The sequence below is a fragment of the Notothenia rossii genome (genome assembly GCF_949606895.1).
Source record: "Notothenia rossii genome assembly, chromosome: 1".
Taxonomy (NCBI): Eukaryota; Metazoa; Chordata; class Actinopteri; order Perciformes; family Nototheniidae; genus Notothenia; species Notothenia rossii.
The window spans coordinates 39505430-39649608 of NC_136912.1; the positions used below are offsets into that span (position 1 = coordinate 39505430).

General features: G+C 42.8%; 1 protein-coding gene across 8 annotated transcripts; it reads right to left on the bottom strand.

The window, feature by feature from the left end:
• Positions 1-9361: 9361 nt before the first annotated feature.
• Positions 9362-105699, bottom strand: LOC307039402 (uncharacterized protein). Of its 8 annotated transcripts, none has more exons than XR_013808216.1 (5): positions 12109-12367; positions 10494-10542; positions 10245-10400; positions 10073-10165; positions 9362-9691 (listed from the first exon to the last, which is right to left on the bottom strand). XR_013808216.1 is itself a non-coding variant. In XM_079681445.1 (5 exons), exons 1-5 carry the CDS (start codon positions 105332-105334, stop codon positions 9661-9663), a joined length of 354 nt encoding a protein of 117 aa, XP_079537571.1. In that variant the 5' UTR covers positions 105335-105696; the 3' UTR covers positions 9362-9660. The 8 variants fall into 8 exon arrangements, 7 of the variants coding, with proteins under 7 accessions (XP_079537571.1, XP_079537573.1, XP_079537570.1 ...); XM_079681445.1 differs by lacking the exon at positions 12109-12367 and adding an exon at positions 105310-105696; XM_079681444.1 differs by lacking the exons at positions 9362-9691; positions 10073-10165; positions 10245-10400; positions 10494-10542; positions 12109-12367 and adding exons at positions 63953-64290; positions 71442-71774; positions 73833-73965; positions 74646-74703; positions 105310-105699.
• Between the last annotated feature and the right edge of the window lie 38480 nt (positions 105700-144179).

Sequence of the window (144179 nt, forward strand, 5' to 3'; positions counted from 1 at the left end):
GCCGAGCCGGGAGATACTCATCGTGGGAGCGTCCAATATTGCTCGTCTTCCTCTCGTCCGGGATTCACGCGTCCAGGTAGACAGCTTTCCAGGGGCGAATTTGTCCCAGGCTGCCACTCTCATCCGGAACAAAACGCCAACTTCACCTTTGGTTCAGAAGGTGGTGCTGTCGTTCGGGTTGAACGATCGTTATAAAGGGAATCCGACCCTGTTGGAGGACAATTTTCTGGAGCTTTGGAATGCGGCTAGAGACACCTTTTCAAATGCGGTGATCTACATTCCTATCATTAATAGCTCGGCCTACGCAATTCCGAATTATATCGAAAATATTAGGGTTCTTAATCAGATCATTTTCCATACTGGCCATTCCATTCCTAAGCTAAGGCGTAGTGCGTTTGCCACACTGGGGGATAACATCCATTGGTCTCCAGACACAGCCTACGCTATGTGGGAAAATTGGAGGTCTTTTTTTAGGCTTGGGGAGCCTATCATTGTTCCACGAACCATAGAGGATAGGGCAGTGGTCAATCCGTCTTCTCTTTTTCGGCCGAGCCATTTAGTCCTGCAGCTCCTTCGAAAAGGGTTTTCTTTTGTGCCATCTCCTAAAACCTGTAGGTTGGAAAGAGGAAAGTTTAAAGAAGACTTGGCTTATTATCATCGCTGGCTAAGGCTTCTTGCATTTTTGGCAACGAACAAAGGCAGGCTGTACCGCGCTTTCAGGGACCATCAGTTTGGGAGCCTGGGGATACACAGGTACCAGGGGAGCTTTTGGAACTTTTTCAGGTAGACCAGGAGTCCTTGGGAGAACACCAGGCTTTGGAGGAACTGCAGAGTAACATGGGAATTATCCTCAAACCAGCTGACAAGGGGGGTCCTGTGCTGATTATGGATAGGGGCTAAGGCTGAGCGATATATCGTGTCATGGCAATAAACGCGATAACCGCAATATGCGCATGCGCAATATTCACATCGCAGGGACGTGCGATTTTATACATTTTTTATAATATTTTTTTTTTTAGGATGTGCCATATTAAGTAGGTACATTAACTCAAACACGTCATGTTATTTTGCTACTTGCTACAAAAGGAAAACTTGCGCGGATCTCATGTCAGGGGTACTTGAGTGAGTGACAGGCAGGCTCTGCATGCACAGCAAACCACCAATCACAATCATTCTTGATCAGATCACAGCAGGCCGCTAGTTTGCAGACCATCAAAACACCGGTAAAAAATGAGCGAGGCACAGGAGGACAATACCGGCAAGAATAAAGATTTACTTCCAAAAAGAAAAGCAACATCTGCCATCTGGAACTATTTTGGATACTAAAAGGTTCTTCCGTTCTTCATTCACAGATGAACCCATTATTTGAGGGTAAGCAACATGCATTATCATGACATGTTAGATCATGACTTAAGGAATGATGAGTCAACCAGTTAAGATCCAGACGTCCGTGACTAAAATCCTTCATCCGGTTAAATATAGTTAAAAAAAATGCTATATACTGTATATCGCAGGGGAAAAATATATCGCAATGTCAGTTTTTTTCAATATCGTGCATAGGGGCCAATATATCTGGGAGGCAATGAGACAGCTTGAGGATCCAAATGACTACTTGCCTCTTGACTCCCCTATTTATGAGGAAACAGCGGGGTTGATTGGGGAGATTTTGAAGGGAATGGCCAACTGGCTTTCTAAAAAACAGTTGGCTTTTTTTTCGGGTCCGGTGGTGCCTAAACCTCGGCAATTTTTATTTGTTGCCTAAAATACATAAAACTTCTGAGGCATGGTCGGTTCCCTATCGGATGCCTCCAGGTAGGCTGATAGTGTCCGACTGCGACAGTGAAAGCTACCGTGTAGCAGAATGGTTGGACTTCCATCTTAACCCCCTTTCAATTTAAAAACTCATTAAGTCATTAATGATTCAATTCAACGGCATTTCGATTCCCCATTCAATTCAATTTAATGATTCAGGTTTTACTCAAAACCTTTCTACCCGACATGAGAGTTATTTGAAGGACACGTACGATTTTTTGGACAAAGTAAAGGCCGTTAAACTGGTAAAGCCCTTTTTTTTTTTTACATGGACGTGGTTAGTCTATACACTAACATCGATACGGAGATGGGGTTGCAGGCAATGAGGAATATTTTTGAACCAATTTCCGGATCCAGCCCGTCCTGACCAGGATATCGTCAGACTGTTACATATAAGCCTCACGAGGAATGATTTTTTTGTTTTAACAAGAAATGGTTGCTACAGGTGAAGGGGATAGCAATGGGGAAGACATTTGCACCAGCCTATGCTTATATGTATATGGCAGAGTGGGAGAAATTCGCTTTTGACAAAAAACTCCCTAGGTGTTATTTTCGATTTCTGGATGATATCCGAGGTGTTTGGACTCACACGAAAGAGGAGTTTAATTGCTTTGTGGAGGCTCTTAACACCCATCATCCATCCATTAAGTTGAAACCTACAGTAGGGGTTCAGGAGGTTTCCTTTTTGGATTTGATCACTTATAAAGGCTTGGATTTTGCGACCACCAAACAGTTGAGCACGAAGGTGTTTTTCAAACCTACAGATGCCCATAAACTACAGATGTAGCACTTAATTTCAGACAGTTTGAAACGTGAGGGCCGTGATTGGTACGTGATCTGCCCTCGCTCAAGGGAAAACCGCCAGCTTGACTTGAGACCGCCCCAATGATAAATAAATGTAATTATAATGAAGACAGCTGCAATGGATCATTGATCCACCAGGGGGTGCAGTGGGGTTCCACACTGGAGCTCATGTGAAATAAAGTCAGATACTGTACAGTACGCTGGATGTACAGCGGAATTTAATGTTGTTTTGTCTAAAAAAACGAACGGGAGGAAATGCAGCCCGGCTCTCGATTTTTAATCCTAATTTAATCATCATCTTCACCACGATCATTTATGTTTATGTTTGCCAAATTGACATGAAATCCCTGACAAATATGAATATACTGTATTCAACTTCATTAAAACGTTATTAACGTTCCTAAACTCAGTAATTATACGATCATGTTCTGATAATGATGACGCAATAGCCCCGCCTCTCCCCACCTCTGCTGCTCACCCCCGCGTCAAAGTAAACTGCACACTGAATTCAGATTATGTATCTTTCTCTCGATATGGACATAAACGCGAGTGAAGTCTAATCTGACAGGACGGAGACACGCAGCTCTGCTCACCTGCAGCTCCTCCCGCTGTGATGCAGCGGGGAACGGAGTAAAACACACACTTCAGTCAGATCATCGCCCTTAGCTATTTTAATTACCTCTCGAACTACCTAAACTAGTTATAAATATGTTTATTTTTACTGTCGGCCAGGTCACTCATTACTGGATCAGCTGCTGCATGAGACAGACACTGACGCTGTCCGAAGAGAGGGAGGAAAAAGAGAGGCTCCGTGTATTTTATTATTATATAGAGTCGTTATTCATTTGTTTTAAAGCTCAATAAATAACAAAGAAGACCTTTGACCGGCACTTTTTATAATTTTGTCCGGAAGATTTAAACTTTAATACACGTTGACCTCTGCCCCATGGATGTATAATAAGAACTGGATACAGCGTGGGAGGCGGGGCCTCATTCATTCCTATGAGAGTTGCTTGGCGCATGATGATAAAATGGCCCAATTTTTGAGAGAGCGAAACGTCACAGATTACCCGACATGCCTGAGAAGTACCTGTATGTGCGCTCATAGCGCATGAGCAACTTTAACCAAAATGCAAATAATTATTGCACTGTATATATATATATGTATATATATATATGTTGTGTATTAGTAGAAAGAAATTAATGAAACAAGGGACAGAGGATACGGGTACTCAACTCTTTACTGTTCGTCATGCTTAACTGCCACAGCATCAACTCCCGGGCTTACTCTTCTTCTCTCAACATTGTATGTATACTCTGGTTACACTGCGCCCCCTATTGGCAGGAGTATATTAGAACACAACATTTCCCCCCTTCTTAAAAAGAGTTACTTCTCCCCTTGAACAGCATGCATAACATTAGCATTTTAAACAGACACTTACGTAGTAACCATGAAACCATCTGTAATGATAATAACTTCACATATCACAATATGCAGAACATTTTCAAACATTAATTCAACCACAGTTTAAGTGACATAGTCCTCAATCCAAACAGGCTGCTTTCTGATTCGCTGGTTCCTGCTCTGAGCACCATGCACTGTAGCTGGCTCAGCAGGCCTCACTTCTTCTGATGGAGGAGTGAATGTTTCTGGAAGCACCGACAGGTGTGAAGCATCCCAGGTTTTTCCATTATCAAGTGTGTAACTGTGAGGTCCTTTCTGCTTGGTCACTTTCAGAGGCTCACTGAACTTTGGCTTTCCCTTTTTGACATGCAGCGGGTTTCTCACACGCACCAGGCTTCCCGGATGTATTTTGGGAATCTTGGCATTTCTTTTTGCATCAGAATATGTTTTCATGTGCCACTGTTTCTTTTCCACTCTGTCTCTCAGTTCCTGATCCTGAGTATCCGTAAGCTGTGGCAGGATTGAGAGTTTGGTTCGCATTTTTCTTCCATACATGAGCTGGAACGGAGATGTCCCTGTAGTGGCGTGAGGTGTAGCTCTGTAGACCTGAAGAAACTCAGCAACGTGAGCTTTCCACGGAGCGTTCTCTCTCTGTGCCGTGAGAATGCTTTCCTTCAGCACTCTATTTAGCCTCTCCACCGCTCCATTTCCTTCTGGATGGTAGATTCTAGTCCTGATGTGTTGGATGTCTCTTTCTTCTAGGAAAAACGCGAGTTCTGAGGATGTGAATTGTGGACCGTTATCTGTCACCACAGACACAGGGTTCCCTTTTTGGCTGAACACTGATCTCATGAAGGTGATCACTGTTGCAGTAGTGCATCTTGGGGCAAAACACACTTCTGGCCATTTTGAATAGTAGTCAGTCATACTAATAGCAAACTTACAGTCCACCGGACCAGTCTCAAATGGGCCCACGATGTCGAGGGCAAGCTTTTGCCATGGCCCCTGAGGCAGAGGGACTGGTGTCATAGGTACAGGGTTAGTTTTAGCTGTTTTATCATTCATCTGGCAGGACACACAGGCGGCGATAACCGATTGTACCAGTGCATCCATTTTAGGCCACCAATACAAGTCTCTGAGTCTCTGTTTTGTGCGTACAATGCCTTGGTGGCTCTCGTGTGCTAAGGATACCATGTGTGAGTGTAGCTTTACTGGAACAACTAACCTGTGACTCCCTCTCAGAATGAGTTGTTCATGTGCAGAAAGTTCATTTCTCACCTGGTAGTACGGCAACATGTTAGCAGGCAGGCCTTTGGATGAAGCTGGCCACCCGTCTGTCATGTAGTTGCGTAGCTGACGTAACTCTGGACAGGAAGTGCAGGCATCTGTGAAGTCAGACGAGGGAACAGCAGTCAGCAGGGCAGAGACAGCAGCAACCATCTCTGGTTCCGTGTCTGAGGTGCAGTCCTGTCCGTGTGGCAGTGGCAGCAGACCTTCCTTGCTTATGCTGTGTCCTAGATACGTTGGTTTGTCCTGGTAGAATTTGCATTTATCTGTGTTGAGACTTAGTCCAGCTTCTTGCAGTCGGTACAGTACTGCTTTCAGGCGGGTTTCATGCTCAGCACGGCATGAGGAGTAAATGATGATATCATCCAGATATGCCTGCACTCCAGGTAAATCTTTCAGCACCATGGACATCATCTTCTGAAATGCTGAGGGTGCTGATGCTAGCCCATAGCAAACTCGCTTGTACCTGAAAAGTCCCTCGTGAGTAATGAAAGCAGTCAGATCTCTGCTGTCCTCATGCAGTGGAAGCTGGTAGTATGCATTAGCCAGGTCGAGGGTTGAGAATATGGTAGCTCCTCTGAGTTCTGAGAAGAGCTCCTCCATGTGTGGAATGGGGTAGCAATCCATTATGACGGCCTTGTTAGGCTCCCTGAGGTCTGTACACATCCTTATTTTAGATGAGTTCTTTCGTTGAGTCACAACGATCGGTGATACCCAGGGAGAGGCATCTATTTTTTCAATGATGTCAGCATCAAGAAGGCGCTTTAACTCTGCAGAAACAGCATCTCTGACTGAGAATGGAAGCCTTCTCAATTTCTGCTGCACAGGCTTCACCTCATCTTTCACTCTTACTTTGTGTACTACGTTCCTAACACAGCCCATAGGTAAAACTGTATTAACAGGTGCAGATGCAGTAGGTGTCGGTGTAGTAGGAGTTGCAGGTGGGGTTGTTATCTCTCTGACTGTGTGCTCTGACTTCAGTACCACTCTGTTTCTCATGATGACCATTTCCAGTGCCTCAAACAGGTCCAGGCCCAGCAGTATTGAACCTGACTTCACAATGAAAAGGGTAGCTGAGGCAGTATTTCCGTCATGGAATGCACGTAAATGCAGTTTCCCTAGTAATGGGATTCTCTGTCTTGAGTATGTGACTAGAGGAACCTTTGTAGGTTTCAGTGGTATGTGACTGAAATAGGTCTCGTACACATGAGCCGGCAGCAGTGACACTGAAGAACCAGTATCTACTATCATCTCAAATGACTGGTTAGCAGGAGAAAGTCCCAAATCTACAGTGCACATTATTTTCTTCTCTTTTGGGGCAGAATTATTCAGCAATAAAACAGTCAGTTCTGGAATAACGACCTCCCTCACTTCACGTTTTTGTTCTGAACGACACACTTTGGCAAAATGCCCAGTTTTTCCACAGGATTTGCATATTTTGTTTGTAGCAGGGCATTGTGTGGAATTGGCCATATGTTTATCTGAATCACATCTGTAACATCTTCGTGCTTGCTCAGACTTTCTCTCACCTTGCCTTTGTTTACTTGCAGCGGGACGTTTTTGTTCCCATTTTGGCGCGCTGATCTCTCTCACAGGCACTTCACTGTTGGAGAACTCGGCCACGTTGCGCGCCGCCATTTCCACCTGATTTGCAATCTGAATGGCTTTATCCAGTGTCAGTTTGTCTTCTAGCAGCAAGCGTTCACGTATGCGTCCACTGTAGGCTTTTTCCACGATCTGATCACGCAGCATATCCTGTTCTGCATTTCCAAATTCACAAAAAACGAGCATTTCACGTAGCGCAGAGACGTACTGTGCAATTGTTTCATCATGTCTCTGGGCTCGTTGGCGGAACCTGTGTCTCTCCGCAATTACGTTTACCTTCGGCACGAAATGCGCCCGTAGTGCAGCCACGGCATGGTTGTATGTACTTCCCGTTTCAGTCAATGTGTAGAATATCCTCTGTGCTTCGGTTCCGACGCTGTGTAGCAGCGTTGCACGTATACGGGTATCCGGCCACTTGGCTCCTTCCACGTCGATCACTAGCAGATAGTTTTCGAACATTTTTAGCCATGTTCCAAATGGCATAGTAGGTTCTCCCGGACACTGAAGAAAGGTGGGAGGTAAAGGAGTAGAAGCCACGGCCATCCTCGTCGCCAATTTGTTGTGTATTAGTAGAAAGAAATTAATGAAACAAGGGACAGAGGATACGGGTACTCAACTCTTTACTGTTCGTCATGCTTAACTGCCACAGCATCAACTCCCGGGCTTACTCTTCTTCTCTCAACATTGTATGTATACTCTGGTTACACTGCGCCCCCTATTGGCAGGAGTATATTAGAACACAACAATATATACAGTGCAATAAGCTTCTTAGTGCAATAAGTAGCTACAGGGACGTTAATCTAACGTCGTTAATATTAACTTTATTTAATACAACATTTACGGTACAAGATTTAATCATACAGCTCATGTAGTATAATATTTTACAAATGAGGAATTACAGCAAACATGTGCAATATATACATTATTACAGCTCTGTGGGATTGCAGTGAGACGATATGGGTCCGTTGTTATTGTGCATCCATGGGTAAAGATAAACGCATGTAGTACTAAACCTGCGGAACACGTAACATGAACGTGCCGGGCGGCGCGGTCCCGTGGGTTAGATGCGCGTTCATAATGCAGAGGGATATAACTCTCAGAATAACGTTATTAGCACATTTTTACAACTTGAGGAACGAATGTTTTTTATTAGGGCTACACAAGTGTTCATACTGGGTGTTTTATTCAGTTAAAAAAAAAATATCCAACGATTTACAGACCATTCTTTCCCCATGGGAAAAATGGGAAAAAGTGTTTCCGGGCCCAGCAACCTAAAGGAAGTGTAGTACCGCCGTTTGGCCACGACGAATATTCTACTCAGAGTCAGGCGCACTTCCTGGGGGCTTGCTCGGCCCCCACCACGGAGAATAAACAGAAGGGTAACCATGACAACCATGCTTCTTCGCTAATTTTATGCCACTGGTCCGTGGTCAGGCCTGGGAACCGACGGGAGACACTGGACTCAAGTGTCTGCCTCACATTGAGGGGAAGGGGCATTTCCCCTTTGCTCCTGCTCCAGTTTGTGATTCTGACCATGTTCTCATAGGTTTCGAATGCAATTTTTTAAAAACATAGGGTGCTACATAACAGACTTTCAGGAAAAGTCACGGACTGGGAGACTTTAATATTTTATTGAAAAAAGTGACATTGCACACACACCACATCACACAAATTGACCCGATGGGCGGTTCTAGTGTTAAATAAACTCACTAATTAATGAAACCAGTTCAATACGCATTATTCTTATCATTCTTTATGAGCCCAGAAAGTCTTAAAATCAGACGGCAGGCAGTTACAGGTGTGTGTGTGTGCGTGCGTGCCTTATGTGCCCATCCCCCCATGTGAATCACACGTAGCTCTGATCACCTATGATAAATGGGCCACACCTAATTGCTGGCTATTCAGCCACAGAGCTCCCTCTATGCAAATCAAACTGTAGACGGTGTGAAAGCAGTGAGGCCTGTGAAGACACCATTGCAGTAATCGAGTCTACTGAAGATACAAGTTTAAAATCAGACCTGTTTTTTAAATGAAATCTGACGGCAGGCAGTTAGCTGTGATCACCTATAAGGCTTGAAGTTACTTCAGATGCTGAAATATTTTTATTTTTCAAGTATAAACATACAGTATACAGATATACATGCATACAAATTATAACATCACATTTATGTTATTAATTTTACAAATAGGACAGAGGGTGCAGCACAAACAGTACGAAACAAATAGAGAGCTTTCTGAACATCAGCAGGAGAGGACTCTTTCAAGACACTAGTAAATACTGAAATGAACATTACATTTCCTCTTAAAATGCAAGTTTCTTCGTGACACTTCCAACATAAATGGAATTCTCACTAACCTAAAACATTTAATTTTTTTTAAAACATGTCACTGTAGAGACACAAAATACTTGAACATACAAATGAACAACACCAAATTGAGCTCACTTTCTACACTCTTTGATGATCTACCTACTACCTAGTTTGTTTTTTAGTCCATGTATTTTGGCAGAGGCTTGGTCTGGCTGTATCTTCATAACAACCCTCTGGATAAACTCAAATGAATATTTCATTTCCAGAGTATACTGAAGACTGAAGCAATATATTAGTCCAAGAAGCATCGCAAAGCCACATCTTTCAGGTTGTGGAGCACAATTGTCTCCTCGACCACAACTGCCACATTGAAGATCTGCTGAGGAAAGGCATCCCATTCACCTTCGTAGCCTATGAGTAGACCAACTTGCATCACCTTCATGGCTTCCTCGAGAGTGTCTCCATGAGCCTTAAAAAAGGAGAAATAAAAGTGAGCTCAGTGTACTACAAGTACTTTTTCTCTACAAAGCTAATTAAGAAGCTTCTGCTATAAACATAGAAGCTAAAATCTACAGTTCACAGTGTAAAAGTGCAATGTGATGGAACATCATTTCAACCGCCTCTCTTTTCACAGTTTGAGCTTTATATTTATTTATATTATTTAATAGTTACGTTTTCTTGCGTTTTTTGTTTATATTAAATGTATCATTCTTTATTGCAATTATTTTAGTTAAATTAAGGTAATTGTAAACATTACTTTTGAAGGAAACTTTGGGCACAGGGTGATTTGGGTTGATTTATTTTAAAATGTACAATTACATAAAGTAATTCAAGACAGTTATGATCTTACATCACACATCCTGATGACATTTTCCTGATTTTCGCCAGACATGTAGTGTGATAGTCCCAAGAGAGCAGCAGTCCTCCTCCTCTCATTTGTGTCCTGCGGGACAACAAATGCAGTGGGATATAAACATTTGTAGCAAACAAATGGTGGCCAAATTATGGTCATCACCACTTACATCTTTCTCAAGGCAGTCCAAAAGGCCTTGTAGTGCCGGCTTCTTTCCAGTCCTGGATGCACCTTTGTAGACCTCCAGCAATGCCAGGCCATCAAGTCCATCCAGAAACGATGAAAGCAGGTCCGTAGTGACAATTCTCTGGAACTCTGCCTGAATCTGAGGAGACAGACATATAGAAAATATTCTACCTACAGTCTGCAACTGTGCATGTTGCCTTCTCATTGTAACTGGAAAACCTGCACAACTTACAAGTCCACTTCATCCAGTTGCAGCAAAACGGAAATCTTTGAAAATCTGTCTGTAATAGAGAACACACATTTAGGTACATTATGAAGCAGGCCTTAATAAAGTAATAAGAACTGAGAACATGACAAAGAATAAGATGCACACAATTACAACAGTCACGTTGCCCATAAACTACAAGCCTTGGCTTTCACAATTACAATATTATCCCTGAATTCATATGATAAAGACTTAAACAGTACTTCATTTAAATAAATAAACAACTTGAAATGTTCATCTTTGATTGATGAGGCATATTCAATCTAATAAATTCATGGGATGCATGTAATAATAACAGGGAAAGGTTAGTGTGCATCCACATAGAGCATTTTTGTGTCTACGTGCATGCCAAATATATCAATGAAAAAACTATTATTTGTTTTAACCAAACTTAAAAGAAATTGTACAATGGTTGTAATTGTTGATTATTTGCTTGCAGTTATTTTCCATAGACTATTCAGTGGATTATTTTATTTTTTTAGTAATAACTTGACTACCTCTGAAAGCAGAAGTTTAGGAAAAATTATTGTTCATGTATAAATATTATTTATTTTATTATAATATAAATATCTAACAATTACAACCATTGCACATCTTATTTATTATTGTGGGTGAACAGTAACCTTTCCCTGTGTTATAATTACATACATCCCATTCATTTATTAGATTAAATAACAATAATCTCATCAATCAAAGATCAACATTTTTAAGTGCCTTGAGCACCGACGGTTCCTGCTGCTAGAAACGGCTGATATTAAGACACTTCAGTGCGCAAGTCACAGAACGAAATGCATTGTGGGACATGTAGTTTATGGGCACCATAGGTCAATAAAATAAAAATAAATATGTTCCTTTCTTTTCTATAAAATATTTTCTAAAAAGCATAAATACAAATTTGTCTCCATTTCAAGAGTGGAACATAGCATTTGTACACAATATAAATGCTATTTCTGAACACAGTTAGCATTTTACTCGTTCAATGGCGCGAGGCACCCCCTCTGTATCTGGGCAGGTTTAGCGTGAGCTGAACCAGAAAAACGTTGCAAGGATAGAATCACTTTAACACTTGCTCGGCCTTAACAAAAAACAATCTTCAAGTCCCCTATACTTATCCACAAATGACATCCATTTCAAAGCAATGGCGGGGGCTAACAAGCTACAATTCTTAGCCGAACAGAGAGCCGGGACATGGCTAATTACTGGCAGGAACAAACACAACCTCACCGAAACACGTTAATTTAGCTTAAATATTTAGCCGAACAGAGCCGGGACACGGCTAATTACTGGAACGAACAAACAAAACCTCTCTAAATTAAGCTACAAATATAGGCAGTTACCATTTAAACCTTTTAAAAAATCATAAGCGTCATACATAATAGTAAGAATACTTGAAACTTATTTATTAAATAAAAGTTTAGATAATCATAATCCTGTAAAGTTAGCTTGGTTAAACGACATTTTCATAACACTGCCCTGAAATAAAATCTCTTTTATAAACATTCAAACACCAGTTAGGTGTGGATTTAACTCCATTTAGCTACTTTTCGTTTTGCCTGAAACCATTAAATATGCAACCACTCACCTGACTTTGCCTGTCCGTCAGTGGTTCATCAGCCGAAATCACTGTCATATCGCTTCACAAAAACTTATTCATCCGCCGCTTAGCTTTTCGTAGTCATCAATCTGTCCGGTGGAAGTTCTTCTTTTGATAATGGCGAATCAAACTCTGTGGTTCACTTGCTGTATATCGTAAAAAAATAAAAAACTCATGTCCCTGTTAAATGCATTCAATTAATGAAAACAACTATGAGACCGGGACTATTTTCACCGGGCAGGAATATGTCAACACTACTGCTATGTTAAGAGGCCATGGAAAGTTTCAGAACATTATTACACATCACAACTCACTGTTCAGTCAAATTGACTTCATAGAATGTAGAGCTCATTGAACTGGCTTACAGAGTTGAAATAATAACAACTTATGAAATTAAGTTGAAATTGCATAAATTGATATGTTAAGTGAAAGTAACTTAAAGACAAAAGTTTCAATAACTTAATGATCAAATCCTTTTTTACAGCGGCTCCATAATATAACTGGCAAAAATGTAAGAATTTCATGCATCGGCCTACAGTGGGAAAATGGTTTAATCTGTTTGAATAGAGTATAAATATCAAATATCACTACTTTTCTTCTAAATGAAATGCTGACATTACAAAATGCATGGTTTAATGTAATGTAAACATTTACATTATTATCATGATTATTTAATATATAAAGACTATATTTTCAAATGCTCTTCAAAGCAGTTTCTGTCAACTAGGAAAGGCAGCATCATTTCTGTATTTGTGAATGAAGCGCCATCTCCTGGTTAAAACCTGAAATTGAAAATCTGGCAACGCCCTCTTGGAAAATAGTGGGAGGGCTTAACATTCCAGGTCGTAGGCAGGAAGCTGTAAGCTGGAGTCGGAAATGAAGTGCTACATCTGTATTACACCAGTCCAGCTTTCATCCAGAACATACGTTTAAGGGGATTGTGAAATCTCAGCTTATTCGTTTCAAGAGAATCTGTTCCACAAATTTTGAGTGGGATGCGGCTACGAAAATACTGGTTATAGCATTAAAAAAGAGGGGTTACTCCAGATCATTGCTGCGCCGGAGTCGGTCGACTGTTTTTGGAGAATCGTCTTCGGCCATTTCTATCATAAGAGAATTGGTGGAGGATAAACTTGTGTCCAAACTTTCTGCCCTTTTTCTGTTCAGGCTAGTAGACTGGTAAAACAGAACTTTAATAGGATAGTGGGACAACCCTGGGTCAGTCGGTGAAGTTGATTTTGGCGTTTAAAAGGAATCAAAATTTGAGGGACCTTCTGGTCCGGGCAAAAATCCCTTCATTTGGGTCCCGGGTCCGACGGCCAAGTTTGCCCAAGTCGGTGACAAATCCTTTATAAAAAAAATGCTTTGGATCATTCCAACTGCGTGTACTGCATTAAATGCACTAGATGTGGGATTTTGTATGTAGGGGAAACGCGTAACACATTGAAAGCCTGTTTGTCAAATCACAGGTACACAGTTAGGATGGGTGGGAAACAGCCTACCCGTCTGGTGAGACACTTTATCAGGCACGGGGTGCAGAGTATCCTTTGCGGCATCAGCCACAACCCGGATTGGGCTACGGGGGATAGACAGCGGGCAGAGAGGTTGTGGATCAAGAGACTTGATACATTACATCCTACGGGTCTCAATATGGATCACAGGGTGTGAGGCCGAATAGAACTCAGAAGCTCACAAGGAAATACAAATAATGTCATTAACCTGTTACCAGGGGCGGATTGGCCATCTGTAGAATCTGGAGAACCACAGAGCGGCCAGTCGTCAAGGGCCGTTGACGGCCGGCCGGCCCTTTAAAAAAAATAGTTTAACGTCATCATTTAAGTTGCGCTGACGGCCGACAGAGGGCGACAGCGGCCACTAATGCAGTTGTGTGGTTCTTATCTGTCAAATAATCACACACAAAGAAGAAAAAGACAGGCCAAACGAAGAGAAGGGATCCCCAGGAAGTGCGCCGCACTCTGATGAGAATATTCGTTGTGGCCAAACGGCAGTACTACGCTTCTACTACACAGTAATACCATAGACTGTATATATAAATGGACGTAGGGTCTGTGACGTCACCCATAGGATTCTGCAGAGTTGCCGAGAAGCCATTAGTAGGCGGAGTCGGCCACTAACGGCTCGACAGTGACATCAGAGTTCAACTCCCGCCTACTCCAAATAAGGGCAAAGAGGCGGAGCCGAGGCGGGACCTGCTGCCACCGAGCTGAAAGTTCCAGAGCTAGCTGAAGCTACCAAGCTAAGCTAACATTCTCCCCATCTGCACACTGCCGTGGCATTTCACGTTTCTAAGGTAAGCGGACTTGAAACTATTCAGAAAAACTATAAATAATAATCTAAGTTATTGACTTTTTAGCATAATACTTCAGAATCTTAAAATCCCTTAACGTTTGTATGCAGTTGTGCTAAATTCAACACTGGAATCAAGCAAATATTAATATGTTTGCATGATATTAGTTATTTATATTTTGATATCACTTAACTATACGTTTAATACATTTAAGTCAAGCTAAGGTAAATGTGATGGTAGCTAGTTAGTGCTCTTACCTGTGAGGCCTCCTCCAAACAGCATAATAACCAGACTATCATTAAAACTAAGTACCAGTTCTAGATCCTTGACTTTAGACAAACAATTCAAAAGAACACATGTATTTAAAGACCAATCTTTATTTGAATGTGCCTCTTAACCTGATATTAAATACAGTAATAGTATTGACAATCTAAAAAAACTGAGCAACTCAACAGTCAACATTATGTTTCTTATTGTCTAAAGCATTTATTATTTTCATTTTCCCCTCTCATATTCAGTGTGGACGGATTGAGACAGCGTGGTGTCCAGAAAGCTGCCGAGACTTCAGGGAGAAACCTCTGTGTGATGGACGTCCTGTATGTTTGTTTGGCCCTTGAGAGGACTGAGGGTCTTTCCTCTGCGAGGAGGACCAGGCCTGATGGAGGAGCTCATAGTGGGCAAAGCTGATACCAACTGCACAGGCCTAGTCTGTCACGTTATTTGACTAAATGTGTTTACTTATACATTTAATAGGTTTACACCTTCTGTCCATATGTGCTTTTTATTTAAAACATTTGATTAACTTTTGGTTCACATTTCAATAAATTGTATTTGTATTTGCACTCCTTTTGTCCATTATTCTTACTGAAAATGTTAGATTACACATTCACATCTGACTGAAGATTGGCCCCATTTATTTGTGATGTTGCAAACTCTGCGGTACAAGGTACAAGTGATGTGAAGCTCATAAAGTGAGGCAAATAGAAATAATCAGCTGATGGAGTGTAGATGTGGAAATAGGTGCATTTGATCAGCTGACTGTTTTTACATTAAAAGTAGTTTCTTAGTGTACTGGTCTTAAAATCTCAGAGCATCAGCTTTTAATGTTCCTCTTGGATGTTCTTCTTGACCCTCAGAGAAGGAGAACATGTCGTGTCTTTCAGGCATGTCCTTTCCTAACAAAAATGACAGGAAACATCCATCCATCCATCTTCTCCCTCTTATCCGTGGTAGGGTCGCGGGGGTAGCAGTTCCAGCAAACTTTATTTTTCACATCAACCAGCTCTGACTGGGGGATCCCAAGGCGCTCTCAGGCCAGCCAAGAGATATAGTCCCTCCACCTGGTCCTAGATCTACCCCTCGGTCTCTTCCCAGCTGGACGTGCCTGGAACACCTCTCTAGGGAGGCGCCCAGGTGGCATCCTAACTAGGTGCCCGAACCACCTCAACTGGCTCCTTTCGACGCGAAGGAGGAGTGGTTCAACTCCGAGTCCCCCCGGGATGACTGAACTTCTCACCTTATCCCTCAGGGAGACACCAGCCACCCTGCGGAGAAAACCCATCTCGGCCGCTTGTATCCGCGATCTCGTTCTTTCGGTCAAGACCCATCCTTCATGACCATAGGTGAGGGTAGGAACGAAGATGGCCCGGTAGACAGAGAGCTTTGCCTTCTGGCTCAGCTCTCTTTTCGTCACAACGGTTCGGTAAAGCGACTGCAGTAGCGCTCCCGCTGCTCCGATTCTCTGGCCCATCTCACGCTCCATTGTTCCCTCACTCGAGAACAAGACCCCGAGATACTTGAACTCCTTCACTTGGGGTAAGGACTCATTCCCTACTTGGAGTGGACAGTCCATCGGTTTCCTGCTGAGAACCATGGCCTCAGATTTGGAGGTGCTGATCCTCATCCCAGCCGCTTCACACTCGGTTGCGAACCGATCCAGTGAGTGCTGAAGGTCGCAGACCGATGAAGCCATCAGAACCACATCATCTGCAAAAAGCAGTGGTGCAATCCTTAGTCCACCGAGCTGCAGACCCCCTACCCCACAACTACGCCTCGAAATCCGATCCAGGAAACATAAAACATATTATTGCAGAACAAGTGTGTTATTTATGAAAGCGGTGTGTTTGTGTGTTTAGGGGCTGTAGATATAATTATTTTGTAATTGTAATGTTTTTTTTTTATTTCAACAGTGAGCTACAAAGACAATCAGATTATGAATGAACAGTATGAAGTTCATCAACATTGAAATATATGTTGTTATCAAAATAATATTTAACTGTTATCAAAACGTAGTGCAACTGAAGAAGCTTGCTCTGTTGTCTCACTGAAACAATAACTCAATAATAACCACATTTTTTACAGACAATATTGAGAGATAAATAGTAGCAGTTCTCACTATGTGTTAAATATCTTTGCCTTTAATACATTAAATTAGAAAGCTGACAAAATCATATTGCTTGTTAACATCTAAATGTAACTTTTTGCATGGAAAAAACCCTCAACTTAACTGATGTGTAGGTGATCTAGTATTGTTTAATGGAATGTATATCAGTGTATTCAAGTCAATACTTCATTCATTTAAACCAATATATTTCTTGATTCTTTGTACAGTATGAAAAAATGAGCCTTTGTACCTGTGCTGAAGTTCACTGCTGTGAGGAGTCCAGTTCTGTCTCTCACTCTCTGGTCCAGCCTGTCTGCATCACCTGGACACCTGAAACAAACAGATATATATGTAAAGTACCATGTGTACAAACAATATGACTGATTCTCTTCTGTTGAATATGTTGGATTGTGTATTGTCCGAGTCAGGGTCCTTTTTTATTTTACTGTAACTTTGGAAGTTGTGTTACCAAATGCTTGCTGTTTATTTGATATCCATTTGGTAATGCAATTCATAAAAACAACAAGGTTTGGGTTCATTGTAAGTGTAAGCTCAATAATGAACTCCAGCTCAACCAACCATATTGTAATATCTAAGTAATCACCTTGAAATATGACATTCATAATTGTAATATACACACATCTTATTGTGAGGTTGATTTCACATACACTACTTCGACATTAGCTTGTCTACATACTTGAGCACAGCCAATTTAAATTAACCTTAGCGATGCCTACACTTCCTACCTTCATAATAAAGGATGACCTTATTTTATCAACCTCAAACCGAAGCTCTTTGTTCTACAGTATTATCCCACTTAACACTTGTCTATTTCGTTTTAACCTTTATATATACATTTTATGATTTTAACTTGGAGGCTACGATTAGCATTGTTAGCACCGATGTAGCTACCACTCGCTTACACGCTAACCCAAGCCTTAAAATCCATTACGTAGCTGATTCAAATCATTAACACATAAATAAAACACTCAAATTTCACTTACCGCAAAACCGCATTCATGCACCGTCTGTTTTAGCCGCAGAGCGAGTCACAATAATCCGATATATAAGCATGAAGAACAAACAACCACGGCCGGCTTCAAGTTGTGTTTCCTGGATGAGCTGAACAGGCAGAGTCCCTGTAGCTTCACGGAGCAGCTAGCAGAGAGACAAGATGCTAGCAGCAGCAGTTACTTGACAGAGCCGTCACTCAATGTGACCACGCCCTAATATATGCATAACTTTAAGGCTTAATATTAATTAAACAGATGAGTTGTGAAAAAATTCACCCCCCCAATCCATATTCATGAAGGGGGGGATCTTCGAATACAGAGAATATGGTTTTTTGAACCACGATGTAAACATGTTTATTTCTGCTGTAAATGTGGGCATTTTAAAATGGGGGTCTATGGAAATTGATCCCTTCTGCAGACTGCTCCTACTGGCCACTAGATGAACTGCAGTGTGTGGGACTTCCGTATTGGCGTCCCGGCTCTTCCCCAGGGTTTGCCGCTTGAGTAATACACATACATATATATAAAAAAAAAATGCTGATCCTCTCTAAAAAGGTTTCACTACAAGTAATGTTTTGTTTTCGGATGGACACTATAATAAAAAAATGTTTACTACAGATGTAGCGGTTCATTTCAGACAGTTTGAAACGCGAGGGCCGTGATTGGTACGTGATCTGCCCTCGCTCAAGGGAAAACCTCCAGCTTGACTTGAGACCGCCCCCGTGATAGATACATGTAATTATAATGAAGCCAGGTGCAATGGATCATTGATCCACCAGGGGGTGCAGTGGGGTTCCACACTGGAGCTCATGTGAAATAAAGTCAGATACAGTACGCTGGATGTACAGCGGAACTTTGTTAAGATCCATATGTCACAGATATCATACTCTGTGCTAAATAAGAGACATGTAATCATTTACAAAACATCACCATGTTGTTATTTAACAAAATAATGTTGTTTAGTTGAAAAAAACGAACAGGAGGAAATGCAGCCCGGCTCTCGATTTTTAATCCTAATTTAATCATCATCTTCACCACGGTCATTTATGTTTATGTTCGCCGAATTGACATGAAATCACTGACACATATGAATATACTGTATTCAACTTCATTAAAACTTTATTAACGTGCCTAAACTCAGTAATTCACTAAAAATATTTATATTTTAATGGAGCCTCTCGGCAGATCAGGATCCCAAAGCGCAGCGGAGGGATCCTGATCTGCATGGCGGGTGTTATTTTCCCCATAAGGAACAAGTCGCTGCCAATTATCCCGCTTATTACATGGCCACATTCTCAACAAAGTAACAACATGACTCCCAGTATTAATTGAAATGCTTTTATGGATTTAGAAAATGTTTTTATTGATTTAAAAAATAGTTGTATTGATTTAAATTGACATGCATCCGCTAAGAAAAATAGTCCGTTGTTACCGTTTTTTAAACAGTCTGAATGAAACGGCAGCTCTCAGCTGTGTATTTACACAACTAATGGCCCATCAACCACAGCTCTCTCCCCCCCCCCCCCCTGATCTTTCTTCTCCAGCAGCTAAATTAACTGTAGGTCACTCTGAGTGACCATAGACTGTATGTGACAAGCTTACAGTTAGTGACGTAACAACACCATAAAAGCTGGTGGGTTGAAAGCAATACGGGAGGTAAAAATAAATAGAATAATTGTGATTCATTTATTGTGGCTTTTATGTTTTTAGGTATAAAATGTTATGTAATTCAGGCTTATAGTTCACCCTTCTCTAAAAGCCTTCAACAATGACAATATTCATAGTAATTTAATAAATCCTTCCAACACACATTGTAAAAAATAGCCTACTGTAAGTTAAGAAATCATTCCAATATGTACATCTTCGGATGTAACAACAATAACATTATAAATAGTAACATAGCTGAACATGGTATTTCACATTTAGCTTTGAGTGTTACTGACCTGAGATGTTTTTATTACATGAATTAAGGTAACTGAGGCTTTTTAACATACAGGGATGCAAACTCATCAGGTATGAACAAGGTGACAAGGATCCGAGCCCCCGGCTCCCCCACCCCACGGAATATCGGCTTTAAAATGAGGAATAACAGAGGATATTAACAGAACAACTAAAGCATTAGTGTTAATAATAACAGAAACGCCAAAGAGTCACATCTAATAGAAATATATAAAAGCATTTATTTTAAATTGTGTAGCAGTCAGTTTATAATTTTGGCAGCACTGTCGAGCATTATGAAAATGTATTTTCATGCCTCTGTGCAAGGCTTAGTCTTTCTATCTTTATAGCCACTGGTGTAAAGTAACTAAGTTCATAAACTCAACAAGTACTATACTTGGGCACAATTTTGAGATACTTGTACTTTATTTAAGTATTTCAATGTTTTGCTACTTTGTTCTTCTACCCCACTACAGTTCAGAGGTACATGGTGTACTTCTACTCCACTACATGTATTTAATACCTTTAGTTACTTTACAGATGTGGATGAATGATGTGAAATATAATCAAGTGTTAAATCAGACTTTAGTTCCACCTGGAGTAAATCCACAAGCTACCCTGCAGTATACAAAGTCATTCAAACTAGCTGCACCTTTACCAGCTTTGAGAACACTGTCATGATCAATCATTATAAAACATATCATATATATTATTCTGAAATAGACCAATCTGCACAATGACTACTTTTACTGTCGCTACTTTCACTATATTTTGATGATAATACTTTTCTACTTTTACTTGAGGAACATTTTGAATGCAGGACTTTTACTGTAACAGGGTATTCCTACACTCTGGTACTTCTAATTTTACTCAAGTACAAGATCTGAGTACTTCTCCTTTTACTCAAGTACAAGATCTATGTGCTTCTACTTTTACTCAAGTACAAGATCTGAGTACTTCTCCTTTTACTCTAGTACAAGATCTGAGTACTTTTACTTTTACTCAAGTACAAGATCTGAGTACTTCTACTTTTACTCAAGTACAAGATCTGAGTACTTCTCCTTTTACTCAAGTACAAGATCTGAGTACTTCTACTTTTACTCAAGTACAAGATCTGTGTGCTTCTACTTTTACTCAAGTACAAGACCTGAGTGCTTCTACTTTTACTCAAGTACAAGATCTATGTGTTTCTACTTTTACTCAAGTACAAGATCTGAGTACTTCTACTTTTACTCAAGTACAATATATATATATACTTATAAAACGGACAAGTCAAATCAAGCAATCTGATTGGTTCTTAGCCGTGATATACTCAGCGTATACCACGGGTAGAATTGTAAGTTACTTTTCACAACAAGTCAGTATCCCTCCGCGTCTGAAAAAAACAGTATACCGTTGGGCTGAAAAGCAAACTGCCTGCACCTAATTACCTTAACACTAGAACCGCCAGAGGTTTTTGTATAGGCCTACCTAAACCTGTCAAATCCCACTATTAGAATGCAATTTTTAACAACATAGGGTGCTACATAACACACTTTCAGGAAAAGTCAGGGACTGGGAGACTTTAATATTTTATTGAAAAAAAGTTACATTGCACACACACAACACACATCACACAAATTGACCCGATTGGCGGTTCTAGTGTTAAATAAACTCTAGGGCCGGGACTCGATTAAAACAATTAATCTAATTAGAGGCTTTGTAATTAATTAATCGAAATTAATCGCATTTTTAATCACATATAAATATTTGACCTGAGAACAGTGATAAGCAATTCTTTTCACATGGATTTTAGTATACCATTGAATAATGACTGAATACATAAGCTTAAGCAACAAAACATTGTTTATTTTTTTCAAGGTGGTACTTAACCAAGACCAACAGAAAAGGGCAATATTTGCCATAAAGTGTAGCAATAGCATATTTAGGACTATAGTACATTTCAGAGATTCAGGTAGCCTATAGGTAGGTAGACCTTCTGTAAACTATAACACTTTGTTTTTTAAGTAAAACACAATACTTTCAAGTACATTCAGAACATTGGAAACCCTGACTATTAGAGAACATCTCTCTGTTGCTTCAGAGGCCATAACAGACTTTGTTGATTTACCAATAGTTGATTTAAAAAATCTAATCAATTTCAGTCCAACTCTCTCAATAACCTTGGCCAAAACAATAAACAGTTCAACATAAAGTGCCAGTTGCTCCAACAACGTAATAAATAGTTCAACATAAAGTGTACCATTTAAAATAAAATAAAAAAGTGCAGTGATTGACCTCAATCCCTCCTATTCTTCCAATATCCTGATGAAAAATAAAATCTCTCTGTTGCATAGGCCACTGTTTGATCAACGCGAATTGGGTGTGGGTCCTTGTACTCCGAGTCGGGCTAACGTCCACGCTAGCTTCCACGCTAGCTGCTATATGTTTTGCATTGAGGTGATACTTGAGGCTTGATGTGCTGCGGTGATATGCAAATTCCTTTTTGCATAATTTGCAAACAACCGTGCTCTTATTGACGCTTCCATCCGTCCGTTTTTTAAAACAAAATGTCCCATTCACGGGGCCAACCAAAGCGGTCTCATCAGCTTCTTCGTTCATGTTTGACAATCGTTCACTGTGGTTTGTTGTTGTCTGAAGTCAGGAACCTTAGTTGGTGCTCCAGTATAATCGGTACCCCTGAAACTCATCCAGTGAGAAACGTTCCGCGGTGCAAAAATAAGTGCGATTAAAATGCGTTAATTTTTGTTTAATTAATTAATCTTAATTAAAGCATTAAAGTCCCGACCCTAATAAACTCACTAATTAATTAAACCAGTTCAATACGCATTATTCTTATTCTTATCATTCTTTATGAGCGATGAAGTAGTCTTAAAATCAGATCTGTTTTTTAAATGAAATCTAACGGCAGGCAGTTAGCTCTGATCACCTATGATAAATGCGCCACACCTAATCTGGCCATTCAGCCACAGAGCTCCCTCTATACAAATCAAACTGTAGACGGTGTGAAAGCACCTATTGTTTTAAATAATGGTCGGAATGTGACCTGTGAGCCTACTGAATTACCGTGGGACAGCACATTCTAAACTAAATTGTTCAATCAATAAAGTAACATCTTATCTTATCTTATCTTAATAATATCTTCATATTAATAATAATAAATCATACAGTATGTGTCCGAAAGGGAGCAGGAGGAAGCAAACACAAAATACAAAAAATATACTGCATATTAAAGCAAACGATTGTAAAGGTAAAAGTATGAGCATAACAAATAAAGAAGTGTAATGTAAACATTTACATTATAATTATGATTATTTCATATATAAAGACTATATATTATTGAATTACAAGATTAGATATACTTTAGTTGATCTAAAATATTGATGTGTTCAAATGCTCTTCAAAACACAACTGAAAGTCCATGAAACTTGTCTTTCTGTATTTGTGAATGAAGCGCCATCTCCTGGTTAAAACCTGAAATTGAAAATCTGGCAACGCCCTCTTGGAAAATAGTGGGAGGGCTTAACATTCCTCTATACTGGTCTTAGGCAGGTCGTAGGCAGGAAGCTGTAAGCCGGAGTCTGAAATTCAGTGCTACATCTGTATGTTCAATCTGAATTTTGAGAAAAAAGATTATTAATTTACCCCTTTTAGGAGTGTATGCTGCAGGGTAGCTTGTGCATTTACTCCAGGTGGAACTAAAGTCTGATTCAACACTTGATTATATTTCACATCATTCATCCACATCTGTAAAGTAACTAAAGGGATTAAATACATGTAGTGGAGTAAAAGTACACCTTTTACCTCTGAATTTTAGAGGACTATAAGTACAAAGTAGCAAAACATTGAAATACTTAAATAAAGTACAAGTATCTCAAAATTGTGCCCAAGTATAGTACTTGTTGAGTTTATGAATTTAGTTACTTTACACCAGTGGCTATAAAGATAGAAAGACTAAGCCTTGCACAGAGGCATGAAAATACATTTTCAAAATGCTCAACAGTGCTGCCAAAATTATAAAGTGACTGCTACACAATTAAAATAAATGCTTTTGTATATTGCTATTAGATGTGACTCTTTAGCGTTTCTGTTATTATTGACTGCTGCTTTAGTTGTTCTGACTGCTAAAATCCTCTGTTATTCCTAATTTTAAAGCCGATATTCGTGGGGTCGGGGGGGGCTCGGATCCTTGTCACCTTTTTCATACCTGAGTTTGCATCCCTGACTACAGTTGCTTTAGCATGTAGAAGCAAGTAAGCCTACTATTTGATTTGTTTTAGATAGGCACAACATGTGTCATATGCAGACCTTATTTTCCTGTTCCATGTTAAAATAAACAATTTTCAGTGGTAATTTTATTTTTTTTGGTTATGGAAAATTATATGAAAATCATTGGTGAAAAGGTGTATGAACGCTGATTATCACTTATTTTCAACTAGATGAAAAATCATTTCAAAAACAAACAGTATACACTGAGGAGTTATTCCCTTTAATATGTTATCTGTATTAATTCCGCTGTTAAGAAGCATTGGATCAGTGGATGCGCTGCAGCGTCCAATCAGTGACGGGTACACAGTAAGGGGGCGAGGCGCTGAGGATTTCACTGAAGGATGGTCTGGTGGTTCCTCGGTTATCACTCCCCGGTATCGGTCCTCACTCCTCGGTCCTCCGGTACAAATGAGAACATGGATTGCTCCTTAAAGGTGGGGTAAGTTTAAGAAGCCGGCTTGAGATACACTTTTTGTTATATTCCATGGAATGCTCTTAACACCCCGATAACAATGAATATCTTAAGTACTTTGACAAAAAAATCCATGAAAAAATTGAATCTGTGGAAGCCGTAGTACTGTAAAAAGCATGACCAATCATTTTAGCCGGCCCGGCTAAAATGACTGGATGGCCTACCTGCCTGTCAGCCTTCCATCTGTGCGCAAACTTACCTCGTGCCCTCATTGGTCATGTGCGCGTTCGTGTGTGTTGGAGGAGGGGCTCTGCAAGGAAGTGGCAGATTTTTTTCGGCTGTGTATTTTGAAATTCTACCGCACTCGAGCTGGTTTCTCCAAAATTACCTACCCCACATTTAAGATGGCACACCAGAACTTCTGGTGATAGCGAGGATCGAGGAATGAGGAAATAAGAGACTTGGCATGCACCCCATAATCACAAAGGCAAGACACAGCTGGGGAGGGCAGGAAAAAACACAATGGCAGCAGGTGAACACAATCACACAATCACACAGGCGGGAAAACAAAAGGAAGTCGTCAAACAATACAAGGAGAAATGCATTTTAAATAAAATAGGACATAAAAACTAAGATCATGCCAACAATGTTGCCATGTCATTGTTTGATGGCCTATTCTTGCAAAACAACTGCTTGGTCCAAAAAGAGACACTCAATGCAACCAACTTTTTATCTTTCATAAGCTTAACATGATATGTTTACACTCACCCTCACAAATCCCACTCCTCATGCTATCAGTGATGCAAATTAGTCGCTTTCCGGCGCCTCCCGCTTTTTTAAGGACGATTTGGGTGACTTGTGTAATTCGTGGAGAACCGAAGAGTTTTCGTTTTCGTTTGGGGGGGGGGGAGTCAACTTCTCACTTCAAAAAAGAAGAAGAAATCTAAATCGCAAAATAATTAAACGAGCGAGTGCCTGTTTTTCCTGGCCAAGGACTGGTTCCTTGAACACAACACAAGCGTAACGTGGTTATGTCTCGTCTGAAAGGAGTCTAAACTAGAGTGCAGACGGAGAGCACCGGAACGCCGCTCCAGCTCTTCAAATATTGCAGTACCCATAAGGAGCCGTACACATGCCGCAGTGTTTGCGTGGCTGTGTCTTTAGTTGTAAGCACAGTGGCGATCTGTTATTAGCATCTGGTTAGCTAGCTATGCTGACGAATTTAAAGAGCTTTACTACAACCAGGTGGAAGAGAGCTCTCTCCTGAGAGGCTCAAATAACCTCAGCTCAGTGAGGTTAAGGCACACCTTGATATGATCATTATAATTATTAATGAGACATTAGAGACTAAATGAAAAACAGGTATAAAATACTATATGACTGTAACAAAAAAGTTGTTAAAAATAACAAGAATACAGTTTGAAAGGTGATTTGTAAAATATCTAAAAAGAAAAATCTGCTTCCAGTTCTGTTTCAAATGGGTGTTGAAAGATGTATCCATAGATCTCCTCATGATGCTCTCAAAGTGCACCAGATTGATGCTTTTAACTTCAATATTTAAAAAAGAATCTTCCCGGGGGAGCATGCCCCCGGACCCTCCTAGAGGAGGTTAGGTCCACCCCCTACTTAAATCATGTTCACATGGATACTAATTACATTTGCACACATCTTGTGTCCATATCTTTCTGTTTTGGTGGTCATGCCACAACGTGCACATGCATGCATGCGCAAGTCATGGTAAGATATCTGCTTGTTCTTTGCACAGCATGAAAGAAAGGCCAAATGAATGGACTGTGATTTTAGTTTTTTTAAGCAGAGGTTGAGCTCAATAATTTGTACGGCTCTCGGAGGATGTTGTAAAAATTGAAAGGAAAAAGGTTCCCCACCCCTGCTGTAAATAATAAAAACCCTTGATTTATAACTTAACATCTCTGTCTCCAATTGATCTGAGTATATTATAAAGAATAGCCAGTTAATTGAAGCATTATAGCACAGGCCTTTGTCAGATGGTATATTACGCTGTTTCTTTCTGCTTCGAATAGTTCTCTCTTTTTTCACCATACCTGTGTTTGCATCACTGTGCTATATTCTATCCAATTCAACCAATGCAAGCACAAGACATGTACCGCTTCGGGTATTTGCTGTCGGACAAATTAGCTTGGGACTTTTTGGGACTATTTTGGTTTAGTAATAATTGGCCTTCTGTACAATAGGCAGTCATCCTTGAACCATGCTGATTCGAACCTCAGTTTTATTTTTGTATTTTATCACCTAAATCAGGGGTTCCCAAACTTTTTCAGCATGAGACCCAAAACAGAAATGTTGTGGTCCTAAGGGACCCAAGCTCAAAAAATGTTATGATTTTCCATAATATCTACAGTTATAAACAAAGAATGCAACACACCATGAATTTAAAATGTAAATGAAAATATTTATTTAATTATAAAAGTGCATTGCAGCAATTAGGTTTCTCACCATAACAACCTTCCCTTTGAGCTTGCCCAGAAAAAAATAAGGATCAAAGCAGAAAGACGAAACATGGGACGTGCAGTCAAGTATATACAGTACACATTTCAATTATACAATTATCAAAAGTGCAATATTAAGTTTGTCGCTAGCTCAAAAACTATGTACACACCATTTTAAACTATTTTAAATGAACAAAGAACAAACATGTTGTAAACAGAAAGGGACAAAACACTAACTGAAGTGCAGTGAAGTGTATTCAGTTAATCACAGGTGAAACCAAATTTAAATTATCAGAAGTGCAACATTAAGTTTGTCACTAGATCAAAAACTATGTACACACATTTTTTAAACACTTTTAAATAAACAGAGCTGTTTTAAAACACTCAGAGACAAATAAACTCCAACACTTGGCAACTGATTAACTTTTTTGTTGTGGAGGCTGACTTGATAGGATGCCCTCAGTCCCCCTCTGTTCCCTTTGAATGCCTGAAAATAACAGAGAAGATATTATCATTAACATTGCTGGGTTATTGGGTGATTTTTAACACCAGCCGGCGTAGGCTGTATACCCAATGTGGACCTGGCAACCGCATTTATAGCGCATTACATTACATGTTACTTGTTAGACGCTTTTATCCAAAGCTACTACATACTCAATAGGCTACTGTGGGGAATCCCCACGGAGGGATTTTGACAGGGTTGTTGCACAAAAGACCCAAGCGCGCACAGAAGAAATCTGAGAGCAGACATTTCACGAGCGCACAGAAACAGCCTGAGTGCAAGGAGAAGGTTTAAACTGGAACACAGGAAACCTGTAAGCGCAGCAATATATCTGAGTGCAAGCGTACAGTTTGAGCAGAAGCAGAGCAAATCTAAGCGCAAGCAAGCACTATTTGAGTGTGAGGACAGGGTTTTAGGGAAAGAAATACATATTCTGAACGTGAAATCAATAAAGTATGCTCTCAAATTTAAAGACCACGCTCTTGAATAAAGATAGGGAATAACCCCCATATGTATTCCTATGTGCATCACACTGCAGCAGTCACGTCCGTGCGGCTGATACTTTGTCTCGCTTTCCTTCTCATACTGCCTGTCACTTTCCCTCTAATCTTCCTGTGGTTATTGTTTTTGAAACACCGCTCTGTGCCGCTACAGAATGGACTCGCGGGAGCGAGTAGAGCAGGGGTTCTTCACCTTTTTGACCTTGAGGCCCAATTTTTATAGTACAAAGTGGCCCGGGGCCCATTAAATATTAACACTGTATAGGTTTAATTGACCTCATTCTCGGTTTGATTTGTATTCAATAATAAACCAAATCCACTAACTGTTTAACAAGCAAAAACCTTATCAAATAAAATGACATGATAAAATGGGATCATCACAAATACTTTTATTAAACATGTGTATGTAAACCTACACATACTGTATCAAGACACCGAACAGGCTGATAATTCCTGGACCAAATCAAGCTGTGACAAGAAAAAATGTCAAGGATCAAGTCAGGCTTTTAAATAATAATAAAAAAGACCAATATTAGGATTTTACTTTAAATTAATAAAAAAAAAATATATATATATATATATATATAAATAATCAATCAATCAATAAAAGGGGGTGATAAAATAAATGCATTCAAATAATATAAATCTATTTTTAAATTAAATAAATAAACTAAATGAAATTGAAATAAAGTGCAAATGAAACTATAGCCTTATAATCTGCAAAGCTATTTGAAAATTGCTTCAGCAGTCTCCATTTTTGCATGGCAGAACCAGAATAATCTTTATATCTGTGACAAATGAACAATGACACAAATAATAACAACAATGAACAACAATAACAACAATAATACAACTCCCTTTTTATCTTGACCTCTTAATGAGACACTTGGGCCTGCTTCTGAGACATAATCAGATCCAGTCTGGGTGGAATGGGAGAAAGGCTCACTCTCAGAGTAGACTCCAGTGTTGCTCTGAGTCTGTTTCGGGCTTTGGTCTTAGTTGTGGCCACAATGGAGAATCCTGATTCACACAGGTACGTAGTTGTGAATGGGAGAAGGAGTTTCACAGCCCTCAGTGCAAGACATGGGTACTCCTTTGAGACAGCAACCCAGAATGAGCCCAGATCCAGTTTGCCCCACTGCAGCTTTAAAGTGCTGTCAGTGGAAACGTCCAGAAGCTGGGATTCCAGGTGTGAGGGCAAAGCAACATCATTTGCAGTGGGATCCACTGAAAATGGGTCCAAAATCCACATGTTTCCCTCTCTGGGATCCTCAGGAAAGTAGTCACCAAATTTCTCTGCCAGTTGTGAGAGGTGCTGGGAGACTGAGTCGCTGATCTTCACCTGAGGGGAGTTTTCCAAAATGTCAGACAAAAGTGGAAACATGTCCATCCTATTTTCCTGGGCCCTCTTGGTCCACAAAGCAAGTTTCCTCTTGAAAGCTTCAACTTTGTCTGCAACACAAAATATGTTGCTGTTTCTTCCTTGAAGTGAGGTGTTCAGTTGGTTCAGTAGTGAAAAAATGTCACAGAGGTAGGCAAGTTTTGCTGTGAACATTGTGTCAGCATAGTAATCTACAAGATTAGATTTTTTCTCACTGAGAAAAGAGAAGACCTCATTCCTCAGTTCAAACAAACGATTGAGGACCAGTCCTCTGGAAAGCCATCTCACTTCACTGTGATATAGCAGTTGGACATGATCTGCTTCTATGTCCTCACAAAGCTTAGCAAAACATCTGGAGTTCACAGCATTGTTTTTAATAAAGTTTATGGTTTTCACACTTACATCCATCACCTGGTGGAGGTCTGGTGACATCTTTTTTGCTGCAAGGCTTTCACGGTGGAGAAAACAGTGTGTCCATTTAGCTTCTGGTGCACGATCAAGGATCTGTCTAATGACACCATGATGCCTGCCAGTCATTGATGCTGCACCGTCACTGCACACCCCGACACAGTTCTGCCAGTCCAGGCCGTTCTCAGTGAAGTAGTTATCCATGCAGCGGAAACATTCCTGAGCCGTAGTTCGTGTTGGTAGCTCTCCACAAAACAGTATGTCTTCGTGCAAACTACTGTCCCAGCGATAGCGAACAAAAACAAGCAGCAGTGCAGCATTCGTGACATCCGTGGACTCGTCTAATTGCAAAGAAAAAAAAGGGCTGCTTTTTATTCTTTCTATAAGTTGATGCTGTATGTCTGATGCCATGTCCGCGATACGGTGACTCACAGTGTCGTTTGAGAGTGGGATGGTCAGCAGCTTTTTTGCAGCGGCCTCTCCGACCATCTCACGGCACATATCAACAGCGGCAGGCAGAACCAACTCCTCCGCTATGGTGAATGCTTTCTTACTCTGTGCCACACGTCTGGCTACGAGGTAGCTCACTTTCAATGCACATTTAGAGTTGCTTGTCAGTGACACGACAGACCTTTTCTGCATCTGCAGCCCACTTTCCTTCCTCTTAAAATATTCCACCGGCTTTCCCACGAGATTCGGGTGCTTGGTCTCTAGATGCCGCTGTAGTTTTGAGGGCTTGAGGGCTTCGTTGGACAGCATTAGCCCACACTCCACACACTGGGCTTTTGGCACTGCCTCTGTTCCTCCATGTACGAAACCGTATTTAATGAAGTCGAGATTGTATTTCCGTAAAAACTTTGTCTTTTGGGTGGGGGGGTTGGCAGGACATTCGTCTTCATTTTTTCTTTTTAAAAACTTCTCCATTTTTGCCGCTTCATCTATGTGTATTGGCGCTTGTTAACAACTGAGTGGTAATAAAGATACATTGACAAAAAAAAAACCGCCACCACGTGGTTGAAAGCTGCACGCAGTCTCGCGGCCCTTGCGGCCCACAGGTGCAAAACTGAAAGTTTTTTGTGGCCCTCTGGGGGGCGCTGGCGGCCCAAGTGTGGGCCGCGGCCCTATGGTTAAGAATCACTGGAGTAGAGGACGCGCGAGAGCGCGCAGCTGGCGGTCCGCTCCAGGGCTCAGTCTGCATTTCATCCAACTTTCCATTTACGAAACAATTTAACAACAGACCCTGACAAACTCACAAAAACACAAAACAAATGATTAAAATAAGTGACTTACTTTTCCACCGTCAAAACACTGCTTCTTGAAAGACTCTTTGCAGATGAAAAAATCCTTCGATTTGTCCCGATGCAGAGGATGTTTTGTTTGAAGATGCAGGTCCAATTTATTCATTTTCAAGCTTTCGTTACTGAGCACCTCTCCACATAAAACACACTGAGGCCGCTCTTCTCCATTTCTAACAGCTTTTGTGAAGCCAACGTTTAAAAACTCCTCTTTGTATCATCTTTTTGCCATCATGTACGATCAGGATTAATCAACAGACAATAAACGGACAGCGCGAAAACTTTCGCGGGGGACGCGTCAGAGCTGATACAAATACAATCTTTTATTTTTAGTTTATTTGTATTTAGAAAATTAAATCATTCAATATACAATGCTATATTGCATAATTTCATTTTCAAAATAAAAAATAAAATACAAAAATTATTTAAAAAAAATCTTTGCAACGCAGCCATCAGCTCTGACGCTGCGTGTGTGGAGCAATGCATTTAACTGGCAAGCCAATCAAAAGGGGTCCGCGACCCATTTTGGGTCACGACCCTGAGTTTGGGAAAGGCTGATCTAAATAAATGTAGACGCAACCAGACTACGAATATTGTCTGGGTGTCACTATCTTGCACGCAATGCATCCTGGTCCATGAAGACCAGGGGTGCCCAACCAGTCGATTACAATCGACGGGGAGATTCCCAGTCGATCGTGAGATGTGTCTAAAAATAGAACAACAATATTCAGTTTTATCGTAAATGTCCTATAACATAATCTTCCTGTGCCAGAATAATGCACTTGAACGCATCAAAGCTTCGTGATTGGCCGGCGTGACCCCATGTTTCGGGGCGTTGCTGGTGGGCAGTGGGCAGTGCACTAGTTCGCTGACGTTGTCCGTGTCAACAGGAGTGACAGTCAGCACACACACAAGACCGCAGAAGCAAAAAAGCCCAAAATATATAATTTTCACTCCGATTGGGAGGATGATTATTTTTGTATCTATTCCAATTCAAAGTCCATCTGTCTCCTCTGCAATGTGAGCGTGGCTTTATCGAAGAAGGGTACTTTAGGAGCGGCATTTCAAAACAGTGCACAAGCGCTACGAGACGGAATTCCCTCCTAATTCTGCCCTGTGAGGGACCTGAAAGGACAGCTAAATGCACAGCAGTCCATTTTCATCCGGCCCAACAACAAGAGCAAGGGTTATGGCTAGAAAGGATCCATCTTGTGTAAAACTTGCGAGAGTTAGCAAGTCAGGTGGCTGAATGTTTACGTTTGGCAGGCAGCCTTTCAGTTACGATTGCTAAAGAGCAACTTCCAGGTTAAAGACACCTGTGAATAAATGTGTAGGAAAATGATGTATAAACTAGATTTTCCCAAAAATATACATAAATATACACTACAGTGACATCTGGCGTCGTTTTTGTAAGACATTTTTACTTATGCATCAAAAAAGACTCCCCACGTGACCTCCCGCGTGTGACGTAACAAAGGGGAAACAAGGAGAAGAGCGGCTGGTGTAACGTATTAATAAACATGGATCCCAATGCTAGTTTCGACACAGAAGACACAGAAGAAGTTGAACATGTATATTCGAATGCATATGACGGACCACAACCTTATAATTATGAGCCTGCTAGGCGTCGAAGAGACCAGGAGCAGCCAAGGATTAGAAGAAATAACGGCAATCGGAGAGAAATTGAGCTGTGGTGTGAGGAGAACCAGTGGAGAACTGGGCAGCTATCTTGGTGAGGGACCGGCGTTAGCTACAGGATGTTAGCTAACGTCACATCACAACATTGTAAAGTTAGCTTTCATATATCAGGCTATAACTAAAGTAGCATTGATAATATAGTAACGTTACTGGCTGGACTGTTGATACTGATCCATAACAGAAACTAATGCGCAAGTATCATCCGTATCTCGCGTTACCTAATGCAAATCCACACTACGTTACAGTGCTTTACCGGAGGGGAGAGAGAGAGCAGGGAAGGAGGGAGGGGGGGGGGGGGGAGAGAGCAGCAAAGGGGGGGAGAGAGATGTAATACGGTTTCCTGATAAACGTTACCTAATGCAACTCCACACTACCTTCGGAGCTGTACCGGAGGGGAGAGAGAGAGCAGGGAAGGGGCAGCTATCTTGGTGACTGATCGGCGTTAGCTACAGAATGTTAGCTAACGTCACATCACAACATTGTAAAGTTAGCTATAATATATGTAAGGGATAATGTGCTGCGACCCGCTCATTATGGGGAAAAGAACACCGACAGGCTGATCAGGAGCCCGACGCGAAGCGGAGGGATCTAGATCGGCATGACCACATTCTCAACAAAGTAACGTTATGACTCCCAATATTAATTGAAATGCTTTTATGGATTTAGAAAATGATTTTATTGATTTAAAAAATAGTTGTATGTATTGATTTAAATTGACATGCATCCGCGAAGAAAAATAGTCCGTTGTTACCGTTTGAACTAACGTAGCAACGGCAGGAATTGCTTAGATAGCGTTTTTGAGGAGCTTTTTGATTACAGATTTGAAAACATCGCTGCTTGCTTTAAAAGTAGCACAATTTATTATGTAAAACCTTGGAAAGTATCTAGATATCCCTGCCCTAATGCCAAAGTAACTGGCAACTGAATATGTGTCGCCGTTTGATGTCTATGTCTGGACCGTTGCGTAAAAAGGAGGATTTCTGCCCATTACCTCTCCGCTGTTTTCTTGTCGCTCTTGTCTTGTCAATTAGAAAAGCAAACTGCATGCAGTTGACAGCGGTCTGTCTGTTCGGTATTAACAACGTGTCACGTGTTCTGAATTGACCAATCAGAATCGAGTATTCAACTAAGCCATGTAATAACAGGTGTTACGACCCCCCCACTCCACTAGAGGTCTCTGTGTTTGTGTTCTGCTTGCTGGCTCTTGTTTGTGTTTCAGGTGATCAACCTGATGAGCCACACCTGGGCCGTCGACATAAAAGGCCAACACCAACCCATACTGCCCTCTCACTCTTCTGTTGGACACAGCCGCGTCTTTTTTTCTGCACATTTCCACACACCCATACACGCATATATTACTGATAACTGACTTCCACATTTATTAGGTTTCTTTGAAGACCTTTGGTTTTTGTGGTATTGTAAATAAATATGCTTTTTGTTACACTTAACTTGTCTAGTCTCCCATCTTTGTTGCAGCCTATGAGCCAGGCCGTAACAAATGGGGACTCGTCCGGGATTTTTGACATTGTTTCTAGTTCTGTAGTGCAGCCATCTTTGTCTGCTTGTAAGTGGATTGAAGGGCTGAGACTGATTACAGGAATCAGATCAGCTGTAACTTGGTAGACAGGTGCACCTCGTTGTGTGCATGCTGGTTGGTTGGGAGACATGGACAAGTGTGGTGAGTAGATGTTTGTGTTTGTTGGATAATGTAAGCAGTAGGGGTTTCACCAACTAATCGACTAGTCGACTAGTCGACTACCTTTACCACTAGTCGGCGCTGTAGGCCCTAGTCGACTAGTCGTGGAAAAAAATGGAGGTAAACGAGGTGCTGCAAAATGCTACAAAACACGTCCGACATTCTTATGTATGGCAGTACTTCAACGAAGATGTAACCAACTCCACAGTGAGGTGTCAGTTGTGTACAGCTGTACTGAAGTAAAATACAAATGCATCTGCTATGCGCAACCATCTGAAGATGAAACACCCGCTGCCGACAGCTAGCACTAGCAGTAATGCTAGCACCAGTGAGCAACGGACCGGCGTCAGCACTGAACAGAGGCAAACGAACAGCAAGAAAACACGGGTCAACAGTGATGCGGATGATGAGCTACGGGATTACTGCCAGCGGACACCGCATATCCCCACAATGGATAATCCACTGGAGTGGTGGGCAGAAAACGTGCACCGCTTCCCCCGCTTTCGAGGAGCTACCTGGCTATTCCAGCCACAAGCACCCCGAGTGAGAGGGTTTTTTCCCTGGCAGGCAACACTGTCACCCGAAAGCGGTCAAGCCTCCTTCCCTCACATGTCGATGCGTTGGTGTTCAAACCAAAAATATGGAAAGGTGGACGTTATCGTGGAGGACAGCGAATAAAGTGTTGCGCACTGGATTTACGTGGCATTTATGTAAACAAGAGTTTTTTGCTGTCGATTTTGGTGAGTCCAGTGTTTGTTATTTACTCAGCCATGTAACACAAATTAAAATGCAGTGCTTAATGTTACTGTATGAGTTCCAATAGAAAATACAGTTGTAAACCTCTCTTTGTGTGTCTCTATTATGACGTAACGACTAGTCGACTAGTCGACTACTATTTTGAAAAACTAGTCGACTAGTAAATATTGGTAGTTGTGAAACCCCTAGTAAGCAGTTGTAATGAAATGCAGGTGGGTGGTGGTTTTGTTTTTCGTCGATAAGCTCGTTGTAGTGGTGAATTTTGTAGCCGATTTTTCGTGGTCCTGTGAGTGTCTCTCACTTCTGTCCCTGTAGGCTTCAGAACGGATTCCCTTTGGAGTTCGTTGGGGGGTTTTAGTGTGGTGTGGACGTGGTTAGAGCTATTAGCTCGGGAGCACGTCCAAAGCTCCGGGTGGAGTTGCCAATTGCTGGTTGCTTTACAGGGCTTGTGGGTTTCAGTGCATAAATACCCACCATAAGTAGCACCTGAAGACTAGGGGGGAGTTTAGGTAGTTTCTGTTTTGTTTGGTAGATAGAGGGACATGACTGCTGTTATCTGTGTATGTGCTATTTGAGATTGGCTGCAAATGTGTTAAGTATGTTAACATGAGTGTTTGTTATCTTTCTCACGGTGGTTAAATAATTTTGGTGTTCTCCTGTTAGTAGTTTGATCCTGGTAGACCGTTTGGCTTTATTAGTTCTAAAACAAGTCTGGGTTTTGGTGATATCTTAGTAAAGGATGCTACAGTAGCTTATGTGGAAGTAAGCAGATGCAGGAGGGAAGCGCAAAATGGTAATTTGTTGGAAGTGTCTGCAAGTGGTTAGTTAGACCTGTAATCTTCGGGAACATAAGCGTTGCAGTTCATGCCTTGGTTGGGTGAGCTTTGCGTAGTTTGGTTACCTCTTTGTGCTGTGCTTCTGAGGAAGACTTGGTTGGCTAGTGAGCCGTTTGTTTCAGAGGAACCTTTGGTTTGACGCTTATGTTGATTCTAGTTTGTGATAGCTGGAATCTTGTTGAAGGCAAAGCTTTAGTAAGCTTTGTCCAGCTGCAGGTAATTTGTCGGACACTGGTGAATGTTTATCTGTTTTCGGACCTCCTGTTAATGCTCTTCCATGCATGGCCCATCATCCATCACCCTTCTCTTCAGTGTTTGTTCTCTCTGATCTCCATCTTTCCTGTAAACTCTTAAAAAGCTTCCTTAGGTACTGATGTTGCGGGGTTGCATCTCTTAAAAGGCTTCGTCAGGCACTAGAGTTGCTGGGTTGGAAAATGGAGACTGGGTGAACACCGATATGAAATTGAAACCGGTCAGTATGGAGCATGTATGTCATTTTGAACTTTGCATTTAAATATTATTCTGTGTTGGTTGCTACATTTGGACGGTGTTCCTAGGGGGAACTTCTTTTTTAAGAGGGGGGTGTTACGACCCCCTCCACTCCACTAGAGGTCTCTGTCTTTGTGTTCTGCTTGCTGGCTCTTGTTTGTGTTTCAGGTGATCAACCTGATGAGCCACACCTGGGCCGTCGACATAAAAGGCCAACACCAACCCATACTGACCTCTCACTCTTCTGTTGGACACGGCTGCGTCTTTGTTTCTGCACATCTCCACACACCCATACACGCATACATTACTGATAACTGACTTCCACATTTATTAGGTTTCTTTGAAGACCTTTGGTTTTTGTGGTATTGTAAATAAATATGCTTTTTGTTACACTTAACTTGTCTAGTCTCCCATCTTTGTTGCAGCCTATGAGCCAGGCCGTAACACAGGCTATAACTAAAGTAGCATTGATAATATAGTAACGTTACTGGCAGGACTGTTGATACTGATACATAACAGAGACTAATGCGCAAGTATCAACCTAATGCAAATCCACACTATGTTATGGTGCTGTACCGGAGGGGAGAGAGAAAGCAGGGAAGGAGTGGGGGTTGGGGGGGGGAGAGAGCAGCGAAGGGGGGGGAGAGAGATGTAATACAGTTTCCTGATAAACGTTACCTAATGCAAATCAACACAACTGCTCAACGCAACTACTAACTATTCTCACGGTCAGAGAGCGGAGATGTGTCCCCTTTGTGATGTAATATGACGTGTTTGACGTATGACCTTAGAAAAAAGCCTATTTTAAGAGCAGAGCTCAAAATTGCTCCTTTCCCTCTGAGTTCCTGCCCTTATGTCTCGTAAAACATATCAAATCCTGCATTTACTTTTTTAATTGTAATTTTCAAGCAAGTTTAAACATAAATGTAGAAAAAAAACCCCTGCAAGTTGCTCTTTAACTAACATCAGTGGCCCGGCGGCAGACATACGTCTCTGGGCGGGCATGTGATTTACCAGGGCGGGCCCACCCCGATACTTAAATTTCCAGGGAAATCTGAATTGTCAACTGGGGGGGGGGCTGTTAGACGCTCGAGATTTGTCAACGGGGGGGGGGTGAGGGAGGCGCTCGTGAATTGTTCTTACGGAAACAGAGGGGTTTTAGGCTGTTGACGGTCTTATTATAGGCTACAGAGAGATTGAGCGAGGCAGAGAGCGTGTGCAGCGGTCTGCTTGCGCACAGAGCAGGAGTTTTTAAGAGAGCCGGCTTGAGAGTCAATTTCTCTTCAAAATATAATTGATTGCCAGCCTTCCTTGTCCCTGGCTGGCTTGCTAGCTCGTTGATAACGTAACTGATTTCTTCTAATGTGCCTGCATCTGGCGCTGAGTTGCCGTATTCCTTTCATGAACCACTTCCTGATATCCACTGTTGCAGATAAATATAAATGATAATAGCCAAACTAACCTAACAAGAGTAAACTGACAGGCTGCTGCGCCGCATCTCACTCAGAAACCCACACGACTCAACCCAGCGAAAAACCAGTCTTTAATTCAGAATTTCATAGCAAAATAAAAAATGATATTAAACTAATCTTTCTACATAGTTTAAAACATAATAAAATATTAAGACAAAGCCCCACAAATAACAACAATAAACATAATAATAAAACAATTAAAATGTTGTATTCAGCTCTGATTAAAACCCCTATGGGGCCCGAGCATGACGCCTGGTCTGGCCGCAGCAAATGATAGTGAGAAGCTAAACTATCTATTAATATGTCAATTACAGGGAGTGTGATTGTTGAAATAGGGTGTTAGCAGTCTTGCTGTTCAAAGAAGAATGACAACACTGTAGATCACCAACACTATGGTTTATTTTTTATTCACAGGCAAGTCAACGTTGTCGCAGTAAAAGTCCCAAGATAGCTCCTGGTGCAATACAATTTTCCCTTTCAGTGTTTTACTATTATGTCTGATGTTTCTCTATTAATATTGCTGTTGCATTAATGTGCATGTTGCATGTTGCATGTTACTGCTGTAGACGTGTTTCCGAGCCACTCCGATTACAGCGAGAGTTACAATGAGAACGTGACGTCATATTTACACAGGACGGATCCTTTCTAGCCATAACCAAGAGCAAGGCTGCTACCATACATCTTATCGTGTCAGTCACGTTCTTGCGAAACACATTAAGTCTTTCAAAGACGGCAAAGTTGTGAAAGAAGCATTCCTGGAGGCTGCCGACGCGCTTTTTGGGGACAGTAAAAATAGCATTAGCATTTCAACCGTTTTTTGATAGAATAAAAACTCAAGTTAGATACCGTTATTAATCAGCTGCAAGTTTTAGTTTGTTTGAACTTATTCATTATAATTATTGTACAAAATGGTATAAGAATGCAAACTTAAATTGATTATAGTTTATTATCAGTTCAGGTTAAGAAACTAGTGTTGCTTGCATCCCATTTTAAAGGTATTTCTTTTTATTCTCTTCTAAAATGCAACAAAAAAAGGGATTGATTTGATTAATTGTGTCTTTTTTATTGCACTTTGGCAGCAGATTCCTATGTACTGTAGCTTCAGATCTGAGTTGTCTTATTAGTAAGCCTAATTTATACTTTTGTAGCAACACTATTTTTATATAATGGCAAAGTAAGGGTTCAGAGTCTTTTCTTTTTTTCCTGTGCCATATGTGGCAGCACTGTTCAATGTTTCTTGAAAACATTACCCACTGTAGTATGTGACGTGTGACAAAACTCCAACTCTGTATCAACAACACTGTTGTGTAACTTCAGTTAAATACTTGTATATTTGTAGATTAGAAAGAGGTAAGATAAAGGATCTGCAGTATTTTATGAAGTATTCATTGTACAAGGGTCAGTTTTATACAAGTAGAAGTGTGTATTTACCTGGTAGTAGGCCGTAAGTAATGGCTACTCCTCTCTATTTGGACTGGTAGATCTCGGCAGACTGGCAGCTTTAAAAGTAGCTCTCGGTTCAAAAAAGGTTGGGCACCCCTGATGTAGACTCTAGGGGTGTTTCTCAATGTCGAGGAAGGCTCCTCCAGAGCCACTATTTTAAGGATGCGAGTGTAACAACCGGAAAGGTAAACACCGGTAGTCACTCGCGGTAACGCCCACCCAGCCAGTGATTCGCTGTTGGTTGGCGCCTCCATTCAATTCTCCCTATATAGTTAGACGGAGCAGGAAGGGGAAGTGTGTGTGCAGCAAGAGAGATCGTCGGAGCAACACGCTGATCCGTTTAGAAACCAGCAGTTAGGTTGTTTAAAGTCCGTGTTACCGTTTGTCTGATCCGCCGTCCACCATCATCATAGCCTTCTGTCGCTTCACGTTCCCGGATTATAGAGTGGCGAAGTCACGCCCATCTACTTCCAGTCCATGGGACCTTATTTCGGAAAGATTATGCATTGAAGTCAATGAAGAGAGAAAACGTACCTTTCAATCCCGTTTGAATTGTGCCATGAATTACACAAAATCATTTCCAAAGTCACAGTTTGTCGTAAAACTGTTGAAATATAAGACTATGAAAAATATGCAACTAGAAAGACTACAAATCCCAGAGTCGCGTAAGTGATGTCATAACTGTTTTCCTCCACTAAGAGATAGCTAAAATCAGCGCCATATAGATATAATCTATCTATATGGCGCTGGCTAAGATAAGATAACTTTAACAAGATGCCTGTGTGCTTAGTGCCAGGTTGTTATCATACCAGCAATGGGTCTTGCTCGTTCTTTTGCTTCCCGTCTGATGAAAGGACCAGGAGTCGCTGGATCAAGTTAGCTACCTAGCTAGTAGCTAGCACGTTAGTTAGCATTACAGCCTTGTCATTTTTATTAGCCTTAACATGAAGTAACATTAAGTAACCCAACATGTTAAACAGTAGAAGTAGTCATATTTCGTGAACCCTTTGAAGAGTACTGTCACACCGGTGTGATCATTCTATAATACACAATTTAAGCCCGGGGGAGAAATGCTAACGCTACATTAGCATCTGCGATCTTTTCTACTTCACACTATCTGCACAAATGGTTGACATTAAACATTAAAAAGACCAGACAGTTCAGAGAGAATGAAAGGCAGGCAGGCCAACACACTCTCACTCCATAAACGTCCAGGAGCGACGCTTGGTCAGGGTCCCGTGGCGTGCAGTTGTGACGCTCCTAGGCTCCTTCAGCTTCATAAAGGGACGCAAATAGCTTTCAACTGATTCCAATGTATTCCCATCTGCGGCGGGATTTGACGCTCATGGAAGCACGGCATTCGTTTGTGTCGGCTGCCCTTAAAGGCAATGTGAGCATCCATTCCCATTGGATAACGGAGAATTGTACACCCGGAAGTAAGTATTCTCCTTACTGTCGATTGATTTTAAAGTGATATCTGCACTACTCATCGACTAAAAAACACCAGATTATCCTTGTTAAGGCAAGACACGGCAGGCAAAAACATTGTTTTTCAAGCACTGGTCAATTTTGAGATTTTATGCTATTTTGATTCGATAACATGTTTTCTTTCAGGCTTTTGGAAGGAAAACGTACAAAATACACATTTAAGTGTTTATTTTACTATAGTTTGTCTATTTGCGTCAGTAGATTTCTCCTAAATTCACCAAAAGTTAGCATTCTAACGTAACATAAAGTAACGCGACCGCTGTTTGCATGTAATCAGAGGTATCGTTGGAAAGCTCCGTCTCTCCTGCAAAATCTCATCGGATCCAAATATGGTCATTTCCTTTGTATCGGCAACCAATCGTGAAAGTACAAAGGGGTCTTAAACCAAGAAACAAAATCTCATTGGCTGGTGTCAATTTCTGACAACGTAATTCGTTCAGATGCGTCACGTGGTGTCCTAAAACACTTCCTGGTTAGCTTTCCGCTAGAAATGTAAATCTCAAAATGGCAAAAGAACGACGAAAAAAACGTTTACAGAGAAGACGACAACAATTGTCACTTGCACAAAGCAAGGTTATACAAAAAAGAAATGACCCCGAACATGAAATACCTTCACGGAGTGCGTCGATGCGCAAGCTGTCATCCAAAGAACAGGAGGGTTTAGCTAGCGCCTCACTGCAATCTTTAAAGGTTGTTTTCTCAAAATGAGGTTTTTCTCCTACTCTGAGTTTGAAATTTCAACTCCAGTAGCATTTAGATACACCAAACTTTCCAGTTATATTCCTATTAGCGCTGTTAGTCAATTAAAAATATGTAATCCCGATTAATCGCATGATTGTCCATAGTTAATCGCACATTTTTGATCTGTTCTAAATTTACATTAGAGGAATATTTTTCAAGTTTTTAATACTCTTATCAACATATGAGTGGACAAATATGCTTTATGCTAATGTTTATTATCATTTGAACAATGACAAATATTCTCATGAATATTAAACACAACAACCTCTGAACATTACAAATATTCGCCTCAATTCAACCTGGAACCTCTCATACAATAAAATAATACAATACAAAGTGTGTGTTAGTGAGTGTGTGTGTGTGTGTGTGTGTGTGTGTGTGTGTGTGTGTGTGTGTGTGTGTGTGTGTGTGTGTGTGTGTGTGTGTGTGTGTGTGTGTGTGTGTGTGTGTGTGTGTGTGTGTGTGTGTGTGTGTGTGTGTGTGTGTGTGTGTGTGTGTGTGTGTGTGTGTGTGTGTGTGTGTGTGTGTGTGAGTGTGTGTGAGATGGATCGTTGGAGCTATGTGCAACTCAAGGCATATGCTCGAACGGGAGCTGCCTGGACGCTGCAATCATGTGGCGCGCACTATCCGTGCTGAGTGTGCTGACTTTTCGTACGATGTCCCACTGTCTGGCTACCTGCATTAAGTGTGCTCGGCGCAGTTGTGATGAAATGTCGCTCCTCTGTTTTCATTTAAACAGCTCCTTATATCCGTTAGCGCAGCTAGCTAGCACCAGATGCTAACAACAACAACAATACACGTAAGGTCTCTCTCTCCCGCCACACATACACACACCCTCCCGGTCCTCCCGATGGCCAGTCGGTGCCTGCCGGTGAGCGTGGAAGTGTGGTCTGCCACAAGCGGACAGCAGGAGCGGGGCTGTCAGCATAAGCTTGTAGATAGTATTTTAAACTCGTTTTAAACTCTGAAACTAAAGGGCGGCCAAGGAAAAAAAATACACATGCGTTAATCGCGTTAAAATAATTTGTGGCGTTAATCTTTTTTTGCGTTAACGCGTTATTAACGCGTTAACTTGACAGCCCTAATACCTATCACTATTATGAAGGCTTTTACAGAAGGGTTTGTTCATACATCATTCATAGCCTGAATTATACAACATTGTATACCTAAAAACATGGCAAAAATTGATATTTTAGGGCTGTTGACAGTATTTTCTGATTTATGGAGTGATAAAAAAAGAGATATCCAATATCCCTTCTGTAAAAGCCTTGGATACTAATATGACTACAAAATGAAACAAGAATTTTGAACCTGGCTTTATCCAAAGTTCAGATTTCGATTCCTGAAATGTGTTAAAATATGCACATATTTAATAAGATAATGGCTAATTTGCATATTTAAACATGCTATTTCAGAAAACTTGTAATACAAAAAACAATTGCCTTATTGTAAGTAATTAACTGAAGAAATGTCTAGCTGATACCTTTAGGTTAAAAAAAATACCCTATTCACCTGGGGTGTCTCGCCTTAATTACACAACATTGATTGGTTTAAATTGTGTGCAATGCTTTTGTATTTTTCCCCTTCGATTCGGAGAAACAAATATTTTTTCGGAGTAAAGTATACCCAGAATCCCCAGCTATCGTTTAGGACTACATCATGTGCTCTGTTCGACAAACCACGTGATTAGTTCTCAAGCTCTGTGATTGGTTAACCTCCAACTGCATTCCATATGAAAAAAAACGTTTTGTAAAAGATAAAATCATACTTTATTCAGCAGTGCTTGCTTTACCCTTTGAAAGTCATAACATGAATGCATTGTAATAAATGGTTCGGCTGCGTTAAATATATTACACATCTGTCGTAGTTCTTTATTTTTATTTATCTACAGAGATCGGGCTCAGAATAGACCGGAAAATATTCTTTAACTGTTCAGTTTGAATTTCACAATAAAGTTAGTAGTAATATTTTGTTTTGATATTATTGTTTTTTATTAACTACTAGACCGCTGGGTCATGTTAAGACCATCTTTTCTGTGTTGCTGTGGGTTTTTCCATCGCTTTTGTGTTACAAATTATCAAAACAATAACTAAATATATCCGTCGTAAACTAAACCAGAAACAGCAGTATATTTTATTTTGTTATGACTGTAAACTTGACAGCTTTTTAACCCAAACCACCTACTGGTTAAAGCACATTATTACACGTTTAGAGTAATGTAATTCCTTTTTCTTAATGTCTTTTATTATTATTAACTACTTGTTACTTGTTGCTAGGGATGCTGCTATTGATATTTTGTCTGTTAAGTTGTGTAACTGTTTAATGGTGTTATCTTTATTGGTACCCCCTTCCCCGTCAATGTATAGTGTTGGTCCACAGCGCAAACGTATTAGTTTAACAAAATCTGCATCTAAAATGGTGGCATAGATATCCTACGTTATTTTCCCCTGTGCAATTCTCCATTTACTCAACAATAACACATAATTATCCTTGTGTTTATTTATTTGTTTGATTAATAAACACAAGTTGGAGTCCGTCAGGACCGAGGGTCGGAGCAGCTCATTTGCTTTAGAGAATATTATACCCGAAAGTAAGTATTCTCTCTGCTTCGCTTGACAAACCCCATGATAGTCCTCAAGCTCTGTGATTGGAGAGTGTGCTCCGAGGGGTACGCCGAGCGTCGAACAGCACTTGAAATGGGATGGAACCACGGTAGACTGTCTAAAACTGGATTTGAACGGGTCCACCGCGTCCCCCCTTCCCCCACCCCGTCCCCAGAACTACACATGCTGGCTATTGTGTTTCACAACATGTTCTCTATCTATGGCACGTCTCTACTGGGAGTTGTAGTTTTAAAAGACGTTTTCGTATTTCCCATAATAAGAAGTTGCCAGTATTAAACTGTGTACATCCCTGGAGGTTTAGGGGATAGGAACACTCAAATTTAAAACATGTAATTAATAAATGGGTGGAAATTGCTTGTGCCCATAATGGGCAGCATTAATATATATACCCACATGCCAGCTAAGGTCAGAAGGGCTTTATTTAACAGCTGGTCTTATGTTTGTGACCCCTCCTGTTGTTAATTGATAAGACTGAAACATGCACTTGTCAAGGTTCAGAGGCACATTTTGCAAATATGGCATTAGCCATCGATCATCTTAAGATAAGATATACTTTATTGATCCCAAGTTGGAAACATTTGCGTTACATCAGCATTGTGTAACAGTTGTAAATATGCAGTGGTGTTTATTTGTAAATCATTTAGTATAATCACACAAATTCTGTGTTTTATATTTACACACTTTTTACCTTCACACACACACACACACACACACACACACACACACACACACACACACACACACACACACACACACACACACACACACACACACACCGACATTTACTTAGATAGTTACATATTATATGTAAGTAAAGGCACAGCCATGCATGTGTACACACACACACACACACACACACACACGCACACAGCCACACACACCCACACACACACACACACACACACACACAGACATACACACACACACACACACACACAAATCAATATTCAATAATCATATAATAGGTTACCTAACAGGTTAGCTTTTATTAGAAGGAATTATGAATACAGTGAGTCTCTACACAACAAATGCAGTAATATCAGCTGGCTTACTAAACTAGTGTAATGTTAGCTAGCTTAGTAAGCTAGCTAACAGAGTAGGCTACTAACATTACTACTAACATTATTTAGCAGTTAGCTAACTAGTGTCTACTTTGTTGACCAACATGATACTCTATCACAGAAAAGTCATGGAGTTGATAAATGAAGATAATACTTACATGTATGCTGCTGTGTCAAACTGACCTCCTGGTGGTGAGACTGCAGGCATCAGATGTGTAAGTGGGACAGAAAATGTATCCTGACAGTCACAGTTGGTAAGAATCAAAGGTTCCCAAAGCAAACCCTTGAGATTCTGTAGGAAATGCTTGGGGTCATTTTTGACCCCGCTTATGAAAAACTGGGGTAGTGACACAAAAACTGCAATTTCTTAAAATGTATAAAAACATTTAAAAAAATTCAAATGGCCTCAAGTCACAAACATGTTTTATGAGGAATACCTGGAATATGGAAGTGTAAAAACTTTTAATTTCAGAGATTTTGAAGAATAACAACCCTCGGGGTCATTTTTGACCCCACTTATGCATCTAAGGGTTAAGAGCAATGGGACGTCCTTTCCTCCGGAGCGTCACGTGAAGCGACGTCCGTTTGTGATGACGCCGCACAGCTTATCGTCTGACAGCAGCCAGCTCTGTCCTCGTTGTACTCACAAACACCTCCGCCTCTGTTAGTACACATTTACTAACATAAACATTTGTATCATCTGTTGTAGACAAATCAACTTCCGGTGATACAAAGGAGCGAGGAAATGAAAATAAGAGAAGTGAGAAGCAGCCTCTGACAGCACAGCAACATAATTGGATATCCACATAGAAAGTTGGCATATATTCCCAAAATAATGAAGAAGTTGACCAGCTGATGCAATGACAGATATTTCAAAATCTATTTCAAATAAATTTGCATAACTCTATCTGAGAACAATTGATTGAATGTCCTTGTGAAAAGTTCTGGCTTGTCTCATGGAGCCGAATCCATTTGGTTGTGGGGCTCAAGCTGTTGTCATTGAGCGTTAAAGCATTCATTTCTAGGTTCCCATTCTCAACAGTATAGGCTCCCAGCACAGACTGGGCTTGTCATCTGTGGAATGGGTGAGGACAGTCTCTTCTCGTCACTCTCTTGATCTCCAGATTGGGATCAGGCAGGCAATTCCTTTGTGCTGACAGGCAAAGGCAGTCCCTCTGAAGAGGAAGAATCAAACTTTGTAATGAGCTAGATTTCCCAAAATAGGCTCAGGAGGATCGGCAGAAGAGGTAGCAGTGTGGGAGCTGACACGGGATATGATGGGAATTAAAATACCCTACGTACGCGGGGAACATCACAAGTATGACAATGCTTCTGAGCTTTAATGGAGAGTAATAACTGTCAATAATGCACACTTTTTACCTTCACATTCAGTCAGCCTGTGCACTGTGACACGAGCAGGATGTTCCTTTCACACTGCTGGAACATTTTCACTATGTAAAATTTTATTCAACTAGTGTTCCGTTTGTATTTGAATTGTGATATACTCTACATATCTGAACTAGATATTAATAACTTCGGTACTCTCTCTCAAAATGGTAATGTGCATTATGTTTTGATTATACTTCTTATCATTCAGAAGCTTTTTGTGTGTGTTTATGTTTTACTGAGTGCTTTTAGGCAATTTCCATCCCAGTATTCAGTTAACTATTTATTTCCTGTGCACATTACATAGACTAGCTAATATTCTACCTACTGCTTGGGGCATTGAGTCTTCAAAATGTCCAATGTCACAAACTGGGACTTACTTTAGAATCAGTTGTATTTACATTCAGTATGACTTGTTATGATTCAATGTGAAAGAGTATACTGCTCAATAAATAATGATCACTTCACCACCTCTCTTGACATCTAGGCGCTTGAGAGTGAGTCAGATGCAGAACACAGGGACAGTGGAGAGTGGTCCATTGCTGAGGTGAGTGATGAAAGGGAAATGACAGTTTAGAGTAAATTGTGATGTGGAGTCTCATCCCAGAATTTTAAGGAAATCAGTGGGGATATTGAACAGGAAACATTTCAGTCAAGGGGCATCATATGACCAATATAGACAGAAGAGCAACATTTATTTGAACATTTAAGTCAATGATACCATTCCTAGGTGAACTTAACATCTGTATGGAGACAGATCAGTCTCAATATTAATAAATGCTCACAGAAGGATTCACAAATGTATTTTGCAATTTATACATAAATGACTCTCCACAACAATATCTCTCAATGCACTCACAAATATTTATTGTTGTATATAAATGTACAAAAAATGGGCATTTAAACTGCTTTTTATTAATTCAAAGACGGCTCTGAATTATTAATCAAATATATTTCCTTTTTTTACGACTGGATGAAATTACAAAATGTACCCATCATTTTCCTCATGTTAGTATAGCCACATAAAAGTATCAAACCACCTGTTAAAATGCACCAGAATACAGGAAATCTATTTTTTTTTTTTCGTGGTGGGGGACCCCCACACCCCCCGTTAAAAATGTCCCCCCCACATTCAGGATGCTTCCTAAGCCCATGACTTTGACTACTCCCAAAATAATGTAGGGGGGTCTTGAATTTTAAGTAGGGCTGTCAAACGATTACAATTTTTTATCAGATTAATCACAGTTTAAAAATGAATTAATTATGATTAATCACCATTCAAACTATGTCCAAAATATGCCATTTCTTTATGTATATTGTTGTGGGAATGGAAAGATAAATGAAAGAAGACGGGTATATCCATTTAACATACGTATGTATGTTTATTATAACTAGGACTGTCAGTCGATTTAAAATAGTTAATCGCGATTAATCGCAAATTAATCGCACATTTTTTATCTGTTCTAAATGTTCCTTAGAGGGATATTTTTCAAGTTTTTAATACTCTTATCTACGATGGAGTATTAGGGCCAGACTTAGAAGAAAAAAAACTTCGAGAGATTTCGAGAATAAAGTCGTATTTACGAGAATAAAGTCGTAACATTACGAGAATAAAGTCATAATTACGAGAATAAAGTTGTAACGATACGAGAATAAAGTCATAATTACGAGAATAAAGTCGTAATATTACGAGAATAAAGTCGTAATTTTACGAGAATAAAGTCATAATTACGAGATTAAAGTCGTAGTTTCATAAGTGACTTGAGAAGGAGACAACAGCAGCGTCCTGCAATAAAATGAGGAATGTGAAGCATCTTGTGAAGCAGTACTTTAGTTTAGGTTTCTCAAATAACGAAATACTTAATCTTTTGGCACATCAGCATCAGATTATCATAAGTATTAGAACTTTGAAAAGGTTGTGCAAGAAACTATGTCTATTTCGAAGAAAGAACCAAACGGATTTGGAGGAAATTGTCTCCTTTCTGCAGGAGGAAATGGCTGGTTCTGGCCGACTACAAGGCTATCGTTGGTTACATCTACGAGCTGTTCAAAGGGGATTTGTTGTTTCACAAGAAACAATGAGACTTGTAATCAAGGCTTTGGATCCAGAAGGAGTCGAACTACGACGAGCAAGACGTCTACGGCGCCGACAGTACCACAGCAGAAGTCCCAACGCCTTGTGGCATATGGACTCATATGACAAACTGAAGCCTTATGGCATTGCAATAAATGGCTGCATTGACGGATTTAGTCGTTACATAATGTGGATGGAGGCATATACCACCAACAGTGATCCAAAGGTAATCGCCGACTACTACATTAGCACAGTAACGCGCATTGGAGGCTGTCCACAGCGGATGCGTGCCGACCCAGGTACCGAAAATGGGCATATCAGGGAAATGCAGCTGTTCTTGCGTAGAAATCATACGGATCATCATGCCGGAGAAGGGAGCTTTATTTAAGGATGCAGTACGGCCAATCAGCGGATAGAATCGTGGTGGGGGGTCCTGCGTAAACAGAGACACTTTTAAAACCCTCAAAGATGATTTCCTGGACAAAAACCTGGTACAGTTCTGCTTCCTCAACTTTTTACAGGTAATTACTACATAACATAAATCCATATTATACACGTTATGAGTAGGCCTACATACAGTAACCAGATTTTTAGTGTTACAACATGTGTCACTTCAGCTTTCTTCTGTTTTTTAAGTCCCTGGTAACTCTGTTCTAACTACGTAAAAACCTACTAAATAGAGGGAAATCATTATAGGCTGTCTTTTCATGTCAGTTAAATTCAGTCTGCATTTTAATGTTAAATTGTTTATGTTGATTGCAACTATGCGTACTTTAATTGGAAATGTTGTCACACAGGAAGAATTTGATGAGGTTGTGAGAACATGGAACACACACCAAATAAGATCGAGGCCTCTCCATGGCTTGCGGGACGCCCCATTCTTATGTTCTCTATGCCACAGTTCTATGGAGCAGCAGAGGACAGACTCCAGTGTATTCTCCCTGAGGACGTTGCAGTGTGCAAGGAGGAGTGCACCCCAAAAGGGCAGTACCCCTGTGATGGGACTGTTTTTGAACTGTGCGTTCTCCTAATGGGTGTAAATGGTTGGAGCTCTCCTGTGGATGCATATAGTGCCATGGAAGTGTATTCAGTCTTAAGAAATTAAATACTTGAAACTATTTAAATAGCCGATCATAATGGGTACTTTGTTTCTGCACTGCCCCGGAAAATACACTTCAAATTTGCCGAAACACTGTCACCTATTATTGTAACCTAACTATGTTAACATTACAGACCCTTTGGAAAGTCTATGTTAAGGAAGGTGCAGAGATAATAAGAAATAAATCATATTTAAATTCATAAAATGATGGAGCAATGAAAAACAAAAGCATTATACACCTAATTGGAGCAGTGATATTGCTTTATTGCAGAGCCAGTGATACATTGTATAATCTGTGTCCTGTGCTGAAAATAACAAACATATTATTGTATATGTAATATCAACAAAATGTCATTAATGTTTTACTCATCAAATGTATTTAAATAAGAAAAAAATGACCTTGTGAGTGTTGAACAATATTTTACTCTGAATGAGTAACTACAAGTACATTAAATACAATTATGTCAAACCTAAACAGCCTTGAAAACCGTTGAAATCATCCAAACGAAATACAATTCCTTTTTAGTATGCACATGTACATTAGAACTAACAGTCATTATTTCTGTAAACAAGAGACTATTAGACAGTGTCTCAGAACCGTCCTCTGTAATCAACAAGAATGTGTGTGAATGTTAATTTTCAGCAATTTTTAAAGAATTTATCTGTTTGCTTATGCAAATAATTGTCACACTTACTGTAAACTTAAAATGAGACTGAGAATGTCTGGCCAACAGCTTTCAATATCAATATTCCTGCCTACACAATGTCCATAATCCAGTTGCTCTATAATTGAACTCACTACGGAAGTCAGGAAAACAGTCATAGTTGTCAGACAGTTGCAATATCATCCCACATGTACGTCCAATTGCCCTTCTTGTGAAACTGCTTTGAGCTATGAACTCCACTTGGATTTCACCAGATGTAAACAAATTAGAGCCAGTGCAGAACCTCAAAAATCTTCCAAGCTTTTCCTCATCAAGTTCCCTGATTTATCTCTTCAGGTGAAGTGTGATCTCAGCTTCTTTTTATTTCATCTCTGTAGGAAAGTGTAATACACTTAACACCTTCTTTGATGTTAGTTTGAGGTCACTGTACATTTTGGTGAGTTCCCAAGAGTTCAGATGCATATGTGTCAATGTGATCTCCCTCCAGCAGTCGATGACAAAGATTGGTTTTTGTACCAGTTCTTTCTGAAATATTTCATCCAAGATTTCTGGGAGACTAGCAGCACTAACCCTCTTCCTACATTCATAGCTGTTAAGCACGTCAAGAAGTTCATCAGCATCAACAGAAGAAAAATCTGCCAGAGCATCCCTGAGGAAATCCTGCTCCCGGCGGCTCACAAATTGAAGGAAGCTTGTCTGCAGGTTACTGTGCGCTGCCCCAAACAGCATTTCCTCTAGAAAAGGTGGAGCTAGCTTGATTGGCATGTACTGGCAATCTTGAAATCCTTTCACAAAAATTCTCCCAATAGCTTTCCATGTAGCAGTAGAGAAATCATGCCTGAGGACAGGCACTTTTACAGTTCTTCCAAGGGTGCATCGTTCATAAAACTCTTCCCAGAAGCCACTGTAGACATATCTGACAACTCCAGACCCACTACCCTTTTCTACTGAGTGGTCAGGAAGTAGACGTTTCACTTTCAATGTTTTTTTACATAATGTCAGGGTCAGAACATGCTGCTATCACTTAATTGAAGCTGTTTGAATGGTGTAAAACCAAAGTAATGTCTGGCAAAATCCTAAGAGGGCTTTGGGTGAGCTCATCAGGTTGATATATCAGTGTGCCACTAAGATTGTCATCAGCCCCTAGTCATGAGATTCATCTGTCATCAACCGATTATTTGTCTCTATTGTGAACTCCAGTGTGGACTGTTTATTCTGTGGCAGTAAATCAGGCTCAGACACAAAACTATCACAGAGTCATCATGAGCCTCTTCATGCAGCACTGATTTTGGTTGAGTTGCTATGTAGAAGCGTAAAAGTGGGTGTTTGACAGTGTCATATATAATTTCGTTAGAAACATCACTCGGGAAAGGATTTTGCTTGAAGTCCCAAAATTCAAATTTGAAATCAATTTGTGACCTTTGCTTGATTTACCCTCTGGGAAGAACAGAGCCTTTCCTTCTTTTAATATGTCGTTAAAACCTCTGTGAGCGTTAATAGGGACCTTCCTTGTGCCCCCACCTTGCTTTGCTCTGACATGTGTTGTTACTTCATCAATAGTGTGAACCCATCCTATTTCTATATTTATTGTGGACTGTTTAGCTTTTCTTCTTGATTTGTGGGACGTTTCTGGCACCTCCTCTTCACTGTGGCCTTCCTTTCTTAGTTTGAGCTTCTGCCTTAGTTTGTCAAACAAACCCTCTTTTCGCTTTGATGTGTTAGTGTGATGCTTGCAAAAGAGCAATCCTGTCTCCATAAGATGGAAGATAATTGGCCAGCTGAGCATCTTCCATCAGGAGGATGACATCTCTGTCGATCTGTAAATAGAGAATATGAGCATGTCTGTTACTTAAGATGTAGGATGAGACACGTACCTTGTATATTTCAAAGTAATATTAAGCCTAACATGAAAGTTATATAAACAGGCCAATTCAGATGACAAGCACACCTCTGCTTCTCCAAAGATTTAGTTAGTAATACAACAACATATCTTATTCCTACACAACTTCAGTTAATAAGTTGTTTTTTTGGTAACACTTTCTTTACTACTACATGTGAATTATAACAAGTTCCTAAATGACATTGATTTTGAATGTTTGAAAAATATAAATTCATTGAGGAATGTTCAAAATTCACAGTATTTTAGGTATGATTTAATTCCAGAATAACAATAATAATGACCCTTCCAATAAAGTCAGGACTTTTTTATTTAGAAGTTATGTCTTATAAACAAAACACATCAATTAGATAATAATAGTTGACCCCCATCTCAATGATCAGTTATTTAATTGGAAAAAGGTTAATTTGAAGTATCATGTACATATAATCCAAAAATAGTTGTTACATGTGGATTCCCAACGTGGCTGCCAACAATCATATGTTCAGTTTTTGAGCCAGCCCAGCACTTTATTTGAAGGGCCACAATCATGATGAAGTAATGTAGAGGTAAATATATTGATTACTGATAATGGACAACAAAATAAAACGTTCAAGATCCTACTCTGAGTAACACAATGTGAGTGGTCCATCTTATATTCAGAAAAATACCTTTTGCTATTCAATGAAATTGACCGTGTCCTCCGGAACACCTCGACCTCTCAAGAAAGTAACAATATCTGACAGTTTCTCCGCCATCATGGACCTGTATAGTAAAATACACAAGAGGAAATGCAAACGGAGAATGAGAAGGAGTTGCAGACGAGAGGAATGAGCAGGATGTGAGCAGAACTGCAACTGTACAGTAGAAACAAGTCAATTCTGTAACTCAAAATGAAAGTGTTTGTATGAATCTTTTCTCATTATTGTTTGTATATGTGTATAAGTGGATCATTTTTTTAACTCTCATATCAAGTCAAGCTTAGTTAAAGACAACAATGTTGTTGACTTACTCAACTATGCCTTCATTACAGGAAGACTAAAGTATGTTCTAAGTTTGATTTTACTAAAAAGACTTGCAAATGTGTAGGCCTATATGGAAGAAGAATGGTAATGCACGGGATACATGGGATAAAAACATGCTGTTAGAATTTCTGTATCTGACTATGTAAACTAAAGCCATATGTTTTATGGCAGCATGACTCAGCATGACTCTGACTCAAAAGCCTGTATTGCTTTGGTTACATTGTTATACTAATATTTTATGTTTATCTGAGTATTTAATTAATGTACAGTAGGAATATTCTTGGAATTACTTCAGATGCCTGTGCCTCTCCAAACTGATCAAATATCCTCATAGCTTCTCTCGGACAGTAGTATGTCACACAAATACAAGAAGCAATCTCAGGCTTTGAACTCTAGTTGTGTTCCCATTGTGACAAAAGCAATATCAGTAATGTGTTTTCAACTATTTATTTGTTTGGTGTATAGTATATCAACAAAACATGATTGCTGCTATACTTCCAGTCAACATACAGTAAACCAGACATACACAGATCATTTGGAAACTAATGCCAGTTTATCTTAGACCAGTATACCTCACCTAATGCATACCTGTTATTTTACAGGATTTTCTTGACCCTTTTGAGTAGAGGCCATGTAGCTCAGGGTACCTACTGCCAACACTGTAAACATGATACAGCAATTCAGTTTGATATAGAAGTTTGCATTATGCTGTCCTAACAGGCATCTTTTATATGACCACACTGGCCATGAAACACAAAGGTGACAACTAACATGCAGTGTCAACCAGAAACGAACTGTACTGGCTCTACCATACCTGTTCCCAGGGTGGTCTGTTTACGCCTACTTGGGCTGCTGCTGTAAACAAACAGATCTGCCTCTGAAGTTTACTGGCCAGGCCTGAGAGAGACAAGTAGAGACCAGCTAAACATTATGTGCACTCAGCCTGTGTAAGAGTATAACGGCAGTAAACAATATATTGAGTGGATGAAGACGTTCATGATGAATGACCGAAAAACAACTGGGGAAACTCGCACAGGACAGGCTAACGTTATAGGCTACCATCTCTAAAATCACGGTTCTCTAAAATCACAGTTCGGCTCCTTCTAGGGGCAAACAGCGACAAAATACAGTGTATTAAGAACTCACATGTAGCCTAGCTAACGTTATCTTGCAGTATGTTATTAGCTAACGTTAATTGTTCTCGTCTTCCTGTGGCTTATCCAAAATGTATGAAGTCCTGCGCAAATTTGCACAACTTAATTGAAGAGTAACAAATCTTTAAGCAAAACAGCATTTATCAAACGTGTTTTCATTAAAGTAAAGTTACGTTACCTGTTGACTGGTGAGCTGGAGCGTAGTCTGCTGGAATGAACTCTCAACCACACATAGTTTCGACTTTATTCTCGTAACATTACGACTTTATTCTCGTAATTGTGACTTTATTCTCGTATTATTACGACTTTATTCTCGTAATGATGACTTTATTCTAGTATTATTACGACTTTATTTTCGTATTATTACGACTTTATTGGCCCTAATACTCCGTCGTACTTATCAACATATGAGTGGAAAAATATGCTTATTGCAAATGTTTGTTAATTATCATTTGATCAATGACAAATATTCTCGTGAATATTAAACATAACAGCCTGTGAACATTACAAATATCCGCCTCAATTCAACCTGGAACCTCTTTCATATAATACAATAAAAAGTGTGTGTGTGTGTGTGTGTGTGTGGGTGTGTGTGTGTGTGTGTGTGTGTGTGTGTGTGTGTGTGTGTGTGTGTGTGTGTGTGTGTGTGTGTGTGTGTGTGTGTGTGTGTGTGTGTGTGTGTGGAGAGACACTGTGATGGATCGTTGGAGGTATGTGTAACTCAAGGCCTATGCTCGAACGGGAGCTGCCTGGACGCTGCAATCATGTTGCGCGCACTATCCGTGCTGAGTGTGCTGACTTTTCGTACAATGTCCCACTGTCTGGCTACCTGGATGAAGTCAAGTGCTCGGCGCAGTTGTCGGTGAAATGTCGCTCCTCTGTTTTCATTGAAACAGCTCCTTATATCTGTTAGCGAAGCTAGCTAGCACCAGATGCTAACAACAACAATACACGTAAGGTGTGCCCGTTCTCTCTCTTTCGCTCGCGCCACACGTACACACACCCTCCCGGTCCTCCCGATGGCCGGTCGGTGCCTGCCGGTGAGAATGGAAGTGTGGTCTGCCGCAAGCGGACGGCAGGAGCGGGGCTGTCAGCATCAGCTTGTAGATGGTATTTTAAACTCTATGCGCTTTGAAACTACCGGGCGGCAGAGGACAAAAAATACACATGCGTTAATTGCGTTAAAATAATTAGTGGCATTAATTTTGTTTTGCCTTAACGCGTTGTTAACGCGTTCATTTGACAGCCCTAATTTTAAGTAATTATTTATTGACAAACACTATGAGGTCTTTTGAAGAGTCAAAGCAATAAGTTGTTCCTCATAATTTTGTCATGCATTTGTTGAAAATGATTTATTTTAATTTCAAAAGGGTATTGCTACACTAATGGCTCTATTACTGAAAATAGTAAATTGGACACTATGACACCTATCAGACTATAGAACTTTAATTAGAGGTTAGACCTGTGGAAGGGTCACAAATACGGAGTCCCACAGGTGCCAACGTGATTCAAATACGCAGCAGTTTCAAAAAGGTACATTTTAAAAACACAAATGTGCAAAAACACATGCATATTGTGACGAACTTGGATACACAAGGAAGAAAAGGACTCAAATGCACGATCCGGGAGCCAGGGATAAAGTACAAGTAATATACTTTATTTGCCAAAAAAGATATCGGCATTCTTAACGAGGAGAACAAAAAAAGGTTTTACAAAAGCACAACAAGAAATCACTCACAACGTGAGGAACAAACTTACAATAAGTTTCACGAGCATGAATAACGCATGTAACAAAAAAAGCAAACGTGATGAGCAGAGTTTTGGCATGAGGACAGGACAAGACGAACTGACACTGAACACTGGGAGACTGGGAAATTTAAACACTCAACATCGAGACACAGGTGAAAACAATCAATGGCGGGGCTGACGCTGATGAGGGCGGGAGAACACATAAGGAAAGGGAGTCAAGGAACCTGAAATGAGACGTGACAAAAACAAAACAGGAAGTGAAAAACAATACAAAAAAAACATGAAACATGACTGACTAACACTTTTGGCGGTGCACAACATTACCCCCCCCTCTAGGGCCGACTCCTGACGGCCCAGGCCGATCATAAAAATCCTGCATCAGGGTTTTGTCCACAATGAATCTCGCAGGAACCCAGCACCTTTCCTCGAGACCATATCCAACCCAATCCACCAGGAATTGCTTGCCTCAACCCCTATTGCGAAACCTCAAGCAACTTGCGGACCTTGTACGTTAGGCCACCTTCAAAGAACTGGGGTGGTGGAGGGGGATTGGAAGCGGGAATAAGTGTGCTTTCATAAACTGGTTTTATCTTGCCAACGTGGAATGTAGGATGTACTACCATGGATCTGGGAAGTCTTAGGCGCAGGATTGATGACTTTAGACACCGGAAAAGGCCCCACAAACCTTGGAGCAAACTTCTTGGAAGCCATCTGAAGTGGTAGGACCTTGGTGAAAAGCCACACCTTTTGACCCGGTTTGTAGAAGGGAGCGGCCCTGTGGTGGACGTCTGCTACAGCCTTCATCCGAGTCGAACTTCTGAGCAGAGATTGGCGAGATCCAGCCCAAACTCGGCGACAGCGTCTAATCAAGGCATGAGCCGATGGTACCGTAACTTCCCCTTCATTGGTTGAGAAAAGCGGAGGTTGATAACCATTGGCACAATGGAAAGGAGAGAGACCTGTGGCCGCCGTGGGAAGAGTATTGTGAGCAAACTCAACCCATGTGAGGTGGTCGCTCCAGTTGGTCTGGTTCTGGAAAACGAGACAGCGTAGTGTAGTCTCCAGTTCCTGATTCAGGCGCTCAGAATGTCCATTCAATTGAGGGTGGTAACCTGAAGACAAGCTGACAGTAGCGCCTATGAGTCTGCAAAACTCCTTCCAGAAGGCTGAAATGAATTGTGAACCCCTGTCGGAAACAATGTCATTTGGGAATCCGTGGATCCTGAATATATGGGTCATCATGACCTCTGCGGTACCCTTGGCAGAGGGGATATTGGTTAGAGGAATTAAATGAACCATCTTGGAGAACCGGTCCACCACTCTCAGGACAGTAGTTTTGCCTCTGGACGAGGGGAGACCTGTCACAAAGTCCATAGATATGTGTGACCAGGGACGTTGAGGAATCAGCAGCGGTTGGAACAAACCCATCTTGACCTGCGACGAGGTTTTATTGCAAGCACACACCGGACAAGCCACTACGTGCTCCTGCACATCCTTCTTCATGGCTGGCCACCAGAAACGCTGCTTAATCCTGCACATAGTCCTTTTAACTCCAGGGTGGCACGAGAGCACAGACGTGTGGGCCCAGTGGATGACCTTGGAGTGGAGAGACACAGGAACAAAGAGAAGGTGGTTTGGACACTTGCTAGGTGCCTGGTTCAATATATTAGCCTGCTTAACGTCCAACTCTATTTGCCAGGAAAAGGCTCCGACCATACGGTTTAACGGAAGGATGGACTTGGGCTCTACAGAAAAAGGTTCTGGTTTGAAAAGGTGAGACAAGGCATCAGGCTTTTGATTCTGAGATCCGGGACGGAAAGAAAGAATAAAATTGAACCTACTGAAAAATAGAGTCCACCTGGCCTGCCGAGAGTTGAGGCGTTTAGCCTTTCTAATATACTCCAGGCTCTTATGGTCTGTCTAGACTAAGAATGGCTGTTCTGCCCCCTCCAACCAATGTCTCCATTCCTCAAGAGCAGCTTTTACAGCTAACAGTTCCTTATTCCCCACATCATAGTTATTCTCTGCCATCGTCAACTTACGCGACAGGAAGGCACATGGGTGTATCCTGTTGTCCTCCAAGGATTTTTGGGACAAAACGCCTCCAATTCCCTCATTGGAAGATCGACCTCGACCACAACCTGGCGTCGGGGATCCGGAATGGTGAGAATGGGAGTTTCTTATAAACTTTCTGTAGAAGTTTGCAAACCCTAAGAACTGCTGAACCTTCTTCCTGGAGTCAGGTGTTGGGCACTTGGAAACTGCACTGACTTTAGTAGGTTCCATCTGAATCTGGTTTCGTGAGATTATATATCCTAGAAAGGCCACATTTTCTACGTGGAACTCACACTTTTCTGCCTTGACATACAATTGATTTGAGTAGTTTCTGCAGAACCTGACGGACATGGTGAACATGGGACTTAGAGTCTGGTGAGAAAATCAAAATGTCATCAAGGTACACAAACACAGAAACATTCAAAAATTCCTGCAAAACCTCATTCACAAAACCCTGAAACACAGCCGGTGCATTACACAGTCCAAAAGGCATCACAAGGTATTCATAGTGACCGCTCTGAGTGTTAAATCCTGTTTTCCACTCATCCCCTTCCCTTATTCTAACCAAATGATTTGCATTTCTTAAGTCCAGCTTGGTAAAAATCTTGGCAGTCTGAAGGAGCTCAAAAGCAGAGGACATGAGTGGCAGAGGATAGCGGTTTTTCACCGTAATGTCATTAAGAGGACTGTAGTCTATGCAAGGTCTCAGAGAACCATCCTTCTTTCCTACAAAGAAAAACCCTGCTCCAGCTGGGAAAGATGAAGGACGGATAATCCCTGATTTAAGAGAAGAGGAAATGTAGTCGTCCATTGCCGCTCTCTCTGGCCTTGAGATCGAATACAGTCTTCCCTTGGGAATGGGAGCCCCCGGTAGGAGATTAAAGGGGCAATCAAAAGGTCGGTGAGGAGGTAGCGACATGGCTTTTGATTTGTTAAAGGCTTCCTTTAGATCGTGATAACATAACGGTACTTTCTGTAGGTCAGGATAGTCTGGGTGATCTATGACGATCCTACTAGGGTCTGTTGGTGCCTTAACAGAGCGTGAATTTGTACACCTGTTAATGCAATCCTCTCCCCACTCCTTAATTTTCCCTGAGCGCCAGTCAATGTGTGGGTTGTGGATCTTTAACCACGGAAAACCCAAAATAATCGGATGTTGAGCAGATTCAAAAATGTGAAACTGCATAACTTCAGTGTGGTCATTATTTACAGTAATCTGGATAGGTTCTGTGCAGTGGGTTACTGTAAACAACAAACGTCCGTCTAAAGCACTGGCGTTAATGGGAGGAGATAGAGGAACAGTCTTTATACAAAGCTGTTTGACTATGCCCCAATCCATAAGACTTTCGTCCGCTCCTGAGTCTATAAGCACTTGGCCTTGGCCAATGACCTGATCTTTAATAAAAATGTTTACCTTGGTAACTGGTCAAGGAGGAAAGTCTGTTGGAAGCTTGCTCACCAGTGCCCTCCTCTTGGCTGGTAAGCTTGATCTTTTCCCGGACATGACGCAAGTTGGTGACCCGGCTGGCCACAATAGAAACAACACCTTTCTCGTAGCCGGAGCTGTCTCTCCTCCACGGAAAGCCTGGTCCTTCCCAACTGCATGGGTTCATCTGCAACAGGCGGAGGTGCTTTCCTCCAACGGACCGAATCCGCTGGCTGGAAAACCTCCTCTGGTGGAAAGGCTCGCTGAGAAAAGCCCTGGAAACTGGGATGTCCGTCACGGCTGCGTCAACGTTCTCTCTCTCTCTTTCCCGAAGACGGTTGTCGATCCGGATGGAAACGGCGATGAAAGACTCCAGGTCCCGTGATACCTCCAGAGGAGCCAGCTGGTCCTTAATTGGATCTGATAACCTAGTCAGAAAAGCGTCCCGAAGAGCCGGAACATTCCACCCGCTGTCCGCTGCTGCCGTGTGAAACTCAATAGCATAATCCACACCTGGCGATTATTACATTACATTACATTACATTGCATTTAGCTGACGCTTTTATCCAAAGCGACTTACAATAAGTGCATTTGACCAGGAAGATACAACCTTGAAGAAATCAGAATCATATAAGTACATCAGGTTTCATAGAGCCAAACATTTCAAGTGCTACTCAACTGGCTTTAGATAAGCCAGCCCTTTATTAGTATATAAGGGCTTTGTTAGTAATTCAATCGCTCGAAGTGGAGTCTAAAGAGATGAGTTTTCAGTCTGCGCCGGAAGATGTGTAAGCTTTCTGCTGTCCTGATTTCAATGGGGAGCTCATTCCACCATTTTGGAGCCAGGATAGCAAACCCACAAGATTTTACTGATGGGAACTTGGGTCCCCCTCGCAGTGCGGGTGCAGCGAGCTGTTTGGCTGATGCAGAGCGGAGTGCACGTGCTGGGGTGTACGGTTTAACCATGTCCTGGATGTAGGAAGGGCCAGATCCATTCGCAGCATGGTACGCAAGTACCATTGTCTTGAAGTGGATTCTAGCAGTTACTGGAAGCCAGTGAAGGGAGCGGAGGAGCGGCGTGGTGTGGGAGAATTTTGGAAGGTTGAAGACCAGACGAGCCGCTGCATTCTGGATGAGCTCTAGAGGTCGGATGGCACATGCAGGTAGACCAGCCAGGAGGGAGTTGCAGTATTCTAGGCGTGAGATGACGAGAGCCTGGACCAGAACCTGCGCTGATTTCTGGGTCAGCTGGGGACGTATCCTCCTCATGTTGTAAAGCGTGTATCTGCAGCAGCGGGTTGTAGCAGCAATGTTTGCAGTGAAGGAGAGTTTGTTATCTAGGATCACACCCAGATTCCTTGCAGTCTGAGTCGGGGAAACAACAGAGGTGCCGATGTTGATTGTTAGGTCAAGAGTGGGACAATCTTTTCCCGGAAGGAAAAGCATTTCAGTCTTGTCAAGGTTGAGCTTGAGGTGATGAGCAGACATCCACCGAGAGATGTCTGCTAGGCAAGCAGAGATGCGTGCGACGACCTGGGTCTCTGAGCAGGGAAAGGACAGAATTAGTTGGGTGTCGTCAGCGTAGCAGTGGTATGAAAAACCATGCGGGCTAATGACAGACCCGAGCGAGTTTGTGTACAAGGAGAAGAGGAGGGGACCAAGAACAGAGCCCTGAGGGACCCCTGTAGTTAATTGACAAGGGTCGGACTCGGACCCTCTCCAAGTTACCCTGTAGGTGCGGTCTTTGAGGTATGAGGTGAGGAGGGAAAGTGCAGTGCCTGAAACTCCAAGTTCTTGGAGAGTGCGAAGGAGGATCTGATGGTTCACCTTGTCGAATGCAGCAGACAGATGCAGAAGGATGATGACAGAGGAGAGGGAGGCTGCTTTAGCAGTGTGCAGTTCCTCAGAGACAGCAAGGAGAGCAGTTTCTGTTGAGTGACCTGCCTTGAAACCAGACTGGTGCGGATCAAGAAGGTTGTTCTGATGGAGATAACAGGAGAGTTGTTTAAAGACAGCGCGTTCAAGTGTTTTAGACAGGAACGGGAGGAGAGAGACAGGCCTGTAGTTTATAACATCAGACGGGTTGAGAGTGCGTTTCTTTAGGAGAGGGTTTACTCTTGCCTCCTTGAGACTGTTTGGAAAGTGACCAGAAGTTAGAGAAGTGTTGATGAAATGGGTGATATTATGCTGGCGCATCTGAAGTAGTCTTCAGCTGGCTTCTGTAGGAGGTGATGAGTGGTCAAAAATACGACTCAGTGTCTGTGAAGTCGGTTAATGAGTAACATAGTTCAGTGTCTCTGGACCATTCTGCAGTAGCCCAGGCTGCAGCTCTTCCCGTTAAATGGGACACAATGAACGCCACTTTACCTTGGGCTGATGAAAAAGCCCCTGGGTTGTGTTGGAAATGCAGGTTGCACTGCACCAGGAAGGCTCTGCAATTTATGGAATCACCGGAAAACCTCTCCGGGAGAGCCAGCCGTAGTGAGGAAGACGCAGCCTGGCTCGGATTGACAGCGTCAACAGGATCCGCGACATGCAGGCGGTCAGCTGTGACTGACGTCATCGGCGGAGCAGTCTGAAGGTGAGTGATGAACTGCTGCATCTGATCCGTCAGCTGTCGTATCTGTACAGAGACGGAAACTTGGAGCTCGGCCTGGTTTCCTACCAGTGCCTGCACTCCTTGGCTGATTAATCCCAGCTGTTCCTCGTGATGAAAAATCCTCGCGCCTTGGGCTGACAGGGTGGCGTGAAGAGCTTTTGGGTCGGCTGAGTCCATTGTGGTCAGTTCGTTCTGTTACGAACTTGGATACACAAGGAAGAAAAGGACTCAAATGCACGACCCGGGAGCCAGAGATAAAGTACAAGTAATATACTTTATTTGCCAAAAAAGGATAATCCAAAAAAGATATCGGCACTCTGAACGAGGCGAACAAACTTTACAGACTTTAGTGGCCCTAATACTCCGTCGTACTTATCAACATATGAGTGGAAAAATATGCTTATTGCAAATGTTTGTTAATTATCATTTGATCAATGACAAATATTCTCGTGAATATTAAACATAACAGCCTGTGAACATTACAAATATCCGCCTCAATTCAACCTGGAACCTCTCTCATATAATACAATAAAAAGTGTGTGTGTGTGTGTGTGTGTGTGTGTGTGTGTGTGTGTGTGTGTGTGTGTGTGGAGAGACACTGTGATGAATCGTTGGAGGTATGTGTAACTCAAGGCATATGCTCGAACGGGAGCTGCCTGGACGCTGCAATCATGTTGCGCGCACTATCCGTGCTGAGTGTGCTGACTTTTCGTACAATGTCCCACTGTCTGGCTACCTGGATAAAGTCAAGTGCTCGGCGCAGTTGTCGGTGAAATGTCGCTCCTCTGTTTTCATTGAAACAGCTCCTTATATCTGTTAGCGAAGCTAGCTAGCACCAGATGCTAACAACAACAATACACGTAAGGTGTGCCCGTTCTCTCTCTTTCGCTCGCGCCACACGTACACACACCCTCCCGGTCCTCCCGATGGCCGGTGGGTGCCTGCCGGTGAGAATGGAAGTGTGGTCTGCCGCAAGCGGATGGCAGGAGCGGGGCTGTCAGCATCAGCTTGTAGATGGTATTTTAAACTCTATGCGCTTTGAAACTACCGGGCGGCAGAGGACAAAAAATACACATGCGTTAATTGCGTTAAAATAATTAGTGGGGTTAATTTTGTTTTGCCTTAACGCGTTGTTAACGCGTTCATTTGACAGCCCTAATTTTAAGTAATTATTTATTGACAAACACTATGAGGTCTTTTGAAGAGTCAAAGCAATAAGTTGTTCCTCATAATTTTGTCATGCATTTGTTGAAAATGATTTATTTTAATTTCAAAAGGGTATTGCTACACTGATGGCTCTATTACTGAAAATAGTAAATTGGACACTATGACACCTATCAGACTGTATAACTTTAATTAGAGGTTAGACCTGTGGAAGGGTCACAAATACGGAGTCCGACAGGTGCCAACGTGATTCAAATACGCAGCAGTTTCAAAAAGGTACATTTTAAAAACACAAATGTGCAAAAACACATGCATATTGTGACGAACTTGGATACACAAGGAAGAAAAGGACTCAAATGCACGATCCGGGAGCCAGGCATAAAGTACAAGTAATATACTTTATTTGCCAAAAAAGATATCGGCATTCTTAACGAGGAGAACAACGAAAAGGTTTTACAAAAGCACAACAAGAAATCACTCACAACGTGAGGAACAAACTTACAATAAGTTTCACGAGCATGAATAACGCATGTAACAATAAAAAGGAAACGTGATGAGCAGAGTTTTGGCATGAGGACAGGACAAGACGAACTGACACTGAACACTGGGAGACTGGGGAATTTAAACACTCAACAACGAGACACAGGTGAAAACAATCAGGGGCGGGGCTGACGCTGATGAGGGCGGAGAACACATAAGGAAAGGGAGTCAAGGAACCTGAAATGAGACGTGACAAAAAAAAAAACAGGAAGTGAAAAACAATACAAAATAAACATGAAACATAACTGACTAACACTTTTGGCGGTGCACAACACATATAAAGAAACATCTTCACCAGACTTGACAACACATGCACAGTATTTGGAAAACATTCACCAACTTCAAGAAGCATGTGCAGCTTTTACTGAAAGCACTGCATGAACAAGTATTATCAACATTGCATGATTCCTTCTGATATTTAACCAACTTTATAATTGTGTGTGCTTTGTATGCAACACTTTTAACCCTTTGGAGTCGACCGTCACGCCGGCGTGATCAGATCACATGACCTGTTCATGCCGGTACCGCATAAAAACAACAGTCCGGACAACATTGCTGTGTGTTTCCGTCGAAAGTACTGGCTTGAAACTACATCCCAGTCTTTGTTTCATGCAAAAAGACCCAGTAAACACGGAGATATGATGATATAAAGTTAATACATTTAAAAAGTATGAAAACTGGAAGCACGTATTTTAATGTCTTTGCTGTATTTGATCATTTTACGAAACGGAAAATACTGGAAACTGTATATCCTGCTCAACAGGATGTGTGTGTTTCCGTCGAAGTACTGGCTTGAAACTATATGCCAGTCTTTGTTTCATGCAAAAAGACCCAGTAAACACGGAGATATATAGGTTCTGCTCAACAGGATGTATTTACCAGGGAGGGGGTGAGGTAATCAGGTAAACAGAGTGATACGAAGCGAGACGAAGAGGGACGGCGGGAAATGGAGAGAGACGAAGATATACGAAGACAGGCAGCGGGAGACGAAGAGAGACGGCGATTGATGTAAAGTGACAGACAAACATTGAGAATTTAGATATAGTTAGATAGATTTACAGTTTTGAAGATTCAACTTCTCAGCCTCCCCGGGAAAGTTTACTCTAAGGTACTCGAAAGGAGGGTCAGGCCGATTGTCGAACCTCAGATTGAGAAGGAACAATCCGGATTCCGTCCTGGTCGTGGAATGACGGATCAGCTTTTTACTCTCGCAAGGATCCTGGAGGGGGCCTGGGAGTACACTTATCCGGTCTACATGTGTTTTGTAGACTTGGAGAAGGCGTATGACCGAGTTCCCAGGGAGTTACTGTGGGAGGTGCTGCGGGAGTATGGGGTGAGGGGGTCTCTACTCAGAGCCATCCAATCTCTGTACTCCCAAAGCGAGAGCTGTGTACGGGTCCTCTGCAGTAAGTCGGACCCATTTCCGGTGAGGGTTGGCCTCCGCCAAGGCTGCGCTTTGTAACCAATCCTGTTTGTAATATACATGGATCGGATTTTGAGGCTTAGTCGTGGGGGAGGGGGTCTGCAGTTTGGTGGACTAAGGATTGCATCACTGCTTTTTGCAGATGATGTGGTTCTGATGGCTTCATCGGTCTGTGACCTTCAGCACTCACTGGATCGGTTCGCAACCAAGTGTGAAGCGGCTGGGATGAGGATCAGCACCTCCAAATCTGAGGCCATGGTTCTCAGCAGGAAACCGATGGACGGTCCACTCCAAGTAGGGAATGGTTCCTTATCCCAAGTCAAGGAGTTCAAGTATCTCGGGGTCTTGTTCTCGAGTGAGGGTATAATGGAGCGTGAGATGGGCCGGAGAATCGGAGCAGCGGGAGCGGTACTGCAGTCGCTTTACCGCACCGTTGTGCTGAGCCAGAAGGCAAAGCTCTCTGTCTACCGGGCCATTTTCGTTCCTACCCTCACCTATGGTCATGAAGGATGGGTCATGACTGAAAAAACGAGATTGCGGATACAAGCGGCCGAGATGGGTTTTCTCCGCAGGGTGGCTGGTCTCTCCCTTAGGGATAAGGTGAGAAGTTCGGTCATCCGGGAGGGACTCGGAGTTGAACCGCTCCTCCTTCGCGTCGAAAGGAGCCAGTTGAGGTGGTTCGGGCACCTAGTTAGGATGCCACCTGGGCGCCTCCCTAGGGAAGAGTCCTGCATCGGGTCGACCGCGGGTACCTGACGGGCGACCCGCAAAAAAAGTGATTCGCGGGTGGTATTTTTTCATACGCTTTTTCCCGGGTTCGGTTCTGGGTAAATCAAAGATGATACGGGTCGGATCGCGGCTGTTGCATAATAAATATTAGGGCCGGGACTCGATTAAAAAAATTAATCTAATTAATTACAGGCTTTGTAATTAATTTATCGCAATTAATCGCATTTTTAATCACATATAAATATTTGACCTGAGAACAGTGAGAAGCAATTTTTTTCACATGAATTTTAGTATACCATTGAATAATGACTGAATACATAAGCTTAAGCAACAAAATATTGTTTATTTTTTTTGAAGGTGGTACTTAACAAAGACCAACAGAAAAGTGCAATTTTTGCAATAAAGTGTAGCAATAGCATATTTAGGAATATAGTAAATTTCAGAGATTCAGGTAGCCTATAGGTAGGTAGACCTTCTGTAAACTGTAACATTTTGTTTTTTAAGTATAACACAATACTTTCAAGTACATTCAGAACATTGGAAACCCTGACTATTAGAAAACATCTCTCTGTTGCTTCAGAGGCCATAACAGACTTTGTTGATTTACCAACAGTTGATTTAAAAAATCTAATCAATTTCAGTCCAACTCTCTCAATAACCTTGGCCAAAACAATAAACAGTTCAACATAAAGTGCCAGTTGCACCAACAACATAATAATAAATAGTTCAACATAAAGTGTACTGTACCATTTAAAATAAATAAAAAAGTGCCAGTGATTGACCTCAATCTCTCCTATTCTTCCAATGTCCTGATGAAAAATAAAATCTCTCTGTTGCACAGGCCACTGTTTGATCAACGCGAATTGGGTGTGGGTCCTTGTACTCCGAGTCGGGCTAACGTCCACGCTAGCTTCCAAGCTAGCTGCGATAGGTTTTGCATTGAGGTGATACTTGAGACTTGATGTGCTGCGGTGATATGCAAATTCCTTTTTGCATAATTTGCAAACAACCGTGCTCTTATTGATGCTTCCATCCGTCCGTTTTTTTAAAACAAAATGTCCCATCCACGGGGCCAACCAAAGCGGTCTCATCAGCTTCTTCGTTCATGTTTGACTATTGTTCACTGTGGTTTGTTGTTGTTTGAAGTCATGAACGTTAGTTGGTGCTCCAGTATAATCGGTACCCCTGAAACTCATCCAGTGAGAAACGTTCCGCGGTGCAAAAATAAGTGCGATTAAAATGCGTTAATTGTTTTAACGTGTTCATTTTTGTGTAATTAATTAATCTTAATTAACGCGTTAAAGTCCCGGCCCTAATAAATATATTTAAATAATAATAATTTAGTTTAATGTTTAAATCCTCAGACCTCTCCCCCGCGGGACCGCGCATAATCATAACCTCTGCAGCGCATCAATCTGCTTCTGAGCGCACCACATTCTAAATGGCTGAGGTGAAGCTCTCTGGCGGAGAATATAGCATTTTCAATAACACTTCCTCAAGAGCGAAATCCAACGTCTGGGAGGCTTTTGGCGTCATCCTAGATGCAGAAAATAAACAACATCCCACGCTTTTTTAGACAAATATGCAACTGCGTGTGTTAATAATTGCACGTTTTCACTGCTCATATATATGCGGGTTCGGGTCGGGTTGCGGATCCTGTGCCGACGGGTCGGGTCGGGTTGCGGAACTAATATGGGCGGGTAGCGGGGCGGGTTCGGTATTGCACGTTGCGGGTGCGGGGCAGGAGCGGGTCTTGAAAATCAGACCCGACCACGGATAAGCTGGAGAAGATGGATGGATGGATGGATGGATGGAAGATTCAACTATGATGAAGAAAACTCTGAACATGAGTCAAGCTATAAGCTTGTTTTTTTACATGGAGGAGGAGGAGTTGACAGAAACTGCTTTGAAGCGTGGCACAGATAAAGACAGAAAAAACTAATTTTTGTACATAATGTGTATATATATATATATATTTGTATTATATTTATATTACAACTTTTGTCTTATCAGAATGAAATCCCATGTACATTATTCAAGCTTTTAAATGTTTTGTTGTGCCAACTTTTTTTTTTATTTTGGGTCCAAAATGTTCATATAGTATCTCAAAATGAAAGAAATAACTATCAGGTTATACTGTATAGGTGAGGTTGTCCTTAAAAAAAAAGATACCAAACATTGACATGCCAAACATTTCTTAATGGGGTTTAGTAAGACAAATCAAAAGTATGAGAAAACTGCCAAATTCGCCCAGGACTCCAAATGGTTAAAGGGTTTCCGTTTCCTTTTTGTTGCTGTTGCAGCATCTCGTTTTTGCAGCGCTTTTAGTAAACACAAAGTTGGTGAAGGTTTTTTTTAAATACTGCGCATGTGTTGTTTTTGGTAAAGATGTTTCTTTAGTTCAATGTGTTTTGGCACATTTGTGTTTATATATTTGCATATTTTCGGAAGCTGCAGTGCATTTCTCTTAATGCGGCCGTTATAAATAGCGCATTTGCACTTGTCGGCCACCGTAAATGTAACATGCTATGTGTTGTAGAAATGTATCATTAAGTATTACTGTCAGATTGGTCTTTGTAAAACAAAAAAGCTGGTTGACTCATGGACTTTGCAGAAGCAAATGAATATGTGAATCTTTCTGAACATGATTGAATAGTTGATCCAAAGAAAATCATTCTGCGTCATTAGTTATTTAAATACAAGCGAGGACACTCTGAAAGAAGAGCACCTCATAGGTTAAGGACAAACTGCAGGATTCAATTTGATGATAAAAACCTCTTGATGAAACGTGAAGGACAGCACACTGAGAGAACATCTCATCTTATCTAGAATTTTCAATCAGGACTTGAATGTTAATTATGACAATCTGAGTTCCATGTGTTAATCTTTTCTCTCAAATCATGCCGCAATTAGTGTCATTATGTGCACAATGAGTGCTTAGACTGTCCTGTGAATAATGCAGGATTTTTCTTTAACCTTATCGCACAGTTTCTATTTTCAGCCCAATAAGAACAGACAATGTGATCTTTGGGAAGTGGATTGAGGCTGAGTAGCATGGAGAACCAAGTGTTCTGTAATGCAATTATTCATTATGTTAAATTGCATTTGTGTGAGGAATAATGATCAGGTAATTTAAGTGGAGTCTGCAGCCTTTCAGTCGGTTTGTTGCCTTTTCTACAATGGTATGATGGCATGAGGAAGAAGTATGGTCTTTACGTGGTGGTCAGAAGAGGCCAACGATAGAATCATTATGGAATATCCAACAAATTATATAGCCAATTACTCAAAGACCAGAGATTTTATTATCTATTTTTGCTGGTGAAAAGCCAGTGAGGGATCTTGCCCTTGTTTGGCCAGTTGGTAGGGACATGGCTTGGAAACCATTTGTGTGTATAGATGTATTCAGAAATAAAGAGTATATTTGTGCATGTTTGTGTATTGTTCTGTTTATAATAAAAGAGTGAACAACATCTTCTTCTTCTTCTGGTGCATGCTGGGAGATTTTGGAGTGCGAGAGAAAGAGAAGAGCAAGAATTTTTCGTTATATTTTCCGTTTTTTTTTGTGTAATGGGTGTTCATTTAATATAGTTTATCGGTGATGGTTTGATTTGCTTTACTTTTCGTGCTTTTTGGTGGTGTTTGTGGGGTGTTTTGTGGGCCTCTCCTGCCGGTGTGTGACGCCTTGGTAAATGGGGAGTTTGCCAAACTCACGACGAAGCAAGGCATTAACATCTCAGCCGGCTTCCCATGCACTGTGGAGGAGATCGGGCTGGCTGTGGGAGAGAAGGTCGGGCACAGCAGCATTAAGTCCCTGGCGCGGATGAACAGTGCGGTGGTGATCTTTCTGGATCAGGTGGAGAAGGTGAACCGCGTCATCGAGACGGGCATCACGGTGAGAGAAATGTTTGTACAGGTTCAGCCACTGATGCTGCCCGCAACCAAAGTTGTACTGTGTAGAGCCGATGAATGGGAGTCGGAGGCGGTGTTCAGTATGGAACTCCACACTTTATTATACATTGATCAAGACAAGGTGGTGAGTACATTTACTGCTACTGTGTGTCATGCTAGCCTGAATGACCACAAACCCCGGTATCCTCACTAACGGGTCCGGGTTGCTACACACACTAAAAACAGTGAATTATGTCCTATAATCAAAGTCAGACTCCTGAGCACGGGAGCCAGAAAAACGACCTCTGTATGGGCGGCCTCCGGAAGAGGCGAGAGCGGAACAACGGGTCTCAAGTCAGCAACAGGGATCAAGGCTGGGGGGGCGTCCCCGTCGCGGAGGTCGCGCCAGCACCACCGGCTGGTCTAAATCCAGGTGGGCCGCCTTCAACCTGTCCACCGAGACGTGCTCGGCCTTACCACCAGGTCGACAACAAAGTGTTTGCTCCCGTGCTCCAAAACCCAGAAAGGTCCATCGTAGGGAGGCTGTAGTCTGTGCGCATTGTGCCGGATGAAGGCGTGCTCCGCCGAACGGAGATCCGCGGGAAACCGCAGTGGGAACGAGCAGTGGGAACGAGCAGTGGGAATCGGAGCAAAAGTCTCAGCAGCGCCCTGCAGGAAAGCCCGCTGGGCTGTCGCCGACCAGGGAGCCGATGCGTTGGGGAGGAAATCCCCCGGAACCCTCAGCGGCTGACTGTAGACCATCTCAGCCGTGGAGCGCTGCAGATCCTCCTTAGGCGCAGTCCTCAGGCCCAGCATCACCCATGGCAGCTTGTCGACCCAATTACCATCCGTAAGGCCGGCCTTGAGGGCCGCCTTCATGGAGCGATGGAACCGTTCACAGAGGCCGTTAGCTTGAGGGTGGTAAGCGGTAGTCCTGTGCAGCTTAACCCCCAAGCCACTCGCCACGGCATTCCAGAGCTCGGACGTGAACTCGGACATTTCTTCCCTTGTCTGAAGAAATGTCTGACGGGGTGCCAAAACGACACACCCACGTCGCAATGAAAGCCCGGGCTATGTCAGCGGCAGATGTTGAAACGAGAGGGACCGCCTCCGGCCAACAGGTCGTCCTGTCCACCATGGTGAGGAGGTAGGAAAAGCCCTGAGAGGAGGGTAATGGACCAACCAGGTCGATGTTGACGTGGTCAAACCTCCTCAGGCACCAGGAAACGTTCTAAAGGGGCCTTCGCGTGGCAGTGCACTTTAGCGCGCTGACAAGCTACGTACTCACCAGCCCAAGTCCTTACGTCCTTTTTCAGCCCCAGCCAGACGAACTTCACGGCCACCAAGCGCACCGAAGGCTTATCGCCGGGGTGAAACAGGCCATGCACCGCTTCAAACACAGAGCGCCTCGAGCTGGTGGGAACGACTGGCCGCGACAGGCCCGTGGAGACGTCACACAGGAGAGTAACACCCGCGTTGCCGAACACCACGTCCTCCAAGCGCAGCCCCGCGCCCTCCACCTTCAGAGCCTGGACGCCGGGGTCTGTGACCTGGTCCTCCGCCATGCGAGTATAGTCCAGGCCCAACTCGACGGCTCTGATGACGACTCTGGAGAGGCAATCTGCAACCAAAACATGAGAAAGTGGGTAGCGTCAGGTCTGGAAATTCAGCCAACAGCCTGAGAAAAATTTCCGCTCCCGACAGCGAGCCAGACAGCCCGTCGTACGCTGCCTTGCCAAGTGTACACACGAGGGAGGAAAACGTCAAGGCATCAACCAAGCGTTTAGTTTTAACGTCCACCAGGAGTCCGTGATATCGGTTCTGCTGCTGTGCCCGGCTTGCGGTGCGGTGGTGTTGCACAGGGTGTGAGTGATTATGTCCAGGAAAATTAGGTGGTGGTTTTGTGAGAAGCAGAAGAAAAGGGGGATGGGAGAAAAAAAGATTTAAAAAACAATACAAATTGTGAAAAAAAAACTGGAATAATCAATGAACCACAAGGTGATTTGGCAAAATAAAATGTAGGGACAGGTGAAGTCAGTAAAACACAGGAGGAGGATATGGATAGGGAAACACATATGGACAAAACAGGAGAAGAGAAGAAAACATGGGGTGAGCAGGTGGAGGTTGCTGAGATCAGATGGAGGAGGAAGAGGTGGCAACATAAATGATAAATAAAAAAAAGACAGCTACTAAACGCAGGAGAAATAAAAAAGACATATCAACCGTTGCAAAAAGCAGTAAATTAGGGATTGAGGGAAAGGAAGAAAGAGAGCAAGAACAGGCGGATGAGAGTTGGGATGATTGTGTGTCTGACAGCAGCGATGTGCCAGGTTTTTTGAGTAGTAGTCAACAAAAAAAAATGTACATAACGTAATCATAGAAGAATATTTCCCAGATTTGGCCATTTTTTGTGCCTCAGCAAGATTCCACATGAGCCGAAAAGAGCAGTCTGTCTTGGATGAGCTGGAAGTTTATAGACTAAAAAAAATTGTAACTAAAGTAAGGAAGCAAATGGGAAGCGGTGATTTTAAAAACCTCAATGTCTGTGTGTTACGTCCCCACTAAGGTCTAGGGGACCTGGAGACAATAACATACAACCAATCAAAATGAGGGAGTCAGCGTAACAGTTGACAAAAGGTTTATTATGTGTAAACCCAGATCCGAACAGACATATAATTGAAACACTCTGTTGGTGAGGAGGAGGAGGAGGAGTCAAAGGATTGTGCCAAACAAAAGAAACAAGCATAACAAAACCAGGCCTATCTCTACATCTATCCTTTGAAACCAAAACTCAAACAAAAAAACCCTCACTAACTAAACTACAAAGAATTTGACAAAACAATATACAGGGGTGGCAACAATCCGCTAACCTAGTGTGTCTGAACATTAGTTAGCTACGTGGGGAGAAATGTACAGGGTACCCCAGACTTACCTAACTCCTCCACCTCTCAACACACACCCTTTCACAAAGGTCAGACAATACAAACATCATGAGTTGCTAAACACTGCAGGCTCCTTCATCAGCAACAGGCCCAGAGTGAGAGAGAGAGAAGACTTCCTGGGTGCCTCCTTTATGGTCGGCCCTGGCTGCTGATAGGCCAGCTGAGGGTGAGAGGATCCAATCAGCCATCAGACTGAGGTGCACAGGCAGATTCCGATCAGCTGCTGATTAGCTGTGCAGAAGACAGGGAGAAGAGAGAAACAAAGGAGGGAAAGAAAACCACACAAGTACAGCCTGCCTGGCACGTAACACCCCCACACATATAAATCCACACAGTATGTTTGGACCCGACAATATACATTTTCTATTTACATAGCACGATATACTGCATCGGCAAGAACATTATCGGCCCCCTTTTTATGGCTTATGTCAAGGTTATAGTTCTGGACAATCAATGACCAACGCATAAGGTGTTGATTGTGGTTGTACTTCCTTGCAAGAAAAACCAGGGGATTATGATCAGTGTATACCTTAATAGGTTTTACACTGGAGCAAAGATACACCTCAAAGTGCTGCAAGGCAAACAATAGAGCTAAAGCTTATTTTTCAATAGTAGAGTACTTCAACTGATGTTTGTTGAACTTTCGGAAGAAGTAGCTCACGGGGTGATCGATGGCCTGTGCATCTTCTTGACTTATAACAGAAGAGAGACATTTAGAAAGTGTTTCATCACTTAACTGGGCTGCCATGAATTCTTCCCGAGTGGCAGGCAGTTGTACAAGCTCTGAGCTGTTACTGGGTGATCCAGCATCAGCAGACCGGGCCTCCTCTGGCAGTCGGTCCGTCGCAGTCATGTCTTTAAGAAACTGCCCTGTAGCAAGAAAAGAATCAGACAAGTCCTCTCCATATTTCTTTGACTGGGCCCTTGTAACAACACAAGCAGGAAATATTTCGGGAGGTACTTCAGCTGATTTCTCTGCGTCTAAACTTAGATCAGGAGAATCAATGACCTCAGGTACTGTCTTAACTTTGCCTCCAGCCAAGTCATTACTGAGGATGAAATCAACACCTTTGATGGGCAAGGCCGGGAGGACAGCTACTTTAAAGAATCCTTTGACAAGGGACGAGTGAATATAAACATTGTGCAAAGGAGCCGCAACTAGTGTCATGCCTACCCCTTGAACAACAGCACTTGATCCACATGATGACCTGGAGGTTAAAGGTAAGATGCCTTCTCTAATAATACACTGAGAACCTCCGGTATCCCTAAGTACCTGTACAGGCAGCTGGTCTTTAGGATCCCCAGTTAAAGAAACAAAACCCTTTGAAATAAAGGGTTTGAAGCAGGGATCAGGTACATCATCTTCCTGGGACATTTCTATGTCTGATAGGGAAACTCCTTTAATGAGTCCCATGCCTTTTGGTGTTTGAAAGCGTTGCGAAAATTGTTGTTTACGCTTTAAGAAATGACACCCTGTAATAAGGTGTCCTGTTTTATGGCAGTAGTTACACTCACGGGGCCCCCGTGGAGGTGATGGTGGTCCTCTAGACCTTTCAAAAGTTGTTGGGCCAAGATCAGTCCTTCCGGTTTGCGACTCTGTAGCTTTATCTGGGCGCAAGGGTGAAGAAAACACAGTCTTGTGAGTGAGCATAAATTCATCCGCTAAAACAGCTGCCTTAGCCAGTGAAGTGACCTTCTGTTCATTTAAGAATATCACCATCCTTTCAGACAAAGAATTCTTAAAATCTTCCAAGAGAAGTAACTGACGAAGACTCTCAAAATGATCCTTCACTTCATTAGCCGTACACCATTTATCAAAGATAATGCTCTTCTCTCGCGCAAACTCAACAAATGTCTGAGTAGCAGACTTTTTATGGTGTCTGAACTTTTGTCTGTAGGCCTCCGGCACAAGCTCATAAGCACGCAAGATCGACTCTTTAAGCACTTCGTACTGCAAGCTTTCTTCCAAAGAAAGTGAAGATACCACTTCCTGAGCTTTACCTACTAATTTGCACTGTAGTAGGATTGGCCACATGTCTTTAGGCTTGACTACTGCAGTAGCAATCCTCTCAAAAGCACAAAAATATGAGTCAACTTCCGACTCTCTAAGATTTGGCACCAAAGCAATATTTTTACTTACATCAAAACTTTTTGTATGAGAGACTGTATGCGAAGGTATTGACCTCTCAAATGTCTGCTCTGAAGATATTCTCAGGGCATCAACTTCAAGCCGCTTTAACGTGATTTCTTTCTCAGCTTCTATCTCTAACTTGCGAATCTGCAGTTTGTAATCATATTCAGCTCTACACACCATTTCCTTCTCCTGGAACTCCAGCTGAAGACGGGCAAGACGAACCTTCAGTTTGGCATCACTACTTGCACCAACGCTACCCGGAGAGAAAGCCTCAAACCTAGGAAGCGTTGCAGGAGGAGCCTCAGGATTTAACTTGTCAATTCTAGGTGTAGCTAATACAGCAAGACTATTCTTTTCTATAAAAGGAAGCACCAACAACACGTTCCCTATTATCATCATCAATAGATACATCAGCCCTAGGCTGAGTTGACATGCTTGGGATTACAAGAATCTTTAACTCCTCTAGTTTTTGCATGATTTTCTCTCTTATCTCTTTTTTTAATTTATACTTGTCTACTGAAATGTTAAAGTGAGCTGCAATACATAACATGTCATCTTTGCGACAGGAATACAATGTATCAACACTTGGACTTTCAATAAACTCCTGTAAGTCAAAACCCATTTTTCGGCCAATGTACAACACCTACAATGACTTCTCAATAATATATATTTTTTTTTTAGCTCAGGAAAATAGATATCCTGGACGAGCCCCCATTTGTTACGTCCCCACTGAGGTCTAGGGGACCTGGAGACAATAACAGACAACCAATAAAAATGAGGGAGTCAGCGTAACAGTTGACAAAAGGTTTATTATGTGTAAACCCAGATCCGAACAGACATATAATTGAAACACTCTGTTGGTGAGGAGGAGGAGGAGTCAAAGGATTGTGCCAAACAAAAGAAACAAGCATAACAAAACCAGGCCTATCTCTACATCTATCCTTTGAAACCAAAACTCAAACAAAAAAAACCTCACTAACTAAACTACAAAGAATTTGACAAAACAATATACAGGGGTGGCAACAATCCGCTAACCTAGTGTGTCTGAACATTAGTTAGCTATGTGGTGAGAAATGTACAGGGTACCCCAGACTTACCTAACTCCTCCACCTCTCAACACACACCCTTTCACAAAGGTCAGACAATACAAACATCATGAGTTGCTAAACACTGCAGGCTCCTTCATCAGCAACAGGCCAAGAGTGAGAGAGAGAGAAGACTTCCTGGGTGCCTCCTTTATGGTCGGCCCTGGCTGCTGATAGGCCAGCTGAGGGTGAGAGGATCCAATCAGCCATCAGACTGAGGTGCACAGGCAGATTCCGATCAGCTGCTGATTAGCTGTGCAGAAGACAGGGAGAAGAGAGAAACACAGGAGGGAAAGAAAACCACACAAGTATAGCCTGCCTGGCACGTAACACTGTGTTTAATGTATTTGTTTTTATTTTTGCTTTTAACATCTCACTCACAATGGATAATTTTAGAGTGGGAAGTTTAAATGTAAATGGAGCCAGAAAGGAAAGAAAGAGGGCTTTAATATTTCAGAATTCAGACTGCAAAAATAAAACATGTCGATGTCTTCTTTTTACAAGAGACACACATCGATGTTTTTAATGAGACGGACTGGATAAAGGAGTGGGAGGGGGAAGTCATTTTAAGCCACAACACCTCTCTCAGTGTGGGGGTGGGCTTCCTCCTCTCCAAGTCTTTTAATCCTGTCTCACTGGAGATCGAGCATTTTATCAATGGGAGGTTGCTTTACTAAAAGCACGGTTTGATCTTTTTACAGTTGTTTTTATAAATGTGTATGCTCCAACAAACGGTGCAGAGAGGAAGCTGTTTTTACTCAAAGTTAATGATGTTTTAAACGGTTGTGCCACGGAGGATTTTTCATTCTTGGGTGGGGATTTTAATTGTACAGAAAATGCATCTTTAGACTACAACCATGCAGAGCCGCACCCAGCATCCCAGCATGCTCTGAGGCAGCTGGGGGGTATACTACGAATCCAGTTCAACATATCCTGGATATGTTTTGAGTTATCCGGTTGACTTAATCCAAAACAAAGCCGCTCTCGCTAAATTGTCCTACAACACTGGCTATCAACTTGTTCGCTCAAGCCAGCCATGTCCTATCTAGTTAGGTGCGCGTTCACATAAAAGGGGTGGTATCTGGACCATTCGACCAATCCCAAACATGGAGAAACGTACTGACAGTGCAGCGTCATACTTCCTGAATGAAAAGTCAACTATAATATTAGTCAAATATGAAGAAGTTAAACTTTAAACATCCATGACTTAAACACTTTATCCAGGATAAAAGCCACATAGCTAACTTGCAAGGTGAATACAGCTGGTAAAAGAAAAAGTGTTTGAATGCGTACATTAACAGGTTTATGATATCACTGCCCCGTCCAAGACATGAGTGGATCTGACTTTAATTACATTTGACTCGAGTGTTTCGTCAACTTAATGTGTTGCTTAAAATAATACTTATGCATACAGTAGCCTATGTGACACTGTGAGTGTTGCGCGACTAGATACGGCTCAGCTGACTCAGATAAGGAAATATATGATACATTATGATGTGATATGATGTGATATGATGTGATATGAATGATAATTGGACCAGTGGCGGATTTAGGATTGTAGGAGATCCGGGGGGTGCAGGGGTAAAGTGCTATTCTTTTCCAAATGGGGGGTGGATCGAACATCCTTTACGGGGGTCGACGGGGCATGGTCCTCCGGGGAGATTTTTTTTTAAATATTGAAGTTAAAAGCATCAATCTGGTGCACTTTGAGAGCAACATTAACCCTACCTTAATAATACCTTAAAGCGGACAAAAGGCACTGGAGAACACTTATTCATTAACGTCCTTTAATGAAGCAAACTAATGCCTTAACTCACTCAAATACAGTCGTTTACTTATTTCGGTGAAACGAATATGCGTAGAGTTTTAAAGGATGCGGATAGTCTCACCTTGATTCTGGCGCATTGCTTATCGTTTTATAGATCCATTCTCATCCACAATCTTTGTTTGTGACGTAAAGAGTGTAAGAGTCACGTTTCTGAATCGGACACTCTGATTGGATGCAGTCACAGCCAATCGGAGTCTGATTCAGAGGGTTGCCTGTCAGTTCCATTGCCTGTCAGTTCCGTTGCTATGGTTCCGTTGTTAAGTGTACTGAAACGAGAGCTGGTATAATTCCAAAACAATATAAAAATTGGAATACGTTATTTTAGTGTCTTAAAGGTAAACTGAGGTATGAAGGGTTAACGTTACATCTTAGGATACATTTTTGTCATGTTCTGTATACATACTAACATAAGGGTATAATTAGTGTGGTTAATCCATGTTTACTAGCTATAACATTAACATTACATCATTCTTTTTCACTTCTTACTCAGTCAGCCAGACTGCAGATATCACCATGAGATTCACAAACCTGAAACATCATCCATTTCTTCACTGCTGGTGATGACATTGTTGTCAGCTGCTGATACTGCTGCTGCTGCAGCCGTTGTGGCGCCTTTTTCAATGAAAATAACTTTCTAATATCCATAACTTTATAGGCTATTAGCTTAAAACTCGTCAGGGCAGGGAAGGCTACGCAGTACGCAGGCTACTGTCACGCAGCGGCTGCCTCTCTGGTGGACTCCGGAACTGCACATTAATCCCGAGACGTTTTAAAAAAATAATAATAATAAATGAATGAGTGAAACATCCGGGGCTTTTCAGAAAACATCTGGAGCTTGAGCCCAAGTAGCCACCCCCTAGCGCCGCCACTGAATGGGACACATCGACGTCTGCACTCAGTGCCACGGACTGTAGGCAACGTAATGTTACTTTGATCCGGTTACTTATGTTGTGGCAGATATTTAATTAAGCTTTCTTAACATAATAGTATAATAGTTATAATAGTCAGATTGCTCTGAAGATGGGAGGTGATGTTCTATTCATTTTCACGTTCACACAGTCGGTGATTTTGGCCGGCCGTCTTTCCTGCAATGGCAGCTTAAACTGTATTTCCTCCGCACACTGAGCTCTGATTGGTCAGCAGGCGTGGTGCTTTCGCTGAGTTGATCTCTTATCCTGGAACCTATCCTGCTTCGGAGCACAGACTAGGTTCCAGGATAAGTCACCATGGAGATCTAGCCCGCTAAAAAGTGAACCAGCTTCGTAGTACCGGAAATCCCAGAAGTTATCTTGCTAAACGAAAATCCTGCTTCGTAGTATACCCCGTTGCAGGCTAAGAGCTCAACTCAGTGAAAGCACTGCCTGCTGACCAATCAGAGCTCATTGTGCGGAGTTTAAAGCGATCAAGTCATATTACAGGAGAAAGGAAATACAGAAAAGCTGCCGTTGCAGGAAAGACGGCCGGCAAAAATCACAGACTGTGAACGTGAACATTAATAGAATATCACCTCCCATCTTCAGAGCAATCTGACTATGATAATATTAGCGTTAAGAAAGCTTTCTTACATATCTGCCACAACATAAGTAACCGGATCAGAGTAACATTAAGAGTCCACGGCATATCACATCATAATGTATCATGCGCTGTACGCTTCTCCATGTTTGTGATTGGTCGAATGCTCCCCTTTCATGTGAACGCGCACATAACTAGATGGGACACGGCTGGCTTGAGCGATCCACTTGATAACCCGTGTCGTAGTACCGTTTAGCGAGAGCGCGTATGTTTTGGATTAGGCCAACCGGCTAACTCAAACATATCCAGGTTAGGTTGAACCAGCTTCGTAGTACAGGCCTCTGGTCCCACATCAGAGAGAATATAATCTCATCAGCTAGACATCGTTTTTATTGTTTTAAGCATCATTTTAACACTTTTAAAATGTGCAGTATATCACCTGCTGGTTTTACGGATAACTCTTTGCTTTTATGTAAGGTTTTTATTAGAAATGTTTTACCCAGAAGTGCGTATTGGCATTTTATCTCGGTTTGAACATTTGATAAACATTTTAAAGAGGCCCTTATTTATTTCTGGAGTGTTTTTAGGCAGAGGAAGGGAGGTTTTAGCTGTCTTAGGCAGTGGTGGGACCATGGTAAGACTGAGATAAGATTGCTCTGCGCACACCCTCAATGTAACACAAGACATCATTATACTAGAAACAATAAGTGAGACCACAGGAGATCGAGGATATATTCAAATCCTCAAAGAGAAAAAAATGGCCTTAGCCAACCTGCTGGACGTTAAAGTTCAGGGTGCACTAGTCAGATCCCGGTTTCTCAACACCAGTGATATGGATGTTCCCACTAACTTCTTCTTCGGCCTGGAGAAAAATAATGGGCAGAGGCGAGTGATCCACTCACTGCTGTCAGACACAGGGCAGGAAATAACAGAGCCAAGCCAGATCAGGAGGCGAGCTGTGAGCTTTTATTCCACCCTCTACACAAGCGAGTGTGAGGAGGGGGAAACTCTGTCAGAGGGGTTCTGCTGCGAAGTAAACCAACTCACAGCTCGAAGGGCCGTTAACGATCCAGGAGCTGCAGACCGCCCTGCAAGGCATGCAGGGACGGCGGGCTCCTGGTATCGATGGCCTCTCTGTAGAGTTTTATAAAGCCTAATGGGACGTCTTGTCACATGACCTTTTAGACGTTTTTAATGAAAGTCTGGCCTCTGGCTCTATGCCGATGTCCTGCAGGAGAGCGGTGATCACGCTTCTACCAAAAAAAGGAAACCAGCAGGACATCAAAAACTGGCGCCCTGTGTCTCTGCTGTGTGTGGATTACAAACTTCTGTCCAAGGCTTTGGCGACCAGGCTGGTGAGGGCTGTGGAGCAGGTCATCCACCGGGACCAGACCTACTGTGTGCCCGGCAGGTCCATGGTGGACAATGTCCACCTAAATCGAGATGTAAGATTGAGAGTGTACTGAAGTTCAACGGTGGGCTGTGTGCTCCTTTTAGAGTGTGTAGAGGGGTCCGGCAGGGCTCGGTCTGGCATGCTCTATGCACTCTCCTTAGAACCCCTCCTCAACAAAATACGCTCCAAACTGCAAGGACTGTTTTTACCTGGTTTTAGTGGAGGCATGGTTTTATCAGCATATGCGGATTACATCATTTTTATTAGAGAACAAAAAGATACAGACATTTTAGTTAACATCGTGAGGGATTTTAGTTCAGCATCCGCAGCGAGGGTGAATTGGAGGAAAAGTGAGGCCCTCGCTGTCGGTGAGTGGAGTGACGGTCTACCAGTTCTTCCTGCACTCTGTCAGGGTGGCCGAGAGGATCCTGCAACTCTGGAGCCAGATCCTCTCCCCTGATGACAAAATACTTTTAAGGAGCTACGGACAGGGAAGAGCCAAGCCGGACCCAGCAGACCCCTTCCCTGAGATCTACGTGAGCCCAGGGCTCGGAGAACTGACCGGCCCTCTGCTCAAGGTCGCAAACCAAGGACAAATGACTATCCACAAAGTTGACAAGAAAACACTACATGAACATTGTAAAGACGACCAACAAAAGTGTGCTGAAGGACAGGGCCTCCACTGTGTGGAGCACCAGACTGAGTGCAGGAGGCGGACCAGGCCCACAGTGGAGGATTTTATACAAACCTCCCATTAAAAAACGTATTGCCGACCTCCAATGGAAAATTGTACATGGTGCCATCGCCTGTAATTCTTTTATCTCCATTATTAATCCTGCTGTTTTTAACAAGTGTCCATTTTGTGGTTTTAGAGAGACTGTTTTCCATGTTTTTACAGAGTGCAAGAGAGTCACGGGTTTCTTCTCTCTTTTAACATTGTTTTTTTGTCTTTTTAGTATAGCTTTTACCGAGAGTGTTTTTATCATGGGGGCTCCATATAAAAAGACAAGCAAGGAAAAGTGGCACTTCCTGAATTACCTCTCTGGCGAAGCAAAAATGGCCATTTGTTTAAGCAGGAAAAACAGGGTTGAAAATAAGAAAGGGGAAGAGGCAAAAGCGATCTGGCTGTGTAACATCAGAGCCAGACTCTGGCTAGAGCATTGTTTTTATAAGCACATTGGGGACTTGGACGCTTTTAACACTAGAACCGCCAACGGGTACATTTTACCCGCAGCTGTTTTTTTATTGTATGTAACTTTTTTTCCATAAAATATTAAAGTCTCCCAGTCTGTGACTTTTACTGAAAGTGTGTTATATAGCACCCTCTGTTGTTAAAAATTGTCAATAGGAAGTCAGATTGAAAAAAATCGCCAAATAAATTGCCATTTATACCCATACCCGCCAGCGGGTAATATTTACCTCATAGAAAATGCAGCGTAAACATGACGTGTTGCTATAGCAACGCATTTTGTCTACTGCGGTTCCTTATAGATAGAGAGATAGATAGAGAGAGATAGATAGATATATTGATAGATAGATAGATAGAGAAAGAGAGATATATATATATATAGTTATAGATAGTGTAACATCTTGGAGAATACAAGATCTTGGATGACTGAGCTCACATTGAGGACGTAATGCATGTGTGCAGGTTACGTGCCACTTGAATAAAGATGGACACTCGGAATGAGAGAAGTAGTCCGCGTCGTCTGTTTATGTAGACAATATGTCCATAGAACAGAACATTACAGATGGATCGATAGATAGTTATAGATGGATAGAGAGAGATTGAGAGATTTGTACCTAAACAAAACGCAAGTCTAACACCAAGCGTTTAAATCAGCACTTATAGCGATATTTTATACTTCATGCTATCTGCACAAACTATGTCATATGAAAAGCTGAGAGTCCACAGATTGTATTGGTATACATGTCATCCCTGTGCGATCAAAACTCACTGTTCTGTATGATAAATAAAATAACATTGTACCTTGCAAATCAATAGCGGGTACATTTTACCCGTTGGCGGTTTTAGGTATACAGCGACCTCTGGCGGTTCTAGTGTTAAACAGCGTTGGTGTTATAATGATATTGTGTGTTCTGTTGTGGATGAGGATTTGCAATTTGCACAGTTTTTTAAGACATAGGTTTTAATGTATTATTTTAAGTGATCCGTTTTTTTTATTGCGCAATGAAGCACTTTATTTGAAGAATGTATAATTGATCGTATGTAAATAAAGTGTTTTTGCAAAAGTCAAAAAGTCTTCTTCTTCTTCTTCTTTCTTGTTGCAGTCCTGAAATCTACTGGTTGGTCAATGACATTGGGGCTGGAAGTGAACAATTTTAAAAAGGTAGAGCGTCACTTTACCCCCAACCAATATGTGGCTATGATAGCATTGTCTCAATCTATCTTAGAACATCAACCAACCTAACATTAGTGATATGGCAACATCCCGCATCTCAGTAATTGCCAAATTCAACAGTGGTCTAATTTTTCTGGCTTCTGTTTCCATGCTAAATGGGAACTTATTACAGATTTTATCCTCAAAAAACCTTGGAAGGGTCGAAAGCTAACTTTCACAGGTTTCAGTCTCAATATCTCGGAACAGCCATGAGCAACCAGAAATTCTGGAAGACTGTAGTCAGTGGTGGCCGGCCCATAGGGGCACTAGGGGCGCCGCCCCCCTCTTCCCACATGTTTGATTGTCATTCAAAATAAAAAATAAATAAAAAAATATATTTCCAAAAAGTATTTTTTTTTTTTTTTTTTTTTTTTTAAAGAACAAGGTAAATATTATATAGTTGGTATCAGTAAAATGTATAATCTACAATAAAATCTCGTTTAAAATTGTTTTTCGATGTCTAAAGTTACTGATAAGTCACATGTTTCCTGGCTGGCCACAGCGTGTATCATTACCCTCTCTCGTCCGGGCGGCCAGAGCAGCTGCAGCCAACAGGCTGACTGTTGCTATCTGTAAACTATGCCGCTGAAACATAATTTCAGCCAATCAGCGTCGTCAGATCTGATGCTCAAAGGGCGCCCTTTCAGCGCCCTGGCCTGTGTGTCTGTGAGTTGTTTAGACTCGTATCCAAGGTGACGCTACAGTAGTTGTCTGCAGGTGTAGACTCTGGTGCTAGTGGATCGCCGGAGCTGTAGATTAACATTTACATGCTTATTGTAGTTGTAAAGGCAATGCCTGTGGCACCATGGAGCATATGTGTGGGCTGGACCTGTATTTTACAGGAAAGGAGCGATCAGAGGGTCGAGTTGTCGAATTGTTCAGTTTTCATCTTCCTCACCCTCTCAGACTTTGAGTTGCGCAGGCTGCTAAAGAGACGCGCTACCATGGAAACCAAACAATGGTTTAGCTGTATTAAAGTCCGAGTGGAAACAGTCGTGAGTAAATCTGATTTTGTCAGAAATCGGGAGAAATGCGGGAGTTTCCCGCGAAAATCGGGAGGGTTGACAAGTATGACACACTGACACACACACACACACACACACACACACACACACACACACACACACACACACACACACACACACACACACACACACACACACACACACACACACACACACACACACACACACACACACACACACACACACAATGTTCGTATTTAGTCTCTTGATTTTAAATGCCCTAGTATGGTTGTCACCATTTCCATAGCCCCACCACAAATATTTTCGACCAGCCCCCACTGACTGTAGTGCATGGTCTCTCGACTTAAAGATCTCCTATCATACTATTTTTAGGCATATATTATGGGTATATTATCAGATGTATAAAAAAAAATAAAAAAACATGATCAAAATACTAAATAGATCATGTATTTTAGACATCCCTCATATCCTCTGTTTGAGCCCTGCTAGAGAACGGCTGATTCTCTGCTGGCCCCGCCCCCTTTTGAGCATGCAGGCACACTTTGAGATAAAAAATACCATATTAAGCCCAAAACACGTCACGCATTTGTTCTGATAGAACCGTGGGTGTAAGCCCACATTTCCGATATTACGTCATATCGGACGCAAGTCTTGATCAGCTCCGTTGTACCCCCGTTTTTAGAGATGTGGGTACGGAGGAAAAGAGAGTCAAAACTTCACTGCATGTGCTGTACATGTGTGACAATAAAACAATAGTTTTATTTCATTTTTTATTATTTTCATGCGTACCAGTTACAGTGGGGAAAAAAAAGTATTTAGTCAGCCACCAATAGTGCAAGTTCTCCCACTTAAAAAGATGATAGAGGCCTGTAATTTTCATCCTAGGTATACCTCAACTATGAGAGACAAAATGAGAAGAAAAAAAATCCAGAAAATCACATTGTCTGATTTGTAAAGAATATATTTGCAAATTATGGTGGAAAATAAGTATTTGGTCAATAACAAAAGTTAATCTCAATACTTTGCTATATACCCTTTGTTGGCAATGACAGAGGTCAAACGTTTTCTGTAAGTCTTCACAAGGTTTTCACACACTGTTGCTGGTATTTTGGCCCATTCCTCCATGCAGATCTCCTCTAGAGCAGTGATGTTTTGGGGCTGTCACTGGGCAACACGGACTTTCAACTCCCTCCAAAGATTTTCTATGGGGTGGAGATCTGGAGACTGGCTAGGCCACTCCAGGACCTTGAAATGCTTCTTACGAAGCCACTCCTTCGTTGCCCGGGCGGTGTGTTTGGGATCATTGTCATGCTGAAAGACCCAGCTACGTTTCATCTTCAATGCCCTTGCTGATGGAAGGAGGTTGTCACTCAAAATTTCACGATACATGGCCCCATTCATTCGTTCCTTTACACGGATCAGTCGTCCTGGTCCCTTTGCAGGAAAACAGCCCCAAAGCATGATGTTTCCACCCCCATGTTTCACAGTAGGTATGGTGTTCTTTGGATGCAACTCAGCATTCTTTCTCCTCCAAACACGTCTAGTCTATTTTGGTTTCATCTGACCATATGACATTCTCCCAATCCTCTTCTGGATAATCTAAATGCTCTCTAGCAAACTTCAGACGGGCCTGGACATGTACTGGCTTAAGCAGAGGGACACGTCTGGCACTGCAGGATTTTAGTCCCTGGCGGCGTAGTGTGTTACTGATGGTAGCCTTTGTTACTTTGGTCCCAGCTCTCTGCAGGTCATTGACTAGGTCCCCCCGTGTGGTTCTGGGATTTTTGTTCACCGTTCTTGTGATCATTTCGATCCCACAGGGTGAGATCTTGAGTGGAGCCCCAGATCGAGGGAGATTATCAGTGGTCTTGTATGTCTTCCATTTTCTAATAATTGCTCCCACAGTTGATATCTTCACACCAAGCTGCTTACCTATTGCAGATTCAGTCTTCCCAGCCTGGTGCAGGTCTACAATTTTGTTTCTGGTGTCCTTTGACAGCTCTTTGGTCTTGGCCATAGTGGAGTTTGGAGTGTGACTGTTTGAGGTTGTGGACAGGTTTTTTTTATACTGATAACGAGTTCAAACAGGTGCCATTAATACAGTTAACAAGTGGAGGACAGAGGAGGCTCTTAAAGAAGAAGTTACAGGTCTGTGAGAGCTAGACATTTTGTTTGTTTGTAGGTGACCAAATACTTATTTTCCACCGTAATTTGCTAATCATTTTTTTTTAAATCAGACAATGTGATTTTCTTGATATTCTTTTTTCATTTTGTCTCTCATAGTTGAAAATGAAAGGCCTCTCTCATATTTTTAAGTGGGAGAACTTGCACAATTGGTGGCTGACTAAATACTTTTTTTCCCCACTGCACCCCTGTCTATAACAGAGTCCTGCACGGATCTGATTTTCAAGACCCGCTCCCGCCCCGCACCCACGACGTGCAATACCGAACCCGCCCCGCTACCCGCACATATTAACAATTAGTTCCGCAACCCGACCCGACCCGTCGGCACAGGATCCGCAACCCGACCCGAACCCGCATATATATATGAGCAGTGAAAACGTGCAATTATTAACACACGCAGTTCCATATTTCTCTTAAAAAGCGTGGGATGTTGGTTATTTTCTCCATCTAGGAGGACACCAAAAGCCTCCCAGACGTTGGATTTCGCTCTTGAGGAAGTGTTGGAAAATGCTGTATTCTCCGCTAGAGAGCTTCACCTCAGCCATTCAGAATGTGGCGCGCTCAGAAGCAGATTGATGCGCTGCAGAGGTTATGATTATGCAAGGTCCCGCGGGGGAGAGGTCTGAGGATTTAAACATTAAACTAAATTATTATTATTTAAATATATTTATTATGCAACACCCACGACCCGACCCGCATCATCTTTGTTTTACCCAGAACCGAACCTGGAAAAAAGTGTTTGAGAAAATACCACCCGCGAATCACCTTTTTTGCGGGTCACCCGATGCAGGACTCTGGTCTATAATACACAATTTAAGCCCGGGGGAGACATGCTAACGCTACATTAGCATCTGCGATCTTTTCTACTTCACGCTATCTGCAAAAATGGTTGACATTAAACATTAAAAAGACCAGGCAGTTCAGAGAGAATCAAAGGAAGGCAGGCAGGCAGGCAGCTTTGCATGACATTCTTCTGGACGTGTTTCATTGTGGTGATAGTGAGGGTAGTCAATCCTTTTGTTGACAAGACAGTAGTGACGGCCATCTTGGTGACGTGTGTTGTTCTGCTAGACCGGAGATGTTGTTAATTCAGCGTTTCACACAAACAAATGTGTTACTTCACAGTTTTACGACACATCTTTTTTTTTTCTACTTGCAAAAGTATCTTTTAAATTGACAAACATCATATATGTAATTTGTGGCACAATTCCAACGGGATCGAAAGATAATCTTTCTCTCTCCATTGACTTCAATACATAATTTTTCCAAAATAAGGTCCCATGGAGGTCCACCGGAAGGGGAGGGACTTCGCCACTCTATAGAGCGAGCAAGTCATTTCATTGGACGAGAGGCATACTATGAGAGCTGGTCACAGGGATGAGTAAACATTTTGTCAGTAATTTGAGGAACTGTCGAAGTGGCGAACGCAGATAAAGTTGAGCTCGAAAGTCCTCCAGCATCATTGAAGTCTCCGGTTTGGGAACATTTTGGTTTCGCAGTTACGTAAAAGGATGACGGACAAAGACAGGTGGACCGAGCCAAAGCTGTTTGTCGGCATTGTTCAACTAAAATTGGCTACGCGGCTGGCAATACATCAAACTTGCACACTCATTTGAAAAGGCATCACCCGAACGTGAATATCACCGGTACCAAAAGAAAAAAGACTGAAGTGCAAACCCAACTCCCACTCGCATTTAAGCCTCCACCACTTGGAAAAAGTTCAGACCGAGGCAAAGCTATTACAAACGCCAAATATCCTTATGTTGCCATGTTAGCAAAGCGCTACCTGGCTGCATCTGTTACCTCTGTCCCTAGCGAGAGGGTGTTATCCACAGCAGGAGATATTGTTAGTGCCAGCAGATCTGCCCTTTCGGCAAGCAATGTGGACAAGTTAATTTTTCTTTAAAAAAACATGAAAATACAATCACAAGCAAGTCATAATGTCAAACTGGCTGCTTAGGTACTAGTACAGTACAGTTCAAATACAGATTATTTCAGTTCATCAAAATGCTGCACCTTAATGTGTAATGTATTATATTTTGTATTTATTTGAGTGAATATTCACAGTTTAATAATAATTAAAAACCCAAAACTAATAGTTTATGTTTTGTGAGTACTAGTACAGTAAAGTTCAAATACAGATTATGTCAGTTCATCGAAATGCTGCACCTTAATGTTTATTTTATTATATTTTGTATTTATTTGAGTAAATACATTATTCACAGTTTAATAATAATTAAAAAAATATATATATATTTTATGTTTTGTGATAATTTTTTCTGCTGTACCGACAACGTACCTATTAGCTCTGCACCGTTATGGTGTAAATACAGCCTATCTACCAATTGGATCAAATATAAAAGTCAGCCGAATTAGTGTTGATATTGCAAAGAGACGTATTGTGTGAACATAAATGTAAGATGTTGTTTAATTGCTTATATATTTATGATCCATGTTACGTTTTCAGTTTTGGCGGCAGTTCTTCCTGTTTGTCTAGAAGTCTTCTCAGCAGGGCTCTATAAATAGAGAACTACGGCAGATATGTAATATTTAATGCAGCCGAACCGTGTATTACAGTGCCTTTATATGATGACTTTCAAAGAGAAAAGCAAGCACACTCGGAATAAAGTATTAGTTTATTTTTAAAAAACGTTTTCAGATTTCACATCACATAAACACCAAATCCCAGCATGCATTGCGGCTAAACCATCAAATCATCGAGCTGAGGATCTTGTCTACGTCAGTTTCCGGTTTCGTTTATCACCGATGTATTTTGTTATAATAATAATAATAATAATACATGGGACTTTTATAGCGCTTTTCATGAAACTCAAAGACGCTTTGACAGAGAATTTAAGAAAACACAACAAAAAAAAGACAAAGAAATACAAAAAGAGATAAACAAAACAGAAAAAATACGGGGGGAGTGGGGTGGTCAGCGGTTGAATGCAGTGTTGAACAGGTGGGTTTTGAGTGATGTTTTGAATGCTGTGAGGGAGGAAGAATCTCTGATGGATTGGGGTAGTGAGTTCCAGAGGGTGGGTGCAGCAACGGAGAAGGCTCTGTCGCCCCAAGACTTGAGGTTGGTCCGGGTGGGGAGGGACAGGAGGTTGGCAGTGGCAGAGCGGAGGGAGCGAGTGGGAGTGTGTCTGTGGAGGAGGTCAGTCAGGTAGGATGGGGCCAGGTTATGGAGGGCTTTGTACGTCATCAGGAGGATCTTGTACTGAATTCTCTGGGGGATGGGGAGCCAGTGGAGCTTGATGAGGACGGGTGTAATGTGTTCACGGATTCGGGTGTGGGTGAGTAGACGGGCGGCGGAGTTCTGGATATATTGAAGTTTGTTGAGGATTTTTGCAGGTGAACCATAGAGGAGGCTATTGCAATAGTCCAGACGGGAGGTGATGAAGGCGTGGATGAGGGTTTCGGCAGCAGTGGGAGAGAGGGATGGACGTAGACGGGCGATGTTTTTGAGGTGGAAGAAGGCTGTCTTTGTGATCTGTTTGATGTATCTGTTGTAGGAGAGGGTTTGGTCAAATATGATGCCTAGGTTCCGGATGTGAGGGGAGGTTTGAACTGGGAAGCCGTCTATGTTGAGGGTGAAGTTATGGATAGGTGTGGTGAGCTTCTTTTGTCCAATGATTATTATTTCAGATTTATCGCAGTTGAGTTTCAGGAAGTTAAGTTGGAGCCAGGATTTTATTTCAGTGATGCAGTTTGTCAGGATGGAGTGGGTAGCAGTGGAGATGGACTTGGTGGAGATGAGAAGCTGGATGTCGTCGGCAAAGCAGTGGAATTGAAGTCCATGACGGCGGATTATGTGACCAAGGGGAAGCAGGTAGAGAATGAAGAGGAGGGGGCCGAGAACTGAGCCTTGAGGGACATCTTGGGGGAGAGGAGCGGTGGGGGATTTGCATTTATTGATGTAGATGAACTGGTTTCTGTCAGAGAGGTATGAAGTGAACCAAGAGAGGGCAGTGCCGGTGATGTTGAAGGTGGTTTCAAGACGGGTGAGGAGGATGGAGTGATTAATGGTGTCGAAGGCAGCGCTGAGGTCAAGGAGGATGAGGAGGTTGAGGTTACCAGCATCGGAGGAGAGGAGAAGGTCATTTGTAATTTTGAGGAGTGCGGTTTCGGTACTGTGGTTTGAGCGGAATCCGGATTGAAAAGTTTCATAGAGGTTATTAGCAGAGAGATGATGCTTAAGTTGTGATGCTACAGCGCGTTCCAGAACTTTTGACAGAAAGGGTAGGTTCGAGATTGGTCTGAAGTTATTAGGGTTGTCAGGGTTTAGTCCGGGTTTTTTCAGAATAGGGGTGATAGCAGCTATTTTGAGGGACGGTGGGACGGTGCCAGAAGACAGGGAGGAGTTGATTGCTGTAGTGATGAGTGAAGAGAGAGTAGGAAGGCAGGCCTTAACAAAGCTGGAGGGGATGGGGTCCAGGGTGCAGGTGGCAGTTTTCATTCCTGTGAGGAGATCAGAGAGGTCAGTAGGGGAGACAGAGGAGAACTGGGACAGGGGTTGGCAGGATAAGGGGGGGCAGGTGGCTTGAGGGAGAGCTGGTGTGGTAGTGGTTAAGCTGCTGTAAATGTTGTCTATTTTGCTTTGAAAAATTTTGAGAAAAGAGCTGCATTTGTCTACTGTGAATGACTGAGTGGTGGTGTCCAGGGGGCTGAGGAGTTTGTTTATTGTGGAGAAGAGTGTTTTGGGGTTTCCGGAGCCAGAGTGGATTAACTGAGAGTAGTAAGTGGTGCGGGCATGGAAGAGGGCATCTTTATATTGCTGTAGGTGGTCTTTGTAGGTTTGAGAATGAATTGTGAGACCTGTTTTATTGTGGAGTCTTTCAAGTTGCCGGGCACGGGTTTTCATCAGACGGAGTTCAGGGGTGAACCTAGGAGCAGAGTGGGTGAAGGAAACTGTTTTGGTTTTTATGGGTGCAAGTTGGTCAAGGCAGGAGGACAGAATGTTGTTGTAGTAGTCAGTGAGATCAGAGGGGCTATGGAGGTCCACAAAGGGAGTGGTGGATATTTTTTCAGAGAGGGAGGATGAGAGCAAGGTAGCTGAGACAGAGCTTAATTTACGGAAGTTGATTTTGCGTTTTTGCTTTGGTGGTGGGGTGGGAATGTTGATGGTCATGGTGATGGCTAAGTGGTCGGAGAGGAAGAGGTCTGAGCCAGACAGATGGTGAAGGTTTAGTCCAGTCGAGCAAACAAGGTCCAGAATGTGGCCACGGTTATGGGTCGGAAAGTTGACATGTTGAATGAGGTTGAAGCAGTTAAGCATGTCCGTGAAGTCTGTAGTTATTGTAGAGTCAGTGGAGTCCATGTGGATGTTGAAATCACCAAGTAGGAGGACTGAGGTGGAGAGAGAACAGAGCTTGGTCAGAAATTCAGAGAAATCAGAGAGGAATGATGGGTTTGGTTTGGGAGGGCGGTAGACAACTGCCAGGACTGACTGTGTGTGACCAGAGAGTTTAAAAGCCAGGTGTTCAAATGAAGGAGCAGATGAGATGGGGATGAGGCTGGTTTTAATGTCCTGTCGGTGTATTACGGCAATTCCACCACCTCGGCCCTCCGAGCGTGGCTTATTTATGTAGGAGTATCCATTGGGTGTAGTGAGGTTGAGTGAGAGATAATCCAGAGGTTGTTGCCAGGTTTCTGTCAGACAGAGAAAGTCCAGTTTATTGTCCAGAATGAATTCGTTGAGAATGTGACTTTTATTGTTGAGGGACCGGGTATTAAACAGAGTGAGCTTCATATTGCTTTGTGTTGTGAGGATTGACTCAGGTGTCATTGCCAGGGCTTGCAGACAGGGGGCGCGCTCGTCTGTATTGTTGTGATGACGTAGTCGAAAGGTGGGTGTGCGCTCAGCTGACCAGAATACGGGGATGGAGTGACCTGTGTGAAAGTAAACAAACTTGCGACCGGAGCCTCTATGGATGTATCTGGTTCGTTTTAGAAGTTTGTGGTTTTTGATGACAGAGATGCATAACGGTGTGGAATGGTTGTTGAGTTGTAGAAGTCTCGCAGCGGAGTACCTCAATGCCATGCCAGGCAGGAGAGACGGAGCGTTGAGTGGACAGGTGAGCCGGGCAGCCGCTAGCATTAGCAGCTAGCGGGTATCCTGCAGCTTGATGACTGCAGAGGTGCAGGCAGCTAGCTCCAAGTAGTCCACGGAAGAGGGGTCCAGGCCAGCCAAAGGCAGGACACGTTTTGAGAAGTCCGGGAATGGGGTGGAGGCAGCGTTGGAGGAGCTAGGCAGGTGAAGCCGGGAGGATCAGAAGGAGAGCAGGTGGAGCGGCGAAACGGAGCCGGTGTTTTCAGGTAGGAAAACACGGACACATCTCATTGATTCAGGCAGTGTAAGATTGACATAGATCTTAACTGGACTGGTCGGCCAAAAAGCTGCTAAGAAATGTTGAGGAAAGAGTAGAAAAGAGTAAAAAAAATTCCAGACAGAGAAGCGGCGAGCAAACGACGCCAGCGTCCTCTCACATCCGGTCTATGATGCATGATTATACACACATTCCTCCACATTTACATTTTAATTTGCATTAAAGTATTTTGTGAGGCCTTCTAACATGTTTTAAATATAACTACGGTTGTAGTTGAAGAGTTTGTAAAGTAACATGAGCTGAAGTTGTTGCCTGGCAACTCAATCGCACAACGTCACGTCCGTTAATTCCACATCCACACGCATGGATTAACATTGATTTAATACATTAATGTAGCCTTTGTTTCTGCTAAAAGAGGTGTCGACCAGCTGGGGCAACAAGAAAATTGGCGTAATCGAGTGTGACTATTAAAAAAATAAATCATTATTATTTTAATATTGACAATAACAACCGACCATCGGCGTAGCATTTGCTTGGCATTTCCGGTTATTTCCCCACTGGTTTACATGGGGTAACAACACCGTGTAACTGTCACGTTTGAAGGGAAAATCGTGAAAAAGGGAAATCGTGACATCTTCACGTCTCCCAGCATGGTAAACCGTCACATGTTCACGTTTTGCCGTGATATCGGGTTGAATCAACAACTGACTGCCAATCAAATAAAGAAAGTACAATTCAAAAATAACAATATTTATTGTCAATGAACTTTGAACTATACAGATATACACTAAAATACTGTGGATATGTGTAATGTTCCTCTCTGGCTGCATTTAAAAATAAAATAGAGATAAAAATAGCTTAGCTCTTATATTGCAGTCCCTGGTTGCGGTCGGATAATCCAAAAATCAGCTCCTAACGTCTAACCCTATCGTCTATTCCTTGACCTCTGAGTGAAACGTCACGGGGTTAAGGGATAGTGGATAGGAGAATTCAAAAGGACTTAGGAGAGGAGACTGCGGTAATTTAGAGAATCCGACTGCACTTTCACTATCCGACGTGTTTATGGTGCGCCAGCGGACGTCATAAATGTGCGTCTGCTGCTGTGAGGAAACTATGGAAACTACAGTTTTCTATACAGCGGACTGAAAACATAGTTTTCTTTCTTTTAATTATTTTGTATTTCTTCTCAATGTATTGTGTTTTCTCTGTTTGATCCTGTAAAGCACTTTGAATTGCATCACTGTATGAATTGTGCTGCTGCATAATTGCCTGAAGCCCCGCCCACTGTTTAGCGCGCTGCATGAGAGAGAGAGGGTGTCAGGGTTTGAGTTTTGTTGTGTCTAATGGTGGGGTTATTTTGCTGTTCTGTTCTCCCTGTCATATTTTCCTCCTTGTTTCTTGTCTGGTCCTTCTCCCTGTGTTTTCCTCCCTGTCGTTAGTTTCCCTGGTGTGTCTGATTGTGTTCACCTGTTGCCCTTGTGTTTCTCCTTCCCTGCCCGGCTGTTTCTCGTCTCGTGATTACCCCTCCCTGTATTTAGTCTTGTATCTTCCTGTGTTCGGTGTCGGTTCATTGTTTGTTTTTCCTGTCTCCCTTCATGTTGGTCACGATCGTTTTTTGGGTATGTAATCTTCCTCGTGTGACCTATGGATTATCCTTGCCATGTTTTTTGTTGATCAGCTTTTTAAGAATAAAGCTCGCTTTTGTTTATAGATCTTTATCTTTTTGTAGTCTGCATTTTGGGTCCAACCTCTTTCCGCGATCTAAACAGTGATCGTAACAGAGGGAGGGAGAGAGGAAAAGAGAGGATCCGTTTCTCCCGTGTTATTATTCAAAGTTAATGTAAACTTTTGAATAATGTACTTTATCTACTACAAGTAGTTTGTTTGAATGTAATAATTATGATGTTTGTTGTTTGTGGAATCATTTATTGAAAAATGAATCTGAATTTTTCGATCTGTTAAGATTATAAACTGAAGCAATATAAAAATGACTCCCATTAACTGAGTTTTAAACATCAGCATATCCGATCATAGTCCGGTAATTACCTGCTAACGGAAACTCTGCTACACAATTCTTATTATTATTATTCTTATTATTCTTATTATTATTACTGAAACATGAGCGGTAACTTTCAAATAAATTCTGTCCGGACATTTGACCGGCGAGAAAAAATCAGAGCGGAAACCCTGGTCCGTATAGGTCTGGGTCCGGATCCGGACCGCCTGTTGCCGACCCCTGCTTTAAAGTATAACATACTTTTATTTTGCTGTAGCAAAACAAAGGCTTAAAAAGACAGTGAATCTGTCACGATCTGTCTGTGATATTCTGTGTTTCATTTTGAAAGGTGAAATAATAAAACACCCCCTGTCTTTGATTGCCTTCTGTCCCTGTGTTTTCCCTTCTGTCTGTGTACTGATTCTGTTCACCTGGTGTATTGTGTTTCTCCTGCATTGCCCAGCTGTGTTAAGCAGTGATGCAAATTAGTCGCTTTTCGGCGCCTCCCGCTTTTTTAACGCTGCTTTGGGTGACTTGTGTAATTCGTGGAGAACCGAAGAGTTTTCGTTTGGGGGGGGGGTGGGGGTCCGTTAGTCCGTCCGTTAGTCCGTCCATTAGTCCGTCCGACTGACGGACAACTTCCCACTTCAAAAAAGAAGAAGAAATCTAGATCGCAAAATAATTAAACAAGCGAGTGCCTGTTTTTCCTGGCCAAGGACAGGTTCCTTGAACACAACACGAGCGTAACGTGTCTTCACGTGGTTATGTCTCGTCTGAAAGGAGTGCAGACTAGACTTGAGTGCTTACGGAGAGCACCGGAACGCCGCTCCAGCTCTTCAAATATTGCAGTACCCATAAGGAGCCGTACACATGCCGCAGTGTTTGCTTGGCTGTGTCTTTAGTTGTAAGCACAGTGGCGATCTGTTGTTATTAGCATCTGGTTAGCTAGCTATGCTAACGAATTTAAAGAGCCTTTCTACAACCAGGTGGAAGAGAGCTCTCTCCTGAGAGGCTCAAATAACCTCAGCTCAGTGAGATTAAGGCACACCTTGATATGATCATTATAATTATTAATGAGACATTAGAGACTAAATGAAAAACAGGTATAAAATACTATATGACAGTAACAAAAAAGTTGTTAAAAATAACAAGAATAGAGTTTAAAAAGGGAGTGATTTGTAAAATATCCAAAAAGAAAAATCTGCTTACAGTTCTGTTTCAATGTGTGTTGAAAGATGTACCCATAGATCTCCTCATGATGTTCTCAAAGTGCACCAGATTGATGCTTTTAACTTAAATATATTACATTACATTACATTGCATTTAGCTGACGCTTTTATCCAAAGCGACTTACAATAAGTGCATTCGACCAGGAAGATACAACCTTTAAGAAAACAGAATCATATAAGTACATCAGGTTTCATAGAGCCAAACATTTCAAGTGCTACTCAACTGGCATTTAGAAAGCCAGCCCTTTATTAGTATATAAGTGCTTTGTTAGTAATTCTATCGCTCGAAGTGGAGTCTAAAGAGATGAGTTTTCAGTTTGCGTCGGAAGATGTGTAAGCTATCTGCTGTCCTGATTACAATGGGGAGCTCATTCCACCATTTTGGAGCCAGGATAGCAAACCCACGTGTTTTTGCTGACGGGAACTTGGGTCCCCCTCGCAGTGCGGGTGCAGCGAGCTGTTTGGCTGATGCAGAGCGGAGTGCACGTGCTGGGGTGTACGGTTTAACCATGTCCTGGATGTAGGAAGGGCCAGATCCATTCGCAGCATGGTACGCAAGTACCAGTGTCTTGAAGTGGATTCTAGCAGTTACTGGAAGCCAGTGAAGGGAGCGGAGGAGCGGTGTGGTGTGGGAGAATTTGGGAAGGTTGAAGACCAGACGAGCCGCTGCATTCTGGATGAGCTGCAGAGGTCGGATGGCACATGCAGGTAGACCAGCCAGGAGGGAGTTGCAGTAGTCTAGGCGTGAGATGACGAGAGCCTGGACCAGAATCTGCGCTGATGTCTGGGTCAGCTGGGGACGTATCCTCCTGATGTTGTAAAGCGTGTATCTGCAGCAGCGGGTTGTAGCAGCGATGTTTGCAGTGAAGGACAGTTTGTTATCTAGGACCACACCCAGATTCCTTGCAGTCTGAGTCGGGGAAACAACAGAGGTGCCGATGTTGATTGTTAGGTCAAGAGTGGGACAATATTTTCCCGGAAGGAAGAGCAGTTCAGTCTTGTCAAGGTTGAGCTTGAGGTGATGAGCAGACATCCACCGAGAGATGTCTGCTAGGCAAGCAGAGATGCGTGCGACGACCTGGGTCTCTGAGCGGGGAAAGGACAGAATTAGTTGGGTGTCGTCAGCGTAGCAGTGGTATGAAAAACCATGCGGGCTAATGACAGACCCGAGCGAGTTTGTGTACAGGGAGAAGAGGAGGGGACCAAGAACCGAGCCCTGAGGGACCCCTGTAGTTAATTGACAAGGGTCGGACTCGGACCCTCTCCAAGTAACCCTGTAGGTGCGGTCGTTGAGGTATGAGGTGAGGAGGGAAAGTGCAGTGCCTGAAACTCCAAGTTCTTGGACAGTGCGAAGGAGGATCCGATGGTTCACCGTGTCGAATGCAGCAGACAGGTCCAGAAGGATGATGACAGAGGAGAGGGAGGCTGCTTTAGCAGTGTGCAGTTTGTCAGAGACAGCAAGGAGAGCAGTTTCTGTTGAGTGACCTGCCTTGAAACCAGACTGGTGCGGATCCAGAAGGTTGTTCTGATGGAGATAACAGGAGAGTTGTTTAAAGACAGCGCGTTCAAGTGTTTTAGACAGGAACGGGAGGAGAGAGACGGGCCTGTAGTTAATAACATCAGACGGATTGAGAGTGGGTTTCTTAAGGAGAGGGTTTACTCTTGCCTCCTTGAGACTGTTTGGAAAGTGACCAGAAGTTAGAGAAGTGTTGATGAAATGGGTGAGAAATGGTAGAATATCAGGAGCGATAGTCTGAAGGAGGTTTGAGGGGATAGGGTCCAGAGAACAGGTGGTAGGACGGGCAGAGGTAACGAGGGTAAGAACCTCACTTGGAGAGAGAGGGGAGAAGGAGGTCAGTGTGTGGGTGAAGGGAGGGTCTGGTGACCCAGCGGTGAGTAAAGGTGAGTCAGAAAAAGAAGAGCGAATATCATCAACCTTTTTTTCAAAGTGGTTAACAAAGTCGCTTGACAGAAGGGAGAAGGGGGGAGGTGCTTTGGGGGGGTCCAAGAGGGTGGAGAAGATAGAAAATAGTTTTTTGGGATTGGAATAGGAAGATTGGATCTTATCTTGAAAGAAAGTGCTTTTTGCCTGAGAGATGGAAGCAGAGAAAGAGGAGAGGAGAGCCTGATAGGTTAGGAGGTCGTCATGGTGTTTGGATTTCCACCATTTCCGCTCTGCTGCCCGAAGGATGGTTCTATTAGCACGCAGTGCATCATTTAGCCAGGGAGCAGGAGGGGACTGACGAGCCGGCCGCGATGTGAGAGGACAGAGAAAGTCCAGAGAGGATGAGAGAGTCGAGAGGAGAGTTTTTGCAGCAGTGTTTGGAGGCAGGAGTTGGAACGAGTCAGAGGAAGGGAGGGCTGAGAGCACCGATGAGGCAAAGGTAGAGGGGGAGAGGGAACGGAGGTTACGGCGGACAGGAGCAGAGTTAGAAGAGATTAGGTTGTTATGTTTGGAAAGGGGTAGAGAGAATGAAATGAAGAAGTGATCGGATGTGTGGAGCGGGTTTACAGAGAGGTTAGAAGTAGAGCAGTTCCTTGAGAATATGAGATCAAGGACATTGCCAGCTTTATGAGTTGGTGGGGATGGAGACAGTGAGAAAGCAAAGGTGGTTAACAGAGATGTTAGTTCAGATATCTTCCCTGTCTGGAGGTTGAAATCTCCGAGAAGTACAGCGGGAGGGCCAGTTTCAGGGATGTGTGAGAGGAGATTATCTAACTCCTCCAAGAAGTCCCCCAAGGCGCCTGGTGGACGGTAGAGAACAACAATGGTTAATTGTATAGGATGGGTTACTGTGACGGCATGGAATTCAAAGGTGGAAGGAGTGAAATTAGGTAGCTTGAAGAGGGAAAAGCTCCATTTGGGAGAGAGCAGGAGACCAGTGCCACCTCCTCTGCCAGAGGGTCTGGGTGTATGGGAGAAGGAATATGCTATGGAGAGAGCTGCTGGGGTGGATGTGTTGGATGGAGTGATCCAGGTCTCCGTGAGAGCAAGGAAATCCAGAGACTGCAGGGAAGCGTAGCCAGAGATGAAGTCAGCCTTAGGGACAGCTGACTGGCAGTTCCACAGGCCCCCTGAAACGAGATGTTGGATCTCAGTGGAGCATGTGGGATAGACGAGAGCAGGCCGGTAAGATCGATTAGGAGAAACACGGGGCCAGTGATAATTGCGAGAAGACACATGAACAGGAATGCAGAAAATACACATGATTATAGCATGAGGGGCTAGAGAACCCAAGAGAATTGAATAAAACTAAATAACACCAGCGATACTTGGCGCAATCAGAGTAGGATTTGCCTCCTCTTTGCCTCCCACGTGACTCCCACAGGACTCTTAATGTCTTTGTCAGTCTTACTCCCACAGGACTCTTAATGTCTTTGTCAGTCTTCGTCTGGCTGACGCTGAAGCTGACGCTCCAGGAAAACGCAACCTAAGATGGATACCTGATTGCTCAGTTCTCACAGCTTTGGGGGCACGCCCCTGTAATTAGTTAACTATTTTCTGCTGATGGGCGACAGCAGAGTCTTCCTACCTATTGTAATGCACACTTGAGGGGCGTGACTCACTGAGACCTGAGTTACGCCTGGAGTTGAGCAGATCTGAGATTTTAAAATCTCTCAGAAATCGCTGTTTTAGCTACAATAACTACAGAACAATTATACAGAGTAGAATAAATGAAACAGAGAAGTCTATTTAAACAAGAATATAACTTACAGTGATTGCTGAGTCAGTATCGATAGTGTCCTCACCGAGTCTGGATGCACACTGAGTTATTCTGATTTGAAATGCGCTATTTAAAATGTTTTTCAGCTGGGAAGCGTTTTGCACTTCACGCAATCAGCAGAGTCTTCCTACCTATTGTAATGCACACTTGAGGGGCGTGACTCACTGAGACCTGAGTTACGCCTGGAGTTGAGCAGATCTGAGATTTTAAAATCTCTCAGAAATCGCCGTTTTAGCTACAATAACTACAGAACAATTATACAGAGTAGAATAAATGAAACAGAGAAGTCTATTTAAACAAGAATATAACTTACAGTGATTGCTGAGTCAGTATCGATAGTGTCCTCACCGAGTCTGGATGCACACTGAGTTATTCTGATTTGAAATGCGCTATTTAAAATGTTTTTCAGCTGGGAAGCGTTTTGCTTATATATTTTTTAATCTTGCCGGGGGAGCATGCCCCCAGACCCCCCTAGAGAAGGTTAGGTCCCCCCCACTTAAATCGTGTTCACATGGATACTAAATACATTAGCACACATCTTGTGTCCATTTCTTTCTGTTTTGGTGGTCATGCCACACCGTGCGCATGCATGCGCAAGTCATGGTAAAATATCTGGATTAAGAGGTTGCTTTTTCTTTGCACAGCATGAAAGACAGGACAAATGATTTGTCGGTGATTTAAAAAAATGTAAGCAGAGGTTGAGTTCAATAATTTGTACGGACCTCGGAGGATGTTGTAAAAATTGAAAGGAAAAAGGTTCCCCACCCCTGCTGTAAATAATAATAAAAGCCCTTGAGTTATAACTTAACATCTCTGTCTCCTATTGATCTGAGTATATTATAAAGAATAGCCAGTTAATTGAAGCATTATAGCACAGGCCTTTGTCAGATTGTATATTACGCTGTTTCTTTCTGCTCCGAATAGTTCTCTCTTTTTTCACCATACCTGTGTTTGCATCACTGGTTAAGGAAGTGAGTTCTGTTTAATGTTTCATGTGTTAGCCTGGAAATAAAGTTATTTTTCAGTTTTAACCATTGTCTGTCCTGCAATTGGGTCTTACCTGCTCGGCTTAACCATGAAAATATTGTGTTTAAATTAGGGCCGGGACTTTAACGCGTTAATTAAGATTAATTAATTACACAAAAATTAACGCGTTAAAAAAATTAACGCATTTTAATCGCACTTATTTTTGCACCACGGAACGTTTCTCACTGGATGAGTTTCAGGGGTACCGATTATACTGGAGCACCAATTAACGTTCATGACTTCAAACAACAACAAACCACAGTGAACAATAGTCAAACATGAACAAACAAGCTGATGAGACCGCTTTGGTTGGCCCCGTGGATGGGACATTTTGTTTTAAAAAACGGACGGATGGAAGCGTCAATAAGAGCACGGTTGTTTGCAAATTATGCTAAAAGGAATTTGCGTATCACCGCAGCACATCAAGCCTCAAGTATCACCTCAATACAAAACCTATAGCAGCTAGCGTGGAAGCTAGCGTGGACGTTAGCCCGACTCGGAGTACAAGGACCCACACCCAATTCGCGTTGATCAAACAGTGGCCTATGCAAAAGAGAGATTTTATTTTTCATCAGGATATTGGAAGAATAGGAGGGATTGAGGTCAATCACTGGCACTTTTTTATTTTATTTTAAATGGTACACTTTATGTTGAACTATTTATTACGTTGTTGGAGCAACTGGCACTTTATGTTGAACTGTTTATTGTTTTGGCCAAGGTTATTGAGAGAGTTGGACTGAAATTGATTAGATTTTTTAAATCAACTATTGGTAAATCAACAAAGTCTGTTATGGCCTCTGAAGCAACAGAGAGATGTTCTCTAATAGTCAGGGTTTCCAATGTTCTGAATGTACTTGAAAGTATTGTGTTTTACTTAAAAAACAAAGTGTTATAGTTTACAGAAGGTCTACCTACCTATAGGCTACCTGAATCTCTGAAATGTACTATATTCCTAAATATGCTATTGCTACACTTTATGGCAAAAATTGCACTTTTCTGTTGGTCTTGGTTAAGTACATCCTTGAAAAAAATAAACAATGTTTTGTTGCTTAAGCTTATGTATTCAGTCATTATTCAATGGTATACTAAAATCCATGTGAAAAAAATTGCTTCTCACTGTTCTCAGGTCAAATATTTATGTGATTAAAAATGCGATTAATTGCGATTAATTAATTACAAAGCCTGTAATTAATTAGATTCATTTTTTTAATCGAGTCCCGGCCCTAGTTTAAATCAATTTGTTGTGTCAACTTAATGATTAAATTAGAGAGTAACCATATAATAAATTGGGTTGTACGTGGCAGGCTGGTATTATAGCGAAAATAACCTGTTTGGGTTCCTTTTGCTATAACTTCTGGCTTGCTGTATGTGGTAAATATTACACAATGGGCATGGCCATTCTTGATCCAGACCGATGTGTTAAGCAGTTGTTGTTATTATGTGGTATTTGCTGGGATAAAGTCTAAATTAGGTTAGTGGGGATTTGCAGTCTGTACACGGCACTAATCAGCCCAGTGTATACATGAGACATTCTAACTTATCATAGCAGGTAAACCACAGATTGAGAAGCACATCAGTGAATCTGTATGCACAGCACCAAGACCCCGGCATTGGAAGATCAGGGTTGGGGTCGAATAGTCCAAAAATCAGCTCCTAACATCTATCCCTATCGTCTATCCCTTGACCTCTGTGTGAAACGTCATGGGGTTAAGGGATTGGATAGAATTCAAAAGGATTTAGGAGAAGAGACTGCAGTACTTTAGAGAATCCGACTGCACTTTCACTATCCAACGTGTTTATGATGCGCTGTGGGGAAACTATGGAAATTGCAGTTTTCTATACAGCGCACTACAACATGGATGTAATAAGAAAGATGGGCTACTTTAAACTCATTTTGAGACTCTGCAGCATGCCCCTGATGCTATTATAAATGTTAGTCCTTAATTAACATATATCACTGTGTATATCAACATTCAAACATGTTTTAAAAGTTGAACAAACACACAGCTCAGTAAAGACTGTGAAATGTTGACTTTATTTGATTATTTGATTAAAAAAATAACGTTCATATTTCTCCTTTTGATTATAATACTGATGAACTTTCAAAACAAAGCACGTTGGCAACTTATACATACATTTCAAAAAGCTTAATAAGTACCGTAACTTTCATGATATAATTTCTCTGTCATAATCGATTGTTTCCGTGAACGACCGACTTTTGTGTGAAGGCAAATGCTGCGGCCGCAAGGCATTGTGGGGCAGCCTTTTCTCCTCTCCTTTCGTAAGGAAGGTCCAGTGGTTCCTAAGCTAAAGGAAGTTTGAAACCTCCTTTCCTTTTAATTGAAAGAATTCAAACGGCACTTATCATGGCTGCCACTGACGTACTTCAGGGTCATGTCACTCGATTAGGAAGGTTCCTAAGCTAAATGGACTATTCGACCGCAACCCAGATTAGGTGAGGTCGCTCCCGTAGCCCAAGGGCCGTTGGGGCACTCTGATGACATAACAACCTGTCTTAAAACATCCCAATCTGCCATCAATGTCATGCACTCCACCTCTCCTTTCCATGTCCTCTATCCAGGGGTTTCCAAACTTTGCCATGCCAAGGACCCCCATATAGCATTATCCTCTGGCGGGGACCCCCCTGTTGCAATTTTTTTTTTTTTATTATGTCTACAAGTGCCTCCCGATGGAACATGCAGTGCGTTGCCACTACATTTGGGGCCTTCTGCCTGATCGAAGCTGTCACTCCACTTTTTTTGCCTGTCATAGCCCCACTGCTCCATCTGAACACACACCCACACAACGAGACCAGTCAAGTCCGTTTGAGATGATGTACTCATCTAAAACTTGGAAAATGTCTCTTCATGTGTCTCTTCCCTTCCAGTGCTTTGCAACATAATATTTCCTCAACAAAGTTTTCTACTGAAATAAATATGATGTATGCAAGCAATTCTGCGACATTTGCTACATCCGTCCTCTCATCCAGCTGCAGAGCGAAACATTCATTAGCTCTCACTTGCTCCAAAAGCTGAGCAGATTTTCACTCTCAGTAGCGGCAGCTCGATTCTGATTGGCTTGAAGGGTGGTCGTGTGATTCAAAAACAAAAAATATGAAAAGATTGGCATCAAAGGACACATAGATTGATAGATATGCAGTTATTAATAACATTTAAAAAAAAAATCCTTTTTCCCTCAAACTTTGAGTGACCCCCTGGTGGCAGCCATTATAAGTGCCGTTTGTACATTTTATGAAATGTGGAAAACCTTTTTTTTTTTGACAGACATAATGTCCACCATGCTTTTACAAAACAAGAATTCTGAACAGCGAAAATAAGCTTTGCTAATTAAATATAGCATTGCTGATTTAAATCCTTTTTCAATGGAGTAAAATATGTTTTGTCATTGACTATTTATTTTAAAACCCCATATTCCCTCACTTCACCCAAACAGGTGTTGCCATTTATTTAAGCTGATTAGAGCTCATGTTATGTTATGCTTGGGGTTTTTGTTGTTGTGTTTTACTTGTTGTTTGCTCCTTTTACCCCTAACTACTCTGTCTCGCCGTCTCTGCAGGGCTGGTGTGTGACAGGGGGCGTGGCTGGTATACTCCTGGCTGCAGATGAGGCACACCTGTCCCCACTCACATGATCAACCTGCTCTTTAAAGACCCAGTGAAGTGCATGTTTTTGCACCAAAATGAAATGGCAGTTTCATTCCTTACATATCATTGTGCCTGTTCATGGCTAAAATATGTTTTAATAATTCATAATTAATGAATTATTAATTTTGCCGTCTGAGCCTAACGGAAGTTGCAGACGATAGTGGCTGTGACGTCACAAGATGTACCCAGTTGCGATTGTAAACATGGCGGAGACTTTGGAAAGTGATACTAGTGTGAGAGAAATGATTGATTTGGACAGCTTTTCGGACAGGATAGATGAGGAAAGTGATCAATTTGGTGCACTTTGAGGGCAACATTAAGAGATTTATGGATACAGCTCTCAACACTCATATGAAACATATATTTCAATAATCAAAAAACATTGGAAGGATTTCTTAACCTATTGTATACAACTAATATTACATAGATGGAAATATTTGTTTACATAGATGACCAAACCCACTGAGATAACTTAGGCTACAGTTTACCTCCCTGAGCTGACGTTATCTCTCTCAGTCCCACAGGAGAGCACTCTCCCTCTCCTTATTGTTGAAACAGCTAATCTCCGTTAGCTCCGAGCTAGCACCAGATGCTAACGACAACCCTGTAACTCTCTCAGTTTCTCTTTCTCTCTCTCTCTCTCTCGAATCGACCAGTGGCCTTTATTTATCATGATCAATCAAATAATCTACGAAACAATGACACCAGCCAGGCTCACCTTCATCTTTTGGGAACAGAAACATCGCCACTTCGGCAGACTTGACATTACTACAGCCAGCGGCAATGCATCGTTTCCCCTGTGTTTTTCATCCCTCTTTCTTCACTGTCGCCTCCATTGTCAGGTTTTCTCGATTGGCAATCACTTCCAGTCGACTCCGACACACTTTCCAGGAAAATACTAGCTCAAAAACGTTGAGAAATTCGACTTTGAAAAAGAGAAAAAACGAACGGTGGTGAATGTAAACAGTGCGGCGGCGTCCATCTCATGACGTCACGCAGTAGATCGCAAGCCACGCCCACGAAGGCGAAGGTCGACTGCAGATTTCCCCGGCAAATTCAAAACTAGTCAAATTCGTTGCTATTCCAACATTTTTTGATATGGGTTCCAATGGACAATTTTGCTCATTACTATACGTATTAGCATAACAGATCATGCACAGGTGCACACTTCACAGGGTCTTTAAGAGCCTGGCCCTCACCTCACTTCTCTGCCAGAGAATTACATGCTGTCCCACGGTCCGGAGTGCCTTTCTGCAGCCTGGAGTCTGTTTTGTTGACTTCACAGTTTTTTGAGGAGCTTTTTTTGAGTTTTTGTCGGGAACGTTTTCCCTCAGCTTTGTTTTTGGACTTACTGCAGCCAGCCAGCTCCCTGTCGTCAGTACCTGCCTTGGACTACCTTCCTTTTATTAAACACATTGAAACTTTATTTTTGTAAGTCTCTGCTTTGGGGTCCAAGTAGTATTCAAACATCACAGCTCATCTATATGCAGGATTTATAATGTTTCTCACAGTCTGTACTAAATTTGGTTACAGTGTTTTATTCAGGGCAGTACAAAACTCAGGTCATTACTTTATAAGCACTGTGGATAAATGGGATATTTCAAATCCACATATAAATATGTGATCAAATCCTGATTGTTCATGTTGCTTCACCCCTAGTCTCTATTCCACCTAGCTTAGCACTTTTTTACTTTTGTTATTTTTCTTTACTTGCTTGTAAAGCGCTATGAGCACCAGGAAAACCTCTATATAAATAACATGTATTATTATTATTATTATTATTATGTTAATAGTTGGAGGAATATTACAGAAGGCTTTCATGCCTTAACATGTCAAACACCCTGTTATTGTTAGCCAGAAAAGTCATCTCACCCCACTCATTCTGAAGGATATACACGAGTAGATAGGGCAAAGTGGGAGGAATCATGTGCTGTCTAAGCTATGACAAATCTATTGGATCCCTCATGCTAACGCTGCTGCAAGGGGATTCATCAACCAGTGTATGTTTTTTTTAGGAGACAAAGAGAAAGAGTGGGAGAGCAAAAGATGGCAGATCTCCCAACAGCCTGTGTAATACCAGACCTGCCCCCATTCGTTCATGTTGGCACTGACTACTTTGGACCTATTACGGTGAAGCGTGGCCATTCAATACACCTGGAAATGGCTCCTACTCTCGACACAGATTCCTGCATAAATGCCATCCGCAGGTTTATCTGCAGAAGAAGTCAAGTGGCAGAGATCAGATCAGACAACAGAATTCACTATGTTTCTTCAGAGCGGCAGCTAAGGGAAGCCATATACAACCTGGATCATCATAAAATCCAAAGTAATCTGCTACCTAAAGGCATAAAGTGGATATTCAAACCGCCCTATGCATCCCACCATGGAGCAGGGTTTCCGCTAGGATTTTGATGGAGGGAGTAAATACAGCGGCAAGCTTCCCTCCGGCAGAAACAGGAAATGCCGTAACTGTATGTAACAACGGTTTCAAATCAGCATCTCTTAGACAAAAAGTTTAAATTAATAACTCAAATAAAACTCCAAACATCTTTCATTGTGTTTCAAAGCTCTTTTAGTTTTAAACCTGATGTTTATAAGCTTCTTAGTTTTTTGCAACGGTCTGTAAATATACAAAACTTTATCATAAAATGCACATATTTACCTTTTTCTAGACTAGACACAGGTATGATCCTAAGTTAAAAACATATGAGGTTATCATGAGGTTGTTAACATCGCAGTTTATCAGTGGATGTTTGCTGGAACTACTTGTTAACAGCTTGTTTCCTGACGGACACACACAGCGTGACTCCGGTCAGGTAGAGACCGGTCTCAAGTCAGCACCGCTGCAGACTCGCTGTTTGAGGGCTTGATAGCCCACTCCCCCTCCACACCGCTCCACACTTGTTGCTTTGGAACAGCCCTTAATATGGCGGACCCTCCGCGTGAACGCGCAAACGGAGGGTTAGGGTGTAGGGGGCGGTTTGGGAATGGGCCTACATATGAACTGTGGGAAACAAAAGTGTTAGGACACCTTCACCTATTAGGATTAAAGAACACGATTCTAAGAGAACCAAATAGTGAAGCCGAGATAGCGGCAGACGGCAAGAAAAATGCAGACGCGTATGCTGAGCTAACACAACTTTTAGACGATAAAAGCCTCTCGCTAATTATGAGGGATGCACCCGACAATGCAAGAGAAGCCTTAAAAATATTAAGGGGATATTATGCTGGGAGGGGAAAACCCCGGATAATAAACTTGTATACCATGTTGACATGAAAACAGTGAAAGTGTCACAGACTTTATCATACGGGCAGAAACCACCATGACTGCGCTACGGAACGCAGGTGAAACGTTAGGCGACGGCCTACTGATAGCCATGGTCTTAAAAGGACTGCCTGAGATGTTTAGGCCATTTGCAATACACGTTGCACATAATGATGACAATATAACGTTTCCAGAGTTCAGGACAAAGCTAAGGAGCTTTGAAGACACAGATAAATTAAGCACGACAGAGTCGAGTGATAACGTGATGAAGACTCAAGCGAGACCCGGACGGCGGCCCACCAAGCAAGGTGCATATGACAATGCCGATATTGTGTGTTTTAAGTGCGGCACAAAAGGCCACCGAGCGAGAGTGTGTCGGCAGAAGACATGGTGTAGGCAATGCAAAAGTGACACACACAAAGACGCCACGTGCAGGCGTAAAGACGGACAAGATGCCGCGAGAAAAGTCTCAGAAGAAGATGGCGGCGGCGGCAACAACGCAGATTACGTCTTCAGAATCAAAGACGGAGAAACCAGGGTCCAGCGGCAGCCAGCATCCAGGAGAAGGGCCTGATGGTCGACACAGGAGCCACCTCGCACATCGTCACGGACATCACAAAGTTAAAAAACTTCGATGACACGTTCAAGCCAGAGACACACTGCGTGGAGCTGGCAGATGGTACCCGGTGCAACGGCGTCGCTCAACGCAAGGGAGAAGCAGAGGTTTGCTTGGTCGACAGCAGAGGACGGCGACATACCACTACGCGGAGAAAGGCGTTGTTTATACCGTCATATCCCCAGGACATCTTCTCAGTGAAGGCAGCGACCGCCAGCGGAGCCACGGTTGTTTTCAAGCAGGGAAAAGATGCTTTGATACACAAAGACGGTACCAGGTTTGACATTCATGTGTACAACAGGTTGTATTATTTGCACACTGAAGGTGAGAATAGTGACAAATGCTTGGCGTACTCTTTTTGAGATGGGTAGGTGTATGCTAACTGAAAGTCAGCTACCAAAACAGTTATGGAACTACGCAGTCCAAACAGCAGCCATAGTACGTAACAGATGTTTTAACAGGCGTACAGGACAAACCCCTTACCAGATGCTGACAGATAAAAAGCCTAACGTCTCTACAATGCAGAAGTTTGGGTCTGTATGTTACACATACAAACAGGACAAGGGAAAACTTGATTCCAGGTGTGATCAGGGAAGTTTTGTGGGTTATGACAAGAACAGCCCCGCGTATTTGGTCTATCACCCAGATACTGAGAAAGTACAAAAGCAGAGGCTAGTCAAGTTTGTAAACAAGGTAACTGTGGAGAAACAGACACAGACATTTGGGTCAGACCCAAATAATGACAAAGACAGTGTGAGGCAGCCTAGGCTTAGCAGGGTCACACAGGAGATAAATGAGAGCACAGAGAATGCTAAAGAGACTAGTGCAGAAAGTGACAGTCCAGTAACTATGTCTGACGACAGTAGCCAAACACAACCAAGTGGGACAGATGATGAATCTGAGGGTGGGAGATACCCGACTAGAGACAGAAGGAAACCAAGTCACTTAAAGGACTTTGTAACTGAAGACAGTAATAGTGATGGGATTCATACTACCGTAGACTACTGCTACAGAGCAGTATGTGGCATTCCACAGACATCTAAGGAGGCTATGACGTCAACTGACTCAAGACAGTGGGTCAAAGCCATGGATGACGAAATCCAATCATTAAACGATAACAACACATTTACCCTGACAAATCTGCCAAAAGGCAAAAAGACAGTGGGGGGCAAATGGGTTTACTCAATCAAAAGTGATATTGAGGGAATGGACAAGTACAAAGCAAGGTTTGTGGCCAAAGGCTATAGCCAGAGGATGGGGATTGACTATGGAGAGACTTTTTCCCCCACGGCCAGCTTGACGAGTGTAAGAGTGTTGTTACAGAAAGCAGCACAGGAGGACTTACTACTGCATCAGATGGATGTAAAAACAGCGTACTTACACGCTCCTATAGATTATGAAATCTATATCGAACAACCAGAGGGTTACGAAGAAAGAGGGGAAGGTCTAGTGTGTAAGCTAGAAAAATCTCTTTATGGTCTAAAACAATCCGGTAGAAATTGGAACAGGATTTTGCACGATTGTTTAACTGAAGACGATTTTGCACAGAACCCAGCAGACCACTGTGTCTATGCCAAAGAGACCGAAGGTGGAAAGGAGATAATAATCATCTGAGTCGATGATCGGATCATTGCAGCTAGCAATGACAAAATACGGAAGGAAGTGAAAGAGATGATCTCTGCCAAATTTAAGATGAAAGATTTAGGCAGGCTAAACTATTTTCTGGGTATCGATTTAAAACAGTCGGATGGATGTGTAAAGATGTCACAGGAAAAATATGTTAACAAGATACTGGAGAGGTTTAACATGCAAAACTGTAAACCCAAAGAAACACCCTGTGATCAAAAACTTGACTATACAGAAAATGCAGTGAAAATGGATGATGTCAGGATGTACAGAGAGGCGATAGGCAGCCTTATATACCTGACCACATGTACAAGGCCAGATTTAAGTTTTGTTGTCAGCAAACTATCACAATATTTTTGCTGAGCCTACAGAGGAGCAGTGGGTAACTGTGAAACACGTGTTAAGATACCTTAGAGGCACTATAGTGAAAGAGATGTGTTTCAGAAGAAACGATAGTGAAAAGCTAGGCTTACTAGCCTACAGTGATGCCGACTGGGCAGCTGATGTCACCGACAGGCGCAGTACCACAGGATACTGTGTAAGCCTCAGTAAGAACAGCTCTTTAGTCTCATGGAAGAGTAAGAATCAGCCTAAAGTGGCACTTTCCACCTGTGAGGCGGAATACATGGCTCTGGCCTCAACTATACAGGAGTGTATATATCTAGACCAGTTACTGGAGGTTATCGATGATTACAAATATACACAAACAGTAGTGTATGAGGACAACCAGGGAACAATTGCCCTTGCCAAAAACCCTGTAAGCAGACAGAGGTGTAAGCACGCGGACATAAAGTAACACTTCATAAGATCAACTGTAAAGGATGGGAAACTAACTCTGGTGTACTGCCCTAATGAAGAGATGGTGGCAGACATAATGACAAAACCTGTAACTAAGCTGAAACTAAAGAAGTTTGCAGGAATCGTTTTTGGAGTTTAAAATGTGTGAGGAGGTCCACATTTTCATTTTGTTTACATTTTTGGAGTACAGCAACCTGAGAATAAGTGGGGGTGTTAAGGGAAATGTTTACATATGTCCTTGGTTATAAAGAGAAATTGTGTCTATTCTGTACTATAGGGATGTAATACTGTTATTGTATCACTGTGAGGCACTGCAGTGTTACGTGCTACAGTTCGTCTCCGTCTCCACTATTTATCTCCGAGTGCAGCGTATGAAGAAGCTGCCATCCTAAACCTTAACAAACATAATTAGGTCAAGATCAAATCCGTGTATCTATCTTCCAATTGTTTTTTCTTTATTAAACACGTAAACGGAAGAGCGTCTGAGAGGCGTTTTTGCTTTTTGCCTTATTAAATGGTCAAATGGTCCTTGGAGCAAGGGGCGGGGCGAAACTCACTGAAGTGATTTCAAAACAAAAGCACTCGTTTGCTAAAATCACACTTTGAATCACTACAGCATCCTGCTGAAGGAACGGTGATTATTATAAACAAGGGGAATTTAGAGATCACAACGAAAACGGCCAAGACACATATTGAGCCCAAAGAATGGATGTTATTAAGGGCTGTAAATATAATAAGCCTCTGTCTAAAATGCTCAACATTGTTAGGAGATTTAAACTATACAGCGATTCTGCACTGCGGTCAACTCAGCCGCCTCTCGAGTTTGTTTTTTCAAATCCGCTGCTCTTCATTATTCCTGCTATATTTTACGAATGATACAAATATTTGTTACCACAATTTCTTAAGGAAATGTACGAAGGACATGGAGAAGAAAAAAAAATTAATGAAAAAAATAAATAATGTTTTGCGAGATCTCGCAAAACCTTTGCGACATCTCGCCGAACTTCGTTTTATTCTCGGTGGAAAATGTCTATTTTAAAGTTAGTTTGGCCATTAAAATCCGTTTTGATGTCATTTGATGCGAGAAATATGAGTTGTTATTTCAGATTATGTGTGCAGTGGATGTACATGATCTTTAGTTTGCTAGTTATTACGAAGATTACTTCAGGAAATTGTGTCCATACAACGTTTTCATTGTTACCAAGGTGGTTGCTAGGGACGCTGCTATCGATATTATTTCTGTTATGTTGTGTAAATGTTTAATGGTGTTATCTTTATTGCTACCCCAATGTATAGTGTTGGTCCACAGCACAAACGTATTAGTTTAACAAAATCTGCATCTAAAATTGTGGCATAGATACGTTATTTTCCCCTGTGCAATTTCAGTCTCACATCGTCATTAACAAATACCGGAAACAGACCGAAAACACTTTTTAAAAATAAACTAATACTTTATTCCGAGTGTGCTTGCTTTTCTCTTTGAAAGTCATCACATAAGGGCATTGTAATACACAGTTCGGCTGCATTAAATATTACATATCTGCCGTAGTTCTCTATTTATAGAGCCCTGATGAGAAGACTTCTAGACAAACATGAGGAACTGCCGCCAACACTGAAAACGTGACGTGGATCATAAATATATCAGCAATTAAACAACATCTTGCATTTATTTTCACACAATACGTCTCTTCGCAGTATCAACACTAATTCGGCTGACTTTTATATTTTATCCAATTGGTAGATAGGCTGTATTTACACCATAAAAGTGCACAGCTGATATAAAGGGACACCTAGTGGTTAAAGATTGTTATTGAATTTCATTATTTGTATTATTAGATATTAATAGGATCCCTATAAAGTATATTCATTACTCGTTATTCTCTACTAATAGTTAATTAAAGACTGTATATAATGACTATTTTGCACATCCCTTTCAAGATTTCAAGATTTTCTAAGGTTTATTGACATATCATATACACAAACGGTGTAGTTATGCAATGAATGAAAAACTTGGGTCGCAGGTTCCTCAATAGTGCATTACAAGACATCTATCAATATTTGTGCATACCTCCAGCAATGTTAACTATGTTGAAGCACTTATTTTAACTGATATTATACATATGTATTATACTCTTATAAGATGTATGTAGATATTTCATCTCCGGCCTTGTCAGGTATTGAACAATCAATAAATAAAGAACACAGAATTATTAAATATAAAACACAGAATTTGTGTGATTATACTAAATGATTTACAAATAAACACCACTGCATATTTACAACTGTTACACATGCTGATGTAACGCAAATGTTTCCAACTTGGGATCAATAAAGTATATCTTATCTTAAGATGATCGATGGCTACTACCATATTTGCAAAATTTGCCTCTGAACCTTGACAAGTGCATGTTTCAGGCTTATCAATTAATAACAGGAGTGGTCACAAACATAAGACCAGCTGTTAAATAAAGCTCTTCTGACCTTAGCTGGCATGTGGGTATATATATATATATATATATATTAATGCTGCCCATTATGGGCACAAGCAATTTCCACCCATTTATTAATTATATATTTTTAAATTTGAGTGTTTCCTATCCCCTAAACCTCCAGGGATGTACACAGTTTAATACTGGCAACTTCTTATTATGGGAAATACGAAAACGTCTTTTAAAACTACAACTCCCAGTAGAGACGTGCCATAGATAGAGAACATGTTGCGAAACACAATAGCCAGCATGTGTAGTTCTGGGGACGGGGTGGGGGAGTGGGGGGCCGGAGTGGACCCGTTCAAATCCAGTTTTGGACAGTCTGCCGTGTTTCCATCCCATTTCAAGTGCTGTTCGACGCTCAGCGTAACCCTCGGAGCATACTCTCCAATCACAGAGCTTGAGGACTATCACAGGGTTTGTCAAGCGAAGCGGAGAGAATACTTACTTCCGGGTGTAATATTCTCTAAAGCAAATGAACTGCTCGATCCTGACGGACTCCAACTTGTGTTTCTTAATCAAACAAATAAATAAACACAAGGATAATTATGTGTTATTGTTGAGTAAATGGAGAATTGCACAGGGGAAAATAACGTAGGATATCTATGCCACAATTTTAGATGCAGATTTTGTTAAACTAATACGTTTGCGCTGTGGACCAACACTGTACATTTGCGGGGAAGGGGGTAGCAATAAAGATAACACCATTAAACAGTTACACAACATAACAGAAGTAATATCGATAGTAGCGTCGCTAGCAACCACCTTGGTAACAATGAAAACGTTGTATAGACACAATTTCCTGAAGTAATCTTCGTAATAACTAGCAAACTAAAGATCATGTACATCCACTGCACACATAATCTGAAATAACAACTCATATTTCTTGCATCAAATGACATCAAAACGCATTTTAATGGCCAAACTAACCTTAAAATAGGCATTTTCCACCGAGAATAAAACAAAGTTCGGCCATGTTTTCTTTTTCTGCAGGGAGAAATTTGAAGATCACGTGACATAGACGCCAGTCATTGGAATGAATGGTGAAAAAAACGTAGGGGTCTTACAATTTCAGAGGCTTTTTTGTAGAAATACTACGTCCCAAGTTGTGGACCAACGTAGTTATTACACATTTTTTTATGAGACTGGGTTGGAGTTATTGACAGATTCGAATTTCGCGGATCAATAACTCATGAACATAACGTTGTAAAAATGCAAACAACATGACTTTACAGTGCCAGAAAGGCACTGTGACGTGCGGTGAGTTTCATGGCTGGTGAGGCACTGACTCTTTCAGAGTCAGATTTACAAATATTATATTTTGACCTTAATCGAAATATTCGGTTATTTTCAGGGCTGTGGGAAGTAGGGGTGCTGAGGGTGCTGCAGCACCCCCTGGTGGAGGACAGGGGATCTGCACTTCCACAAGATTAAATACAAATATAATTAAAAAAAAAATGAATTTTCAACCTTGACGTAACAACATTCATAATCAAGTAAAGATAACACCCTTTTCACCCCGGTTACATTTTCAATTTGCCTGGTACGATGGGCGCTTTAAGTGATGAAAGTGGGGGATGTTGGCTTATCAGGCGCCCGCAGCTCACAGCCAGCGTGAGTGAGAGATAGATAGAGAGAGGGGGTGCACCTGTACCGGCGGGGAATGTTGTTAGCTTCTGCTGCGCTAACGGATATAAGAAGCTCTTTCTACAATAATGTGGAGGGAGAGTTCTGTCCTGTCAGACTGAGAGGCACAGTGAGGTAAAGGACTCTGAGTGTTTAGTTCACTTTAGTCTAAGTTATCTCAGTGGGTCTCAAACGTTTTGATCACAATTTATGTAAACAAATATTTCCAAGGCACTCCTTTATAATTATTAGGATAAATAAAAACAGGTTTGAAATCATTCCAATGTATACTATAGGACAGTAAACCAAAAATATCGTTTAAAACTGGAGAGATTTAAAAATATGCATAAATAAATAAATGTTAACTGATAAGATATAAATGAACCACAAAAATAAAACAAGTTAGCCTACATGTATTTGTTATTGGCTATGGTAGGTTATCGGTTATGTTCACTTACTTATTTGATTATTAAAATGGAAACCGATCTTTTTCATATGGGTGTTTAGAGTTGTATCCCCTAGATCAGTCTCTAGTAATTGGGTGCTCAAAGTGCACCAGATTGAAGCATTTTACTTTAAAATGTTAAAAACAATCTTCCCGGGGGGGCACCCCCGGACCCCCATAGAGCAGGGCTATTCAACTACACATTTAGTTGGGCCAGATTTTATAACTACAAAATTCAGCTGGGCCAGACATTCAGCGGCCTGTAAAAAGCGGGTAGTGACACATTTTAAACCAACACATATTACTGCGATGAAAAACATGCATTTTTTATTCATTGTTCATCTAAAAAAGGTAGGTCAAAAAGTGCATAAAAACACAACAAATTAGCATTAATTTAACAGAATCTGAAAAAAAAGTGCACAGTTGTAGCATTACATTTGTTTGCTTTAGAAGTCAAATATTCAGGTTATTTTTTTTTAACCAGGCACATCACAAAGTGCATTTACTGAATACAATAATAGCAGTCTTAATAAATGTGCTCACATACAAAAAAAACAGCTAAAGAGCTCCAATGCAACACAAAGAGGTAGTACTGTAGCAATATTTTTTCACTTTTCAAGTAATAACAAAAAAATCATACGTTTTGGTCACATTTGTCCCAGACACATTACAAAGTGCACTTAAATGAATACAGAAAGAACTGTCAAACACTTCAGTGCACAAACCCATAACAAGGGATACGGGTAACTATATGAATGAATGCTACACTACACGTCTACTATAGTAAACTTGGTGCTTACTATCACCTCATTTGTCATTTGTCATCGCTGACTTTCTCAATGGGAGAAGGGACATTTTTTGTTTTGAACAAGAGCAGTGATTTTTGGCTCATAGGATGTCAATGCAATCCTAATGCCCCGTCTACACTACAGGCATGAAAAAATCTTGGAGCTGGGCGTGTCTGAAGCTTGGCGATTTTTTGCGAGCAACCAATCACATGAGCCTCCCGCCCCCGACATACAAAGCAATAGCAATGTTAAAACGAAGTAAACTGGATATAAACTCTCCAAACAGGCGAAAAAACGATCAGTTTCACCCACTGTCTCTGCCACCTCCCTCCATGCCTGGTTCCTCCGGTTTGTATCCCGGTAAATAGTTCCGGTCGTAAAGAACCGGGTGATTTGCTACCGTAATATCTTGTTTGGAATATGAGGAAATGAACTGCGGTCTGGCTCTCCCAGCTTGCACGCGGTTTGATTGGCTGCGCTTGCACTGGCGGGATTTGCATAAACGGGATTTCATTGGCTGATGCCAAGCATCGAGCCTCAAAAGTTGAACACTGTTCAACTTTTGATGCCGATAGATGCTCGTGATGCTTGCAAAGCCATGCCATGCTCCCCACAATGCAGTTCGGCGAAGATTAAAAATCTTCTACGTCACCCCATTCAAGTGAATGGGCGAAGCGTTGAAAGCATTTTTTGATGCCTGTAGTGTAGACGTACCGTAAGACATTGGTGAAGAGTGCTGTCAGTCAGGGAGCAGCAAGTGCTACTTTTGATTGAGTTCATGTGTGAAAAGCTTTATTCACATGTGTATGTTGATCCAAACATACTGAGCACACAGATCGCTACTTTCTGAACGTTAGGGAACTGCTGTTTTTTGACATCACTCCAAAACTTCGCTGGCCCGTTAGTGCGCTGCATGTCAATAAGTTCCAGTGTATATTTCCCCTTGTCGATGCAGGGGACCACTTCCTTTGCTCTGGTTGATACGCCCCCCTCTATTGCAACAGTGAAGGGATCTCTGGCAAAGCCCATCATCACGTCTGTGGGCAGAGCAAGGTTCTCTTTCAACCTCGCAATGAAATCTGTCATCACATCCGTGATTTGTGCCGGCGATGTGATTTGTTTGGGGAGCGTCGGAAAATGCAGCATCCGACCCGTACTCAAGTCGGTAGTGAAAAGTCCAGCTTGACTTGGATCTGCTCCACGAGATCAATTACCGTTTTGTCTCTGTTTACGCTTCGGAGTTGAGAGGGACATGTTTTAGAGTTGCTATCATAGGACCACCGTTACTAGCACCACTAGATGCACTTTCAAAAAACGTGCTGCGTTGTGGTTTGGTGGTTTCTATGCAACGCGGAGTGTTGCGTTCATGGTCTACTAGTGTAGGAATTTGGCTACGGGAGGCTGGGCCACTTGGGAGTTGGTTCTGGGCCGCATCCGGCCCGCGGGCCGCCAGTTGAATAGGCCTGCCCTAGAGGATGTGAAGTCCACCCCCCAATTAAAACATGTTCAATGTTCATGCAATACTAAATAGTATACATTTGAAGCCTTTTTATATAAGCTGTCCACCATGTCAATATGTTTCTCTGTTTGTAGTGTCTTTTGTAGAGGTTTTTCATTGCCAGCTAAAATCTTGCCTATAGGGCAGCAAATTGGTCAAAACCGGCCCTGGTGTCATCCACACAGCACCCCCCATTTGAAACATGTTCCCACAGCTATGGTTATTTTCAAAAGCTTTTTTAGTCTGATGCTTCGATTCATTTTAAACAGACCGTTCAACAAAAGGATACCCAAAATCTAAATATTGGATTGTTCTCTCTTAGATCCCATTTTCATTACAATGGTGGTCTTATCTTGACTTGAAGATGAAGTCCATGCTGTCCTCTGGACAACAATCTCTATTACTTTTTTGTAAAAGTCCTCCTTATCTTCCTGTAGTTTGAAAAGTCTAGTTTGTTGTTTGCGTCCATATCTATGTTTGCGTCTACCGTCTCTGCGTAGAATAACAGTAGCAACAAGAACCTGTGGGCTCACGTGCGCCCCCTTCAGTGCGGCAGAGGTTATGGCTGCCTCTCCTGGTGCTTTTTTCATTGCCGTTGTATGATGAGACCACCAAATATCATATATACGTTAAATAAGTTATTTAGAGACTATGGATGGCGAGGATAAATGTAATAAAGGGATATACAAACATTACATTTGTGTGAGATGGTAACAGGCATGCGCTTAGTGCCTGAGCTCCAGCCAGTTTCTGTGGGGTGGCGCATTCTGAGGTGAGGCAGAGCTCATCTGTGCCTCACCTCACCCCACAGTAACTGGCTTGAGCGCGCTCACAAAATAAGTGCCCGTGCTAAATTAGTGCCCGCGCTCCAGCAAGTTACTTTGGGCTTACGAGAGGCAGAGCTCGTCCCTGCCTCAATTCTCATCGCTACCCGTAGTTGTAGCGGAGCTCGGCAAATTTGCTGATTTTGACTTTAGAAAGCGATTGGAATCATACATAAATCACACTTACAACATAGATCAGTGGAAACATTTTATTATTATTACTATTTTGTTTTTCTTTGGTTGTTATCCCGTTACATTGGAGTATGACAGGTGAGGCTCTGCCTCCCCTGGCTGCACGTCGCTGCTTTACAATCATAGCAAGGTAGACAACAAGCTACAGAGTCGTTTTTATCAGAACAGTTCGATACGCGCCGTCATCCAAGCTAAACTTCAAGAATTGGTTACAATCTGCAGCTGGAGGAGGGAGAGGAGTACTTAGGGACCGTCTACAAACTGCAACAGGGTTTTGCAAGATTTTTTTCTTCTTCTCCATGTCCCCTAGGGGGCTCCGTAGAAACTGACCCTGTTGGACTCGGTTATAGTTTGACTTCTGCCAGAAATAAAATGAAGTACTTTCACTGTGTAGGCCTACCTTGTGAGTAATCCTCTGTCAAAGTCTCCTCCATAATGCATGTTTTTTCGTTATTTTTGATGAATGATAAAAATATAATTTTACCATTACTTCTTAATGAAATTGATACTGTTTGACTTTATATTAGCTACAACTACTTGTACTACTACTGTGTATTTTTTTAGAAATACTCTGTCAAAGTCCCCTGCTGAGAACAAAATCAAGCCACTTCTGCTAAATTTGATGAGGGAATAATTTTTTGTTGCCATTAGTTCTTCTTGAGATTTATCCTGTTGGACTCAGTACTAGTGAAACTACCCCCACAAGTACTATGAAGTACTTACTGTGTACTTTTCCAATAATCCTCTGTCAATGTCCCCTCCTGAGAACAATAATGCATGTTTCTCTGTGTGACGAAGGTAACTGTGGACTGATGGCTTCGGGCCTTGCATATGTGCAAATTTGTATACAATTTATACAATTTATGGATGTAGTGTTTATTGTATTTTATTTTAAAATGTGTTCTATTTCGTATATGGCTTCGCCCTCTAAGGCTATCGCTATTGGGTAATCCCCCTGCGCACCCGCGCAGCACTGAAACACTTGTAGTCCACGCCCACCCGCAAGGTGGGCCCCGCCCTCGGGCCTCCTTCCGGTATAAATAGGAAGGAGGCCCGGCAATCTGCTCCCCTCTTTTCTTCAGCAAACCTCGGCAGTTACTGTAGCACAGAACCATTAAACATCATGAGCAACAACTGCGTCCGAAATTGTCCCTCATGTGGCTCAGGATATATCATGAGCTATGACCAGCACGCAGTGTGCGAATCATGCCTTGTGCCAGAGCACGCGGACGCGGCTCTCACCCAGCAGGTCGCATGCTCACATTGTGCCCGTCTCCCATCAGCCGACAGGAAGCGAAGAGCGGACGCTCTAGCTGCTGCGGCCGACGAGGACGATTGGCCCTTCCAGCACGTGGACGGCAGCATGTCCCTAGAGCTGAGTGCCGGGCAGGAGTCGGACGACTCCTACCCCGTCTCCCTCCATGGTTCACCGTGCGGTTCTCCCCTCCCTCCTCTCCCCCGGACGGGGGAGACAGAGTCGGAGCAGGGGGCTGGTTTGGCGGCCGAGCATGCGGTCCCCTTCTCCGCCCTACGTTGAGCTCCCCCAAAGAGTATGTCGCCCGCCAGGCCAACCGGGTGCACCAGTGTGCTTTTCTGGCAGCGGCGAATATCATCGCGCTGCTCTACTCGGTGGTGACACTGGTAGAGCGGTCTCACAGGCTCACAGGGTCTCACAGGCTACAGCAGACACTACATCCCAGAGTATAACCCAAGAACAGCTGAACTCAGAACACTGATCAATGAGAAAGGCATGCGCAATCTCACCGCAACACTGATGTGAGCCTCTCCGCTCGCACAGGGTTCAAATCAGGACGGAAAGAGCAGGTTGGTGAAACACAGGCGTTTATTAAGTCCAAACAATAATATGCGCGGGTCTCAAACGTTGCCCGGGTGGGAAACTTCACAGGTCCTTTGGCGACCTTCCAGGATCCCGCTTACTGCATAACAGCACAGAACCAGGTTACGACATGCTTTTCTTCCTGCACTGATTACCTGATTCCGATCAGCTGTCTGGCCTCCGGCCGAGCCACTCCCTTCACTCCAGCAGCCAGCGCCCAAACCACACTCCGCTGCCACATACCCCCACCGCCCGACTCAGGCCGGAATCCCGCCGGCCGCAAGCTGACTCTCCCCCCCCCTCCGCCGAGCGAGAGAGGAAATCAGCCACGACCATCCGGTTACCCGGCCTGTGGATCACCTTGAAGTTGAAAGGCTGTAACGCCAGATACCACCGAGTGATCCGAGCGTTGGCATCCTTCATGCGGTGGAGCCACTGGAGCGGGGCATGGTCCGACCAGAGGGTGAAAGGGCGCCCCAGGAGGTAGTACCGCAGGGCGCCGACCGCCCACCGTATGACGAGGCACTCCTTTTCCACCGTACTGTAGTTCACCTCCCTCTGGGCGAGCTTACGGCTAATGTACAGTACGGGGCGGTCGACCCCCTCTACTTGCTGGGACAAAACGGCCCCCACCCCACTGTTCGAGGCGTCGGTCTGCAACACAAAAGGGAGAGAGAAGTCAGGAGAAAACAGAAGCGGCTTACCACAGAGGGCTTTTTTAACCCTCTCAAACGCCAGCTGACACCGCTCCGTCCACTGGACCGGATCTGAAGCACCCTTTCGGGTCAGGTCGGTCAGGGGACTGGTCAGCTCCGAAAAGGACGGGATGAACCGCCTGTAGTAGCCGGCCAGCCCCATGAACCTCCTGACCTCTTTTTTCGTCTTGGGCGCCAGACAGGCTGAAATGGCGATTGTTTTCTCTATCTGTGGCCGCACCTGCCCGCCGCCCAAGTGGTACCCCAGATACCGTACCTCCCTCCTTCCAACCGCACACTTCTTCGGGTTGGCCGTGAGCCCCGCCTGCCTCAGGGACTCGAGCACCGCCCCCACCTGCTGCATATGCTGCTCCCATGTCTCACTGTGAATGATGACATCATCCAAGTAAGCAGCAGCATATGCAGAGTGGGGACGCAGCACCCGGTCCATGAGCCGCTGGAAGGTGGCTGGAGCTCCGAACAACCCGAAAGGAAGTGTGATGAATTGGTATAAACCATACGGAGTGGAGAAGGCCGTTTTTTCCTTAGACTCTGGAGAAAGGGGAATCTGCCAATAGCCTTTGGTTAAATCCAGCGTCGTGTAAAAGCGAGCAGTGCCCAGCCGATCCAGGAGTTCGTCGACCCGGGGCATTGGATAAGCATCAAATTTGGACACCTCGTTCACCCTGCGGTAGTCCACACAGAACCGGATTGACCCGTCGGACTTACATACCAGCACGACGGGGCAACACCAGTCACTGGTGGACTCTTCTATCACTCCCATCTCTAGCATAGCCTGAAGCTCCGCCTGAACAATTTTCCTCCTGTGTTCAGGCAGCCGATAGGGCCGTGAACGAATGGCCACGCCCGGGGGCGTTTCTATGCGGTGGTGTATGAGAGAGGTGCGCCCTGGCAGCGTAGAGAACACGTCGGCTCTCTGGCCCGGTGAGAGATTGTCGCCACAACCGACCGGGGCTACTTTGTGGCTTTTAATGACCTCCGGTCCCAACTCATCTCTCTCAATCACCGTGGTGGCCAGAGAAACCGACGCCCCCTCCCTCCATGCTTTCAGGAGGTTATGGTGGTAAATCTGTGTTGCTCCCCCCCTGTCAGAACGCACCACCTCATAATCTACGTCCCCCACTCGTCGTGTGACCACGAAGGGTCCTTGCCACTTGGCGAGTAGTTTAGAGCTAGAGGATGGGAGTAATTCAAGCACTTTATCTCCCGGTGAAAATTGTCTCAGTTTCGACCCTCTGTTGTACAGGCGCTGCTGACGTTCCTGAGCCTGGAGCAAATTCTCCCGTGATATCTGCCCCAGTGATTGGAGTTTTGCTCGCAGGTCCATAACGTACTGTATTTCGTTCTTACTGGTGCTTGGACCCTCCTCCCAGTTTTCCTTAAAAAAACACCCCGGGGCTTCCTACCAAATAACAGCTCAAAGGGAGAAAATCCCGTGGAGGACTGGGGCACCTCCCGCACTGCAAACAACAGAGGATCTAGCCATTTATCCCAATTACGGCTATCTTCGTGAACGAACTTACGAACCATGTTCTTTAGTGTTTTGTTAAACCGTTCCACCAGGCCGTCGGTCTGCGGATGGTAAACACTAGTCCGTATTGAATGGACGCCCAATAGTTCATACAGCTCGCGTAGTGTGCGTGACATAAACTGTGTGCCCTGGTCAGTCAGGATCTCTTTCGGGATCCCGACTCGGGAGATAATGTGAAACAGTGCCTGCGCGACGCTCTTTGCAGAGATATTACGCAGCGGCACTGCCTCGGGATATCGCGTTGCACAATCCACTAGGACTAGGTCCTGCAACCCGAACCAGCTGTCCGACCTCCATGAGAGGACACTCCCGTCGGAAGTGGCCGGGCTGCCCGCACCGCCAGCAATCCTGCCCTGACGTCTGAGGAGCCCCCCGTGGTGCCGGACGACCAGAAGCGTAGGCCGGACCCTGGGGAGAGATAAAAACAGGAGGGTAAGGTAGAGCTAGGGGGGAAAGTGTCGGGGCTGCGGGGTTGGGGCCGTGTGATGGTGGGGAGGGAAGGGCAGCTGCTCCAGGAAACCTCCTCCTCGGGGCTGGGACGGGTCTGCCCGCTGAGACGGCTGGTGGTCGGGGCTCCTCTTTCATGCTCCGCCGGGGAAGCGAGAGGTGGTCCTCCGCAAGGACGACGGCTGCTTCCAGGTTGGCGGGGTGATGGCACTGGACCCAATTCGCCGTAGAAGATGGCAGGCCGGCGATTAACTGCTCCAGCGCCACCTGCCCGACGACTTCCTCAGCGGAGCGCACCCCCGGCTGGAGCCAGCGGCTCGCTGCATCCAGGAGCCGCTGCGCGTAGGAGAAGGGCCGGTCATCGTCCTCGAAGGGGAGGGCCCGGAACCGGCGGCGATGTCCTTCTGGCGTGCTGCCAAGCCGGTCCAGGATGGCCTTCCTCAGATGCCGGTAAACATGCCGAGAGGCTGCTGGCAGGCTGTGGGCGGCTAGCTGCGCACTCCCGGATAGCGGAGGCAATAGCCGCGCTGCCCACTCCTCCTCCGGCCACCAGCACGCCGCCGCTGTGCCCTCAAATATGTCCAGGTATGCCTCCGGATCATCCTCTGCCGTCAATTTCTGGAGGGCAATTGAAGGCGGTCGGGCCGGGTTGGTAGCGGGATCGCCCTCCCGAGCGGCCGGACGCTGCAGCAGCTCCCGTAGGAGAGCCCGGTCCTCGCGCTGGCTCGAGGCGATCCCGAGCAGAGCCTCGCTCTGCTGTCGCTGTAATGCTGTGGTGGTCTCCTGCATGTGAGCGAGACGTTGGAGGGCCTGACCCAGCGGGGTTTCTCCTTCCGACATCAGGTCCCTGTTCAGGCGCCACTGTGAGCCTCTCCGCTCGCACAGGGTTCAAATCAGGACTGAAAGAGCAGGTTGGTGAAACACAGGCGTTTATTAACTCCAAACAATAATATGCGCAGGTCTCAAACGTTGCCCGGGTGGGAAACTTCACAGGTCCTTTGGCGACCTTCCAGGATCCCGCCTACTGCGAAACAGACCAGAACCAGGTTACGACATGCTTTTCTTCCTGCACTGATTACCTGATTCCGATCAGCTGTCTGGCCTCCGGCCGAGCCACTCCCTTCACTCCAGCAGCCAGCGCCCAAACCACACCCCGCTGCCACAACTGAACTGGACACAAGCTGCAGAAGCTGCGTTCATTTCTCTCAAACAATCCATGTCTCAGGTCACCTATCTCGCCTCTGCATCCTATGCATTGCCATTTTTCCTTGACATTTCTGAAAATGAAAACACAGTAAATGGTATTCTATTTCAGAAAAAGGGGGGATGTAGGTCAATACTGATGTACATTAGTATCACATTGGACAGAGTGGAGAACAGAGAACCTCCATGCACGAGATACGCAGGTACAGAACGTATCTTAAACAAGATTTCACACATTGTGATAAACCACCCTTTGACAGTACTGACAACTAATAGCATTGTCTCTTTTGTGAACTCAAGTGCATTCACAATGACTTCCACAAGACAGACCAGGTTAGAGAAAACTCTGACGCAAGCACACATCACCTACACACATGAGGGAGTTAACAGCGCAGACACCATTGTTAGCGGAGAACCCCATAGGTGTGAGGAAATAATCATCCAGGATGTGAAGCTAAGAATTGATCTCAGAGACGAGCCTATGCCACATGCAGAACACCTGTTCACAGACGGCTGTTGTTTCAGACACCCCACCAACGGGCTCCAAGCGGCCTACGTAGTGGTGGGTCAAACAGCTGAGGGAGAGTTTGAGGAAAGAGCAGCAGGAAAAGTAACAGGGAAAGTCTCAGCACAATTGGCAGAAGTGATGGGAGTCATTACAGCATTAGAATTATCAAAAGAAAAGATGTAAACATCTATACTGACTCAGCATATGTCCATGGTGTCATACATGTGGAAATGCGCCAGTGGATGAGAGCAGGATTTGTAACATCCACCAATACCCCCATCAAACACGAGAAAGAGATCAAAAGGCTTGCAGAAGCAGTAATGTTACCCAACAAGCTAGCTTTACTCAAGTGCAAAAGTCATAGCACGGCAGACAACTACTTGACTTGGGGTAACAACGCGGCAGACAAAGCAGCTAAAGCCAAAGCAGGGTATACACCCTGGTTTCAAATGCTTGTTGCAAAATCTGCTGACTTACTGCCCGCAGTAACAGATGATACTCTCAAAGAAGCTCAAGCAGCAGGGTCGCCTCAAGATAAAACAGTATGGTTAGACAGAGGAGCTACCAACAAAGAGGGGATATGGTACTCCCCAGATGGGAGACCAGTGATCAATGCTTAAAGAAGCACACGGCCCAACACATTGCGGTAAAACTCAAATGAGCAGACACCTGACTCACTGGTGGCACCCTTACCTACCTGACATGATAGCTAATCACCTGGAAGAATGTGTAATTTGCTTAAACAACAACATCAGAGCCACTGTAAAACCACACCAGGGAAAGTTCCCTTTACCTAAGATGGCAGGAGAATAAATCATCATTGACTACACTGACATGATTGACAAAGTAAGAGGGTTCAGGTACTTACTAGTTGTGGTAGATGCATACACAGGTTGGCCAGAAGCTATGCCATGCAAGAGAGAGGATGCAGACTCAGTGATCAAATTCCTAGTCACGCATTACATTCCACTACATGGGTGTCAATCAGAAGCTCCATTAACAGAGGGACAGGTTTCTCCCCATTTGAGCTGACACATGGCCACCAATTCCCGGGCCCAGGAGCCTTGAGCGTAGGAAAGGAAGTAGATGTCATGTGTTCTAAACCATACTACTGGCAACTTAAGGGCTTGGTATCAGACTTCTCCACACAGGTTGCTGACGCCAAAGGGGGACCCGAGAAGCACGAGGCCAACACAGCAGAGTTCGTCTGGCTGAAAGTCATCAGGCCTAGGTGGCTCAACCCCAGGTTTTCCGGCCCCTACCGAGTGACCCAGAGGACCTCCCATGCCGTCCGCCTAGAAGGAAAGGGGGACAACTGGTACCACTGGAGCCAGTGTGCGGTCGGGAAAACACCTGCGAGGACCCTAGACGACATCAGGACGGATCTGGCCCTCGTCAAGGAAGTCGACCCGGGAGGCGCCATCAGCAGACCGGAGGAGGAGGATCGGGAGGACATCTCTCCAGCAGTCGACCCGGGAGGCGCCATCAGCGGACCGGAGGAGGATCGGGAGGACATCTCTCCAGCAGTCGACCCGGGAGGCGCCATCAGCGGACCGGAGGAGGACCGGGAAGACATCTCTCCAGCATCGACCCGGAAGCCGCCATCAGCGGGCCGGAGGAGGAGGATCCGGAAGACATCTCTCTAGCAGGCATCCCAGAAGCCGCCGTCAGCGGGTTGGGGGGACAAAGACACGGCAAACCAAGAAGGCACAGGGGACTCCACTTCCCGCTGAAACAGGTTGATATAGCCGGTGTGGAACTTTGTTTTAATAATCCATTTTTTGAGGAACTTTGTATTAATAAACCATTTTTTGAGGAACTTTGTTTTAATAATAAATTTTTGGAGGAACTTTGTTTTAATAATCCATTTTTTGAGGAACTTTGTTTTAATAATCAATTTTTTGAGAGGCTTTGTTTTAATAACCCATTTTTTGAGTGACTTTGTTTTAATAACCCATTTTTGGAGAGACTTTGTTTTAATAATCAATTTTTTGAGGAACTTTGTTTTAATAACCCATTTTTTGAGGGACTTTGTTTAATAACCCATTATTTGAGGGACTTTGTTTATCAACCAATTATTTTGGGGACTTGATTTATCCCATGATTTAAGGGATTGGTATATTTTTGTCCATTGTTTAAGGGATTTGTCTATTTTTATTCTATAGAACTATGTGTTAAAAGTTCCAGGAAATGTTGAAGGGTTCTTTTAGGGCAGACGCAGTAATCTCTCTTCAGACTCCGAGCAAAACGAGTACCTTTCAGAGGCGCTTAGAAAACCTCCGTGAGATAGGTAATAAAACCCGGGTAGCTCCCTCACCCCTGCTAACTTGGATCAGTTGGTGGAAGACTATTGCTTAAAATCAATCACTAACCAAGTTTGGAGTAACTCCTGTTTTGCTTTCCAAATAGGCCCTTTTATAATTACTCAACATCTGGACGAGGGTAGATGTCTATTTAAATACTCCCCGTACTCAAGAGGGTTTTGGCATATCTGGGTCTCAATCTCCCTCAGGGGGCACGTTTTGTATTCTGGGGAACCAAGGTACGATCACATTGACCGTTGGTAATATACGGTTTAAAGATACCAGAAGAATCTGAGCTAACAGCATAATTATGTACGGGCACTGGAGAATGGTAGCAGGCCTGGGCCTCCTACTTACCATTATGGTAACGATAATTTTCATGGTCTGTGAAACTAATGAGGTTCTTTCTCCAACCCTCGCCCCTGAGGAAGAGATTAGATAATAGATAATTCCCCTCGATGCGAAAAACGTCTCGAACGGTCAGTTAGCTAACCGACGGCGAAGACACGTCTTAAACAAAAGAGATGCAGAGGTCAACTTTGACCTTTCCAGTAACTCCCCTACTTACATTGACTCCATAGGAATCCCTCGGGGGGTCCCTAATGAGTACAAATTAGCTCACCAGATCGCGGCAGGGTTCGAAAATCTTCCTATCATTTCAGCTATTCTTCCCATTACCCCTAACAAACATGTAGACAGGATTAACTTTGTACATTACAATGTCCTCTGTTTAGCAAACCTCACTAGGGACGCAGTAGAAGGCCTAGCTGAACAGTTAGGGCCTACCTCCCTTATGGCTGTACAAAATAGAATGGCGTTGGATATGCTTCTGGCAGAGAAAGGGGGTGTTTGCACAATGTTTGGTGATATGTGCTGCACGTTTATTCCCAACAACACGGCGCCTGACGGTTCCGTGACTAAAGCCTTAGAGGGTCTACGCACCCTATCTAAAACCATGCATGAACAATCAGGGATCAACAGTCCTATGGAGGAATGGATGACAAACATGTTTGGTAAATGGAAAGGTTTAATAATGTCTCTTCTAATTTCTGTGGCTACTTTTATTGAAATGTTAGTGACATGTGGTTGTTGTTGTGTGCCTTGTATCCGCTCATTGTGTGTTAGACTCATCAGTTCCACCATTGAGGGAAAATCTGCCCCTTCCCCTTCGTACCAAATGCCTTTGTTGGCTTACGCGTCGGAGGGGGAAGAGCACGATGACTCAGCCGACAAGGACACATTTTTTTAACATATTTTGGTCTCCCTCCACTGTCATAAGAAGTTGTTATGGTGGACTGTTCCTAAAGGTTTAAAGTGCTCTAAATCCCAGCTTCTGGTGGATTTGTATAAATGTTGGGGGACAGACACAGTAGAAAAGAATGACAGTGGTTATGTTTCAAATGCTGTGTATAAGTTGATCTCTGGGAGTCCAGACTACTCTGTAAACTGAATTGGAGTTTTTTACCATTAAAATCAGATTATTGTTATAACTTTTATGCCGGTGTTTTGAACTCCTTCTCTTATTAATGTGACTAGGCTCATCTAACGGACGGCGTGGAGCGGAGGTGGGCTTTAAGCCACCACCACTGTGGTGTTTGCTCCAACAAACTGCAGCGGTCCCGGGCGGATCCCGCTCAGCTAGAGAGGCCGCAGTCCCGGCTCTCTAATAAGAAACTGGCTGAGGAGGAGCGGGTGAAAATGGCTGAGAAAATCCGTCAGGAGAGAGAACGCGTCAGGCAGCAGAACCAGCAGGAGCGCCGGGAGAGGAATAATCAGATCCCGAAGAGGAAGAAAGGGAAGCTTCCTGTCGACTTCACGGCCCCCTCTGAGGAAACCCTGCCGTGGGGATAGACGTCACAAAGGTAACAAATTCAGACGCTGAAGCAGACCGTACAGCTGAGACAGAGAAGCTCCTGGTGGATGAGCTTGTCAGGAAGGTGTACGATGAGGATCCGGTGCAGAGGCCGCTTTGGCTGGAGAAGGTCAGAGCCACTCCGCAGCACATAGAGGAGTCCAGGAAACACCGGGCGGAGTGGAGACCCATGGAGGAAAGCAAAATGGCCAAGGCCAGAGAGAGATGCAACCATGCGCATCGCGCGGTGGTCCCTTGCCTTACAGCCATACGATTTTGCGGTGAAGTACCGGCCAGGGAAGTCAAACCGGGTGGCTGACTGGTTGTCCCGAAGCCAAGACTGTTAAGACACTGTGCTTCCTGGGGAGAGGGGTAAGGAATTCGGGCCTTGCATATGTGCACATTTTTATACAATTTATACTATTTATTGATGTAGTGTTTATTGTATTGTATTTTTAAATATGTTCCCCTTTCCCCATGTCTGTTGCCATTGATTGTGTGCACCTGGTGCCCTGTGTTGTCTCCTCCCCCCTCACCTGTGTCCCGTTGGGTTGATTGGGTTGGGCATTTAGGCTCTGGGGTTTTTCTGTTTAAAGGGAGTGTGTGTGTGAGATCCTGGAGGCTGCAGGCTGTGCTCAGGGAAACAACAGCAGGATTGAGGCTGTGTGTCATTGTGATCATTTAATAAGTGCCCACACCAGGTTGTATTTTTGGACGTTCTGCCTTTGCCTCCTTGCTTGGTCGGGCCGCTCAATTGTCAGCTTCACACTCTGCTATTTTGAATAAGCGTTAAAAAACCTTTCTTCATGAGACTGATATTGTTGGACAGAGTATTTTAAGAGGATGATTGACTTGATATCAGCAATACTTCGAGTCAGTAGCTACTCCGGCAGCAGCATTTTACACCGTGGAAAGTCTTTAGAGTCTGGCACACTCTGTCACTCTTGTTGGCCTCTTATGAAGCTGATGTCTTTTAAAATATGATTATTTCTCTGCTCCTAGTTCACTCCTCGCAGATACTTCCATCAGTCCCAGTCATTGTACTTTATAAACTCTGAACATTGTGGTGCTTGAAGAAACAGACACTGGCTAAGCCGGCCAGGTTATATGCCTTTTTTTGGAGCCCTTTTTTGCAATATTTATTCAAATGTCACTAGTTAGTTAAACAAACCACTATCTGAAGATAATACAAGCAACCATAAAATACCCTTTATTAGAGAGCCATTGAAACCCATGAAGAATGTATCCTTCCACAAATCTTTTCAACTGCTGTAAGTTAGGGCACTATCTGTGCAGAAAATGTAAAATATTCTTCATTTGCAGTATTTTTTTTTAAAAGTGTTCAGAAAGACTGCATCAATTATATATATATATATATATATATATAATCAATATTTGTATTAACTAACGAAAGTAAATCTAAATAGCGGGCACAAATGGGTTAATTGCCATGCATGTGGTGTTTGATATGACAGAGTGTTTCTAAAGAAATACACAGTACAAGTAGTAGTACTAGTGGTTGTAGTAGGCTAATACAAAGTCAAACAGTATCAATTTCATTAAGAATTAATGGTGAAATTATATTTGTATAATTCATCAAAGATAGCAGAAAAACATGTATTATGGAGGGGACTTTGAGAGAGGATTACTCACACAGTAAAAGTACTTCATTTAATTTCTGGTAGAAGTCAAACTAGAACCGAGTCCAACAGTGTCAGTTTCGCCCTGAGACAGTTTTTCAGGTCTCAGGCTCGAAAATGACATTCCCAGAACAAATGACCATATCTTCCCTTCTAAAAGGGTTAAATTAATAATCTCTTTTTCTCAAAGTAATGATAAACCTGTGAGTTGGATGTAGAAAAGTCAGAATCAATATAGATGTTTTATTTTAAAGAAAATGTAGATTGAACACAGTAAAAAAACTGTAAATTATAGTGTCCGTCCAAAAAGTATTTTTTACTTATAGTGAAAACTACACTTGGATGATGGTAAGGTAGACTAAAAGCTTTATGAATCCAAAGTACAACATATATTAAGTACCCTGTATCAATATTGATCCAAAAACAAGTGACATTTGACCTTTTTAGAGAGGTTTAATAAAATAAACTCCACCTCTGAGGTGATTTGGGTGGAAATGGCCGTTTTTACCGTTTCTCTGGAACCCATTCTTCAATTTTGGTGATTGACATCTCTTTTTGACCGTCAGAGCCAATAGAAAGGGGAATATCCCCATACACATGGGAAATCTCGCTCTGACATCTGGAAACGGAAAAGCAGGTTTATTGCTTATGGATTAACACAAATAATTTCAAAGGGAGACAGACACATTGCATTAACCTATGGATTAACTTCAGCAGCGTTTTTTTTAATGCCATTGAAGACCACTTTTGACCAGACAACGACCAAGGGAGGCCATGTTGCAGATTTTAGCTACCTAGCGCCACATATTTTGATGTCTGTTCTTGTCAATAGCTTTGCAAGTTCTTATCATGGAGTGATGATGTATGTACTAGGGATGTGCATCTCCATCACTGAGGCCGATGCGATGCGCATCTCGATACTCCACGATATGATACATTAACGATACCTTTGAAACACCAGGCGATACGATACGATTCACCCCTGTTGCGATACAGTTCGATACGATTTGATTCAACATTATGCGATTCGGGGCGATACGATGCGATTCAACACGATGCAAAAATAATGATACTTCAATATGGTACGACAGAGGATTTTTGTTTTATTCCTTATATGCAGCAAATCATACATTAACAAAAAAGTGCTTTATATATTTGGTACTGCACATCCCATCATGCCGTTTATTTTTTACCTTTAAAAGCTCTCCAGACTACAGTACAATTGTATAACACCTCAGTTAAACAATTTAAGGATGCATTGCTCATGATTAACAATGTGCAAATAACAGCTACCATAGAGCAATGCCCATACAGCTGCCAGCCTGATGTGCTTAACACTCAGAGGCTAACTCACCAGTGAGCAGAAAGCAGTGGTTTCTATCTGAACAATAAAGAAAACAAATAACCTTTCACAAACAGGTATTTCATAACTGCTTACAGTAAGGAAGACATTTAAATTATTATTGGCCGTCACAGGCTGCTGTAAGCTAAACACCTCTCTCTGACAGAACACCTCACTGAGTGATTTAACTCATATGTCTCACTTTCAGGTTTCTCTTTTCAGCCGCAGACCCCACGTCGCCTCTTTATGTGCGTCGCTAAGTTCCTCGTACTACTTGTGTACTTTAAAGCGGCTCGGCATCGTTAACAATTTGCGAGTGATTTTTCAAGTTGACCGTCTGTAGTAATAGTGCCGCGCACATATACCATCAGGACGTTACTGATGGGGTGCGGCTGCGGAGTGATACTGTGTGTATGCAAGTCCGCATCTAGGACGGATCTATGTATCATGGCTGTAGACCTGTTAAGTAATAAAGATACCTCATACAAAGGTCTACGGATACCTTATTACTCTCCATGACCTGCGGTCAACTATATAGCATAAATGACTATTACACCGTCTTTCTTGAACAATCCGAAGTGTTGCCAAACGTTTGATTTGTAGGTATTTTTCGGTGCGCTGTGTTTCTCTTTCTCCTCAACTTCCGTGTGTGTTGATAACTGAGACTCTCGTTCTCCGTAGTGGTGAAGCAAATATCAAAGATCGTCTCTGCTGAGCGTTGAGACGATGAGGGGATTTTATATGAATGAATCGTTTTTTTACCGATGCAAAGATGCTACGCAATCGATGCATCGCGAGTTCAACCCGGTTCAACCCAAACTGTAGCCGATGTGCACTCTTTCAACCGGTGCACTCGCATCTTGAACGTTTATGCCGGTGCACCGATGCGAATCGGTGAATCTTAACATCTCTAGTATGTACCCATCAATTCTGTGTCATCTCACTATGCAAATCGATGGGTTGGGCGTGCGTGAGTAATAAGGGTTTTATGAGTGAGTTTCTGTGCAACACCCAGTTAGCCTTTTTTCGTTCGTGGCTAATTCATAGGCTTTTTTTGAAAAAAATAATTAAAATGATCAGTTAGCTGAGTTTATTTCCGTTACATGCATATTGAATATTAAGATGCCCTCAGACGCTGTTTCCTGCAGATGACGCGTTTCTCTCCCCCCCCCCCCCCCCCGGTGTCGGGGGTGGGGTGTAGAATCAAAACTTTGATTTGATCCCGTTATGAAATTTCATAATTTCGACAATAAATAAATGCTACATAAATGTTATCTTGCACATTTTATCTAACCATCTCCGTTTCTAACTTTCAATATCTTTTTAAAGAGATCTCTCTCTCATCTGCGTGCGGGGGCGGGGCATCACAGACACCATGCATCTCTCTCTCGCTCAGACATGCTGCAGCGCTGTGTAGACCCTCCAGAAAAACGCGAGCAAAAATCCTTGATTATGCGGGCTAAATTCCTTGATTATGCGGGCTAAAGTCCTTGATTATGCGATTAAACACGCAGGGTTTTTATGTGATTTTATGCGGTGAAATTGCGGGAAGTTGCGAAATATGCGGAAAGCTGCAAAATATGCTAAATATGCGGGTAAAAGAATAACAATTTTTTCAAATATTGGGCTGTCTTATTTATTCTCTCTCACACAAAACCTGCCACTAACGTTAAACCCCTTTCCTATTCAATTAAACACATTCAATGTTTATTTATTGTAAAATAAATTGGGCTATTTTAATCACTCTCTCACACACACACACACACACACACACACACACACACACACACACACACACACACACACACACACACACACACACACACACACACACACACACACACACACACACACACACACACACACACACACACACACACACACAAACGTCTTCACCTCATTCTGTTTTCATTTACTCGTTCGTTATCTGACCAGCTTCAATCTTGTAGGCTACTCACTTCGTTTCTTGAAGCCCTCGAAAGGGTTTTGGAGGTTGATGCCTCGGTGAACGTGAGTTGTTTGGCTTTCTTGTCCGCAGCAGCAGAAAGCATTTTCGAATGTTTGAATGAATCAAAGTGGGTCGTCACCGTCGATTTTCTCTTATGCTCCAACACACAGTTGCACGGGGTGCAGAATAGTTTCCCCCCACTTTTTGCCCGGTCTTTAGTAGAAATGTTCGCCGGTAAATGAGATGGATTAGATTTTTTCATCATCGTGTGAGCACCACACGTTCACTCTATACAGTGTTGTTTACATTCTGTGATGCGCGAGCTGATGACGTCACGTCAAGACGAGTTAACTTTTTTTTTTCTCAACTTTGTGTGGAAAAATGCGGGGATTATGCGGCCTTTTGATAAATATGCGGCCTTTTAAAAATCTGCGCCATTTTGCTGATTATGCGGGAAATTCTGCGATCGCAGAATCATGTTTTTCTGGAGGGTCTAACTGTGCAGTGTGCACCAATTCTGCCGGTAATGAATATTACATTTTGTGAGGAAACTTTTCCACAAATAATTCCAATAAGTATTCCAAAATGTATTCACTTCAGGTTTACGAAAGTAACTGTAATCAGATTACTCAGTTAGCCTACTTGATTTTTGTATTCTGATTACGCAATGCCATTACATGTACTCCGTTACAACCCAACCCTGCTTCTAGGCTACTCTCCCGCAGCTCTTGCCTCTCTGTTGGAGTCTGTCGCAGCGGGGCTACTGCTGTGGTGCGAAGTCAGGGCCGTGGGAAGTAGGGGTGCTGAGGGTGCTGCAGCACCCCCTGGTGGAGGACAGAGGATCTGCACTTCCACAAGATGTACCGGCGGGGATTGTTGTTAGCTTCTGCTGCGCTAACGGATATAAGAAGCTGTTTCTACAATAATGTGGAGAGAGAGTTCTGTCCTGTCGGACTGAGAGGCTCAGTGAGGTAAAGGACTCTGAGGGTTTAGATAGTTCACTTTAGTCTAAGTTATCTCAGTGGGTCTCAAACGTTTTGATCACAATTTATGTAAGCAAATACTTCAAAGGGACACCTTTATAATTATTAGGATAAATAAAAACAGGTTTGAAATCATTCCAATGTATACTATAGGACAGTAAACCAAAAATATTGTTTAAAACTGGAGAGATTTAAAAATATGCATAAATAAATGTTAACTGGTAAAATAAGATATAAATGAACCACAAAAATAAAACAAGTTAGCCTACATTTATTTGTTATTGGCTATGGTAGGTTATTGGTTATGTTCACATACAAACCGACATTTTTCACATGGGTGTTTAGAGTTGTATCCCCTAGATCAGTCTCTAGTAATTGGGCGCTCAAAGTGCATCAGATTGAAGTATTTTACTTTAAAATGTTAAAAAAATCTTCCCGGGGGCACACCCCCGGACCCCCTTAGAGGATCTGAAGTCCACCCCCCAATTCAACATGTTCATGCAATACTAAATACATTTGAAGCTTTTTTATATAAGCTGTCCACCATATCAATACGTTTCTCTTTTTGTAGTGTATTAGTCTTTTGTAGAGGTTTTTCATTGCCAGTTAAAATCTTGCCTAGGGCAGCACATTGGTCAAAACCGGCCCTGGTGTCATCCCCACAGCACCCCCCATTTGAAACATGTTCCCACGGCTATGTGCGAAGTAGTAATGTATTGGTCGCGAACGAGCTATTCTTTGAGCGGCTCTTTGGTACGAACGAGGGGAACCAGTCGTACTTGGTGAAAGCCGTTCTTTTTATCGTTCAATCGTTGGTCCGCACTCACTGCCTGCCAAAATCTACTCGCCTTTAAAAAAGCTTGATTTTGTTCCTGAAACGTATGCTGTGAAGACCCGCCCCTACTCTCGTAGGTTTCAGCCATAGGTTTCAGCACGAGGAGTGAGATGGGGTGGGTCTTAACAGAATACGCGAGAGAGAGAAGTCATAACAAGTGACAGGACAGGTAGATAACAGTTTTTCGGATGGGAAAATGAACGCGAAAACGCAGCAGCACTTAGATGCACTTCAACCAAAACCCAGGCAGTGATAAAGTGCAGCATTTGTAAAGGCAAAATATCCTTTAAAGCAGGGTCAACAAATAATCTCCATTGCCACTTAAAAACACAGTATCTAATATTAAGAGTAGCGTGAATTTCATTCAAGGCAAGGCAACTTTATTTAGACCCTCCAGAAAAACGCGATTCTGCGATCGCAGAATTTACAGCATAATCAGCCAAAGGCAAAGCAGTACCCCGATGTCTTTCACAAAAGTGAAATTTCACCACATAAAATCACATAAAAACCCTGCATGTTTAATCGCATAATCAAGGATTTTAGCCCGCATAATCAAGGATTTTTGCCCGCGTTTTTCTGGAGGGTCTATTTATTGACATACAGAGGGTACATTTAAAGTAGTACATTAATAGCCACTTTCACACCAAGTATTACTGACATGAATGACATGGATATGGCGCCACCTTGTGTCATGTTTACAATGCAGATTATTGACATTAGGTCTGGCAATACAGTCAATCATTATCCTGGTGATTATTTCACAGATAAACCTAGTAACCCTGCCCACTTTTAAAAAAAACGGCTCTTTTGAACGGCTCTTTGAAAGGAACGGAGCCATAAGATCCGGCTCCCTTCAAAGAGCCATAAATCCCATCACTAGTGCAAAGCGCACAAAGCAGACTCTTCACAACTAAAGATCACTTCTTTTTCAAGGCAGCGAAGGTTTCGCAGTACGCAGTCTACTGTCCCGCAGCTGCTGCCTCTCTGTTGGACTCCGGTACTGCACCTTACTCACGAGACGTTGTCAAAAAAAAAATGGGTGGGGGGGCGAACGCAGTAACCACTCCGCCAACGCCACAGTCCCCCCCCCCCTGTCGTGCGGGCCGGACGAGAATGTCTGGCAGACCGGATGTGGCCCGCAGGCCGCTAGTTGGTGGTCACTGATCTAGCCTCTCAAAGCCCTGTGTCAGGCAGGAAATGCTGAAATTCAAGGAGCAGCTGTCACAGCCAATAAACAACATGAACTTTTGGGCTGCACAGGGTTCTGTTTATCAGAGCCTAAAACCTCTTGCCTTAGATCTTCTGTAAATGCCAGCATCTCAAGCATTTGCTGAGCGAGTTTTTAGTATCACAGGTGACCTCACTTGTGGCCGTCGAAATAGAGCAAGAGTCATTTTAGAGAAAAGTGCTTTCCTCAAACTGAATAGAGATCAGTAGGCTAAAAGGTTGTTAATGCTACTACGGATGTCTGTACTTTGTTACTTGATATGAGAGTGCACTACAGAGGTGGTTCCGATTGTTTATAAGGCCAAGTTTATTCAAGGTTTATCTTATTCTATAGGCATGTATGCACTTTCAACATTTTTATTTTATTTGTAGGTACAGAAACATATAATGTGAAGGTGAGGGATAGTTTTATGCAACAATTTATACAAGTTACTGCTTTGCACTGCATATTGTGAATGATGACCCTCTGTTGACAAGTTGCTGACTCACTCTTGATAAATGTACAGAGTCTACAATGGGCTAAGGTTTGAGTCACTGAGCTAACTCAAGTCTGTCATTTTCGTGATCCAAAACTGCAGGTTTCATTTATTTATTATTTAGGTGTCATAATTTATTGCTCTGTTTTGGGCATACGTGTCTTCACTTTTATTTGAGGTTTTGGAAAATAAATATAAGAAGGCTAAAAAAAATTATGTTTTGGTTCTTGACTTGGAGTAAAGAACATTCCACTATGTTACCAGTGCCACTTATCTATGTGTATGCACTATCCTTACCAGAGGATCAGCAAGGACAACACAGAAGTATTGCATCAATGTGTCTAGGGTGTCTAGGCTAGAGATATCCAACTAACTAAGTAAAGTGTTAAGAGAGTGAAATGTTGCTTTACAAATGTCAACACTCGATACGGTCACCTTGATTCCAATTTCAGAGACCTGTATTTGCCTAACTGAATTGGCTTAAAGAGAGAAAACATTTTGACTAAAAGTTGACTCAATGTGACAAAAACTAATAACCATTTTCATCTAAAGACTAAGACTAACTCAAAATGAACACTGGAACACGGCAGTGGCAGTAGCAGCATTAGCGAGGCAGAGGCAGGCAGATCTGGGAGCTTAAATAGAGCGGCAAGTTTTATTGTTTGGTTGGTTGTAAGAGGGACGAGCGTGTCACGTGTTAATGTATCATTGTTGCTCGAGTTGACTGCCTGAACTAGTTTGCAGGCTTCGCCCCATTTATGAGGCAGCAGAAGGCCTACATACAGCATTATGCGAGGTGAAAGCCATCCTAAATGATCGTCCAATCACAACTGTCTCCAGCGACCCTAATGACCTTGAAGCGTTGACACCAAATCACCTGCTGCAGCAAAAATGTAAACCTGCCTTACCTCCTGGTCTATTTCTAAAGGAGGACTTGTATGCCAAAATAATGTGGAAACAGGTGCAGTACCGGTTTGATTTATTTTTGGAAGAGGTGGGTCAGGGACAGAGGTTGCCTTTGGTGGCGCAACCTGGAACACAACATGGCGCCTCTGTTTGGCTTGGCTATTGTTGCTCCTGCTGCCACCCGTTTTTCGCTGTTTTTATCTGTCATGTTTGTTGTCATAACCTCACCTCTAAATGGATGTATCTCTGCTGCAATGGTTTATGACCGATGGTCCTTGTTCCGGATTAAAGCGTCCATGGAAAGACCCTTTGACTCCCGGGAGGGCTACCGACAAACTTTTCCGCCACCGTTTGTGTGTTCCTCCTCCTCACCTGAGTACCGGCTTCTCTTCGCAAACTGGCGTCCAGGTAAGCCAGGGAAGAAATCCAGGAGAAGGGGTTGCCGAGGTGGCGTACAGGTATCGAGGAGGCGAGCTTTTCGGGCTGATGTTCCTGGGTCCAGTCGCCATGAACATACTCGCTGGTTGCGACCGATTTCCCTCCAGGACATGGCCGCGGACGCTCCACTGATCCCCCAGTCATGGATTTATTCACCTGTCACACACGTTTCTCCGCCCTGGCCGCTCGTGGATGGGATTATGGACCCGTCTTTGGTGTTTCGCCGGACTGTTCTGCCCGACCAGAGAAGGACTGCCCGGCCTCGCTGGAGTTCCTGTCATCGCAACAGGTGCCTGCTGTCAGTCCCTCTACAGTCAGCTGTGGCCACAGCTGATCTGTCAGTGCCGATCCGGATGGCATTATTGAACGCTCGTTCCATCTCCAACAAATCCCTGACTCTTAATGAACTCTTTTCGAGTGAGAACATGGATTTTATGTTCCTTGTTGAAACGTGGCAGAGGGACAAGGACTATTTTCACTTAAAGGAGCTCTGTCCTCCCGGCTGCTCTGTGATCGGGTCGCCTCGCATGGAACGCCGTGGTGGGGGACTCGCTGTTGTGCATCGCGACAGCAAACTGTGCAGACTGGTAAATTCCGAGTCTTTCTCTTCCTTTGAGTCCCAGATTATCAGAGTTGGGACTTTAAACACATTTTATTGTGTTTTAATTTACCGTCCTCCTGGCACAGTGAGTACCTTCCTTAATGATTTCACAGACTTGTTATCTTCCATTATTAAACTGGAGAGGGTCCTAATCATTGGAGATTTTAACATTCACGTTGATGATGTCTCTTGTAACACAGCTACTGACTTTTTATCCATCACTGACTCTTTTAACTTCACCCAACATGTCAGTGGACCAACACATACAAAGGGCCATACTCTGGACCTTGTTTTTTCACTTGGCCTAGATGTTGGGAATGTGCAGGTGGAGGACCTTCATGTCAGTGATCATAGCTGTGTGCTTTTTAATTTAAACTTTGCTGTAAACCCTCCTCCTTTTAAAAGAAAAGCCCGAAGGCGGATTTTAAATCAGGAGGTTGCAGATGATTTCTCTGCTTTGTTTGAGCCACTCATAGGCCTACTGATGGGAATAAATCATCCTGATGATTTTATCCAGAGTTTTAATAGCCACTGTTTGGCTATTTTAGATAAAGTTTCATTGGTGAAATCCAGCTTTGCAACAGTAATTCTGCCTCACCCCTGGATAAATGACTCCATCCGCTCCTTTAGGACAATTTGTCGAAAAGCAGAACGTCTCTGGAAGTCGACACAATTAGAGGTCCACAGACTCCACCTAAGGGAACTTAGAGCCTCTTTTAATGATATGCTGAGGAATGCTAGGACCCAGTACTTCACCCAAATAATATCATCAAATAAAAAAAATCCCAGAGTCTTGTTTGACACAATTAACTCTCTTGTCTCGCCTGCTGTCCCCCAAATTCCTGTGTACTGTAAAACAGACAGCAATGAATTTCTTAGATATTTTGTAAATAAAATCAGAGACATCAGGGAGAACATTTCACCACAGTCTTCTCTAAACTCTGTTGATGAAATGCCCCCACCCTGTACTTGGTCCTCTTTTAACCCGGTGACTCTCCAGGATATCACTGCTCTGCTTCTAAAAATGAAACCCTCCTCAGCTCCTACTGACATCATTCCTACTAAGCTGCTTTTAACAGTCTTCAATTTGATCGGCCCCGCTGTTGTATATTTGATGAATCTTTCACTTTCAACTGGTGTGGTTCCAACCTTTTTTAAACATGCAGTTGTTGAACCTGCACTTAAAAAGCCAAATCTGGACCCATCACACCCTAAAAACTATAGGCCAATTTCTAAGCTTCCTTTTCTGTCCAAAATCTTAGAAAAAATAGTGTCAGAGGAACTTACAGTGTTCCTTAAGGGAAAAAACGTCCTGGATAAATTTCAGTCCGGTTTCCGCAGTAATCACTCCACGGAAACTGCCCTTATTCGAGTTTCCAGTGACATCATGATGGCAGCCGACTCTGGTGAATACACTGTTTTGGTTTTATTGGACCTTTCGTCTGCTTTCGACACTATTGATCATGGCATTATGAGAAACAGACTCAAAGATTTAGGGTTAGCTGGTTTGGTTTTAAAATGGTTTGATTCTTATCTTACTGAAAGAACTTTTAATGTGTTTTCCAACGAGTTCTTCTCCGAAACAGCTGACCTGACATGTGGTGTACCACAGGGCTCGGTTTTAGGGCCGATTCTATTTTTATTGTATATTCTTCCCCTGGGACAGCTAATTAGCCAGTTCCAAAATGTCTCCTACCATCTTTATGCGGATGATATCCAGCTGTACTGCACCTTCAAAAACTCTGAGCTACACAAACTGTCCTCCTTAACTAGCTGCTTGACGAGCATCAAACAGTGGTTAAGTGAAAACTTTCTCCAACTTAACTCGGACAAGACAGAGACTCTGATCATTGCTCCAGAAAACCGGATCCCTCTTATTAGCCACCACATGGGTAGCCTTGACTCGTCCACCCAGTCAAGTCTTCGGAATTTAGGTGTTGTTTTTGATTCAACCATGTCATTTAAACAACACACTAAAACACTGATCAGGAGCTGCTTTTTCCAGTTGAGGAACATCTCAAAGCTGAGAACCTTAGTATCAAAGGTGGAACTAGAGATGATCATTCATGCTTTTATTTCATCCCGCCTAGACTACTGCAATAGTCTCTTTACTTGCCTGAGCCAGAAGGATCTTCATCGTCTCCAGGTTGTTCAAAACTCTGCTGCAAGGCTTTTAACCCACACTAGTAAAAGAGCGCACATCACACCAGTTTTAGCAGAACTACACTGGCTCCCAGTCAGTGTCAGGATACATTTTAAAATACTAGTCCTCACTTTTAGAGCTCTAAATAATCAAGCCCCTGCCTATATTTCTGAGCTGCTGAAACTTTATAATCCTGCACGTTCTCTTAGATCCTCTGACCAATGCCTGCTGGTCATTCCGCACACGCACTTTAAAACCAGAGGGGATCGAGCCTTTCAAGCAGTGGCCCCCAGACTGTGGAACGCGCTGCCACTTTCCTTGCGCACTTTAAACTCTGTGGAGCCTTTTAAAAAGCAGCTGAAAACCTTGTTGTTTAGACAGACTTTTAGTAAAGGTGAAGGTTCTTTTTGACAGTTTGTTTTATGTTTTGATGTTGTGTTTTGATGTGTATATGTAGCTGTGTGTTCCTTGTTTTACACCATGTATTCTCCTTTTTATCGTGATCTCACTGTGAAGCACTTTGTGAATCCTTTCTGTGAAAAGTGCTATATAAATAAACTTTACTTACTTACTTACTTACTTACTTACTTAACCGAATATTTTCCGTCTGACGGATCTTTTTTAACAACGATGGAAAAATCCAAAAGCAGTCTGTCATTTTGACAGATTAGAACAAACTTGGAACAGCGCCAAGTTTCCCCGCAGCGAGGCTCCGGTGTTATGCCGTGTTATGCATTCCCGCCCAAAAGGAAATTATACCGTTTCCAAACCGTACTTTGTCGTACAAAGCATTGAAATGTCTGGGAGTTTTGGCTTTACGCTGTGCGCGCTCCCGCGAGGTGCAGTGGGCATGCATAACACGGCGCTAACAGTTCACGAGCGGGTGCTCTTCCCCCTCCCCCCCCGGTTGACAGTTCACAAGCTACTCACCTTAGTTGTTTACGCCCCCGAATATGTTTGTTGACACCCCTTGGTCTCCTATTTGCTATATTTTGTCTGTTTATGGGGAAGGGGTTGATTGTAGATCGGGGGACGCCAGTGGCGGCTGATGAATCTTCCTCCAGGGGGGGCTCTACCAAAATGTAAGCAAACTTATACACAAACTCAAAACATATGTCATATAGCTAGCTCAAAAGGCACACAGCACTTGATACAGTCTATTATTTTAGTGCCTGTTTTTGTCAACCTCCTTATTATGCTTACTGATCCCTATCGTGTAGTCTTCATTGGACAGCTGTGTTTACTTTCCTAAACATGGCTAGCCGCATAGCATCATCCATGTGGACTCTAGTTTGTTCATGCGTTTTAGTTTTTTCTGATATGTGCTTTAAGTCACTCATATCTGTCTGGTCCATAGACTGGTCTGATCCTGACACAGGGCTCTCAAGTTTTGAACAGAGTTCAGAGTGAGATTTTGGCAGCGGTGTTTGGTACTCCAACTTCTGGCTCCCCTCAAAGTTCCCATGAAGCCCTCTGTACCGTGCATGTCAACGGGGGGGTTGCTAGTGGAGTGCACGCGTCTCACACAAGCCTAGTTTGGTGGGCGGTACCCTGGAAAGAAATCTCTGCGTGAGAAATACAATGTGTGGCGTGTGAGCGTGTGAATGGAGTGAAATGCGTGTGTCTCACGACAAATGCGTGAGACTTGAGAGCTCTGCTGACATTTGAAAAGGGAGGCAGGGGAAGCAAAAATATAGCACTGGGGTTGCTACAGGTAGTTTGCCAAGCCTTCTTGCTAAACCAGCTCCTTTGAAAGAGCGCTTATACTGCCTTCCTCTATCCTTAACTTCTGCCTATGTCAGGCTGATCAGGTCCAAGCTCTTTTGCTTTCAGCTTTCCCTCCAGTGTCTTCCTCTCAAAGGGTGTTTCTTTAAGTGATTAAACATCATTTTCCTTCTCCATATTTGCTATCTAGTTTTGTTTACACTCCGTCTCCGTCTAACTCTCTCTCACTCAATCAATCACTCTCTGGCGCTCCTGCTGCCCCCTAGTGGTTGGCGGTGCTAACAGCTGCATTAAATGCTCTCGGCGCACCAAACTGTGCCCCGAGCTGCTCCTATCTGTTGTATTGAAGAGGTGTGGACTGCACATGCACCACTTATAATGAGTCAATGGCCAAAGAGTTCTGCGCCACATGCTGGTTATCTATATTTTATCGCAGATTACACATTTTACTGACACCAACTATATAATATGTACCTTGTTCAAAAATAAAAGTATAACATTTATAAAAATGTAAGTATTTTTGAATGACAATCTAGATTGTGGGAAAAGGTGGGGTGTCGCCCCTATGGGCTGGCCGCCACTGGGGGAAGCTAAACCAGTTCAACCACACACAGCAGACACACCGAGAAGGAGGGATGTATGGTGAAAATGGAAAATTAATGGATTCACCATTTGTGAGACTGGCAAGTGAGCGGCCCGACCAAAAGTAAGGAGGCTGAGGCAGAACGTCCAAATACAACACGGCCAACCATTCAATAAA

Bases quoted from the DNA above. Each gene is read 5' to 3' on its own strand.
- LOC307039402 (XM_079681443.1), bottom strand. From the start codon at position 73,905: ATGCTGGATCACCCAGTAACAGCTCAGAGCTTGTACAACTGCCTGCCA. The intron at 71,775-73,832 runs GTTAAGTGATGA...TTTTGGTTGCAG, and splicing joins GAAGAATTCATGGCAGCCCA to ATTGCCTCTCCAGAGTCGTC. The intron at 64,291-71,441 runs GTGAGTACGTAG...GTCTCATTTCAG, and splicing joins GGACGTAAGGACTTGGGCTG to GTTCCTTGACTCCCTTTCCT.